The 138,494-nt window shown below is 50.5% G+C and overlaps 6 protein-coding genes and 1 pseudogene across 28 annotated transcripts; 4 read left to right on the top strand and 3 right to left on the bottom strand.

Moving 5' to 3' along the window:
- Nucleotides 1-8,276: 8,276 nt before the first annotated feature.
- ADAMTS10 (ADAM metallopeptidase with thrombospondin type 1 motif 10) lies at nt 8,277-27,524 on the top strand. Of its 2 annotated transcripts, XM_019711952.2 has the most exons (26): nt 8,277-8,520; nt 10,729-10,808; nt 12,082-12,268; nt 12,514-12,860; nt 13,214-13,370; nt 14,351-14,568; nt 16,225-16,308; nt 16,402-16,547; nt 16,968-17,011; nt 17,160-17,265; nt 17,353-17,499; nt 17,687-17,828; nt 20,656-20,763; nt 21,126-21,271; nt 21,363-21,426; nt 22,474-22,576; nt 22,819-22,952; nt 23,041-23,164; nt 23,931-24,011; nt 24,084-24,247; nt 24,335-24,461; nt 24,552-24,681; nt 25,069-25,273; nt 25,526-25,702; nt 25,806-25,965; nt 26,760-27,524. In XM_019711952.2, the coding sequence occupies exons 3-26, from the start codon at nt 12,181-12,183 to the stop codon at nt 26,867-26,869; spliced, it is 3,312 nt and encodes a 1,103-aa protein (XP_019567511.1). In that variant the 5' UTR covers nt 8,277-8,520; nt 10,729-10,808; nt 12,082-12,180; the 3' UTR covers nt 26,870-27,524. The 2 variants fall into 2 exon arrangements, 1 of the variants encoding a protein (XP_019567511.1); XR_002135858.2 differs by lacking the exons at nt 8,277-8,520; nt 25,806-25,965; nt 26,760-27,524 and having other exon boundaries at nt 10,735-10,808; nt 24,556-24,681; nt 25,526-25,663.
- Nucleotides 27,525-28,741: 1,217 nt separating this feature from the next.
- On the top strand, nt 28,742-58,751 carry MYO1F (myosin IF). Of its 2 annotated transcripts, XM_019711932.2 has the most exons (28): nt 28,754-28,919; nt 37,257-37,394; nt 37,871-37,960; nt 38,053-38,147; nt 38,529-38,616; nt 38,727-38,816; nt 40,620-40,751; nt 40,896-41,030; nt 41,228-41,360; nt 41,554-41,750; nt 42,463-42,543; nt 42,666-42,752; nt 43,485-43,571; nt 43,968-44,135; nt 45,289-45,374; nt 47,528-47,609; nt 48,811-48,917; nt 49,360-49,458; nt 49,545-49,689; nt 53,904-54,018; nt 54,116-54,285; nt 54,985-55,130; nt 55,522-55,668; nt 55,875-56,023; nt 56,498-56,581; nt 57,150-57,345; nt 57,441-57,610; nt 58,301-58,751. In XM_019711932.2, exons 1-28 carry the CDS (start codon nt 28,917-28,919, stop codon nt 58,375-58,377), a joined length of 3,297 nt encoding a protein of 1,098 aa, XP_019567491.1. In that variant the 5' UTR covers nt 28,754-28,916; the 3' UTR covers nt 58,378-58,751. The 2 variants fall into 2 exon arrangements, with proteins under 2 accessions (XP_074193795.1, XP_019567491.1); XM_074337694.1 differs by lacking the exon at nt 57,150-57,345 and having other exon boundaries at nt 28,742-28,919.
- A 2,526-nt stretch (nt 58,752-61,277) lies between these two features.
- Nucleotides 61,278-68,498, top strand: ZNF414 (zinc finger protein 414). 4 transcript variants are annotated; one of them, XM_074337697.1, is made up of 8 exons: nt 61,280-61,522; nt 62,220-62,529; nt 62,840-62,947; nt 63,061-63,166; nt 63,651-63,994; nt 64,075-64,125; nt 64,539-64,718; nt 68,366-68,498. In XM_074337697.1, exons 1-8 carry the CDS (start codon nt 61,520-61,522, stop codon nt 68,452-68,454), a joined length of 1,191 nt encoding a protein of 396 aa, XP_074193798.1. In that variant the 5' UTR covers nt 61,280-61,519; the 3' UTR covers nt 68,455-68,498. The 4 variants fall into 4 exon arrangements, with proteins under 4 accessions (XP_019567493.2, XP_074193798.1, XP_019567494.2 ...); XM_019711935.2 differs by lacking the exon at nt 68,366-68,498 and adding an exon at nt 64,812-64,991 and having other exon boundaries at nt 61,282-61,522; XM_019711936.2 differs by lacking the exon at nt 68,366-68,498 and adding an exon at nt 65,929-65,954 and having other exon boundaries at nt 61,285-61,522.
- Nucleotides 68,499-69,079: 581 nt separating this feature from the next.
- PRAM1 (PML-RARA regulated adaptor molecule 1) lies at nt 69,080-75,915 on the top strand. 2 transcript variants are annotated; one of them, XM_074337696.1, is made up of 11 exons: nt 69,080-69,183; nt 69,390-69,487; nt 71,136-72,555; nt 72,640-72,706; nt 72,773-72,861; nt 74,775-74,829; nt 74,947-75,052; nt 75,202-75,364; nt 75,440-75,473; nt 75,559-75,593; nt 75,730-75,915. In XM_074337696.1, the coding sequence occupies exons 1-11, from the start codon at nt 69,081-69,083 to the stop codon at nt 75,765-75,767; spliced, it is 2,208 nt and encodes a 735-aa protein (XP_074193797.1). In that variant the 5' UTR covers nt 69,080; the 3' UTR covers nt 75,768-75,915. The 2 variants fall into 2 exon arrangements, with proteins under 2 accessions (XP_074193797.1, XP_019567492.2); XM_019711933.2 differs by having other exon boundaries at nt 72,785-72,861.
- A 1,113-nt stretch (nt 75,916-77,028) lies between these two features.
- Nucleotides 77,029-114,228, bottom strand: HNRNPM (heterogeneous nuclear ribonucleoprotein M). Of its 16 annotated transcripts, XM_019711922.2 has the most exons (17): nt 114,071-114,228; nt 106,699-106,868; nt 99,028-99,080; nt 98,100-98,107; nt 97,921-98,014; nt 96,810-96,848; nt 96,657-96,692; nt 95,795-95,948; nt 94,586-94,635; nt 93,694-93,754; nt 91,309-91,410; nt 89,962-90,006; nt 89,401-89,478; nt 82,565-82,618; nt 79,899-80,698; nt 79,161-79,212; nt 77,182-77,451 (listed from the first exon to the last, which is right to left on the bottom strand). In XM_019711922.2, the coding sequence occupies exons 1-17, from the start codon at nt 114,181-114,183 to the stop codon at nt 77,288-77,290; spliced, it is 2,073 nt and encodes a 690-aa protein (XP_019567481.1). In that variant the 5' UTR covers nt 114,184-114,228; the 3' UTR covers nt 77,182-77,287. The 16 variants fall into 16 exon arrangements, with proteins under 16 accessions (XP_074193802.1, XP_074193805.1, XP_019567482.1 ...); XM_019711917.2 differs by having other exon boundaries at nt 96,657-96,848; XM_074337701.1 differs by lacking the exons at nt 98,100-98,107; nt 99,028-99,080; nt 106,699-106,868; nt 114,071-114,228 and adding an exon at nt 86,230-86,328 and having other exon boundaries at nt 77,029-77,451; nt 97,921-98,057.
- A 3,506-nt stretch (nt 114,229-117,734) lies between these two features.
- On the bottom strand, nt 117,735-130,491 carry MARCHF2 (membrane associated ring-CH-type finger 2). Of its 2 annotated transcripts, XM_019711957.2 has the most exons (6): nt 130,339-130,484; nt 127,955-128,046; nt 126,624-126,851; nt 121,574-121,769; nt 120,045-120,254; nt 117,735-118,311 (listed from the first exon to the last, which is right to left on the bottom strand). In XM_019711957.2, exons 3-6 carry the CDS (start codon nt 126,797-126,799, stop codon nt 118,153-118,155), a joined length of 741 nt encoding a protein of 246 aa, XP_019567516.1. In that variant the 5' UTR covers nt 126,800-126,851; nt 127,955-128,046; nt 130,339-130,484; the 3' UTR covers nt 117,735-118,152. The 2 variants fall into 2 exon arrangements, with proteins under 2 accessions (XP_019567516.1, XP_019567515.1); XM_019711956.2 differs by lacking the exon at nt 127,955-128,046 and having other exon boundaries at nt 130,339-130,491.
- Nucleotides 130,492-132,767: 2,276 nt separating this feature from the next.
- Nucleotides 132,768-133,266, bottom strand: LOC109434706 (thioredoxin; annotated as a pseudogene).
- Nucleotides 133,267-138,494: the final 5,228 nt, after the last annotated feature.

Raw genomic sequence — 138,494 nt, forward strand, 5'->3', positions numbered from 1 at the left:
TGCAATTGTTAGGCGTGTTGCAGGTTCTGTTGCACACTCGTGCCTCCATTGTTGTTGTACTTCCACAGTGTTCTCAAATTTCAAATATCACTTCCAAATTGTCTTGCACTCCTGGAACGGCACCCTTGCTTCTGCCATTTTCTTTGTCCTGCCTGTCGCATGGTGACACTAGCATTCATTTGATTAACTGCCATCTTTTGAGTGAACGTCATACTACACATTGCTACCATGATTCAATTCAACTTTGAAAACTAATACATAGATAACGTCTCCTAAAATGTGTATACATTTTTTTGGCACCCCCGGTGTATACCGTTGATGCTCATTATTTGTGGATTCCGTAACTGCCAATTCACCTACTCACTAAAATGTATCTGTAATCCCAAAATCAATAGTGGTGGGACTTTCACGGTCACTCATGGCCGTGCACAGAGTGCCCCAGGCCACAGTCCCAGCTGAGGTCACCAAGGCACTGCTCTGCCTTCTGGCTTCAGCTCATGTACTGTAAGCCTCTGTCTCATTGGTTCAGTCTACAGTGCCACGCTTTTCACCTTTTTGTCCTTTTTGTTGGTGACTTGGCTGTTTAAAATGTCCCCCCCACCCCACCCCGCGTCCAGGGTGCCCAAGCACAAGAAGGCTGGGATGCACCTTACAGAGAAAATACATGTGACAGATGAGCTTTGCTCAGGCCTCAGGTATCATGATGTTGGCCATGAGTTCAGTGCTAATGAATCGACAATGTATATGAAAAAAGGCGTCTTTCAACAGAAACACTCGTAACCCAAGGTTGTGTATCGATCAGTTGATAAAACTGTTGTGACCAGAGGCTGCCAGGAACCTAACCCTGGATCTCTTCTGGGAGGAGCGATTCACTAATTCAGTGTCCCAGCGACTTTATAGAACATAAGGACCTCGAATAACAAGCAGCAATGGTGTGTGTATTAAAAACAAATAGGGGGACATTTCTAGCCCGGAAGTCAAAGGAACCAGAGGGTCCACCCGGCTCAGGGAGGAGGCCAGACCACAAGGAGGTGGCAGGCTGGCCAGGCTGGGGGACTTCAGGCCGAGGGCTGGTTAAACACATGGTTCTGGGGGTCTGTCCAGCTAGGCTGCTCAGACACTTACAGTGTCACAGGCTACGTGTGATAGGACAGCGCACTAGCCTACATGAGCCTCTGAGTCCCCATCTGATAACGACTGTCAGTGGGGTGGGATTTAAAATATTCGCTCATGCTTGTCTTACCTGGGGGTTATCCAGTTATCAAGCCCCTTCTTTCATTAAAGCAAGAGCCGGTGCATGAGCTTCCACTGTCTTAGAGAGAAGCTGGACTGGCGTAAAGAAAAAAAAAAAGTCAGGATGATGACAGATTAACACTGTGGGCTGGGAGGGACGCAGCTCATCCAATGAACATGCCAGCACAGACAGAAGGTAACCTGGGATAAACCAGTGGTTCTCATCCAGCCGGTTCTGCCTTCATCCCAGGGGACACTGGACAGTGTCTGGAGATGTTTTTGGCTGTCAGGATTGGGGGGTGCTACTGGCATCTGGTGGGTAAAGGAGAGGGATTCTGCTCAAAACCCCGTAATGCACAGGACAGCCCCTCACAACCAAGGATTATCTGGCCCAAAATGTCAGTAGCACTAAGGTCAGAAGCCCTGAACCAGTCACCCACCACGCTGGAAATCCTGTCGACCATGGGCAGCACCATCACCACCATCACCATCATCATTTATTGTGCGCTTACTGTGCACCGGGTCCTAAATGCTTGATACACATTGGCCATTTTATCCTCGTAATGACCCCTTTGTAAGGAGGTTGCAATTATTGTCCCCATTTTCAGAGAGTTTAAGTAACTGGCCCAAGGTCACACCTGGTAGATGGCAAAGCCAGATTCCAACCCAAGCTGTCTGGCTTTTGATCCTTCTCTCTTCTCTTAACTCACCTCCTCAGGGAGTTAGGGAGGCATCCTGAATCCATTGCAATTTTGGTTTTTCCCTCCACCACTGAATGAGAGCTCAGAATAGAGGGTAAAATGGATTATAAACTACCAAATTCTGTTTCTCCCATGATCTATGGACCTCCCTGAGGGAGCATCGAGCCCCAGCATAGTGCTTACGGGACATTCTCCAGCTGTGGGTAAGCTGAGTGCTGCCATTCTGGTGTCAGAAGTGATCCTGTTTGGGTGTGGGGCGGCTGTGGTCTGGGTGGAGGTCAAACATGGGCTGGTTATTCCAAGGGAGAGTTCTGAAATCAGGGGACAAGGCAGCAGGAGACACATACTACCACCATCATCACTGTCACTGATAACAATGACAACAGTTCACACTAATTGAGCACTCACTCCCAAGAGCCTTGTGTCATCAATACTACCTGACATTCCCATTTTGCAGATGAGGAAACCGAGGCTCAGTGAGGCCAACTTATCTTCCTGGGCTGGGGCATTGTAACAACCAAAGATGTCTCCAGACATTGCCTAAGGTCCCATGGGGACCCTTAACCCGACAATTTGGGATGGAACAAGAAGTGATCAGGATGGAGAGGTCTGGCTGCTGCAGCCCCCAGAAGAGTCTGGAGCCTGAAACATGAGCCAGTAATAATAATCAGTGGTATGCAGTATGACTATGCACCAGGCACCCTAAGTCTATTCCTTCATTTCATCCTCACAAGGAACCTGTCACGAGCAGAACTGGAAGCACAGAGAAGTGGAGTGACTTGCCCAAGGTCACGCAGCTGGTAAGTGGCAGAGTCAGGATTTGAATCCAGGCTGCTACACACCAGAGTCTACACTTAAGGAACCATGTGTGCCCTCTCTGCCCAGTGGCCCTGCCAGGGCTGCATGAGTGAGGCTGTCAGTCAGGTGCAAAGTGGAGAAAGAAGCTCGAGATTGGTCACCAAAGAGCCTCCATGGATGGCACCTAAGGACCTTCCATCCCAGGAGTCTTGGATCCTAATGTCTTGGCCAGATTTTATTAGGCACCTGTTGTGTGCTTGATGTCCTGGCTGAGAAGAGAGTAACGAAGCTGGTGTGGCACTGTCTGCCTTCCTGCCGAGACTCTCTATGCCTGAGACACCATTGCAAGCCTCTCATCCAACAGCCAGGAGCTGAACACCTTATAAATGCCAATACTGGCATTTGCATTTCACACCTGCACAAAATGAGGCTCAGAGAGGCCAAACAACTTGCCAGGGACACACAGCTGTTAAGCAGGAATCAGGAGGTTCCCCCTCCACCTCTCTCCAGGTGCCCCCCATCCTGGCCTCTCCTGGAGATCACCAGTATTTTGTTTCCAGATTCACAGCCCCGTTAAACCATCTCTATATGCAGGGTCTAGGACTAGAGTATGCATTGGCTTTCTCTAGAAGCTTCTCTGCTCCTTGGGGTCCAGGATACAGTCCAGATGGAGCCCAGCAGAAGACCAGGGACTGGGTGCCCATTGGGGTGTTGGTGTCCCCTAGACGGTGCCCCTCAGCTGATCCTCTGGAGCGGAAGCTGCACCTCTGAGGGTGTCCATCACATCTGCTTCCTTCTCTAGCTGTACCCCCCATCCCAGGCCCTTCGTGCCTCCTGGTCCTCTCCAAAAGCTCCCTGGCTCCCAGTTACCACTCTGGCCCCCTTGGCGGGACCCGGGCCACCCTGGAGAAGGCATCCAGATGGGTGCTCTCTCCAGGCATGACTTCCTGGGGAGTGGGGAGATGGCTGTTCAAGAAAACAAGCCACCTGGGGGTCTCTGGTTAAGGATGAAGAATCAGAACCCAAGAAGCCAACTTGGTCTCGCTGAAGTCAGACCCAGCCTCAGAGACCCTGCTCGCTCATTCCGACACACACACAGGCAAGATGTAAGGAGGTCACACTACACTAGGGTCTCTCATTCAGGGGTGAGGGGTATTTTATTCACTCTGCCAAATGCCTGGACACCTCTGGGGTGGCCATGGGATGGGATAAGAGCAGAAGGCCAGAGAGCAGCAGCCACTTACCTGGACGTGCTGGGAGCAGTGTGGAGGTCCAGGCAGAGAGGACAAGAAAGGCAGCCATGTTTGAAGTTTGTTTGTTTGTTTGTTTGTTTGTTTTGAAGTTTATGTCAAGATCACAAAGTGCTGGGCTCCGGGGTAATCGCCAGCCATGTGTGCTGGGAGTGGCAGAGGGGGCCGGCTGAACCGTGTCTGCCCTAGCAGCAGAGGGGAAACTGAGGCCAGCCTCAGCTCATCACTCTGAGGTTGAGTGATGTTCCCAACAGCAGCCCCAAAGCTGAAAAGGGGAGGGGAGGCCTGTGGGAGCCAGAATTGGGGGTGGGGGTGGGAGAGGGAATACAGGGTTCATCGAAAACTGAGGGGGAAGGTGGGAGGGTTGTGTTGCATTTGCCAGGTGGTATTTGGGGGTGATGTTTTTTCCTTTTCCCCATCTTTATTGAGATATGATTGGTATTTAACATTGTGCATGTTTAAGGTGTAGAAAATAGTGATTTGATACATGTATATACCGGGGGTGCCAAAAAAGCGTATACAAATGGACCCTGGTCAACGTTGCTCAAGCAGTAGTTCACCATCATCAGAAGTGTCTGCACGCTGATGGTAACCACTTTGAGCACCTCTTGTCATTGCAGAAGTCACATGTGACTTGTATTCATCTTTGGTATCAGTATATATTGAGAATTACAATTTAATACAGTTTTCCTTTCTTAAAATATATATACATTTTTTGGCACCCTCTGTATTGAGAAATGATCACCACAGTAGAGTCAGCTAATACCTCCACACCTCCCATAATTACCATCTCTTTTTTTGTGGTGAGAACACTTAAGATCTACTCTCTTAGCAACTTTCAAGTACACAATACAGAATTATTAACTATAATCACCGTGCTGTCCATTAGATCCCCAGGACTTACTCATCTTCTAACTGGAAGCTCACTCCCTTTGACCAATGTCTCCCCATTTCCCCTGCCCCCAGCCCCTAATAAACACCATTCTACTTAGATTCCACATATAAGTAAGATCATACAGTATTTGTTTTTCTTTGTCTGACTTGCCAGGCAGAGTTGGAGTAAATATTCGCTCCAGACACAAGAGGAATCCCAGAGGAAACTGACCACATACCCTTCACTCTCTTGCCTCTGCCTCTGCTGTGTCCTCAGCCTGACACTCCCTCCCTCACCTCTTCAACTGCCCAACTCCTATGCATCCCTCAGATCCCGTTAAATGTGGCTTCCTCTGGGAAGCCTTCCAGGACCCCTAAATTGGGATAGCTGGGGCTTTTGTCAGTTTCACCTGACCTTGGGCAGGTGCAGTTTATCTCAACGTTTAAGAGGACACCAACCCCATGGCTGGGGAAAGTATCTGACAGGTGGGCTGGAGATGGGGTCTCCAGCTCCTGGGAAAGTCCCCCAGCGCAATGATCCCAGGGCCCCAAGAGGATTCCCTCCCACCCTGAGGGATCTTCAGCCTCCAAACTCACCTGCCTTCCCCCATGGGTGGTCAGATAACGTGACCTTTACCTTGGTCGTTCTTTTCTAATTCTGCACTCCTAGCTGAGAAACCTTCAGTAAGTGATTCAGCGTCCCGTGCCTCGGTTTTCTCATTTGGGAAATGGCTATGATAATAGTGCCTATTTCATAGAGCTGATATAAATTTAAAACAGGATTCTAAGGGCTCCATCGTCCTCGTGGTTGTTCTTTACCCCCACCCCTACAGTCCAAGGACAACATAGGATTGCAGTGCGCCCTCCTGTGGCAGCGCCTAGTACTGCATCCTTCCAGGTGCATTTATTAATCACATCACTCCGATCTAAAGGTTTCAAGTTATCCCCCCACCCCCGCCAATTTTTTTTTTAATTCAATCCAAGCTGGTTTAAGTCAAAAGAGAACGCATTGGCCATAGGAGACTTTGAACTTGCTGTGCCCTCCTCCTAGATGCCCTCACCCTCTCTGCCTCCTTCTTGACATTCAAATCGCAAAGTAAATGCCACCTCTACAGGGAGCCTTTCGCTGGCTCCCGATGTATTCAATACCCAGCACCAACTGTGCGCCAGACCCTGTCCTAGGCACTAGACATACTGCTGTGGACCACGCAGGTGAAGACCTCTTCTCTCAGAGCTGACATTCTGGTGAGGCAGAGAACCTACAAAAATAAGTATTCCACAGAGTATGTCAGGTGATGACTTGTGCTGAGTAAAATAAACCAGGGAATGGGAGAGAAGGTGTGTGGGGTGTAATCTTGAAGGGGGGTGATGTTTGTGCTGAGACTTGAAGAACAAGATGGAGCCAGCCGTGGGGATATCAGAGGGAAGAGCATTCCAGGCAGAGGGAACAGCAAGGGCAAAGGCCCTGAGGCAGGACAGTGACCTCCAGCAGGACAGTAACCTCCGGAAGTTGGAGAATGTTGCTCCTGGCTGTGTCCCCAGTACCTGGATCAACACCTAGCACAAAATAGTGTTTAATAAAGATCGAATGAATGGAAGCCCAGCTATGGGCTTCAGGAACAGCATGCTGAAATGAAGGCCCTGGAGCCATTACCCTCCTCCACCTGGTGGCTTCATTCTTACAGGAGGCCAGTCTCTGCTGGCTAAGATGGGGACTCAGATTCAAGTGCTACTCAAGATGAAAACATCCATTTCCCAGGATTCCATGCAAAAGCCCCAACATGCCCATCCCCCAATCAATGGTGAGACCAGGAGATGGAAGGTGGGAGTGGCTCAGGGCCAAGTCTCATTCCCCACCCAGACTACACCAAGAGGGAAGAGGAGAACCCCAAAGGATATAGGGGCTATGGTATGGCAAGGAAGGGAAATGGATGCAAAGGGCCAGTTTCACAGAATAATTATAAGAGGTTTACAGCTAGTAAGGGGCAGAGTCTGGTGGCCACCCACTCAGACTAAGGACTGGTGGCTAGACCAGCCACTGGGCTGAAAGGTAGGCACTTCTATCATTAGTGCAGACAAAGAATGGAAGGACAGCCAACTCTTGGATAGAGAAAGAGGTCAATGCAAGCAGGTCAGATCAGGCTCCTAGTAAACCATCCATAATGGAGGACTGACTTGCAAAGGCCATAGACAGCTTATTGAGCCTGTTCCTCTTGGGGGCTCAAGAGGCCCTGGGGGCGGTGGGTAAGGAACATCCTGCCCCTCTGATCTGGCCTGGGGTGAGGATGGGGTGAAGGTGGAACTGCAAGCATGGGGGCTCCGGGAGGAGGATGGTATTACATGGAGTACCTGCTGTATGCATGAGTTCTGACCAGTCATTCCAAGTTCAGAACAAAGCAAATTTTTGCTGTTGAATGAACCCCTCTTCCAGTGGCCCTGTAATGGCTGTTATTACCCCCTTCTCCCCTTCCTCTCCACCCGTAGGGATGAGGAATCCAAGACTCAGAGAAGGCCAAAGGTAAGGTCTGGCCACGCTCTGCCTAGCTCCCTAGGGACCAGGCCTGGCAAATGTCTGAAATTGTGAGGTCCCTCCTCCTGGAGACCCAGTCCCTTTCCAGGCACCAGGGGGCCTGTGCAGCAGCTGCCCATGGGGGTTCCAATCTCACCTCTACCCTGACTGTCCAGGTCACCCCCATTCATGCCTTAGCTCCACATCTTTTGAACACTGACCCAAGGGTTTCCGTTTCCCCCCCAAAGGCCACCACCACTCCCACCCTTCCTCCCTCCCTGGAGCTTTCACTCTCCCCCTCTGTCCTCAGTTTCCTCTTCATTGAAATGGGACCAGACAGGCCCAGGGCAGGTTGAACCCCCAGAGGGGAGATCTGGGAGGGCAGGGCCAGTAGAGATTGATTCAGACGGCAGGGGCACTGTGCCTGGCACACAGGAGGCGCCCAACAAACGCTTGTTTGAGGGAGGACTGGTTCTCAATAAATAACAGCTGTTGTCGAAGCTGTTGATGCTGGCGAGGGAGCAGGCTCTCCCCTCCCCCACCCCTTCACCCCTCCTCCGATTTCCCTGGAGCCCCATTCCTTCCCCTGACCCCCCCACCCAATTTGCCTCTTCCTCCAAAACCCCCTCCCCACCTTCTCCCCACTTTCCATTCGATCTTCTCCCTTCCCCAACCACCCGGTTCACCTCTTCCTCCAGGTCCCCTTACCCCCACCCAATTCTTCCTCCCTCCCATCCCCCATCTAGTCTTTCTCCCCTTCCCCACCCTCCCACCTTCTCCTCCCCCCAACCCCCGCCCATCATCCCCGCCCATTTCACTCCTCCTGTGCTATTCTCTCCCTCCCCCATCCTCACCCCCATTCTCCCCACCCCCACGGCGGGGCGCCAGGCCAGGCGGGGCGCCGGAGCTCCCGGGTCCCTGGCTCGGGTCCAGCCCGCGGCCCAGGCCGGGCGGCGGCAGCGGCGGGCGGGGTTCTGGCGGCGCGCGGTTTGGGGGTTTTTTTATAACCCTGGCCGGCGGCTCAGGAAGTGCCGTCCCCGCGCCCCCTCCCCCGGCCACGCCGCCGCGCTAGCTCCCTCCCTCCCTTCCTGCGCTGGCCGGCGAGACGGCGGCAGAGACGGGACTGAGGCCCGGGCGGGCTGGCGGCCGGCCGCGGGTAAAGGCGCCGGGGCTCGCGGGCCGGGCGGGGATGCGTGACTTCGGGGGATTTTGTGTGTCTGTTTTGGACGGGACGGCCGTGGCCATCGGATGTTGGACTGTCCCCCTGTGGGTGTTGTGTTGGTGTCCGATGTCCCAAAGCGTGTGCGACACTGAGTTCAAGTGAGTGCCTGGTGTGTGTGTGATGTGTGTGTGTGTGTGTGTGTGTGTGTGTGATGTGTGAGAGTGGACATCCACGTATGTGTAAATGCGTGTGCGTCTGCTTGTGTGAGTACGCATGAAAATGCCTATGAGTGTCTGGGTGTGTTTGAATGTGTGTGTGATTATGTGGGGGTGCTGTGTGCCTGCTTAAGTGTGAGTGTAAACCAGCATGTGTGCATAAAGTGTCTGCTGTGTGTGTCAATGTCTAGATGAGTGTGTGTCTCCAAACATCTGTGTGTTTGTCTTCGGGTGTGTCTGAGTGTAAAAAGTGTGTAAATGCCTGTGTGTCTGCGGTGTGTGTCAGGTTTGTGGGACTGAGTGACTGTCCCAGGTCTGGTGTGAGTGTGTGAATGAGTCTGTGTGTGTAGGCCTGGGTGTGTTTGTGTGTCTGTCTCTGGGTTGTCTGTGTATGTGTGTGAGTATGTGTGCACACAGGTCTGTATGGTGTGTAGTTGTGTGTCTCTGGGTACTGAGGGTAGGGGGGTCCTTTGTGGGTCTGCGTATCCAACTGTTGGTCCCCAGCTGCGCAGGTGTGGTCGCCCTGTTGCCAGTGTGTGTTTGTGTGTCTGGGTGTAGAAGTGGCACCGCCCACTTCCCCGGAGCTGGTCACAGAGGCCACAGCCCTCTTTCTCAGGGTGTCTCCAGCCCTGCTCAGCTCCCAGCCTTTAATTAGTGGCTGGTAGGGGGAGACCAGCAGGGCGGTAGGCCTGGCCTTTGTCTGCTGGCCAGGCAGGGTCTGCCTCCCGCCTGCCCGGCCAGATGTGCAGCGCCCGGAGCCGGTTGGCGGCCTGGGCTGGCGGGGCCTCTGCCTGGGCAGCCGCCGTCTTGGCCTCCACAGGGAGGCCCAGAGGCCCTGTCCCCCCAGCAGGCCCGGGAGGTCTGGGTGTGGAGCCACGGGTCCCTCCAGGATCCCTGGGAGGGGATGGAGCCTCTGTTTCCGGGCCTTTTCCTCTTGCATTTCCTCCTCCAGCTGCTGGCACCCTCCCCCAGGCTGGCCACCACCCTCGTGCCTTCTGGAAGGAGGGGCTGGGGGATTGGCCAGGCCTGGGTACACATACACAGCCACACAGGCACACACAGAGCCTCACGCAGGGTCACATGGACACACACATCACACACAGTCACATATACAGTTACACCCGTACACAGTCACATGCAGTCACACACATCACACACAGTAGATCCCCTGCTGACATCTGTTGCCCTGAGCCCGGCTCAGGCCCTGGAATCCGCTATCTCCCTCCAGCCTTATCTTTCCAGCCCCATGCCTACTGACCCTTTAGTGTCCCCCCAGGGCCCTGGGCATGTCACACCTCCCAGCTACCCCCACGGGCTGGGCCGCTGCCCCAGAATCTTTCCCTTGCCTTGCCCCAGCAGACACTTGTGTGTCCTCAGCCTCCAGACTGCCTCCTCCCATCCACATTCCCCTGCCCCCATCCACCTATGCTTGCTCCTTCAACACTGTCCCCCACACCCCACCAGATCTAGAAGCACAAGAGGGTTGCTGGGAGGAAGGGCCCAGCCTCAGAGGAAAGTGGTGAGGTTTGGAGGGGAGCAGGAGGAGAGACCCAAAGACGACATCCAGGACAAGAGCCACAGAGATACTTAGAGTGGAAGATTCTGCTCCAATGGGGAAAGGACAAGAGGGACAGGAGTGGGGGAGGGGACTTGCAGCCTGACTTGCAGTGAGAATGCTGCCACCTTGGCATGGGGGAGGGTGCACTGAGGCAGAAGGGGGGCCCAGGGGAGCCCACCCAGGAAGGACTTTGATCCCAGAGCTGGTCAAGTCCTCTGAGGATGGAATAGGGGAGAGGAGACAATAGGAGATGGGGGGGAAGCAGAAGAGGGCAGGGGGAGCTTCTGTTTTAGAGGGCGATCCTGGGAACAGAGAAAGGATGAAATCCAAGAGGAGGTTCACCAGGGCCAGAGAGAAGGGCAGTTTTCTCAGTGACCCCTGAACCCCAGATACAGCCCAGCTCCTCCTCACTGCCCTCTCCCTGTCCAGGCTCTGAAGAAGAGGCAGAGACCCAGAGAGGCTCACACACAGGGGTCCAACACTGCTCCACTAACGGAAGATCCCAAAAGGTAAAACAAAAAGTCCCAAGGGGTAAACATCAGCCCAGCTGAAGGGAGCAGTGGGGTCACAGACTGCCAGAAAGTGAGCTCCCCATCACTGGAGGGGTCCAAGCAGAAGCGGGAAACGTTGGCTTCTAAGTCAGTATCTTAGAGAAAACCTGGCTCCATCCCTCTGGAGCTGAACTGCCCTGTTTGGGGATCAACTCTCAGACTTGGCCAGGCTGCAAAGAAAACAAGACAGTGTGTGATTAAGGGGGAAATTGCACAGAGAAGGAGGGTGGAGACGGGAGGGGGGAGGAGGGTTTGGCACAGGGTGGTGGCCCAAAGTGGTGTCTCTGGCGGGCTGGCCTGGGGCAGATGCCTGAGGAAGCCTGAGGGAGAAGAAACAGGACTAAGGGCTGAGCTGGAAATGCAGGGTGAAGGAGATGTCCCGGGGACAGAGACCACCATGTAGGGATTTCCAGCTCCCCTGCAGGATGAATAGTATTACCCATGGCAGAGCATCCAAAGGCATGGCCCACCGGGATGGTGGGGGTGAGGTGGGAGGAACCCAACACTCGCCTCGGGTTTAATCTGGGTTGAAAATCCACACTGACCAGCCTTCAAGTGTGTCCCATGCTAGCTTCCCCTTGCTGGCCTCCTGCCCCCTCCACACAGGTCTTTGTGGTCCTGGGTCCCCACCAAGCTCCTCCCTACCCCCGGGCCTTTGATCATGCTATTCCACTGCCTGGTGCACCATCTCCTGTGTCTTCACATGATTGGTTTCTTGTCGTCCTTCACACCTCTACTTCAAAGCCTCCACATTATTTCTTTTAGAGAATGTGTCAGTCTGAACTACTCTCATTTATTCATCTCTTTACTTCTCTGTCCTCTGTCACTCCCAGGAGACTGAGCTCAAAGGGGTGGAGAGAGGACTATGTCCATATCATGCATATCATTACCCAATGAATGGATCCTTTCAGGGTTATTGGGAAATGAAATGAAATGAAATGAAATGAAATGAAATGAAATAAAATGGTGTGAAATTGTCAGGCTAGTAGTAGGTGCTCATGAAGCCAAGGTCCGTAAGTGTCCTACTAGTATAAGGAGGGTGGGCGGTGGGGACAGGGCTACTGGGTAAGGAAATGTATTCAGAATCTTCAAACCAGGGGAAGTGACTTGGGCATCCTTGAGGCTAGGAGTGAGGGACCACAGGTCCCCCTGTCAGCCTAGCAAGGGACCTTGGCAGTGATTGTGCAGGGTGGCAGGACCAGGCACCCCCGACCTAGTTCCTCCCTCCCAGGAGCCCAGTGATGCTGCTCAGGCTGTGAACAGGGAAGGCGGTGCTGTGGGGGCTGCCGGCAGCCAGGGCTGGGGAGAGACATGTGGACACGTGGCCTCTATGGCTCCCGCCTGCCAGATCCTCCGCTGGGCCCTCGCCCTGGGGCTGGGCCTTACGTTCGAGGTCACGCACGCCTTCCGGTCTCAAGGTAGGGGTTATCCAAGGGCGCTGGTGGGGAGGGAGCAAGGAAACAAGGAAGAGTCAGTGGGACTGGGATAGCAATCGTGGGGGTGGGGGCAGGGAAGGCCCTGGGATCAGTGAGTCCAGAGTCTTGTAGCCTGTGACCTGGATTCAGGGGCCAATGAGGCCAGCATCACCTGCCCTGCTGCCAAGCTGCCAGGACACAGGCGTCCTTCCCAGGGCCCACCCCAGGCCTCTGACCCTCACCCACAGATGAATTCCTGTCCAGTCTGGAGAGCTATGAGATCACCTACCCCACCCGAGTGGACGACAATGGGGCACTACTGGCCTTCTCACCCCCTGTCCCCCGGAGGCAGCGTCGGGGCACAGGGCCTGCAGCAGAGTCCCGCCTCTTCTACAAGGTGGCCGCACCCAGCACCCACTTCCTGCTGAACCTGACCCGCAGCCCCCGCCTTCTGGCAGGGCACGTCTCCGTGGAGTACTGGACACGGGAGGGCCTGGCCTGGCAGAGGGCCGCTAGGCCTCACTGCCTCTACGCTGGCCACCTGCAGGGCCAGGCTGGCAGCTCTCACGTGGCCATCAGCACCTGTGGGGGCCTGGTGAGCAGAAAGTTCTGGGAAGCAAGGGGAAACTACCTGTGAGTTTGGGAGTTAAGGAAAACACTTCTAAATATAAGTCAGAGAGGGATTCATAGGGGAAAATTTTAAAGCATTTCAAGCAAATCAAAAGGATTAGCTAATTTAGGGTGCAGCTAAAGCAGTACTTAGAGGAAAATGTATAGCCTTGGGTCAGCCTGAAAATTAACAAGATTAGAAATCTTAAGATATTAGAAAAGGAATAACAATCTAAACCCAGTAAGGTAGAAGGAATGAAATCATAAAGAGTTAGGGTCCTAAGGGTCCTGGGCACCAGGACCTGATCCAAGTTCTCTGTCCAACTCCCTACTCCCCAGCATGGCCTCATTGTGGCAGATGAGGAAGAATACTTGATTGAGCCCCTGCAAGGTGGGCCCAAGGGGGACCGGGGCCCAGAGGAAAGTGGCCCCCATGTGGTGTACAAGCGCTCCTCCCTGCGTCACCCCCACCTGGACACAGCCTGTGGAGTGAGAGGTACATCTGTCTCTGGGGATGGGCAATGGGGCTGCACAACATCTTTACCATGAGGTAGATAGAGGTAGGTAGCAGTGTCTCTCCATCCAGAAAGTCAGCAGGCAGCTACTTGAGGGGAGGAATGACATCAGTCAGACAGCAGGGTAGTGGGGCAAGGGTGTTCCATCCATCACTGCCATTGTCCAATGACCCAGTGGTAAGATAGGCAGCTGGACAGCCAGGCACATGCTCAGGTGTAAAAGTGTTCATCTCTAGGATTACAGTCTGACCAGTTAAACAGCAGGCAGGTTGTATAATGAGATACCAAGGGGTTGCACAATGAGGACAGGCAAAAGAAGGGCTCAGCCACTATTCAGAAGGTAAGATTCACAACCAGACTTACAGGAGGACAATCAGACATTTAGGGAATGAGAAAGAAAGAAAGCTAAACAACAACAAAATATTTACCAGAACAATCATACAGCTAGAAAACTAAAGCCTGTCCGGTAGAAATGCAGAGCACTGGGACATTCAGTGAGTTGTGTAACAAGAGTCTGGGTGTGGGACACTGGCAGACACACAACCACAATCGGTTGTACAAATAGAAAAGTAGATGGTATCGCTGTCGGGTGAGCAGTCAGACCATCAAAAGCAGTTAGTTCTATAGCCACACAGTTGTGCAGTACATTGACTAGAAAGTTCCATAGTTAGAAAGCCAAGAAGTAATACAAGCACACTGTTCTGGCAGTGAGTCAGGCTGCTACACACATGCATTCGGGTAATGGGATTCTCATGCTGTCGTGGGGTGCTGGGAGGCTGTTCAACCAATCTGTTTGGCTGTGGAGCAACCAGACACCTGAGTAATGGAGCATTTCTAGAACTAAACATCCTACAACCATAATACCCAAAGCAAAAGAACAAGGTGTTGGGCAGCTGGACCAGCAGACAGGGAGTTAAACCATAGCAGCAAGAAGCTGAATGACCAGAAATTCTCCATCCAGATGAGAAACCGTGGAAGGGGCGGCCTTGGTGGCTGCGCACCCTGAAGCCACCACCTGCCAGGCCCTTGGGCAATGAAACAGAGAGAGTCCAGCCGGGTCTGAAGCGCTCAGTCAGCCGAGAACGCTACGTGGAGACCCTGGTGGTGGCTGACAAGATGATGGTGGCCTACCATGGGCGCCGAGATGTGGAACAGTACGTGCTGGCCATCATGAACATTGTAAGTGCCTCCCCCTCCCTGGGCATAGAGCCCTGAGAACCTGGAGCCAGCCTCCAGAGGTCAAGAAAAGGGGTGTCACCGTCACACCTCCAATTCCTGTCTTGAGGCCAGAGAAACAGAACGGAGGGGGGACAGGGTGAGAAAAGACTGAGAAGAGGTAGCATGGCCCAGCGCTTAGGAGCATGGGTTCTGGAGCCAGATGGCCTTGGCTGAAAGCTCTGCCACTTTTCAGTTGTGTGCCCATGGACAAGTGACTTCACTTCTGTCTTGGTTTACTCATATGTAAAATGAGGATAATAATAGTACCCACTTCATAAGACTAAGGTGGATGCAGTGAATTTATAAAGCCTTAGAACAGCACTTGGTACACAGTAGGTGTTGTATAATTGTTTGCTATATAAACATAAGCATGCTGGGGCAGCCGGTTAGCTCAGTTGGTTAGAGTGTGGTGCTGTTAACAAGGCTGCTGGTATGATCCCCACATGGGCCACTGTGAGCTGCGCCCTCCACAACTAGATTGAAACAACTACTTGACTTGGAGCTGATGGGTCCCGGAAAAACACTTAAATTAATAAAAGTTAAAAAAAAAAAAAAAAAAACTTTAAAAAAAAAAAGCATTTCAGTTTGCAGGTACTTGTTGAGGTTTTCAGTACACACATGGGCACACATCTGTATGCATGCAGAGTTCTCGTTCAAGCACCTACCTGTAATTCGTACAGTTCACCTCATTGACCCACACTCGGATATACTCAGTGCTGATGCAACATCTCTATTAAGACTCTGGACCTCTCTGAGTGTCAGTACCCCCTCTGTAAAATGGGGTTATAATAGTACCTATAGCAGAGGGTGAGTTGGTGGCAGGCCAGATAGAGCACTAGGCACATGGTATGGGCTTGATGAGTCGTGCTCTTGTTTCAGTGAAGCAAAAAGGGAAAAGAAAAAGGTTAGCAGACAGACAGATGGCCCAGTATGTTGACATGACATCTAATTTGATTCCACTACTTTCTGCCCCAGCCCTGCATCCTTCCCTTAGGCTTTCGAAGTCCTAAAACCTGCCAGGGTTTCTGCGGGTTTCCACATGGGACAGTGATGTTCCAGGGCTCCAAGACCACTGCACTGTGTGGCCTCCATCATTTGTGCCCACTCACCCCTGGGCCACTTCCTCCTTCCCTCTGACCACTGTCTCCAGAGTTTCCTGCCCTCACACTTCTACCTTCCTGTGGCGATGCTCAAATTGGTACCTTCAGATAGCCACAGTATGAGACGCATCCCTCAGGCCACCTCTGGGCAGAGACACAAGGCAGCCAGGGAGTGGGCAGGAGAGGAATGGAGGATAAGACAGGCTAGCTGAGCAAGGGTGAGTCAGAAAGAAATATACGGTAAGCAACCAGTGCTTTGCAGGCAGGCTTACCTGGACTTGAATCCCACTTATGACACCTACCATCTGTGTTTACAACCTCTATGCAGCAGTTTGCTCATCTGTAAAATGGGAATGATAATAGTACCTACTCATGCAAAGATGTATGCAGCAGGCTTAGCCTGAGGCTGGGCATACAGTAGATACTTGATTAAAGTGAGCTATTGTCATTGTTCTCTTTCTGTTTTCTACTCTGGGCCCCTCTTAAGACTCCGTTTCTCTTGTTTCTTGGAGGTCAGGTTGCCAAACTTTTCCAGGACTCAAGTCTGGGAAACATCGTTAATATCCTGGTAACACGGCTCATCCTGCTCACGGAGGACCAGGTGTGGGGACCTCACCCCTTCCCCTGCACACCAACGCTGCCTGCCCTCCCCAGGGTGGCTGGCGCCCATGCACCTCACTCTGTCTGTTCTCAGCCCACTCTGGAGATCACCCACCATGCTGGGAAGTCCCTGGACAGCTTCTGTAAGTGGCAGAAATCCATCGTGAACCACAGTGGCCATGGCAATGCCATTCCAGAGAACGGTGTGGCCAACCATGACACAGCAGTGCTCATCACGCGGTGAGGGGTGGGGAGGGCTCCTGGATTTGGGCTGGGGGAACAAGTGGCCCAGGAGACCATCCAGATCCAAGCAGGGGATCGCCTGCTGGGAGATGAAGAGTCTGGGACTATTAAGCTGCCCCCTCAGGAGCCAGGGATGGGAGGGGCAGCTGGGAGCCTGAGAATGTGGGGAGGCGGGTATTGGGCCATTTGGGCGTTGATACACTCCTTCACTCATACTTTCCTTCATTCATTCAGTCAGCCAGTTTCACTCATGCACCCCAGCATCCCCAAGGCCATCTGGGGACAGAGCATGAGGCTTTGGGTGAGAGGCAGGTAGTGCCTCCCAAGCAGAACTTAATCCCAAGAAACAGGCATGGTGGCATCATCAGGGCTTAGGGAGGCAGCCCAGCCTCCTCATTGCCCCCTCTCCTCCCACAGCTATGACATCTGCATCTACAAGAATAAACCCTGCGGCACACTAGGTACCCACATCCCCTGGGTTTCAGGCACCTATGAAGGCAGTGGGCTGGGTGGCCCTGGCCCTCACAGGGGTGGGCACCTGGCAGGGTGGACAGGGCTGGCCAACACAGCCCTGAGCCCCCAGCCCCACCCCACGTGCCCGTTTCCCAGGTTTGGCCCCAGTGGGAGGGATGTGCGAGCGAGAGAGAAGCTGCAGCATCAATGAGGACATTGGCCTGGCCACGGCATTCACCATCGCCCATGAGATCGGACACACGTGAGGCCAGGGGACACAGGAAGTCAAGGCTGGGAGGGTCCGGGCAAGTTTCTTGGCACCCCACAGAGCCGACACTCCTCTCCTCAGGTTTGGCATGAACCACGATGGCGTGGGGAATAGCTGCGGGGCCCGGGGCCAGGACCCAGCAAAGCTCATGGCAGCCCACATTACCATGAAGACCAACCCATTTGTGTGGTCATCCTGCAGCCGCGACTACATCACCAGCTTTCTGGAGTGAGGACAGTCCCGCCTGTCCTTCCCAGAGGCTCACACTCATGTTGGTGGTGGGGTTGGGGGAGTCCTCTGGAAATCAGGGTTGTGTCTCCAGCAGGGCTGTTCCCTGGGACCTCTACCCATCCAGAGCCCCCGAGCTCTTGGCCTGAAGCCTCCCAGCATGACAGCTGCTTTTCTCCCACCATAGCTCAGGCCTGGGGCTCTGCCTGAACAACCGGCCCCCCAGACAGGACTTCGTGTACCCAACAGTGGCACCCGGCCAGGCCTACGACGCAGATGAGCAGTGCCGCTTCCAGCATGGAGTCAAATCGCGTCAGTGTAAATACGGGGTAGAGAGAGCCTTCCTGCTTTCCTTCCTGGGAGGGGAGGGGGCTGCAGGGACTGAGTGACTCCACATGGGCACCCCCACCCTGGGCAGTGGGGGTGGGAGAGCTGGGAAGGGGAATGAGCCCCATAGGTCCTGGAGGCACAGCGGGGCATGGGGTTATACAAATGTCACAAGCAATCAGATCGGGGACAAGAATGGTATCTCCTGGTTCTCCAGACCCGATTTGAAGCCTGGGCTGGGGAGAACCTGGAAGGCCACCTTCTGTCCAGCATATCAGGCCACCTGTTAGCTGTGGCAGGACTAAAGTCCCAACACCCCTAACTGAGCCATTTTTAACCAAACATCCAGACTTGGTGGAAATAATTCCCCTGGAAGAGAACCATCTTCCCCACTTGGCAAAGGACTGGACAGAGCCTTTCAGGGACGCCCTGTCTTCACTCCCCACATCCTCTACTGACTGGTTCACAAGATCTCTTGGCCCCAGTTCTTGGCTGGATGAACTCTCAGCCTCTTGATCACTCCCCAGGTTTTCCTGAGATTTAGACTCAGCTCCCAAAGCCCTATTTGTACATAGAGAAGCGAGTTGGGGGTCCCACTCTCAGCTTCCCCCAAGAAGCTGGAGGCCTGCTGGCTAAGCTGGGTCTGCCCCTCCCCTGCCCACCTCCCCCAATTCCCAAAACACGCTTCCCACCTCCTCACAGCTTCAGCCCTAGTAGCTGGACCCATTCCCAATCCTTCACACTTAAGACTCGGAAGTTTAGAATTTGCAAGGCCGTGTCCAAGATAAGGCTGCATTAACTCAAAACGGGGAGTAGGCAGCTGATAAAATGCCCTCAGTTCATTCCAGTGCAAGACAAGGGGACAAACCTTGGATCAATTGATATTTAATTGACATTCGTGTCTCCCCCACACCCTAACTTGACTGGTAACTACAGCACCCTCTAAATGAATTCCAAAAGAATCTGAAACGACCCTTGAGCCTCTGCTGTGTCCCAGGTATCTTAACAATGACGACTATGGCTGACATTTACTGAGCACTCACTATATGCTAAGTATATGATACATATTATCTCACTTAAGCGCTTGAGAATCCTATTATCCCCACATTACAGATGAAGAGACTGAGGCATAGGGAGGGAGCCTTGCCCAAAGTCACAATTCAAGAACATGGCAGAGCTGGGATTTTAAATCCAGGTCTTTCTATGACTCCAAATTTTATAAAGGGGTGTGGGAGGGGAGAAAGTGCCAGAATATCAAGCATGGACCAGTGCTAGCTGTTGTTGAATTGATTCTCCCTTTTATTTCCCCAAGGAACATGTTCCTGGCCCTCCTGGCAAAGGGGGGCATTGTTGACTACATGTAAATCGGTTAATATGTGTAAAGAGCTGGGCCTACCTAGTGCCTGGTCCAAAGATTGCTGTGGTCACTGTTACTCAATAATGGCATTTGTGCAAGCCCTTTTGTATCTACTCTGTCACATGCCTCTCAGCCTTTTATGTAGGCAAGGCCCATCTTGTAGATGAAGAAACTGAGACTCCGAGAGGGGAAATGTGTTGCAAGTGAGTGGTGGAGTTGAAACTCTAGTAGCCTAGACCCATCCATATATACCACAGTGCATCCTAGTGGAGAAAAGGAAAAGCAGGACAGGGGTTTGCAGTTCTCCTTACGAGGTGTCAGAAGTCGGGTTGGGGTGCATGATATTTATTTTTACAAATAGCCAGAACACAAGCTAAGTGAAGCCAGAAGACTAACCTAAGTTTTTAGAAGTATCCTCTGAAGGGGCAGAAGGCGGGAACTCTGGAGGATATTTGAGGAAGCGGGTCTGAGGACAACCCTCCAAACTTTTCATGTATGTGCACGTGTATCTCAGAGGTTGACCCAGAAAAGATCCCTTCCGACAGCCACTGAGTGGTCCAATCCCAAATATTCAAAGCTTGGAAGGATTAGGTTCAAAGAGATTACACATAATTATAAAAATGAGACAGAAGAATCCCCACTTCATAAGGAAAGACCCTGGGAGGTGGGGCAGGATGTAACTAGAGGGTCTAAGCTGAACCTGGTGCGCTCGACCACGGATATTAATCTGGACCTAAAGGGTCAGAGTGACATCCTGGGATTGGCATAAGACTTGCTGCCAGGTCTTGGCCCAGCCCAAGCAGGATTCAGACAGAAAGAAGGCAGGCTGATTTTTTCACTGAAGGAAGCCGAGGAATGTCCCACACAGATCCAGCCTGGCCTTGTCCTCTCCCAAACTCCCATTGATGAAAACTTTTGGGAATTTCCCCAGTTTGCATGAGGGGAACAAAGAGAACCATCTGCTGGGAAAAAAGTTAGAGACGGGGCCCTTGACCTGAGCCATCTTCCAAGCCTGATTTTTCAGAACAGCTCTTTCATGGACTGCTTTGCCCATCCCAAAAAATCCAGAATCCTTCCTCTGCATTCCTCAGCGTGTTCCACGTTTCCTTCTAGAAACTCAGGAGGTGCCCGGGACTGAACTGAAAAGGGGTTACATCATAGGATCTTCAGTCTAGGTTAGAATCCAGGCTGCCTTTTTGTAGCTGTGTGACTACTTGTCTGAGTCTTGGTTTTCTTGCAGTAAAATGGGGAATAGTGATGCCTAAGAGTTTTGGCACACGTTGGTGTTCAATAAATGCAGTGTACATATAGGCAGAGAGGAGGTCCCAGGCTATGCCCCTCTAGAGTATCGAAGAACATTCCTTGAGACTCAGGAAAGGAGCGTGGGGGCCCCGAGGGGGTAGTGAGCCAGCCGGTCGCCTGGGTCCTCCGGAGGGAGGAAGGCGAGCTTGAGCGGGCGCCTTGGCCCGCAGGAGGTCTGCAGCGAGCTGTGGTGTCTGAGCAAGAGCAACCGGTGCATCACCAACAGCATCCCGGCCGCCGAGGGCACGCTGTGCCAGACACACACCATCGACAAGGGGGTGAGCTCCAGCCAAGCCCTGGCCTTGGGCTACACCCACTTGTGCCGCGCCTCTAGTTCCAGGTCGGCTCTGGCCACGCCCCTGGCCGGAGGCCACACCTCCACCCCGTCTCTAGCCACGCCCACACGCTTGTCCTAGTACTAGCTTCACACCCTAGGTCGCAGCCAAGACCCTTCCTTGAAGAATGGCTCCCTTGTCACGCCCCCATATTACCTGACTGTATCCGGGTCCTCAAACCCGACCTCCGTCCTCCCACTTCCGCCCCATCCCGGGGGTGCCGAAATCTCCGGTGGGAGTGGAATGCAGAAATGAGCACCGAGGATCCGCCAAGCCGGGCTCACCCCTCCCCATCCTACCCTCAGTGGTGCTACAAGCGGGTGTGCGTCCCCTTCGGGTCACGACCGGAGGGAGTGGACGGGGCCTGGGGCCCGTGGACCCCGTGGGGCGACTGCAGCCGGACGTGTGGCGGCGGTGTGTCCTCCTCCAGCCGTCACTGCGACAGCCCCAGGTCAGTCTTCAGGACACCCTGCAAGGAGAGCTGGAGGGGCGCCCCCTACTCCCCCTGCCCGATCTCTCTCCTGTCCTCCCACTCTTTCCAGACCAACCATCGGGGGCAAGTACTGCCTAGGTGAGAGACGGCGGCATCGCTCTTGCAACACCGACGTGAGTTCCCACGGGACCCCAAGCCCGGTCCTTCGGAAAAAAGAGGCATAAATCAGCTTCCAAGGAGCCGGTGCCGGCTGCCTGCCTTCTCGGGAAGCTGCAACAGCCGCCCGCTCCCTTCCCTGCCCCGTTACACGTGCCCCACCCCCGCTTCCCCCTCGGCCGAGTTCCCACTCCCCGCACCTCCCCAGGGATCTGGCTCCTTACAACTCCTGCAGTGGAGGAGTCTCCCACCTGGAAATTGTTTCACACACACACACACACCCCGCTACAGCGCGCCCCTCCTCTTCCTTTCATAGCCCAATTTCTCCAAAGAGCTCCGCCCCTGCCCCAAACCTGTCACTGAGCTCCCAGTCACCAAACCCAGTAGCCACGTTTTCGGTCTCTGCTTGCGCCCTCTTCTGACCAGGGACCACGGCCTCCTGTCCAAAACTCCCGCCTGGCCTGCATCACCAACCTCCTGCACTCCCAGCCCCTCCTGGGCTGCACTTTCTCCTTTCCTCAGCTCTGCTGCTCTCTTTTTATATACTGGGCTTCCCTATGGCTGCGTCCTGTGTGTACACATCCAACAAGCATGAGGTTTACTGCAGTAGGGGGTGCTAAGAAGGGGGGTGAGTTTTTGAGTGAGGGGTGGGTTACCTAGCCCCCCATCTGGGAAAGGGAGCTCATGTGTGGGGAATCCACACGGCCCTCACACTCACAAAAGGGGCTGGGCACCTTCCCCAATTTGCCTTGCTCCTTTCTAGGCCTGCTCTCTCAAGAAAAGCCCCATGGTCTAAAACTAGAAACCCAAGTGTCATCCCCGGCTTGCACCCGACATCTAATGAGTCACCTAGTCCCATTTCTGATGCACCAGTCTCTCCAGCCCCACTGCGTGGACCTAACCCAGGCCACCATCCAATCCTTCGCAGCCTCCTCCCTGGTCTCCCAGCCTCCCTGCCTCCATCCTTATTCCTCCAACCCATCTCTGCTCTGAGCATTTGTTCTTTGCCCTAACTCCATCCCGGGACAGTTGGCCTCCCTCCCTTTCCCATCTCGTGCCCCCAGGACTGTCCCCCTGGCTCCCAGGACTTCAGGGAAATGCAGTGCTCCGAATTTGACAGTGTCCCCTTCCGTGGAAAATTCTACACATGGAAGACATACCGAGGAGGTGAGTAGGGGGCTCAAGAGGCCGTGGGAGTATCCAACAGAAGGTGGATATGGCATCACGGTCTGCCCTGAATCCTTCCCTCATCTGAGGAGCCAGCGTGCCAGACTGGATGCTGGGAACCCCCATTCCTTCGGCTCAGCCTGCCCATCCTTGGATCTGGGGTCTGTCCCTCTTCACCTCACCTCCCTCAGGGAGCAAGCAGGGAGCCCCAGAGCTAGGTCTGATGGGGCTGTGCCCCCCAGGGGGCGTGAAGGCCTGTTCGCTCACGTGCCTAGCAGAAGGTTTCAACTTCTACACGGAGAGGGCAGCGGCCGTGGTGGACGGGACACCCTGCCGCCCAGACACAGTGGACATTTGTGTCAGCGGAGAGTGCAAGGTGGAGGGGACTCCCAGAGAGAAGGGAGGGATGGGGAAGGTGGGGGATGGGCACCTCCCTGACACCCCACCACCTCTGCCCTCCCCAGCATGTGGGCTGCGACCGGGTCCTGGGCTCTGACCTGCGGGAGGACAAGTGCCGAGTCTGCGGGGGTGATGGCAGTGCCTGCGAAACCATCGAGGGGGTCTTCAACCCAGCCTTGCCTGGAACTGGTGAGCGGCCCTCACTTCCCTGTCACACTCAAGCTCAGCAAATCCTCAGACCCAGGGACCCACTCGTGTGTCGGGACCCCAAAAAGTTCTGGGGATCCAGCAGTGCCCCAGATCAGGGTCAGGAAATGGCTTTGGATAAATGTCAGTCTAAATGCCTAAACCTTGGCAATTAAGATGTCCAAGGGGGTGTGGACCCAAATCTCCCCTCCTCCATCCAGGGGGCCTCTTGCCCAAGTGTGGTTCAGGGGACAGTGTAGGAGTCCAGGGAGATAAACCAGGACTCACGGGGGGCACAAGTGGGCAGGGATGGAGTGTTCCCAGGGGCCTAGGTCATAAGTGGTGAAGCCCACTGCAAACCCAACTCTTGATTGCTAAAAGTACGATGTCACCCTGCGTGAATCAGAGCCTCCATGGTACCGTCTCCTCTCTGCCCAGGACCAGCCCTGCTGCTTGTTAGGGGGTTAGGGGGTGGATCAGGCCACTTTGGTAGTGAGAGAGGCAGGAAAGTTAGGTTCAAATTCCAGCCCAGCTACTTTCTAGCTGTCAAACCTAGGTGAATAGCTTTGCTTCTCTGAGCCCCAGTTTTGTCATCTGTAAAATAGATGTGATAACACAACTACTTCCCTGGGCCGGAGCTGGGGGCACAGTGTGATGTCCCTGTAAGCTCTTGGTAGTGGTGAGCTGCTATCAGCCAGGAACAGGGATGAAGGAGGTAGGCAGGTGTGGGGGATGGGCTGAGTGGGTGACACCTAGCTCCCCTGTCCAGGGTACGAGGAAGTCATCTGGATCCCCAAAGGCTCTGTCCACATATTCATCCAGGACCTGAACCTCTCCCTCAGCCATCTGGGTGAGCTGGAAGTGGGGGATAAGGATTGGGCGTCAGCTTGGCTGGGATTCTGATCCGTGTGCTGTCCCCCAGGCCTGAAGGGGGACCAGGAGTCCCTGCTGCTGGAGGGACTTCCTGGGACCCCCCAGCCCCACCGCCTGCCCCTGGCTGGGACCACCTTTCAGCTTCGACCAGGGCCAAATCAGACACAGAGCCTAGAAGCACTGGGACCCATTAACACATCTCTCATCGTCATGGTAATGATGGGAGGAAGCTACAAGAGGACATTAGCATCCTTGTGGGGACTCTGAGCTTGACTTCCCTTTGATGCCCCCCCACCCCAGGTGCTGGCCCGGACAGAGCTGCCTGCCCTCCGCTACCGCTTCAACTCCCCCATTGCCCGCGATGCACTGCCCCCCTACTCCTGGCACTACGCACCCTGGACCAAGTGTTCGGCCCAGTGTGCGGGTGGTGAGGCCGGGGTGGGGCCAGGGGGTGGGCACTGGTCACCTGGGCTGGCCTGGGCTGGGCAGGGCTGAGCTGGCTCTCGACCGCCCCCAGGCAGCCAGGTACAGGCCGTGGAGTGTCGCAATCAGCTGGACAGCTCAACCGTGGCCCCCCACCACTGCAGTGCCCACAGCAAGCTCCCCAAGAGGCAGCGGGCCTGCAACACAGAGCCCTGTGCACCAGAGTGAGTGTCCACCAGGGTGCAGGGTCAGGGTGACAATTGCTACAATGACAGTACTGCTGAGATCAGAGGAGCAGGTTCTCCCAGGATTGGGGTGGTGGTGTTCGCCAAGGTGGGGTCAGGGCTGTCCTGGAATCTGAGTCAGGAGGATGGTGCTCCCTAGTCCAGTCCCGGTAGTCATCATTCCTTGGGGTGATGTACCTCCCTACCCCCAGTGTGGGTACAGGGAGATGATGTTCCAAGTGTGGGTTCAGGATGCCTCCTGCAGGAGGAACAGCCATCTCCTTGTCAGTTTCCAAGATGCTGGTTGCTGGGGAGGAGGAGGGTATGCTAGTGCCCCAGGGTCAAGATGCCCTGCCTGCATATGCTCAGTCCCCGCACCCCCCACAGCTGGGTTGTTGGGAACTGGTCACGCTGCAGCCGCAGCTGTGACGCAGGCGTGCGCAGCCGCTCCGTGGTGTGTCTGCGCCGCATGTCAGCCACCGAGGAGAAGACACTGGATGACAGCGCGTGCCCACAGCCACGCCCACCGGTCCTAGAGGCCTGCCAGGGCCCCGCCTGCCCGCCTGAGTGGGCCGCTCTTGACTGGTCCGAGGTCAGCCGCCCCTTCCCGCCTGTGCCCAACCCACTCCCTGTGCAGCGCCGGGCAAGGCCTGGGTGCTGGTTGCCCACTGAGTTACCCCTCCCCAGTCACAAGCCCCTCCCGGTAGCCCTAGTGGGCTACCCTGGACTGGTCCGAGGTTAGCTGGCCCTTCCTCTCCTCCCATTGGACCAGCATCCTCCCCATTCCCTGTGCACGCAGGGGTGGGGGTGCCCACTAAGCATAAAACGCCCCCTCCAACTGCAGTGCACCCCCAGCTGCGGGCCAGGCCTCCGCCACCGCGTAGTCCTTTGTAAGAGCGCCGACCACCGCGCCACACTGCCTCCCACGCACTGCCCACCCTCTGCCAAGCCGCCAGCTACCATGCGCTGCAACTTGCGCCGCTGTCCCCCTGCCCGCTGGGTGGCGGGTGAGTGGGGCGAGGTAGGTGGGCGCGCCCTGGGGGTGGGGCGGAGGCGGGGGTGGGGTGGGGGGGGACAGAGGCAGTTGGGTGGTGGCTTTGCTGTGATACCTCGATACCTCACAGTGCTCTGCGCAGTGCGGCCTCGGGCAGCAACAGCGTGCGGTGCGCTGCTCCAGCCACACCGGCCAGCCATCCCGCGAGTGCGCTGAGGCGCTGCGGCCACCCACCATGCAGCAGTGCGAGGCCAAGTGCAACAGCACGCCACCTGGGGATGGCCCCGAAGGTATGTGGGGCGGAAGGCTAAGGGACATCAGGAAGGCCCTGTCCAGAGGAAGCCACAGGAGAGCATGGGGGTCCTGCCCATTGGTAGACCTCCCAACTACTGAAATGCCTTTCCGTCTTCTCCAGGCCAGCCCCAATTTATTAAGTGCTACTGTGTGCCAAGCGTTTTAGGCACCTGATCCTTTTGGGGGCCCAAACTCGGGTCATTCCCCCAGCCGCTTCCATGACCTTTGATTTATTCATCTTCACCAGTATCATTACTTGCCTAATATTCGTTCTTCAAATCAGAATTTCTTAACCTCAGGCACTATTGACATTTTGTGCCACATGATTCTTTGTCGTGGGGCTGCCCTGGGCACAGTAAGATGTTTAGCAGCATCCCTGACCTCTACCCACCTGATGCCAATAGCACCTCTCCCAGTGGTGACAACCAAAAATGTCTCCAGACATTCGTCAAATCCCCCCCAAACATCGCAAGATGTCCCCTAGGGGGACAAAAATCACATCCCCTTGAGAACCACTGCCTTAAATAGAAAAAGTTTTCTACCTAAGTAAATTTATTTTCCATAGCAATAGAAAAATATTTCATAGCAATAGATTTACTTACTCCAGGCACAGGAACCAAACTGCCTGGGCTTACCTTCCACCTCTGTACCTTCGTTTTCTCATCTGTCAGGGTAAAAAATATATTAACTTGAGAGACTTCCCGCATTAGAGGGGTGAAATGAAATAATCCACGTGAAGCTCAAGGGAACTGAGACCTGATTCCCACCCCCCTTCTCCCGCCCTCTGCAGAGTGCAAGGATGTGAACAAGGTCGCCTACTGCCCCCTAGTGCTTAAATTTCAGTTCTGCAGCCGAGCCTATTTCCGCCAGATGTGCTGCAAAACCTGCCATGGCCGCTAGGGGGCTGCGGGCCCCCTGAGCCACAACTGGGCGCCGGCTTGTGGGGGACCCGGCCTGCAGCTGGCCAGCCTGAAGGAGCCTGCGAGGGCGGGAGCTGGGAGTGAAGGGTGAGATGGAGCCAAAAGTTATTTATTGGAAACCCCTGCAGGGCCCCTGGCTGGGAGATGGAGAGGAGCTGGCCACCCCAGGGCCCCTCCCCAGCCCCTCTCCTAATTCACAGAGTCCCTCCAGGATGGGTTGGAGGAGGGAACAACTGTTCGCCCTAGCGCCCTTTTCACCCACCCCTACGGAGTCCCCCCAACTCCCTCCACCTTTGATCGGAATATGTACTGTGAAGAGTGGGGGTGGGGAGGGTGTCAGTCAGCGCCCTGACCCCCAGCACTGCCCTAGCCCTCCACTCTGAGCTGGAGGGGGTCTATGTCCGCCATAGGGGAGGGGGATTAGCACCACCTCCCTGACACCCTCCCCCTGACCAGACCAGCTACCGGGGTGGGGCAGAGCTGGGAATATCCACCCCAACCTCTGCCCGGCCTGCCCCAGGGGGACCCGGATATCCAGGCCGCCCCCATCATGGTGCTACAGGCCCTGCCCTGGGGCCCACACACTCTTCGCCAGGAAGCCCTACATCAATAAAGTTCTATCTTGTGTAGATTTCCACACGCGTTGTGTGTTTCCCCACCCCAACAGCCCAGAAGGGGGCTTTTACCAATACAGATTAGAGTCCAGTGATTTTAGGACAAAAATACACTCCCGGAATTTCCTCAGTCTTCCCGCCATCCTCCTCCCATCTTGGGGCCTTCGCTTAAACTGTTCCCTTGGCCAGTTGTACCCTCCCCTTCCCTCTTCACCTGGTTAATTCCTACTCACCCCGCAGTCTCAGCACAAGGTCGCCTCCTCCAAGAACCCTCCCCTGATGTCCCCAACAAGTTGGGGGATCTCCTGCCTGCATATTCACTTTTAGTGCCGGGAGGCATTTGCTGAGGTTTGTAGGCACCAAGACAATTTGTTGAGTAAACTTGTACAAAAGACAGGGAGAAAGGGGGTTCTCTCCATATGTGGCCACAAGGGGGCAGGGTGTCCTGGCAACCCCTAGGCAGGATGCAGTGCAACAAGAATGTCCCCGTCCTCCAGCCTCCCTGCCAGGCTCTCCCAGCGTCTAGGTTTCTGCCTTGGCCACCTCCTCGCTGTGTGGCATGGGGAGGTGACAACCTTTCAAAACTGCCATTTACTCAGAAGACCAGTACGTGGCCTGCTGATCTCCCAAAGATCAGACTGTGGGCCCACACTTGATAGATCCTGTATGTGCTAGATGCTGCTGGGAGGGGCCACATCCCCGTTTTATGAGAAAAATGGGCGGACCCTGGAAGGAACAGAGCTGGGGGTCGTTCAATCCAGGTCTGACCTCCAAAGTCTGGGACCTTCCAGGTGTATCCAGCCCCTGGAACTGTTCACTTCTGCTGCCCTTTCTCTCTCTCTCTCTCTCTCTCTCTCTCTCTCTCTCTCTCTCTCACACACACACACAGGACATTCTGAAGGAAGGACCGGCAGAGGCCGCTCCGGAAGCAGGTGTTTATTCAGGGATGCCCAGAGCAGATACATGTCTGAAGTGGTTTTGATGAGACCTGAGCAGCCCAAATGCTTCCTGGGGTCACGCTGAAGAGTGGTCAGTCCTACAGCCAGCTGACCTGTGTGCTCCTTGTGGCAGCCTCTGTCCCCAAGGAACTGGAGAAGGGGCTTTCTGGGATCTGACAGCAGCTGCCGTCAATCCTTGACCTCTCTCTTCAGGCTCAGAGCCCCAAACAGCTCCCTCAGCCCTGCCAGCTGCTGGAGCTCTCTCCCCGCCCTCTGGGCCCAGCTTCCCTCCCCGGTAGCCGCGGGCCCCTCCCGCCAAAGGAAGTAAGAGGGGGGCTGTTGTAAGAGGAACTAGGGCTGGGAGTCTGGTGAAGGAGAAGGAGCAGGGCCATGCCCGAACCACCCCCCGGAGCTCCCTGAGCCTACACCCCTGCCACAACCCATTTGGGCAGGAACCCAGACGCCAACCCCCACCATGGTAAGTCCTTCCAGAGTGGGCCCTGAAGTGCAGGGGTGGGAAAACCAGCCGTGTAGAGGTGCCCTGGAGGCATCAGAAAGTGGTGTGATGGGAGAGGGGCACGGCACACCCTTTGGGGGTCCCTCAGCACAGCTCGGGTGCCCCCCAGCATCCATCACCAGGGACCAAGCTCCCCTATGATGGTGGACAGGATGCTAGAATGGTGATGGGGGTAGGGGGTTAAGGGTGGAACAGTAACTGGAAAACAGAAAGTGGCTCAGGGATCACACAGTGTCTGCAGGGACAGGGACACCCCTTTCTTGGGGCTTAAGAAATCCAATTTCTAGCCCAGCTTGGTCCCTCATCTCCCCTTGTGGCCTTGGGCAAGTCACCTCCCCTCTCTAGGGCTCAGTTCCCACATACGTCATATTTGAAAATCAGTCGAGATGTGCAAGGTGTTTTGGGGACCTCTCAGTTGGAACTTCAGAGGGTCTGTGGGTTCAGCCCTGCTGAGTCCACAGCTGGGAGGGGAAGCTGTGTCAAATGGGTGTTGGGGTACAGTGATGGTGTAGAGACAGCGTGCCTGTGCAGGTGGTGGGTGGTCTAGCTGTAGCAATCACATAAGTGCACAGTGAGACACAGCATGTCCACACTACCACTGGTACCCCTCCATGTGGGGACAGCAGGGGAGACACTGCAGTCAAAGGCGTCACCGCCTGGTAAGGTTGAGTTCTAATGATGTCTGTGGTGACAGGGCAGGGAGACTCATGGTCATAGATTTAGACCCAGCAGCATCATGACACATTAAGAGAGCTTGGGCCAGCATAAAAGTCACTCCCACAGTTCATGCATCTGCAAGCCACTTCAGCTTTCATTTTTTGTCATTCTGTCAATGAAGGCATGTGGCTGGGACAGTCACAGAGCCAGTGGTGACAACTGCAGGGCTTCTGGCAGTCGCCGCAGGTGGCTGACCAGGGTGGAGACCGGGAGGCAGGGATTGTATTAGTCCAAGAGGGAACATCTTACTTCAGAAAGCTGATGATAAATTGGGCATCACTGACCCAAGGACCCACACCCGTCACTCACAGCCAAGCGACCAGCTAGAGCTCTGGGTTTGGGACAGGAACGCATCCACGAAGGAGCCACACCAGGAATACTCAGGAGCTCCACTGGGCAGACTTTGATCAAAAGAACAGGAAATGATTTGCTACCTCAGAGAAAAGCAACCCCTCCCAAGGAAGCTGTGCGAAAAATGCTTAGTCAACGGTTTGCTTGACGCACGGGGTCTGGGAAGGGAGAAACTCAGCCCAGAGGACCACAGCAGAGTAAAAGAGTGGGACCCATTCAGGAGGCCCGTACCTCCGACGTCTTCCTGGAGGGTGACAGGTGCCAGGGCGAGTGTTGAAAGACTCAGCGAGACAATGTAAAGTGCTTCACAGAGCACGTATCGTGCACTCGGTACACAGTAGCTGCCATTGTTTGTGATGCTCATTCATGGCTGGAATTAGTGGTGGCAGCCTGTGAAAGTGACTCATTCTTGGTTGTTGAAGATGAGTTGCTGTTGAAAATTGGCTGTTGGGTCACTATTACCATTGGCGGCGATGATGTTGCTTTTGGTGGTTGCAAGTTGGTGGTAACTGGTTCTTGTGGGTGGACTGGCGGTAGTGATGGTTGCCACTGGTGCCAGCTAGTGATGAATATCAGTGCCTGGTGGCTGGTTGTTTTCAGCTGGAGCGTAGATCCATGGAATGATAGCAATTGGTGGTCACTGTTACTCAGAGTTGTGTGGCACTGGTAGTGTTTGCTGTTGGTTGTTCACTCTATTTTTGGTAACAATCTCTGGAGTAGTGGTGGCTGTTGGTTTTTTAAAGGGGTACTGTTGACCGCTGCTTCAGTGGTACTTGGTTATGAGTGCTTGTTGGTGGCGATATTGTTATGTAGTGGTTGTTGATGGCGGTTGGTTATTATGGGTTGCTGGTGCTCGTGATGATGGGTGGTGACGGTAGTGGGTGATGGGTAAGGACATTGCTGGTGGAATCGGTTGTTGTTTCTGTCTGATATTGGCTGAGGTGTTGCCACTGGGGTTATCAGCAGTTTCTGTTTGACTTTGGTGGCAGGGTGGGTGAAGGATGCAATTGGCTGTCTTCGGGTGGTGATGGTGGTGACATGAGGGTAATGGTGGTTGTTTTTAAAGCGCAGACATGAAATAGAGAGAACAGCAATGTAGCTGCTTGATCCAGGGGCAGTGGCCATGGGAAGGCTGGGGTCCAAGAGAGAATTAGGAGGAAGGGCTCTGGGAGGACAAGGGCCCCCACAGGTTGGAGAATGACCTCTGGCTAAGCTAAAAGAAAACTGAGGTCTTCCCCCAAAGGAGGGGGAGACCCTGGGAGCCTTTGGAGGTAAGAATGTTGTTTGCAAGGCCTAGGGCTGCGGGGTGTGGCACCAGGGGCACAACAGGGGGCCAAGGCAGGGCCAAGGGTGGGGGGCTGGCTCCAGCAGTCACAGCCGTCTTCACATCTCCTCCTGGCTGGCAACCACAGCTCACAGGACCCCAGCGAGGAAGGAAGTGGCTGTTTTGTTGCTCTCTCCAGCATGGGGCTGCTCATCACCACTCAGGGGCAGGGCGGCCAGAACAGTTGGGGCAAATTGCAAAAGCTCCCTGATCCAGCCCTTCCTCCTGGCCGGGTACCTGTGCCTGTGGGACTTGCCAACTTAAGGCAGCTACTGCTGCTGCTGGAGCAGCTGAGGAGAGCTAGCATGTCTGCTTCACATGCTTTGCCTCGTTGAATCTGCACAGCTGCCCTGGGAGGTCTGTGGCCCTCCATACTCTCATTTTCCAGATGAGAAAACTGAGACAGGAAGGTTAGGCAAGCCGCGATACAACCCAAAAGTGGCAGAGGATTTCAACTCAATGACTCCCAAGGTCACACTTTTAACAGCCACCTTGACCTACAACCTCCTCCTCCTCCTACAAGATGAGAGGCCACCCGGGGAGGGGGTGGTGTCCCCCACACCCCCACACACCCAAGACCTTCCTGACTCATGCCTCTTGCTGCCACCCCCGACTGCCTGGGATGTTCATGTTGCAAGGCCTGCCTCCTACAGGAAGTCCATACTGATCACCCCACCTCTCCTTAGCACTGTCTGATGTGGACCCACAGCCTCCCATGGGCAATTCACTTCACCCCCTTGGGGTACACTGAATTCCCCTAGGCCTGGATCCACCTACATCCATGCAGAGTAGAGGCTCAGAAAGTATGTTCACTACAGGGCTCCAAATGCCCCTACAGGAGCCATCACTTTGGTCACAAACAGCCCTTCCCTCCTCTGACACCAGGGAAGCCCCGCCTTCCATGCCCTCCACGTCTCTGAAGAGCTGAAGTTAGAAGCTACCTTCCCCGTCCCACCTCAGCCCTCTCCAGCCCCTGACTGTCTTTCACAAGAGCCTAGCAGGTTGAGTCATACTTGGCTTGTGGTCAACTCTGACCACAACCTCTTCATTGAATCCCCACCCCCAAGTAAGGGACTTAGGAGCAAACAGTTTTCAGCTTGACCGATGGAGACTTGGGAGTCACAGAGAGAGGGATACCCATGACACAGGGCAGGAGGCAGTTCCATCCCAATGGTACTTCATTCATTTATTCATTCATTCATTCAACAAGCAAACGTATGTTGACCAGCTCCTATATCTGCTGTCATAGACTGATCATTTCCACTAAATGCTCTTGGGGGCCACCAGCTGCCATTTCCTGAAGCACCCCAGTGCATCTTTTCTCTATGCTAGGTCATTTACTTTTCTCAGCAAATCCATGAAGTTTATTATGGAATCCATTTTACAGATGGGGAAACTGAGGCTTGGAGAATTAAAGTGGCCTCCCAGGGTCACGTGGTCAGTCAGCTGTCAAGCCAGGCCTCACACCCAATTGGTCCCATGCCGAAATTCTTGAGTGTCCTCCCACACACTGTACCCACTTGAGCAAAGCCCTCTCTCTCACTACCACTAACTACCCGTGGATTTTAGGATGACGTGGAGCTGGGAGTGAATCTGGGGTCCCGGGTGCCTGGGGCAGAACACAGAGGGAGAGATGGCAAGGACTGCAAGAGGCAGAGGACCACTCAGCCGGGTGGGGGAAGTGGGGAGGGACAGGAAGAGGAACCAAGTCCTCGGGGCCAGGAGAGGCAGACACAGCCAGCCTGGAGGCCTCTGACCTCAGAGAAAGGAAGTGGCCTTGAGTGTCAGCTCTGCCTGAGGGGCCCAGGAACATGGAGACTGGCTGACCCCAAAGGGGAAACCCTGGACAGGACCCATCACGTCTCTGCCCCATGCTCATCTGACCCAAAGTACCAACCCCAACCACTTCTGACCAAGACTGGGCTGGGAGACAGATAGCCTCATGAGTCCTCCCCCAGGTCCTCCCTCCTGCTGTGTGACCTTGGGAAGGACCCCTAACCTCTCTCTGCCATAGTTTTCTCTTCCACAGAGTGAACCTCATCATAGTACTGACCTCAGTATGTACTGAGCGGATTAAATGAGGTGAATCACAGAAAAAGCTTAGACCAGAATCTGGCAGAGAATAAGTGCCCATGGGCTGTTAACTACTGGTGCTATTGTTGTAGTCAGTTACCATAGTTACTACCCACGGCCCTGCCCAGTGAGGTCTTCAGAGAGAGAATCCACTTCCTGTCCCTCCCAATAGCCCCCACCCTGACCATGAATGATGCCACTTTGCTCCTGAATTTCATGTCTTTTCTCACCAACACACTCAGGTCTCCCCATCTTGCAAACAGGAACCATGTTCCCCTGACCCTCCCCCCGCCCCCACAGCTTCTTTCTCTCTTCCCCTTCTCAGCCAGACTGTCCCAAAACATCCTCCATTTGTCTACATCCCCTGACCTCCCAATCTGACTTCTGGTCCTGAGGTCACCCCCACTCTCCGTAGGGGCCCTCTTTGTCTCCCATGAGCACAGATGATCTCCAGTAGCTTGGGGTGCAATAAATGGCTCCCTGCTTCTCCCAACGGACCCTTATTACCTGCAGGCCATCTCCCGTCCTGGCTGCCTCTGACCTCACAGCTGGCCCCCTGCTCAGCCTCTGTCATGGCACCCTCTCCAACCCTCCACAATACTGCTCCCACAACTTTGTCCTTCCCCCACCCTTCCCAGTGCATCCCAGGGTTCTTAGCACATCACACCCAGCACCCCATTCTTATCACAAACATTTTGATGGACCCCCTTAAAGCTCTGAAATGCAATTCACAGATATTGAAAAACACCGACTCCTACTGTTTCAAAAATAATTAATGGATCCCCTGCAATGCGGAGGAGAAAGTCATTTATAATGAAATGTGTACATAAATATGAAAGTGCTCATGCCAGTGGCCCAAGAATGGCCCCTGGAGCCACCAGCTGCTCACACCTAGACACAGGTGTGTCTCAGCAAGCTGACAGCCCCACGCACGAGTGGGGTGTTAGCCACGTGACCACCACAAGCAGCATGAACTTCCAAATGCTGAACAATTCTTAGCAAAATCTGAACAAAACTAAAATCTCCCTTGATACAAGATAGTCACATCCCTGAAAAACGCAATGGGTATCAACCGGGCAAAAAATACATAGATTTTCTGTTTATACACAAAATTGAATTTAGTTCTCAGTTCCAATTATTGATTATAAGCAGGTTTGTCACCTACAAGAATATCTGCTGGGCGGGATGGGGAGCTGCAAGCAGGATGATTACTTGAGTGAAAATTTGGCACCTGTGGCCCCCTTAAAATGCCAGGCATGTCCCCATCCCTGTGACAACCAAAAGTGCTCCCACAATTCCTAAATTGCACCCAAGGGCAGTACGGCCCTGCGGAGCACTCTCGAAGCTTCAGACAATCAAGTCCAAATTCCTCTGTTTGGCATTCGAGGCCCTTCAGGACCTGAGCCTGGTTGACTCCCTGCGCTCCATTCATTCATACACTACCTGGTTCCTCACTCCTTCATTCACGTGAGACTTGATGCCTTGTTGAGCCAGCCATGGCCTGGCCCCTGCCCTGGGGAGCTCACACACCAGATGTGTAGGATGTCCAAAACATGGATGGGGTTATGGTGGGGGACGCCCAGGGGATTGTGGGAGTCCAGAGGCAGCACCTGACCTGTCCTGGGGTCAGGGAGGTCTTCTCGAAGGACGCATCCCCTGAGTCAGGTCTTAAAGGATGGATTGGCGTTCACCAGGCAGGAAGGGTGTTCTGAGCAGAGGGCTCAGTGTCTGCAAAGGCTTAGCGGCACCTCAGGAAAATACTGACAGAGTTCTTCCCCAAGGCCTTAATTACCAGCACACAGTAGGTGCTCATGAATGTTTTGTGGAATGGATGGGTGGGAGGGCAATGGGAAGCCACATACAGGAGAAAAGCCACAGGGAGATCGGATGGGCCATATGAGAAACCCACTCTGACTACTCAGGCTGGAAGCAGTTGGAGGGGTTCCAGCCCTGACTCCCCCACACTCCCTCCTCTGTGTTCTGCCCTGCCTCAGTCACACCTCCACTCCTCTGTGGGTGGTTCGCTCTGCCTGGTGCACCCTCTCTCCCTGCACTTTCTCAAAACCCTCTCAACTTTCAAGTCCTCTGGGTCATAGCCACTTGGGGGTATAGACACCAGAGCCTGACCTATGCTGCCAGATGGACCCAGACTCGAATCTCACTCACTCGAAAACAATATAGTTGTGTCCTTAGTCAAGTGTCAAGCCACTGCGCTTCCTGAGCCTCAGTTTCCCTCCCAGCTTACTCCCCACTGAGTTGCTATGCAGATTGCAGGTAACACGGGGCACTCCCTGCCCAGTGTCAGGAGTTTAGTGACTATTAGTTCTGTCACATGCCCCTCTGCCCAGGCCTGTTGTCACACAACAGCTGAGGTCGGGAAGGAGCCTCAGCCGCACACCCCATTTTGCTCCCCAGAGCGGCTCATCTTCACATCAGCCCTGGCAAGTGAGCCTTCCTCTCGTTTTATAGATGAGGCCGCGGCGGCCCATGGCGGTGTCAGGTCACCCAGCCAGGATGACAACACAGACCCGCCCCACCTCAGTGGGGCATGTGTAATGTCTGGGGGCATTTCTTGACAAAACCCCCCTCTGGTTGGCAGCATGTCCAGATTCTGAGCATGTACCTCCCCTTCTCAAGAACTTTCCATGGATCCCCAGTGCCCCCAGGAAAAGCTGTCTTCTCATTCATCTCTGTCCTCCAGTTGCCCACACTGACCCTCCTGTTTGACCCCTGCCAGAGTGCCTGCCCTCTGTCCAGCCTGCTTGTCTCCATTCCCTGGAATCTGCCTGGCAAACGCTGGTCGTCTTTGAAGATTTGACTGATTCCCAGCATCCTTTGCCCTTGGGGTCTTTCCTCTGAAGTTGTGTTTCTTTCTTCACCCTTCTCCCTTGTTCATTTGATTGGTCCTCCCTGCTAGGGCTGAGAAAGGACTCCATCCCAGCCCCAGCCCTCTAGGAGCTCCTGGTCTGGGGGTAAGAGGCTTCCTGGAGGAGGGACATGTCATGTGAGCATGAGTGCACCAGGCAGTGGAGCTCCAACCACCATCACTCTTCTGTTTGCTAGACTTTTCCACAGCAGGGGTGTACTGAACAGAGGCAGAGTGAGCCTGAGAGAGATAGTGTGCTTATATGTTTAAGGCACTAGATGAATTCAGTTGGGCTGAAAGGAGAAAACATTCTAGGAAGGCTTCCTGGAGGAGGAGTTTTTGTGGGGAGCCTGTTTCTGAGTCTCCTCCTTGGGGCCCTAAGGAAGGTGTCAACTGATGGAAAACAAGGAGGAAATAAGGGAAAGTGCTGGAGCTGGCACTGGGAAGAGCGAAGGCTCTGAGGATGGAGAAGATGGTGGCAGGGACAGCAGAAGGCTGTGGGAACTAAGGAGCAGCGTCACAGCTGGGCACAGCAGGTGGAGGTTACAGAAGGGCTCTGGGGATCTCAGAGGTCTGGGCTGGGAGGCATGACCAGGAGAGAGGAGGAGGGGAGGAGGAGGAAAGAGACCATCTTGAGGTGGAAGGGGTAGGCGTTGGGTCAAATGCCACTGAGAAGTCAAGGACTTGGCGTGGGCTTCAGTAGGGGGAAGGGAGTAGGGGAAGTGAGGAGCACAGAGGCTGAAACGGAAGTGGGAAGGAGGAGCTGTCATTCTATCTGGCCTCTTCCTGGGGGGCAGGGAGCCCAGACTGGACCTCACCCACCTCCCCTGGTGTCTCCGAGGTGGGGAAGGAGGTGAGACACAATCAGAAGCTGGAGATGGAAGTGAGCTGGGGTGGGGGAGGGGCACGCTGAGGCACCCCACCCCGTCCCCTGTCAGGGCTCACCACCCCCCACCCCCACCCCCAGGGCAGCAAGGAGCGCTTCCACTGGCAGAGCCACAATGTGAAACAGAGCGGTGTGGACGACATGGTGTTGCTGCCCCAGATCACTGAGGATGCCATCGTGAGCAACCTCCGCAAGCGCTTCATGGACGACTACATCTTTGTACCCTGGGCTGCGGGCGGGGCCGGCACATGAAGGAGGACAGAGGGATAGGAGGATGGCTGACCCAGGGAGGGAAGGATGGCGGGTGGATGAACACAGGAAAGGATGCCACAGGGACCTCAGCACAGAAGGGACATGCAGAGGCCTGAGCCAAACAATGGCGGATGGGATGGGCAGTGAGAGCACTGGGTAGTAGGACAGGGGACAGATAGAGTGACAGCAGGGCTCTCCTTTGGGGTGGCTGTGGGCCCTACTGCTCCCTCTTCCCCGGGGGTAGCTCAGCCATAACTCTCCCATTCCCCCCATTCCGGACCCAGTCCTGATTTTTCTGAAGATTCCCAGAACACATCTGAGTAGCTCCATCCCTTGCTCTGAACAGTGGGGCTCTAGGAGGCCCTGGGGGAGCAGGATGAGGGGACGGGCCTGTGAGGGACAGAGTATGCTAGGACACTGCATGGCCCTTAACCACCCGCCAGACCTACATCGGCTCCGTGCTCATCTCCATAAATCCCTTCAAGCAGATGCCCTACTTCACTGACCGTGAGGTCGACCTGTACCAGGGCGCGGTGAGGCCAGGGCCCATGGGGGGTGGGGGGGCGGCACTGTCCCCAGGACCCCAGCCTCTAGCCCTAGTCTGACACGTGCCTTCCCCCACCAGGCCCAGTACGAGAATCCCCCACACATCTATGCCCTCACGGACAATATGTATCGGAACATGCTCATCGACTGTGAGAACCAATGTGTCATTATCAGGTACGACAGCGGCCCCAGACCATCATGCCCAGGCCCTGATCAAACAGCATCACCGCCCCAAGGAGACTGATGTGGAACAGCTTCCTGACCTTAACAGAGCCTGGCTGTCCCTCTCTGCCCCCAGCCTGGCTTTACTCCCCTTGTCACCATCTGACCCATAATCGATTTTATTTAGTCATTCTGTTACTGTCCATCTGTTCTCTAAATGTCAGTTCCAGGAGGGCAGGGATTTGTATGTCTTGTTCACTATTGTATCTCCAGTGCCTAGAATAGTGCCTGGCACCCAGTAGGGAATGAATGAATGAATGAACAATCAGGAACTAAAAAGGGCACTTCCCCTACCCCTGGCCATTGATCATTCCTTCTCTCACGCATTCTCAGTGGAGAGAGTGGAGCTGGGAAGACGGTGGCAGCCAAATACATCATGGGTTACATCTCCAAAGTGTCTGGAGGGGGCGAGAAGGTCCAGGTGAGGCAAAAACAGAAAGAAGGCCTGGTTTTCCTCCCACGCCATGGGGTTTCATCCCCCCACACATGCCCAACCTGACCTCTTCCCACCCCACCTGCTTCTGCCCCCAGCATGTGAAGGATATCATCCTGCAATCAAACCCACTGCTCGAGGCCTTCGGCAACGCCAAGACCGTGCGCAACAACAATTCCAGTCGCTTTGTGAGTCAATAGCCCTGCTTTGGAGCAACCTCTCCCTCCGCATTGACTTTCACACACACACACACACACACACACACACACACACACATTTCCCAAGAACACAGGAAATACCTGCTCCTGAATGGGAGACTCATTTCCTGCTTATGGTCCATCTGAAAAAGAGCCCCCCACTGGCTGAATTGTGGAGGCTATGGCATGTTTGTGTCACATTCTTAAATACTCCCCTAGCTGCCATCATGTCACATCTGTTCCTAATCACATTTCAGGTCCAATTTATTCCTTCTTTCTTTCAAAAAATAGTTCTTAGGCTACTCTTTGTGTCAGGTGCCATGCTGGGCCTAATGGAAGACAAAAGAGGTAGACAGATCTGGGTTTATGGTCTGGTTCTGTCACTAGATATGTAGCTTGGACAGAAAAACAATTAACTTGAGGCTCCTGTTTTCTCATCCATAAAATGGGGATGATATTAAAATCCATCTCATAGACCTCCACAATTTCAGAACAATGCCTGTGTGTGGAAATGACTTAAATCCCAAGTACTAATAAGATTTTTTAATTTCCCAACATATTATTATATTTTTACTTTCTAATATATTTTATCACATAATTATACTTTAAGTGTTTTACTCACTATTTTATTACAAATTTCAAATACACAGAAAAATTGGGAAATAGTACAATAAACTCCTGTGTGCCCGTCTCCTAGATTCTGTCATTACCGTTTCACTACACTTGCTTTATTGTATCTCTATCCATTTTTTGGATGCACAACAAAGCAAGCTGCAGACACCATCCCCATCCTCCCAAACACTTCAACATGCAAATCATTATAGTCCATCATCATACATTTACAGTTCTTTTCTTTCTTTTAAAGTTTGCATACAGAAAAATACATAAATCTAAAGTGGACCATTCACTGAGTTTGGAAAAATGCATACGCTGTGCAACCCAAACCCCAATCTATATACAGAACATCACCATCTCTCCAGAAAGTTCCCTTCTGTTCCTTTCTATTCAATTTCTACTCCCACCCTACCCTAGAAGCAACCATTCCTCTGGGTTTTTTCACCTAGATTCGTTTCAGCTGTTCTAGAACTTCATAGAAAAATGGAATCACACAGTATGTTTTCAAACTACTGATACACACAAAAACATGGATGAACCTCAAAAACGTATAATTACATTTTATCTTATACAGTTTATTGTACAATAGAATAAGTATATGTCATATATTACAGGTGTCTGTGTAATATGATGATATAACTTGTATTGCTATTAGATGGAAGTAGCAGAAAGGAGAAGTAAAGAGGTCTGTCTGCCGTCTAACCTCCAGGCAGAGCAGAACCCAGATGGTGTCAGACACCAAAGAAGGGGCTTGTGGGACCCTTGCTCTGGGCTCAGGGACAACATGTGGGAGACACTCAGGATCAGTGGAACCAGTAATATCCCATAAATACGTGGAAGCATCTATGTTGTGGTGGAGAGACTGGGAAACTGGTCAATAAACGGTGAAACTTCTGTGTGCCAGGCACAGGACTGGATGCCCCAAGTGAGGGCTTGAAGCATCAGAGAGGAAGAAAAGGGCATTCTTGGCCCAGGACAGAGCTTAGGGAAAAATGGAGAGGAGAAAAGGAGCTGCTGAAAAGAACAAGCAGCCCATAAGTGGGAAGTGGGGAGAGGAAAGCAAGTTGAAGTCCATGGGTAAGAAGGCGAAAGAGACCAGGCTCATCAGACCCAGCCCCGACGCTTCCCCCACCTGCACCGCTGGAGTCCTGGGCGCTGACATGGTTCTGTCGGGTTCAGGGCAAGTACTTTGAGATTCAGTTCAGCCGCGGCGGGGAGCCAGATGGGGGTAAGATCTCTAACTTCCTGCTGGAGAAATCCCGCGTGGTCATGCAGAATGAAAACGAGAGGAACTTCCACATCTACTACCAGGTGCGTGGACGGGGGAGCCCCTCCTGCAGTCCGGGGTAGACAGTGGGAGGGTCCATGTCCGGGAACCCACGACAGTGAGGACTGGGGCACCACAGGGCCTGTGCCAGTCCAGTGCCAGATCCATGAGCGTCACTCACCCTCCAGCTGCTGGAAGGGGCCTCCCAGGAGCAGCGACAGAACCTGGGACTCATGACCCCCGACTACTATTACTACCTCAACCAATCGGATACCTACAAGGTGGATGGCACTGATGACAGGAGTGAGTTCAGCGAGACCCTGGTGAGCACCCCCTGCCACTCCAGCCCTGCCAACCTCATTACAAATCAGGAAACGGAGACCTGGAGAGGGGCAGGGACATGGCCACGGTCACACAGCCAGCGGTGTCCTGACTCTCTGCGTCCCCAGAAGCCGGATCCCAGGGGCCAGGGTGGAGGTCGGGATCAGTGGCACAGGCTCTGTCCCCACTGTGCCCACAGAGCGCCATGCAGGTCATTGGGATCCCGCCTAACGTCCAGCAGCTGGTCCTGCAGCTTGTGGCGGGGATCCTACACTTGGGAAACATCAGCTTCTGCGAAGACGGGAACTACGCCCGGGTGGAGAGTGTGGACCGTGAGTGTGGGTGCTGGGGAGGGCAGGGTGCAGGCGTGTGCATGTGTGAACTGTTTCCTCCTAGTTCAGCCCCCGGAGGATGAGAACCCACGAGGGCTATTTTGGTGTCACTGGGCAAAATAGGAAGAGACAGCAGCACTGAAAGAGGCTTAAGAGCCTGGCCTGACTGGCTGCCCCTTTCCCTGCCCGGCAGTCCTGGCCTTTCCTGCCTACCTGCTGGGCATCGACAGTGGGCGGCTGCAGGAGAAGCTGACCAGCCGAAAGATGGACAGCCGCTGGGGTGGGCGCAGCGAGTCCATCGACGTGACCCTCAATGTGGAGCAGGCGACCTACACCCGCGATGCCCTAGCCAAGGGGCTCTACTCCCGTCTCTTCGACTTCCTCGTGGAGGCAAGTGGGGCAGGACCAGGGGTGGGACAGGCCATCTGGGACCAGCCAAGTAGGGGAGGCAGGCGTGACTGTCACAAGCTCACCGATTCCTGGCTGTGGGAGGCATCAGGCAGGGGCAGGAGTGATCACATGGAAAGCTGAGGGGCTCCCTTTGGCTGTGGCTTAGAGCCCAGGAAGGAGGCGGCTGGGGCTGTTGGAGCCGTCAAGCCTGGACTGGGACGGCACTGTGGCGATGGAGAGGGGTGGGTGCACTTGAGAGCCAAGAAGAGGACTTTCAGGAGGACAAAGTGACGGACTGGATGGGGGCAGATGGCAATGGCATAATGGCATGTGTCAAGGTCAAGAATGATGACAACAGTCGCTAATATTACGTAACACCTAGTGTGTGCCTGTTACTGTTGTAACTGTTTTACATGTGTCGATTTATGCAACTTTTCGGAAAAGCCCTACAAGACAGTTGCTATTATTAACCCATTTTAAAGATGAGAAAATAGAGAGGCAGAGTGGTTAAGGGGCAGAGCTGGCTCCCCGGGCAGGGACCCGGATGCTCTAAGACCTGGGGTCCTCATGTGGGTGCCTGAAGGTGGTATGCACAGAGCTGCAGAAGGCAGGAGACAAACTGGTGTGAGGGGACATAGCCTGGCAACGTGGCTAAGCGCATATCAAGGAATGGCAGGCTGGCACTCACCTCCTGGCTCCATGCACATCACAGGCCATCAACCGAGCTATGCAGAAGCCCCAGGAAGAGTACAGTATTGGCGTGCTTGACATCTACGGCTTCGAGATATTCCAGGTACGGTCTCTGCTCCCCAGCTCACATGCTGTCCCTCCCTATGCCCCCTGGGGTGTCCCAGTGGCCCCAGCAGCCCCCAGCATCAGCCCACTGAAGGAAGCACCCTTTTCCTCCCTCGGCAGAAAAACGGCTTTGAGCAGTTCTGCATCAACTTTGTCAATGAGAAGCTACAGCAGATCTTCATCGAACTCACCCTGAAGGCGGAGCAGGTGTGCAGGGCAGCCAAGTGGCCAGGGACATGGGACATGAAGGTCACTGAGCAACCAGGGGACAACCAGCCCCCCATTCCCAACTCTCTCTGCTGACCCATCCAGGTCCACCATGAGATTTCCTTCGGAAGAGGTTTTCTACCTGTAAAACTTTGACAAGCTCTGGGGAATAAGCTCTTTGTTCATTCCTTCACAATTACTTACCGAATCCCTGCTGTGTGCCAGGCCTTGTCTGCGGTGCTGGGAGACCGCCATGAACAGCCCAGACAGAAATCCCCAACGCTTTCATTCTACCCGTCCTGCAGAAGCAGAGCCTCAGCCAAGGATTCAGGGCAAAGACCAGGAGGGGAGGGAGGGAGTGAGGGAGGGACTTGTGAAAAGAGCTTCAATAGGGTGTGTGAACGAGCCAGTGGGGCTCAGTTCTGCTGGGCCTCAGGGAAACTGCAGAGCAGCCCTTGGGGTTGGCCCACTGAGGAGCCCAGGTATTTATCCGCCAGTTTCTGTCTGTCTGTGCTCAAGGGCTGCTGGGGTTGGCATTCCAGCCTTCCCCACACAGGGCAATGGGCTTTGTCACTGGAGACAGTCCTAATGATGAGATTGTGGGAGAAATATGGAAGGGGGTGAACACCTGCCCCACTTCCTTCACCCATGCTTGTGGAGCACACATTCTAGAAATGCGCACACCTTTGCCCAGATACCCACCCCCATTTCTGCCCCCTTTGCCTCCCCTAGGAGGAGTATGTACAGGAGGGCATCCGCTGGACCCCCATCGAGTACTTCAACAACAAAATCGTCTGTGACCTCATCGAAAACAAGCTGGTGAGGGCCGGGCCAGCATTGAGGGAGGGTCTCGCTAGGCCCCAGAGCTGAGCCTGGGAGACCTGGGAGGTGCTACTGGCCCCTATGGGCCCTTCTCAACCCAGGAGCACTGACGTATCTCTTCAGCCATCTCACCCACTCACTCTGTCCACCTGCTCACCTTTCACTTATTCACTCAACAAACATTCCCCGGCCAGCCTGCTCAGGGCCAGAGGGGTCAATGCTAACAGATCCCCCACCAAGCCTGCCAGTCTGGGGCAGGGCAAGAGGCGTGGATCCCTTATGGGACACAGGGAGATTCCACAGCAGCCCCCCCACACACACCTGGACCCCCACCCCCTCCACTCCCACCCTGATGAAGCTCTTTGTGCTGCTGCCACCTCCCCGTGCTCGCAGAGCCCCCCAGGCATCATGAGCGTCCTGGACGACGTGTGCGCCACCATGCACGCCACGGGCGGTGGCGCCGACCAGACGCTGCTGCAGAAGCTGCAGGGGGCCGTGGGCACCCACGAGCACTTCAACAGCTGGAGCGCTGGCTTTGTCATCCACCACTATGCTGGCAAGGTGCGCTGCGCCCCTCGCCCTGCCGCCGGGTGGCACCCAGGGGCACCCCCTCACAGACCCTGGGTGCTCCAGGCTGCAGCTTCCCAACTTCCTAATGGAAGGAGCCCTTGGGTATCCCCAGCCAGGGCTGCAGAATTTCACCCATCCCCTTCTCCAGCCCTATCCCAACTGACCAGAAACAGACCCCACCCACTGACCCCATAAACTGGCCTGGGCCCCCCACCGTGCCTTCAGCCAGAGCTGCAGAAACCCACTGGTCCCTAATCAAGGCCACAGCTCCTCCTACTAACAGGACAGCTCCCACTTACAGGACAGAAACTCCCTCCAATTGACCCCAAATTGGGCAGCAGACTCCCAAACCCCAATCAGAACTGTAAGCCCCACTAACCCCCAGACCCAGGACACAGCCCACCACTTTCTGACCCCAACTTGGAGGCCCCAGGCCCCTGCTGTAAGCTACCACCCTCCATAACAGGCTAGAGCCCCTATAGACCCCTCCCCAAGGCTACAGAAATCCACTGGCTTCCGACCCTGGCCACAGTCTGCCTCCCCAATTGTCAGGACTGCAGCATCTGCCACTGACCTTCACATGGGTGGCAGAGGTGAGGGCTTCCTATAGCCCACCAGTCCCTAAAATGGGCTGAAGCCCCTGTGTTCCCTGAGCCAGGGAATACCCACAGCCAAGACGATGGAGAGCCCCCATGGGGTAGCAGACCCAGCCCAGAGGCCTGGCTCAAGTCCCCCAGGGTCTCCAGCCACTGCTGTAACCCTCCCCCGACACAGCCCCCCATACCCCCAATTGGCCAGAACACACATGCTCAATCTGACCTTTTGATGCCTAAGCAAGTAGCAGAAACCCCACCCCAGGGAACCCTGCCCTGGCTCCAGCCCACCCCCTAATCTGGACTGTAATCCCCACCTCCCTTCACCTCTGACTCAGACTGTAGCCCCCACTTTCGAATTTCAATTTGAGCATCAGACTTCCAGGGTCCCCAGAACAAAGATGCTGCTGTCCCTTGCCCCCTATTCTGAACCATAGATACTGTCCCCCATCCTCTCACCCCAGAGCAGGACCCCTGACCACCTGGGTTGTAAGCCTCCCTACCTACCCAAGCCTCAGCCCCACACACCCCCTAATGTCACCTTCCTCCAGGTCTCCTATGACGTCAGTGGCTTCTGTGAGAGGAACCGGGATGTTCTCTTTTCCGACCTCATAGAGATGATGCAGACCAGTGAGCAGTGAGTGGTCCCAGATGTGGGGACATCTGGGTAGAACCACCCCATGGGAATGGGGGAGGCCCAGGGACCACCCTATCTTCCCCAGAGCTCCCATCACACCACAGACTTTGTGGGGTGGCTGTGTGACCAGGACAGTATTTCCAGTGACTGGTTCTGATTAAACAGTAACCCTTTGGTCTTTATGGCCCTTCCAGCGGCCCGGCTAGAAACCCATGCAGGGTATGGACAGTTTCCCTTTTTACGCAGTGAAAACATCACGCTCTACACTTTTCTGTATGAACACATATGGATCCATCTCCCTGATCACAGCTGCATACCAGGTCCTGTCCATCTTTTTGGCTTTACACCTCAAAATTTTATTCCAGCTCTGCTGTGGACCAGGCACCATTTGAACTTGTGGGGGTGGGCGGCTAAACAAGTCAGAGATCACAGGTGCTCTCATTGAGTTGAAAGCCCAGTGGGGAGACAGACACTGAACTAGAAAAAAGGCAAATAGAAGCGAGCATCAGGTGAATAGTCATAAGACGGTGGTTCTGAAAGGGCTGCAAGTGTGGTTCCTGGACCACCCATTTGGGCATCCTCTGAGCTGGTTACAAATGCAGAGTCTCATGCTCCACCCCAGACAGACAGAATCAAAATCTACATTCTAACAAGATCCCCGCCCCCACCTCCCAGGGTCCCCGGTGCACATTAAAGTTTGAGACTCACTGATCTAGAGCAGCGCTGTCCAATATATTCCACATCCAACAGATTCAAGCTACACATGTAATTTTTAAAAAACAGCCTTATTCAGGTACCATTGATATATCAGTAAATGCACCCCATGTAAGAAGTGATTTTTAGTACAGAGACCACAATCCAGAACATTCTCATCACCCCAAAAAGATCCCTCATGCCAAATTGCAGTTAATCCCCATGCCCGTCACCTGTATGATTTTGAATTTTCTAGTAAGCATGCTTAAAAAGTAAAAAGGTGAACAGGTGAAACAGGTGACATTTTAAAATGTCTTCTTTAACTCACTATACCCAAAATATCATCATCTCAACATGCAATCAATATTTAAAAATTACTAATGAAATATTTTTCATTTGCTTTTTCCGTACTGCATATTCTTTGAAATCCAGTATATATTTTAACACTTACAGTACATCTCAGCTTGGACAGGCCGAGTTTCAAGGGCCTCAATAACCACGTGTGACCACTGGCCACCATGTTGGAAAGCACAGAGCTGTGGTTCTCAGAGTGGGGTCCCTGGACCAGCAGCATCAACATCCCCTGGGAACTTGTCAGAATTTATGGGGAGCCAACCCAAATAGGGCAAGGCCATCTGTGTTCGACAAACTCTCCTGGTGATTCTGGGGCCCTCTGAAGTCTGAGAACCACTGGGACTCATGTTGTGAAGAAAAACTAAATTGATAAAGGGATAGAGAGTAGGGAGGGCACCATTCTTTTTTTTTTTTTTTTTACTTTAATCTTTTAATTATGATAAAATACACATAATATAACATTTACCTTTTCACTTTAAGTTGTACAATTCAGTGGCATTAAGTACATCCACAGTGTTGCACCACCATCACCACCATCTAGTTCCAGAACTTTTCATTCCCCCAAATGGATACTCTGTATCTATTAAATAGTGCACTCATTCTGTGTTGCAGTGAACAGGGAAGATCTCATTGAGGAGATGAGGAAGGGAGCCATGATATACCAAAGTGGATTTAATGGATTCCCTGTTGCTGGACACTTAGGTTATGCCCATATTTGACTATCACAAACAAGGCTTCAGCAGCAAGCATCCTTCTCCATATTTCTTTGCATATTCATGTCAGCCTGTGCATGTAAGATGGTTCCCACAAGGGGACCTGCCCCTTTTGCCCAAGATACTGCATCACTGGATATATTTTCCTACTTAATTTAACTTTTTGCTATTTTACTTGCTACCCAAGCCATGTGTGGTCATGGAAGAAGAAGTAACAGGGCAAATAATCAAGGAACTAAAAAGGATGAAATCAACCCTCTCCAGTTCTCACCATCTCACCCTCCACACTCAAGAACTATAACTGTGCAGTCAGGCACCTAGGCAGCCCCACCTCTGGGAGAGGGCACCCCAAGGTCCAGCTGCACCTCCAACCCCTTTTCTCCCCTTGCCTAGAGCCTTCTTCCGGATGCTGTTCCCCGAGAAGCTGGATGTAGACAAGAAGGGCCGCCCCAGCACCGCCGGCTCTAAGATCAAGGTAGACCGGGGGCAGGGAAGGAGGAGCTGGGCACAGGGAGGGCTGGCTCTGTTTCTCTCTTCATTCCAGTGTCTATCACTCCCCCATCCCAGGCCCTCTGCCCCTGTCTCTGGCACCCTCTGTCCAGCAGGGTCTTCTACCAGCTCTGGGGTTAGGGAGCTTGGACCAGCTTCCTCAATGGCCCCCTAACTCCCTAAATCCAGAAGTGAATCATCATCCTAATAATGTTTTTGGTCTTTTGGTCACTGTTTTAATTGTGGTAAACTATACATAAAATTTACCGTCTTAACCATTTGTAAGTGCACATTCAGTGTGGCATTAAGTCCACTCACAATGTTGTGCAACCATCCATCTCTAGAGCTTCCTCATCTTCCCAAACTGACACTCTGTCCCCATTAAACACTCACTCCCCTCCCCCATCCCCTGGCACCACCATCTACTTCCTGTCTCTATGAATCTGACTCCTCTAGGGACCTCCTGTGAGTGGAATCACACAGTATTTGTCCTTCTGTGTCTGGCTTATTTCACTGAGCATCATGTCCTCTGGGTTCATTCATGGTGCAGCGTGTGTCAGAATGTCCTTCCTTTTTAAGGCTGAGTAATATTCCATTATGTGGATGGACCACTTCTTATTTATCCATTCATCTGTCAATGAACACTTTGGTTGTTTCCACTTTTTAGTTATTGTGAAAAGTGTTGCTATGAAAATGAATGCCCCATCCTTGCAATATTTTAATAACCATGTATTGAGCACTTGTCAGTGCTGGCAGCAAACACAGGGCAGTTTACACATGTGGGACGAGTTCCACCTGGCAGGGGGAGAGACCGAGGCTCAGAGAGGTGTAGTCACTGGCCCAGAACACACAGCAGAGCCACGATCAACACTGGAGTCTCTCCTGGCCCTCCTCCCAATCCCCCCCACCTGGAATGATTTCCTGTCTCATCTCCCCTGAGGGACTAAGACAGATAGCTCAGGGCTGGCCAGCCTCAGGCACACACCCGAGATTCCCTACTTCCAAAGTACTGGTCCCTGAAGGACAGGTAGGAGTGTTCTGAGGCCTGTGTTCTCCCAAGAGCTCAGTTACTCCATCAACAAACATTTGCCAGCCCCACCCCACCTCCTGGCAGATCCAGGGTGGGAGGAGAGAGGGGCCAGAGATCTGATCTGTGCACCCCCACCCCACCTTCTCCTCCACCTCAGAAACAAGCCAACGACCTGGTGGCCACGCTGAAGAAGTGCACGCCCCACTACATCCGCTGCATCAAACCCAACGAGACCAAGAGGCCCCGCGACTGGGAAGAGAGCAGGTGACCCCCCAGCCCGCTCTGGCAACTGGCTGGGCCAGTCTACACTGCTTGTCCCCAGACTGACCCTCCTTTGGAACCCTGCTGGGGGTGCACGACCCATCATAGGACTAACCCAGGCTGACCCCTAGGACCAGAACAAAGCCCCTCAGGGCCTCAGGGTTATACCCAGAACTGATCAAGCCAACTCCAGGGCCCAGGGATGACCCCCGACTGACTGGAGGATGACCCCCGGGACTAGCACAGTCTCCCTCACAATCCCCAGACCCCAGGACCCACCCTACATGTGACCCTGACCACAGAACAAACAGACTCCTTCCCCAGAACCCAGGCCCACACCCCACAGAGCTGACACCCTGGGAACAGCGCTGCACCCCCGCCCCAGACTGCAGCCAGCAGAGCCCCTCCCACTCCTGGGCCGGTGCTCAGGCTGCCTTCCCCACAGGGTCAAGCATCAGGTGGAGTACCTGGGCCTGAAGGAGAACATCAGGGTGCGCAGGGCGGGCTTCGCCTACCGCCGCCAGTTCAGCAAGTTCCTGCAGAGGTGAGGCACCCTGCCACCCCGGGCCCTGACCGCCCCTGCAGAACAACCGCCAGCTGCTCAAACCCTCCCAAACCCTCTCTCTCCAGGTACGCCATTCTGACCCCCCAGACGTGGCCGCAGTGGCACGGGGACGAGCGTCAGGGGGTCCAGCACCTGCTGCGGGCAGTCAACATGGAGCCAGACCAGTACCAGATGGGGAGCACCAAGGTCTTCGTCAAGAACCCCGAGTCGGTAAGCGTGTGTGAGAGCCCGGCAGACAGGCACGGGTTCAGGTCCTGCTCTCAGGCCACGGTGTGACATGGGGCACATGTCCTCACCCCTGCAAGCCTGTGTCTCCCTTTGGAGAGGAGAGTAATAATAGCCGCCCTGCAGGACTGGAGTGCGGATTAGACAAAACAGGAAGTCCACTGTGTAGTGCCTGGTACATAGTAGGTGATCAGAAAAACCTAAAATAGTTGGACAGTCCTTGGTGGCCAGGAAGCAGTTGGAGGAACACATGGCCACCTATGGTGACAAGCCCCTTGGAAGGAATAAGGACTCACGGCTTATCTAGAATGTGTTTTCGTCCCTTGTTTCCTTTCTTCCTTTTCCTTCCTTCATGTCCTTCTTCCTTTCCTTTCTCCCATCCTGTTTTCTCTTTCCTTTTCTTCCTTCATTCCTTCAGTCACGGACACATTCAGTCCCTGAGCCTAAGACTCGTATCAAAGTGGCAGTTTTCTTATTCCGAGCCCAGCCCGAGCCCTGACATATCCAAGACAAACCTCATTCCACATTCTCCGACCTAGAACAATCCCTCCAGCGCTACCATCAGCGCTGAGCCTTTTAGCAAAAGGCTGGAAGCACCAGCGATGTCATGCTGCCTCTGCTTTCAGGGACAAAACAAAGCCACAAGGTCAATGTCGACCATGCCCCAGGATGTCAGATACAGAATGGTGACTGTAGTTAGCAATGCTGGATTGTATACTTGAAAGGTGCCAAGAGATCGTCCACGTCCTCACCACACAAAAGAAACGGGAACTGTGTGAGGTGACGGAGGTAGTGGTGATCATTTTGCACTATATATGTGTCAAATCAACTCTTGTACACTTGAAACTTACGTACTGTTATACGTCAATTATCTCTCAATAAAGCAGTGGGGGGGGATCTTTTAAAAAGCAACAATGATAAAAAGAACAACAAAAAAAAACAGGGCAAGGAACCCCCTAAGGGCCTGCCTGTCCACCTGCTTCTACCATGTTTCCCCAAAAATAAGACCTAACCGGAAAATAAGCCCTAGCATGATTTTTAACATAAGCCCTGATGCGTGGAGCAAAAATGAATATAAGATCCGGTCTTATTTTCGGGGAAACACGTATGTGAGGTTGGAAAGTAAAGAGGGAGGTGATAGTCTCAATGAGCTGCCCTAGTTCACCAGACTCCCAGGTGAATCCTAGGTTCCCCAGCCCAGGATAAGCTGGAGCCGTGGGGAAAGGTGTGCTGGGGATGGGGCCGGGGCCAGCTGGATGCCACCTCACTGGCATAATCATGGTGCCCTCTTTTGGCACCTCAGGGACTTCATGAAGACAACAAGGAGACTGTTGAGATGATTCTCGACATCACTGTAACTTACAGGTAGCTGTTCTCTCACCGAACCAAAAACATAACACAGAGGCATGGAGACTAGAGATTTCACAGCTACAAAAACAGTCTGTCTTGGGAGGTTGGGAATCCTTGTCCCCAAAATTTGTCTGCATCTATCTCCTAGATCTTTTCCCTGTGCATGCATTTTGCTCGAGAAATTAAAACAGTCTGGAATCGCATTCAAAGTAGATATCGTTACTGATAGAAACTTATCATGAACCAAAATTGTCCATGGCTATGACTACACCTGAAACAATTCAATTTGTAACAGATAAGGAAAAACGGAAAGAGGGATGGGAAGAAAAACAGGAGGATGGGCAGGAGAGAGAAAGAGAATCAATCCATCTTGCCAATTACTGGCAGACTGTAAAATCTGATTCTGAAAGAAACAGATAATAATTGACACTGGAAAAAAAAACAGAGAAAATAAAGTTAGCTTTGGCTAAGACTATAGAAGGTAAAATCAAATTTTGACCAAAATTGCAGTCTGCACATTTGGAGGTGGGGAAGATGAACTGGCTGAAAATAATGAAAGTCACAAAACTAAAAGTTTGGTGGGAAATTTTTATAAGGAAAAAACCTGAAAATTTGCACAGGAAAAAAGGTGATTCTGATGAGAATAATATTAGTAAAATGAAAACAGTTTAACTGTGCTATATGAAAACTTGATCCAGGAATTAAATAAACCTAATGGGGTCGCAGCCTTTCTCAATCATAAATGCACTTATGGTGAGATGATTGTCAGTTGGATTTTGTTTCTTGTAAATATGGACATAAATATCCTTGAATGTGTTATATACCTGCTGGTCTTCACTGCCCATCACCCCAGGTGTGTTAGTTTCCTATGGCTGCTGTAACAAAGTGCCACAAACTGGATGGCTTAACCCAACAGAAATTTATTTTCTCACGTTTCTGGAGGGTAGAAATCCTAAATCAGGGTGTCATGAGGCCACACTCCCTCTGAGGGCTCCAGGAAAGAATCCTTCCCTGCCTCTCCCTAACTTCTGGTGGTAGCCGACAATCCTTGGCACTCCTTGGTTTGTAGACGCATCTCTGCCTCTGTCATCACGTGGACTTCTCTGCTGTGTGTCTGGGTCCAAATTCCCCTCTTCTTAAAGGACACCAGTCATATTGGATTTAGAGCCACCCTATTCCAGTATAATCTCATTTTAACATGATTATATCTGAAAAGACCCTATTTCCAGATGAGGTCACATTCACAGGTTCCAGGTGGACATGAATTGACATGGGGGGGTGCTATTGAAGCCAGTCCACCAGGATAAACACAGATTTGGGTCTTATCTCACTCACCTCCCACCCCGTACTTAGCACACCTACCTTTGCCTTCCATAGCATGAAGGAGATGCATTTTGAACTCTGCAGACAGGAAGGCCCATTTCTGAAACTGAAAAGGAATCCTCTTCACTGGGCAGAAATTACAAGGTTGGGGACACTTGTCCCATCTGCCCTGAACAGCTAAGGGGGAAGAGGGTTCCTGATTGACTGGCCCATTCCCAGTTCTGCAGGCTGGTCTCCCTTTATTCATACCTGTCCCCCTCAGCAAACCACAGAACGCACTCACATGCCCTCTAGACACCCTATAGGAGGCATTACTCAGACACACTTTGCACACAGACCCACCAACCATAGACTATCAGAGAAACAAAAGAATACATACGTAAATCACTGTATTCCCTGCAACCTATGAAACTGCAATGTTGGTTTTTTTCTTCCTGGTGAGAAGACTCCCCACCTTTTGTGAACAATTATAAACACCCACAGCTTTAAAAATCCTCCAAGCTATATTTCTAAAACTGCATCCGAACCCAGTATCTGCAGAATCCTTCTAGTCCTTGCAGGAGACCCTGGGTTTCTGGGAGACGTCAACCACGTCAACAAAGAGGGCGCCCAGGCTTTGGGCAGTGATGTGAGATTTGAGTATTTGAGAAATCCCTCTGTGTAAAGGGTTCATTTTCTAAATAAAGCCCAATTTTATTTTCAATAATATTTCCCATCTTCACTGATTGAAAATTGTGTCCCTTTTATTACTGCATTTCGGTTTGAATTAGGATGTTTCCCAGCCATTTGTCCTATTCCAATAGATTGTTCTAGTCTTTGACCACCACCACATTGGTTTTTTGCTGTAGGTTTATAACTTTTCATATCCAATGGGTTCTTCTCCTTAATATGTTCACCTGCTATTATTCCAAATAAACAGACATCTTTCACAGCATTTCCACTATGACTTGGTCTGATATAGTTTATTTCCTAAGACCCCTCTGGGCCAAGACTCTTAAAACTCAAAAATATGCTTTCTGCAAAAACCTCCTTTTCAGGAATGCCAGGTACGGCTGTGCAGGTTGTACACTGAACAACCACATGGTCACCAGTCACATCACAGTCCTATACATCAGATGTTCATATTTACAGTATCTTGTTGGTTTTCTAAAATGCACATTGATTCACATTTCTAACATCTCTGAAATCAGGGTGCACCTCATGTGAAAGGCATGAATTTAATTAGCAGTGTGAGAAACCATGATGTTATATTGTTTCTGGCAAGACCACACAGCTGGTAACAGGCAGAGCTGGGATTTGAACCCAGCAAGACCCACAGTTATAATTTAATGCGGGGCTTGTGCTACATATTAGGAGAAAACCCTGCATCCAGTCACTTGGAGGAAGAAGAAATTTTTGCGAACTACAGTGTGATAGCATGTGTGCAGGCGCCCGTGAGCATGAGCATGTGGACGGGGTGGGCTCAGGGGAAACGAGACTGTGGCCCTGGGAGATGCCAGGACCCACCGCCCCTCCCTCTCGCCCAGCTCTTCCTTCTGGAGGAGATGCGAGAGCGCAAGTTCGATGGCTTTGCCCGCACCATCCAGAAGGCCTGGCGGCGCCATGTAGCAGTCCGGAAGTATGAGGAGATGCGGGAGGAAGGTGAGAGGCTACAGATGGGAGGCTCAGGGTGGAGGGAAATGGACCTGGAAGAGCCACACCACAACCTCTGCCTCCAACCAACCCTGTGTCCCCACAGCTTCCAATATCCTGCTGAATAAGAAGGAGCGGAGACGGAATAGCATCAATCGGAACTTTGTCGGAGACTACCTGGGGCTGGAGGAGCGGCCGGAGCTGCGTCAGTTCCTGGCCAAGAGGGAGCGTGTGGACTTCGCTGACTCAGTCACCAAGTACGACCGCCGCTTCAAGGTGAGGCACTAGCAAGTGGGTACATCCGGGACCCTGGCACCCCCATCACAGGTATATTCTCACCTGGCCTGGACACAACTGCCCACAGGTATATATTCACCTAGCCTAGATACACCTGTTCCATCACAGGTACACCCTCACCTGGACGGGGCACACCTGCCCACAGGTATATGTTCAATTAATGCAAATACATCTGCCCATCAAATATGCGCTTACATAGCCCGGACACACCTGTCCATCATGTATCGTCACCTGGCCAGACACCTCTGTCCACAATTACACACTCACCTCACCCAGAACACCTGACTACAGGGCCACCCTAACTTATCCTGGACACACCTATCCATTAGGTACACCCTCACCAAGTCTGTATAGACCTGTCAATTAAACATACCATCACCTGGCCCAGATACACAAGTGCACAGGTACTGTCTTCTGGCCTGGGCACCCATGTCTAGCAGGTATACCTTCACCTATCCTGTACCCATTCACTGCCCCAGACACCCCTTTCTAGCTAATATGCTCTTACTTAACCTGTTATTTTTTATATATCATAACCACTTGTCTACCTTCCCATGGAGGGACACCTTCACCTGACCTCCCAGCACCACCCCTATGCCTAGGGTTGGTCCCTCGGGACCAGGCTGCCCATGCCCAGGGCTCCTGACATCAGCCTCTCTGGTACTGCATCCTTCACAGCCCATCAAGAGGGACTTGATCCTGACACCCAGGTGTGTGTATGTGATCGGGCGAGAGAAGGTGAAGAAGGGACCTGAGAAGGGCCAGGTGCATGAAGTCCTGAAGAAGAAGCTGGAGATCCAGGCCCTGCGAGGAGTTTCCCTCAGGTGAGGCCAGGCACCAACCTGCTCCACAGTCACCTTTGCCTGCCCCCTTGTCATCCTCAGCTGTCCTCATACTTGTTACACCATCTGTAACCCCGACCATCTTACCTGCTGCTATACCTATACTTCTCTTTGCCCTACCTGTCACCTTCACCTGCCCCCCACACTCATGATCCTTACTTGCCAACAGCACCTATCTCCTCACCTGACTTCTCACCTGACCCTTCTCTATTACCGCCTTCCCCAGCTCCTTGCCACTTTTTCCGCTTGCCCCCACCTGTGTAACTCCTTACTTGCCCCTTACCTGACCTTCCCTGGTTGCATCTCACATGTCAATCCTTCTACCACCCTCACCTGTCAACTCTCACCTGCCTTTCCTCCGCCCTGCCCCCAGCACGCGGCAGGACGACTTCTTCATCCTCCAAGAAGACGCGACCGACAGCTTCCTGGAAAGCATCTTCAAGACCGAGTTCGTCAGCCTCCTGTGCAAGCGCTTCGAGGAGGCAGCGCGGAGGCCCCTGCCACTCACCTTCAGTGACACGTACGCCCCCCACCACCACCACCATCCTCGAGCTGGTCTAGGCACAGCAGTCCCTCTCCCACCCCACGGACCGGTTGAACTCCCCCACTGCCCCGTCACCCACCAGTGCCAAGCCGGGAAAGGATGGAATGGGGAAGTAACACCCCGCCCCCCACCCCCGCCGTTTGGGAAGCAGGTGCCCTTACAGCTTCCCGCTCTCCCCACAGACTACAGTTCCGGGTGAAAAAGGAGGGCTGGGGCGGAGGTGGCACCCGCACCGTCACCTTCTCCCGTGGCTCCGGCGACGTGGCGGTGCTCAAGGCTAGCGGCCGGACACTCACCGTTAGCATGGGTGACGGTCTGCCGAAAAGCTCCAGTAAGTCTGTGCAGAACCCGGGGCGGAGCCAAAGAGGCGGGGCCAGCGAGGGGATCAATCAATGCTGAGGGGCGGAGCCAGTGAGGTTGGCCAAGAGAGGGTGAGGGCCCTGAAGGGGTACGTCTAGAGAGACTTAGAGGAGGTATCCATGGAGAGGGCCGGGCCTGCGAGCTGACCAATGACTGGGCGAGAAATGCGGAGGGGGCGTAGCCAAAGTCTGCCTGTGAGTTAATGAATGGGGGCAAGCCTTGCAGTGGGCGGGCCCAGAAAATGAGAGGTGGGTCCTGGGGGGCGGGACCAATCACTGGGCGGAGCCAGTGTTCTAGTAACTAAGGGGCGGTACTGATGGGAGAGCCAGTGAGCCTAAGACGACCGGATCTGGGGCGGAGCCAGAGTGGACTGGACTTGAGGGCGGGGCCTGGTCCGGTCTGGCCACCACTCAAATCTCTGTATCCTTTCCGCTTTCCTTTTCAGAGCCTACACGGAAAGGATTGGCCCAGGGAAAACCTCGAAGGTCGCCCTATGCCCCTTCCCGGGCAGCTCCAGGGCCCCCCAGAGGTGAGGAGACGCCCCCCACTAAGTGTCTTCCCTTGCCTCTTGTGGGCTCCATAACCTAAGCCAGACCTCTTGTCAAAAGGATTTAACAAGCAGAGTTGACCACTCTCTTCTCTGTCCCTTTCCATACCTCCCTGTCTCCCACAGAATAAAGGCTAAGCTTAGTTTGGTATTCAAAGCCCTTCAGAATTCAACCCTAGCTAACCACTGACCTCTTCTCTCCTCCCATCTTACACTCCTGTCAGGCAAGCTACATCATATTTACCAAACTTACCAAATTTGTTCTTACCCCCAGGCCTTTGCTAGGGCTGTTTGCTCTGCCTATCTCCCAAATTTCTACTTCACTTGAGCTCCTATTTATCCTCCAAGACCTATCCATAAAAGCCCTCCTACAGAAGGAGATGGGGGAAAATCTTACTGCTGTAGAACCTCTCTCTTGTCCGTTTTGGCCCATGGGTCCCTTCCTCTGGCCCAGTCATTATATTGGATTGAGAGTGTGGCTGCCTCCTCCCTCAGACTGGAAACTTGGGCATCACCCTGATAAATGCCCGTATCCTTGCTCCAACCACAGGTCTAGACCGTAATGGGGTGCCCCCCTCTGCCAGAGGGGGCCCCCTGCCCCTGGAGATCACATCTGGAGGGGGCTCCCAGCGGCCTCCCCGAGGCCCTCCGTCCTCAGCCTTGAGGGCCAGCAGACGCCCCCGGGCACAGCACCCCTCGGAGCACAACACAGAATTCCTCAACGTGCCAGATCAGGGCGTGGCTGGGTAGGTGGGGTGGCAGGGCAGCCCCAGGAGGTGGGCAGGTAATTGGAGGAGTATCTTGGGCTCTGACAAGCGCACCCCCCCCCCCGTGCCCACAGCATGCAGAGGAAGCGCAGCGTGGGGCAGCGGCCTGTGCCAGGTGTGGGCCGACCCAAGCCCCAGCCACGGACGCATGGCCCGCGGTGCCGGGCACTGTACCAGTACGTGGGCCAAGACGTGGATGAGCTGAGCTTCAATGTGAATGAAGTCATCGAAATCCTCATGGAAGGTATGTGTGCCAGGACAGAGGTAGGAGGTGTCAGAACCCTGACATAGCCAGGCAGCCCCCACCCACCGCATACTCCTCCCACTGGAGAACAGAGGTGGCCAGCTAGCTCCCAGTCCCCGACAGAGATACCCTTTTCTGAGCCAGTGGCTGCATAGGCTAGAGGCCTTTGTCTGGAGGTCACCTAAGCCACATGAGAGCCTGACCTCACTGCATCACATCCAGTACCCCAGCCTCATTTTTGTCACCTGTCAAACACAGGGCTAAAAGCAGAACCTCAGAGACCCCTTGTGAGTAGGAAATGGGCCATGTATGGATGGCCCAGACCATCTCCTATCTTAGTCCCCTGGGCTGCTCCAGAGGGGCCTTGGACTCAACAGCACCCTCTGCAGGTGGGTTGGGGAACCCCATGAGGTCATTCCTGGGTGCACTATGGGGATTGCAGGGAAGGGGCCTGTAGGAGATGATGAAGAAAGAGTGCAAGTGAATGGTCTAGAAAATGACAGAGTGTGAGCCAGTGACAAGAAAAAACCATGTGTGTGTCCCTCCCTCCCTTCCTTCCATCTGTCACTCTCTTTTCAATCTCTGCCTTACGCCAGGCCAGTGGAAGTACGTAAGACTGACACTGAGCCAGCGTGAAGGTTTTCTCCCAGGTGGACTGGGTACTGCCTCACACTCTCTTCTCTCCGACAGATGCCTCGGGCTGGTGGAAAGGCCGGTTGCATGGCCAGGAGGGCCTCTTCCCAGGAAACTATGTGGAGAAGATATGAGTGGGGGTACCCACAACTCTGTCCTCGCACCTGCCAGGGAGCCAGGCCTTGCTAGAGGGGGTCTCGTTTCCCTTGCCTGCATTGGCCAGAAGGTCCAGTCCTGTGGCCTCCAGCCCAGCCCAACCCTGGCCCTGGGTGGGTCTGGTAGTCACCACTGTAGCCACCCTGGACCCTGGCTTCCCCCTTGTCACACCAGTTTTCCCCTGCGTCACACAGGGCTAACAGCATAGCCTACCTCCCAGCTGCCTTGTGAGTATAAAATGAGTTGTGTCCTGTCAGCAAAGTGCGGGGCACAGTCCGGGGGGCCTTGACAAGCATGATCTCTCTCCTTCTCTCTTCACTGAGAATAAACGTTTGCTGGGTGGAAGTGTGAACTAACTGAGTGCCAACCTTCTCAGAACCTTGTGACGTAGGAGCAGCAAATGCCCCATTTTACAAGTGGAAAAATTAAGGCTCAGGGGTTGAGTCACTTGCCTAAGATTCTACAGAGCCAAGTCTTGAAAAGCTTGAGTTGGTCTCACATGCCATCTTCTAGAAGCTGCATCCCAGCTTTTTTGCAGAAAATGGTCCAGTGGGTCCTGATAGATCTGAATCTGCAGCCCCCACACCCATCCAGTACCCAAATGGACCCTGAGGAATGAGGCAGTTCCCACACGCCCCCCTACCCCCCACCCCATGTCCGTGCCTTCTTAGCCCTCATTCGTCTAGAATCAGGACAGGGCCCTGGATTTCTGCACTTATAATCATGAGTGAAGGGGTCAGCCTGGCTACTGGTCTCCCCAGCTGTCAGACCCCATGCAGGAGTCTGAGCCTTCTGAGTACTCCATGCAGGGGCAGCTGGAACCGGCTGGGAGTCCTGCCATGGTCTGGTTCTAAGGATCCTGGCTTACCAGACGGACACCACCTCTGTGCTCAGCCCCTCAGAGAGCAGCCAGTCTGGGAAAGTGGTAGGGTCAGAACTGAGCCAGAGAAGGGACAGGGGCTGACTGGCCAGCTGAGCCTCCTGCAGGGAAGCTGATCTAGGGAAGCTGAGTGTGGCTGGAAAAATATCCCAAGGTTGCAACTGGGTTTCAACAGCCCTTTTGTTAGTGAATTGTTATACAAAAGCATTTAGCCAGTCCCTTGAATGTCCCTGGTTCTCTCCATGTCTGACTTTCTAACTCTACTACCCAACCACCATTGTGTGCATCCCTCACTGCAAGACTTAAATGTAAGGACAGATGGCAGGGAGGACAACTGACATGAGCCACTGACCTCATCAGCTGGGCATTTCCTGGTGCTGAAGAGGAAATCAGGGCTTCCTTCTCCCTTCTCTGCCCTCGAACTCACTGCCCCTCCTCCTGGCACTTTGAGGTACAGCGCCATGACCCCACTACTGTGGCAGGCACAAGATATGTAGGAGGTAGGGCCTTCTAGATAGGATGGATAGATGAGGTTTGGGTGGGGTGCTGGGTATGGAGAATGGAGTGGGCTTGACATTCTAACAGATAGCTTCTCACATCTAGGTTACAGCATCTGCGAACCTCAGTCAGCTTAGCCCCACCCACTCAGCCCCACATCCTGTTGACTCAAAAAATTTCTTAAGTCAGGCCCTTCCTCGGATCCCTGTCCCGTCTGAAAATGGGCCAGATTGCACCAACCTCCCCTGCATACACACACACACACACACACACACACACACACACACCTCCATCCTGCATCAAAATGATGTTTTTAAGAGTTTTTAACTGTATTAAAGATAAAAAAAGATTTTGTAATTAAAACTGCAGAAAAATGTGAAAAATCTGTCTCTCCCTCACTTGAAAATCCCTGTTCCTCTCCCCAATTTGTAATGGTATTAAAAATGCCATTTCTCCTTCTAATGGTATTCTCTGCACAGAAAAGCACATAGATACCAAAAAAAAAAAAAAAAGCACATACGTACATCTTATGTACTCAGATGGGAAAAATACATTGCACATAAAGTCTACAATTGCCTAGAACTCAACATATACCTTTTGGATGGTTAAATAATGTATTATAGAGATCTGAGATCAAAGATCCACTTCACAGTCCTTCAATAGCCCATCTTCCAAACGACAGCCGGGGATCAGATGGTGTACCATCCTCCAGCTGAAAATGCATTAGTGTCTAGAATAGAAACCACACTCCTCTCCAGTTCACAAGGCTCTGCACGACCTTCCCTGCACCATATTCACTTTCTGATCTCCACACCCTGCCTCCGCTCTGCTCCAGCAGCTCCTGCCAGCTCTCCTCACTGTTCCTTGAAAGAGACAAGCTTGTCCCCACCTCAGGGCATTTGCACCTGCTATCCACTTTCCAGAGTGCTCTGGCCCCATGACCTTCCACTGACTCACTTCTACCAGCTCAGAAGTCACCTCACTGAGAGGCTTCCTTGACCATCACTATCTTTTTTTTTCTTTGTAGCACTTAACCTCAGACCGTTTTCTGCATTTGTTGTCTGTTCATCCATTTTAAAATGGGAGCAGCCTCTGAGGGCAGGGACGTTTGTCTGTACTGTTTATCTCTGGGTCCCCAGAAACTAACACAGTAGGCTGGACAGGTGACTCATTCCATGCCAGTACACCCAATGCCATCCTCCTGGAAACACACTTTTCCTGACTGACAGTTTACCTTGCTTTCTGCCCCTGGCTATAACAACAGACCCACTCCAACTTCAGAACTAAGTGCACTGAAAAGTTTGACGACCATTGCCAATTTCTTTCCAAAAAGGCTGCCCACTCAACACCTCTTCAAAAAGTAGAACCGCTGTTTATCGCTTTTGGAGTCTGGTGACAGGACAGGAGGCAATGAAAATACCCATTTTGCAGACGAAAACACAGGCCAGGAAAGATTTTAATCCCGGATCTCAGCGTACAGACTCTGTTAAAGGTGCACCCTAGGATTGCCCTCGGCTCGCAACTCTGCCCCCAGGGTCTGCTTTGGGGTCCAGGGGGACTCCAGTTCTCAGACCCCGCCCCTCGCGGAGCGCATTGCGCAGGTCCCGCCCCCACTCTCGCGAGAGCGGAAAGGCGGAAAATGGCGCCGGCGTGATCGCGAGTCCGCGGCCGTCCAGGGAGTCGTCGCAGCTTCAGCGAGAGCCGTCGGAGCCGCGGGAACAAGAGGCTGAACCGGGCCGAGGATGGTGAGCGCGGTGCCACGGGGACTGGCGGGGAGCAACCCGGTCTCACACACACACACACACACACACACACCCTCCAGTCGACCCCGCCCCCACATCCGGGCACTCGTCCACCGCTAGCTGTCACTCGGCGAGCGCCCTACCCCCTACTTCCGGGCCCGGCTTCGACTGGGCCACGCCCACAGGGCCCGGGCTCCGCCCCTGATTCTTGTACAACCAGGCCCCCAGCACCTCCAAGTTCTGCACGGCTCGCGCCCGGCGGGTATATGTATCTCCGCCCTCAAACAATCCGCATGGCCACTTCTGGCCCCTCCAATATCTTCCCAGCCGCGACTTGTTCAGAGCCCCGCCTTCATAGTCTTTGTCCTGTCCACTCTAGGCCACGCCCTTTCCGCGTAGAGGGCCTCCCACCTTCCCAAGTTGGGTAGGAGGGGATGCTGCTTTCTTAAGAGCCTTCCTGACAGATGCCACCTTCTACATTTGGGACACCGCCCAACTCCCTGCCTGGGGATGGAGACAGGAGTCAGGAGCCCAATCCACATTCACCCCCTGACCTCTCTTAATGGTGCCTCCTTGGGGTGGGGGCTGACTGGATGATGTCTCGACCCAATGGTCTTGCGGGGGTGGGAGGGGTCCTCTGGCTGGCCCCAGCAGACACTGGGCCCAGAGGGGTTGGTTCTCCTCACCTTTCTTCCACCAGGAGGAGGAACCCTCGGGACCCGGCCCGGACATGCCGGCCACTGCAGAGCCCAGCTCCAGTGAGACTGACAAAGAAGTATTGTCCCCGGTTGTGGCTGCTACAGCCACCTCCGCCATGGCGGAGGAGCCAGGTCCTGACCGGGCAATCACACCCCCAGTGTGGGAACGTGGAGGGCCTAGCGGGGCCCAGCAGGGTGCCTCCCCAGTCCCAGACAGTGACCAGCCTGGCCCTGGACCCAGTCTTGGCCTGACAAGCACAGTCTCCGGGACCAGTGAGGACCTGCGGCCTCCTAGACGACGCCCACTACCAGGTGACCTGTGATGGAGCCTTGGGTGGAGTCACAGGCCCTGGAACAATAGGAGTGAGAAGTGCAGAGTATCTCCAAACTTGGGCCTTATCTAGAGGGAATCACCAAGTGTGTGCCAGGCTGTGGCTACAGTGATGAGCCAGGCCAGCTCAGCCCCTGCCCTCTGGCAGCTCAGTCTGGTGGAGGAGACAGAGTAAAGGCCCCAATAGGAAATCATAGGGTAATTCCAGCCTCGTATATACCTTTCTGGGGCAGAGCCCTGGACAGCGTGGGTGGGGAAGGGGCAGGTGACCTGGCTGTGTGCATCCTACAGGAAAGCAGATACCCTGCTCCAGCCCTGGCTGCTGCCTCAGTTTCCCCAGCATTCGCGACCTGGCACAGCATCTGCGTACCCACTGCCCACCCACACAGTCCCTGGAAGGTAGGGCCAGGGTAGGTGGTGGGAGGCAGGTTAGGGTGGGAGGCAGGCAGAGCCCCCAGGCTGACCTTGGCCACCCCACTCCACTCCTCTGTCCTCCAACCCTGCCTTGCCAGGCAAACTCTTCCGCTGTTCCGCCATGAGCTGCACGGAGACCTTCCCCAGCATGCAGGAATTGGTGACACACGGCAAGCTTCACTACAAACCCAATCGCTACTTCAAGTGAGACCCTGACCACCCCAACTTCCTATGGTGCTTAGTGACCAGGAAGCTCCGCCCACCTCTGGTGTGATAGGCAGTATTTGGGTACCAGGCCTTTCCCCATCCTAGTCAGGGGTTGGGTCTGGATGTGGGTGTGGCCTCGGGCAAGCCCTGCCCTTACCTGCCCAGGAAGAGAGACTAGTACCAGGAGTATGTCCCAGGGACACGGAAGGGGTGGGGCTTACGTGGGTGTGGCTCCGCTCAATCTCTTTACCTCCCACGAGGAAAACACCACCTCAGTCAAAATTGAGACTTCTTCCTCGTTTTCCCAGGGCTCCGACCCGGAGGGGTTCGGAAGGGTCGTGGCCACAGTAGGGGGATGCTTAGGGCAAGCTCCTCCCCGGGCTCCGTTATCACGCTCGCGGGGCGGGTCCCCAGGCGGCATCGGATAGGCCCCTCCATCGTCCCCCAGAAGACCCAGCCCAGCCCTGTGCCTGCCCCCCAGGTGTGAAAACTGCCTACTGCGCTTCCGCACGCACCGCTCGCTCTTCAAGCATCTGCATGTTTGCGCCGAGCATGCGCAGAGCCCAGCCCCGCCGCCACCCCCCGCCCTCGACAAGGAACCACTCGCGCTCGAGCGCCCCCCGGAGTCCGACTCCACGTCGGCACCGGGCCTGCAGTTCCCGCTGCTCGAGCCTTTCACGACCCCCACCCCTGCCCCCACCGGGCCCTTCCTGCCCTACTTGAACCCCGCGCCCTTTGGCCTAAGCCCCCCACGCCTGCGCCCCTTCCTGGCCACCGCTCCCGGGCCGCCTGCCTCCAGCGCCGCCGTGTGGAAAAAGAGCCAAGGTGAGTGTGATGGCTGGAGCGCCAGAAGGGTGGACTGGGCTCGTTCCGATTTCTGACCTTGACCCGCCCATATACCGCAGGTGCAGGCGGCAGCCCGCGAAGACCCCAGGGCGGCTCCGACGCGCCCTCAGGTGCGTGCAGGTGATCACCAGGGCGGGATGGAGGGGTTTCTGTCCTTCGCCCTGCCGGGCCCAGGAAATACTGGGAGGCAGCAGTGCCAGCCCCGAAATACAGGATTTTGCCTTAAAAACTACCGGCCCTCGTGCCTTCATCTGCGCCGGCGTTTCCGTGTAAAGCTCGCGCCGGGTTCACGAGTCCCTCCCCCTGCGGTGGTTCCGGGGACGGGATGCGGAGAAGTCAAGTTCAATGCCCCCAGTTCTGGGGGCGTGGGGGACGGATTAGCCAGACCAGATCCTCGGCGCCCGGGAACTGATGGGGAGGTGGGGAACGGTCCGAGCCGCCCTCGCCCATGTCCACCGTCCTCACGAGTGGACGGGTCCTTCGGGCAGGGGCCGGGGACTGATGGGATCCCGCCTGCTCGCAGGGCACGCGGCCCCGAGCCGCATCGTGTGGGAGCATACGCGGGGCCGCTACTCATGCATGCAGTGCGCCTTCTCCACGGCCTCGCGGCCCGCCATGACCCTGCACCTGGAGGACCACCGCCCCGGCGCCCCCGCGGCCCCGGCGTCCGGGCAGCCGCGCCCCGACCCCGACGCGCGGGCGGGTAAGGCCAGGGAGCTCGCGGGTGGGGAGGGCGGGGTCCACGAGGTGAGGGGCGGGGCCGAGGCTCAGGTGCCCCCTCCTCTGCCCCACCCAGACCCGGCCCCACTTGCACCCAAGGTGTCGCCGCTGCTGTCAAAGGGGGAGTGCCCAGGTTTCTCGCCGCTCTGAACCCCGCCGCTTAGGGGGTGGGCCGTGAAATGTGGGTAGTTTTGTAATTTAGGGATGCCTGAGATGGATGGGGTGGGAGACAATAAAAAGAGGCGCGCTGATCTGACCTGTGCTGTGTGGGTCCCTTGCCCTCTGATGTGCAGCAGGGCTCCTCTAGCAGTCCTGGACGCTGCCCCCTTGGGAGGGGGCAGGCCTCCCCTCACTGCCCACCTGTGTCCCCCTCCCCTGTCACCTCGACACTGGGACCCAGGTCTCCAGCTCAGTACACCAGTGCCCACTGTCCTGTGCCACCACTTCCAGAAGCCAGATGGGATGGAGGTTTCCAGTTTTATTTTAAGTCCTAGAAACATGGAAGATCAGGCTGGGAGGCTGGTCCTGAGAAAGTTCTGGGACTGGCCCAGTTGGAGCCCCCCAGGTCCTGAGGCCAATGCTGCTTCGTAGAGAGGTGAGGGGTGGTGGGGCAGCCCCACCAAAAGGCAGTGCCAGGGTCCCCAGGGCTGGAACTCAGCCTTCGTCCATGTCCTCCCTCACTTCTCCTCCTGCCCTGGCTCTGACAAGAAGGGTGGGTCAAGGTCAAGCCTGGACATCTTCCCTCCTTTGTACTCCTCCATCTTGGTCCTCCTCTTCCCTTCCTTCATGGGAAGTCAGACCTGGGCCAGGATTCAAACTCAGGTGCCACACTGCTGTGTCAGCCCTGCTGTCACCAGAATCTGGCAGGCGAAGCCTCCTAGATATGGAAGTCCCATGTGTTGGCAGCCACCCCTCAGACTGGTCTTACCTCCGGCATCTTGCTCCCTTCCAGCCCCGTGGTCCTCTAACCCAGGCCTCAGCCCTCTCCCCTTCCTTAGGCACTCAGAGCAATCCCTCCTGCCCTTCCTGCAAGTGTGAACACGCCTAGAAATGGGTCTCTTCTGATGGTGCCCCTCCCCTGCCTAGTACCCTTCAATGGCTTCCCACAGCTATATGGATGAAGATCCTGTTCTCCTAGTAGCCCACAAGGCCCCATTTGAACCTCCCTTTCCCCTCCCCTTCCTCCAACACAGACATCCTATGAGCAAGCACCTGAGCAGGAGCACTTCAGGAGCACCTCCAGCCCCTTGCTGAGGTGGTTGTCACTCAGTACCAGCTGTGGGGCCACATGGGCCATCAGGGGGTGGGGTTCCAGGGCCTCCTGAGCTCCCCCTCTCTCAGCCAGAAGCCTTGGAACCATGACTATGATGCTGGGGACGACTCGGCCTTCCTGCATCTCACTTTCCTAGTCCTTAAAGTGGGTGTCATGATGCTCACCCCTGGAGTCCTTGTGAGGATTCAAGGGGGACTGGGCCGGGCTTGGGAAATGTTGCAAATGATTCACATCCCTCTGGTCACCAAGCCCGTGGCTTCCTGGGCCTTCTCAAGAACATGGGGAGAAGGTGGGGCAGGGTCAAGGGGCTTATTTTAGACAGAGAAGATGAGGCTATGAGGGTAAGTGACAGCCCTGACTAGCCAGGCCCAGTTCCAAGTCACCAGCTCGTTGCACACCACCCAGGAGAAAACCCAGGCAGCTGGGCCCCAAGGGCACCTTTCCCTTTTCCCACACTCCCAAGGCCACTAGCTGTCCCTGGGGAATCCAGCCCTAGTCCCAGGCTTTCCTGGATCTCCAGGGACAAGCCTTAGTGGGACCCTTCCCCCAGGTCCCCAACCCATCTCCAGGATACCAGGTTCCCCCAACCCCTAAGTCCCTCATTCCTTCCCCATTAAGTCCCTCATTCAGCCACCCGCAAATCCAGGCAGTGCCACTTCCCAGTCTATCAGGACCTTTCCAGAGAGACCCAGAGTCAACATCTTGGTCCAGGTACACCCCTACCTCATCACTCATGTAGATGCAACCACCCCTCCCATGAGTATAAAGGGTCCAAAGCCCCCACTGCCCTCTGGAGCCACCTGAAACTCTGCCCTGAGGCCTAGGGAGCGAGATCACTACCTGTCCTGGGCACCCTGTTCACTCCAGAAACACCTCCCTCATCCCCTCCCAACTCACATCCAGCCTTGTCTGCTCGCTTGGGAAGTATTACTGCTCCCAGTGTCCCTTCTAGGCTCCCGCAGCTCCTGCCCTCCCTCTAACCAAGCTATAACCCCACAGAGGTTCTCCCCCCACCCCCCAACTTGAGGATGCCGGCAAGCGAGTCCTCGGAGGGCCCCGGCTTGCCCAGCAGAGGGCGCCCAGGAGTGTCTGAGGGAGAATGAGGGGCCGCGCACAGCTGCCCCAACCCGGGCAGGTGGTCCAGAGACTGCAGGTTCCTGTTGAACGGGTTGAGCGTCTCCAGGCGGCTTAAATCCACGTGAGACCGGCCAGGTGGTCGTCCACCTGGCATCGTCCGGCACCAGCTCCGTCACTGGCGAGTGCCGGCTGGGTTACCCTCACCCAGGACTGGGAGAGGGGAAGTGAAAGCTCCTGACACGGGTCCGAGCACCCCATCCCTGGCTCCCGACTTCACGCGCGGGCGGTGGCCCTGGGATCAGCCGCCCACGTGCTTAGTCCTCCGAGCGCTCAGAACACACGTGGCTGCCCCGGCCGCTGACACTCCGCCCCAGCCCTACCCCCAGGATTAGGGCAATCGAGTGCACTGCCCCCGGCTCTTGAGCTGGGATCCCGCGCGCCAGCTTCGGCTTCGCACATGCGATGGAAATCCCGGCGGGCCCCCTCCCTGACCCACACAGTTCTACACACTCGCCCCAACGCACCTCCCCCCCCCCCACACACACACACATACACAGACACCCTCAAGTCACCAAGGCAGACCCTCGCCGGCTGTCACTTCTCATGGTTTCTGGTACTGCAGCTTCTAGTATAGCGCTCTGTCGGTGTTCACGGCCTGTGTCTGGGAAGGTGCCAAACACAAACGGGAGTGGAGGGGCACACGCGCCCCTGGGGGCCTTGCTGGCAGGCTCTCCACCAGGGAGGGACCCTCCAAACTCCGAGTTCCGGGCTGTGGGTTTCCACCAGGAGTGGCTTGCCTGGAGCCTGCCTGGAGAGTCACTCATTCAGTCCTTCAGCTTCCCTTAACTGAGCAAAGACTGTATGCTCTGGGCAATCAGTCATCCCTCGTTCTTTCATTCTGTGTTCCCCTCACTCACCAAACACTGGGACGGTCAGTCAGCCCGTCACCAGCCTGAGGTGGCTGCTCTCGGAGACCCCGAGAGGACCCAGACATCATGCCTGGCTTCCTGGGGCCCTTGCTTGGAAGGGGACCCACATCTGGAAATGTGACTCAGGATGCACGTCTGTCTGTGCAGGGCTGGATGTACAGAAGCTCCAGAATTCTCAGGCTGTGCTCTTAAAGCAGATACACAAACAAGCACTCGTTTCCGACTGTGCTGCCTGAGGCCTTCATGGCAGGGCAGGCAAAAAGAAGGGCTCCTGCTGGGAATTTAAGTCCTCAAAACAAAAGAGCCTTCTTCTGGATCTTTCTGAAAACTTCTATGTCCTTGCAACTCCAGGTGTGATCCTCAGATCAACATCGGCAGCACCTGGGACGTGGCAGCCTAAGCGGTCTCACCACGGACCAAAGGCAGAGTCTCCACTTTAACAACGGGGAATGAGGGTGACCGATGGGCACCAGTGCTTCTCAGCCTAGCTGCATATTAGAATCACCCCACAAGTGTCTAAGAAACCCTCTGGCTCAGGACACACCCCAGACCAACTAAGAATCTCCGGAGCTTGTCTCTGTAAACTCTTCAAGCAGTCCCAATGAGTGGCTAAACTAAAGATCGGGACTCTGTACTCTCCCATCTATGCACCGAGGTCACTGACCTGTGGAACCTTATCTGGCTGGGCCTCATCCTAATGGTGCTAGTCTTACCCACTACCTTCACCCCCTTTTCTCTGGTCTCTCACCTATCTCGATTTTCCTCCCATCCTCTGTCCACTGGGAACCTGGAGTGTCCACGGACCCCGTCCCTCCTCAGGGACCAAGGCCTTGGATACTACCCACCCACCCAACCTCAAATCTGCCATCCCAGTGGGCCATCTGCTCAGCCGCAGCCATCCATGGTGCCATGTGACATCTGCCCCTGCAACAGGGAAGTCCTGCTCAGAGCTGGCAATCAGACCGCAGAGAAGTGTTGAAATGAGGAAGGCAGATGAAGTAAGTCACAGAAGGGCCTCACCCATCACTCAGCAGACTCCTGGGTCTCCCGCCAAGAGAAACAGACCATGCCCTTCCACCCCATGGAGACCCCGGCTGGAGCTGGCCTTGGCCTGCATCTAGTGGCAGGAGGTCCTCGGCCTGGCACAAGGTCCTCCCTGGAGCCCCGAGGTTAGCAGGGCATATGGTGGGAGTGAGGGGGACAGCAGAGAGCCAAGAAACCAGTGACAGTGTTGTGACTGTGCTGCCCTCCGATGCCCAGAGCAGGGAGACAGCAGCAGGCAGGTGAGGAACTCTAGAAGTGCCCAACAGGATCTGGGGACAGGCCGGTGACTGTCCCCGCCTCCTTTCCTTCCTCCTCTGCCCTGCCCACCCAGTGGGGCCTGTGGAGCAGAAGCCACTGTCACTTCCTGAAGGCAGCAGCCTCAGCTCAGGTCCCACTCGCCCTGTGGCCCATCATCTGCCTGCAGCCATGGTGAGTGAGTCCCCAAGCCCTGGGAGAGCCCCCACTGGCTAGAGAAAATTGGGGGGCACATTCCAAGAATAGAGCAGAGAAGGGGCTAGGAAAGGCATCTGGGGAATGGGAAAGACACACACAAAGGTCCAGGGGTGGGAAGCAGCCAGGACACACCTCCGGGACAGTCAGGGCTCCAAGGGGCCTGTGGCCCGGGCTGAGATTGCAACTATAAAAGGGGACAGGTGGCACTGCTCAGACAACTCCCTTCCCCCCAGGTCAGCATGAACAGAAACCTGGTAACAGACGACCAGGGTGAGTGAGCGCATGGGCTTCCTGTGGGTGACAAAGTGGGTCAGGCACCTCACCCAGCCAGTCACCCCGGTGTGACCTTCTGGCCCTGCGGGCCATCTGGGAGCCCTTGCCCTGACTCACCGGGTAGGGAGGCTTTTTCACAGACACATTTCAGACCCCAGGCAGGAATCGCAGTCTTTTCTCACATTCTCTGGATGGGAGAGTGAGGCAGAGGCAGGGAAAGAGGACGTGGTCCTGCCCTTCCCCTCCCTCCCCATCTCCTTGATCCCGGGTAAAACCAGGCTTAGGGGCCTGCAGCAGGGCCACCTCTGGGGAATTTGTCATCAGAGCAGGCCTGTCCTACTTTGTGCATCTGCTTGTGTCTGACTGGTGGTGCAGGTTGGTGGCCACAGTACATAGGACAGACTGTGTGTGCCACAGATGGCGCGTGGTACGTGTGCCTAACCGTGCCCAAGCTTGGGGGCATGCCTGCCAGTCCTCGTGGCCATTGTCAACTGAGCATCCCTGACTATCAGCCTGTCTGTGACTGAGAGAGACTGTGCCCACATCTGCCCCAGGCCCCCGAGTATCTCTGCATCTACCTCTGAGAGTCTGTGACAGTCAGACTGGATGTGGCTGAGTATACACTTCACTGTGCCTTCTACCGTTTCCCTGAAAATAAGACCGGGTCTTATATTAATTTTTGCTCCAAAAGACGCATTAGGGCTTATTTTCAGAGGCTGTCATATTTTTTCATGTACAACAATCTACATGTATTCAAATAATCATGTCGTCTTCTTCTGTAACATCGGCATAACGTACTAAATGCGTCCATCTGGCTGATGATCTTAACTGGGGCTTATTTTCGGGGTAGGTCTTATTTTCGGGGAAACACGGTATGTTATGTATTTCAACAAATATTTACTGAGCACCTACTGTATGCCAGGCACTGGGAGAATAGCAATGAATGAGCAAAGTCACTGCCCACATATTTAAAAAACAATGTAAGTGAAATAAATATGACACATGGTGCCAGGTACTAAGAGAAAAATGTAGGCTGGGGAATCGGGGTTAACAGGCTTCCTCTGGCTGCTGTGGGGGGACTGACCAGAGATGGAGGGTGGACAGGAGTCCAGGGAGGGAGCAAATGGATGGTGCCTCCGGAGGGTGAGTGCTGCAGTCAGAAGTGGTTGAATTCCGGATGTATTAGAACAGAAGGGACTGGGGACATGGGGGATGGGGTGGGGGGGATGAGCGGGAGAAAGAATAAGAGGGAAGGAGCGGTGTGTCTGTGACCATGTCCTTGTGTCCCCATGTCCATCTCTCCACCACCTGTGTGTACCAGTCCCTGCCTGACTAGTTCTGTGTCTCCTAGGGAAGCCATCAGGACTTCCGGAGCCTTCAAGCAAAGTTCCAGGCCTCTCAGCCAGAGACCAGCGAACTCCCTCTAAAATCCCCTAAGCCCGAGTTCAAGAAACTCCTCAAGAAGTTTCCGCAGCCTGAGCTAAGCGAGCACTCCAAGAAGCCCCCGCAGCCCGAGTTCAGTGTCATGCCCAGGAAGCCCCCGCAGTCTGAGTTCAGTGATCTCCATAAGAAGCCCCCGCAGCCCGAGTTCAGTGCAGTGCCCAAGAAGCCCCTGCAGCGTGAGTTCACTGACCTGCTCAAGAAACCCCCGCAGCCTGATTTCATTGACCTCCACAAGAAACCCCCACAGCCCGAGTTCACTGACCTGCCCAAGAAGCCCTCCAAACCTGAGTTCAGTGAACGCTTCAAGAAGCCCCCACAGCTCGAGGCCACTCCGTTCCCCAGAAAGCCCCCACAGCCTGAGGTGGGTGAGGCCCCTCAGAAGGCTTCACAGCCCGAGCCAAGTGCACTTGCACAGAAGTCCCCGCAGCCTGAGCTCAGCAACCCTACCAGCTCCCCCACAGAACCCAAATTCAGTACATTCCCTAGGAAATCCTGGCAGCCTGAGCCCAACGAGGCCACCCCGAAGCCTGAGTTCAGTACCTTCCCAAGGAAGCCCCCACAGCCTGAGTTCAGTGTGCTCCCCAGAAAGCCCCAGCAGCTTCAGGTCGGTAGCCTCCCTAAGAAGTCCCTGCCACAGCCCGAGTTCAGCGAGGTCCCTCAGATGTCCCCCCAGAAGCCTGAGCCCAGTGAGCCCCACCCCCACTCCTCACAGCCCAACTTCAGTGCCTTTCCTAAAAAGACCCCACCACCTCAGCTGAGTGACCTCCTGAAGAAGCCCCTGCAGCCTGAGTCTGCTGACCTCCCCAGGACATCCTCGGAGCCTGAAGTCCATGTGTTTCCCAAGAGGCCCTGGCAATCTGAATTCAAAGCGCTCTCTAAGAAGCCCCCGAAGCCTGAGCTGGGTGGCCTCCCCCGGACCACCTCAGAGCCTGAGGTCAGCCTGCTCCCCAGGAAGTTTCTGCAGCCAGAAGGCCAGGGGCCCTTCCGCAAGTTCTCACAGCCCGAGCCCAACGCTCTGCCCAAAAAGCCCCTGCAGGCGGAGTTCCTTGGGGACCGCTCTAGAAAGCCTCCACTGCCTGGCTCGGTTTCGGAGAGCTCACTGCCCACCGCCATTGAGGGCTCCAGCCCCAGGTTCAGAACCAGGCAGCAGAGGTCAGGAGCGCTCACTCACAGTGGAGGGTCAAGACTGGGCCTCAAACCCAGACACCCACCCCAGCGGAGGCCTCTACCCCCAGCCAGCAGCCTGGGCCCCCCTCCAGCCAAGCCCCCGCTGCCCCCGGGCCTCAGGGATGTCGAGAGCTTTCAGAGAGACTCAGCAGGAGCCACAGGTGGGTCAGGGCAGCCAAGGCTGGAAGGAGGGGCAGAGGCTCCCCGGCCACGCGTGCCTCCCTCCCACCCTCATCTCTCCACAGCTCTGCGGAGGACCCACTCTGCTGCTGGAATCCACTTCCAGGCCCCACAGCCTAAGGACATGGCGCAGTGAGTGTGGGGAGTGAGGGGACACAGGCACACACAGGTCATGGGGCTGAAAGGCCCTCATCTCAGGTATCCTTGCAGGGACCCGGACGAGATCTATGAGATGTACGATGACGTGGCACCCTCAGACGATTCCAGATCCAGCCTCAAGGGCAGAGGTTTGTTGGCGGTGGGGCTGGACCTAGCCAGACCAGGCACCTGGGACACATGTGTTGCAAGGGCATTTTCTGCCATGCTGCTGGTGTGAGGCCCAGCAGCGCCTGGGAGAGAGCAGAGGGGAGGAGGGGCTTTTCAGAAAGGTCACACCAGCTCCTCGTGGGCAGGACAGTGTAAGGAAGGGCAGTATGGGGGCCAACAGCCAGTGGGCATGATGTGGCCGGGGCAGTGGAAGAATCAGGTAAAAAGCGGCAAGAGGACTTAGCGGTGTATTACGCAGGGGTAAGGGAGTGAGAGCTTGATACTGATGAAGCCTGTTTGGAGGCTTGAGCCTGGATGCAGAGTGGAGCCATCCCTGAGTTGGGGACAGTGACAGGTTGTGTTGGAGGTGCCTGGAACTTGGAAAGGCATGGGCTGGACACAGAGTGCGGCCCTGGCACCTCTCTGTGTGTCCTGGGGTTCCAAAGGACCCTTCTCTCCCTTCTTCCAAGTCTCTGCTCCTGGAGAGCAGGATGCTGGCCTAACAGGCTAGTGCCTCCAGCCCAGCTCCAGGGTTAATGCCTTCACCAACCTCGTGAAAAACGAAGATGGGTTCCACGCAAGCACTTTACTGAATCTACCCAGCCCCTTCGCCCCCCCAAGGCAACGTCATGCCCCCTTTACAGATGTGCAAGCGTGAGGACCCGAGAAGTGCCCTCCCCCAGCTTACACAGCCAGTACAGGGGAGCCCAGGACCTCTGCCCCCAGACTGCTTCCCCGCCCTGGCTTTGAAGGGCCTCCTGCAGGGGAACTCTCAGGGGTGTCTTTAGGATGCTACCTCTCCCTCCCCATTAACACCCCCCCACCCAGGTCTGCTGCCTCTGTGGCTGCTTCTCCTGAGCTTTCCCCAGGGGCTGCTTGCAACAGCCCTCTGTTAGCACAGAACTTCCTGACAGGGCCCCTCCTGCTTCCGCTCCAGTGAGGCTGTGTGGCTCAGCTCTGGGGGGCCACTGTTGGGGACGTGGACCCTGGAAGGGAATGCCCGGGGCATGCTGTGCTGCGGTGGCTTGTAGGGGTCCTGGGGTGCCCATGTCAAGGCTGCTTCCAGCTGGGTGACCATCTGCCCTGGGTGGCCTCTGGGAGAGGTGGGAGCAGCCGGGGGAGTATGCTGGGTGGGACCCTGGATGGCACTACTGTCTGAGCACCAGACCGAGAAGGCTAGAGGCAAGCTCAGCATCTGAAGGGTGAGAGCACCACACAAATACCCCTCAGTGGGCTGTCAGACGCTTGGAGTCATTCATAGGACAGCAAAACCTGGGGGGGCCTGGGGTTCTAGCACCTTCACTCACCTGTTCATAAGACGCTCACTGTAAGCCATCCCCATAGTTGGTCACTTGCCAGGAAGCCAGCCTCACCCTGGGAGACCCCTCCCAGTCCAGTCTCATCATCAGCCTGTCAAAGAACCTGCCCCATGAGCCCCTTCTCAGAGGCTGACTTGGTTTGCCTCCAGGAAATGCTTTTGCCTTACTTTTGATCCAAATTTTATTAGTTCCCAGAACCCAACCTGCTCTAGGTGCCAGCCGTAAAATAGTGTCAAAAGCATGCAAATAAATCCTGCCTCTCTACCACTTACCAGCTGGGTGACCTTGGGCAGGTTACTTTACCTCTCAGAGCCTTATTTCCTCATCAGCAAGCTGGGAATAACAATCTTGTCATGAAGAAGGCTGTTGTGAGGGTTGAATTAACGTGAAGTTTCTGCCATGCCTAGCGTGGGGAGAGGATGGAGAGGTGGGCCGGGCAGGGGTTAGGAGGGTGCCTGGCCAGAATGGGGGGATCCTGAGAACTGACAGAGAAGGTCCACTCAAGACCAAGCCACCAGGGTTGACAGGCCGAGCCCACGGACCCTGCCCTAACTCGGTGTTCTGACTGCCCCCAGATCAAGTGCCACCCACCCAGCAACCCCCCAGGAAGTCACAAGAGCTTGAACTCAGGTACCGCAGGGCAAAGGGGGGTGGAACAAGGAGGAGCTGAGCTCTGGGAGGGCGGTGGAAGGGGACCCCTGAGGAGTACATCTTGCTCATGACCAACCAATTCCTTGGGGAGCTCAGGAAGGAGAAGGCCCCCCAGCCACAGTTGCTGCCCACGGACCCGAAGGTCCTGAAGCAGATCCGGAAGGCAGAGAAAGCCGAGAGGGAGTTCCGGAAGAAGTTCAAGGTGCGGACACCAAGCTAAGCAAGAGCCTTGGGAGGGCTGGGCTCAACCCAGCTGACCAAGGCCCCACCAATTCCATCCTCAGAAGCGGGGGCTTGTGGGGGGGTGGGCTCAGCACCAGCCAAAGGTCTAACATGTCCCTCCCTCCCCAGTTTGAGGGGGAGATTGTGATTCACACCAGGATGATGATCGACCCCAATGCCAAGACGCGTCGGGGGGGCGGCAAGCACCTGGGAATCCGGCGCGGGGAGATCCTGGAGGTGATCGAGTTCACCAACCAGGAGGAGATGCTGTGCAGGAACACCAAGGGCAAGTGTGAGTAAGCCGGCCGGGGGCCTGGGGAGACGGGCCCCCACAGCAGGCTGACCACCAGTCCCTCTCTCTTTGCAGATGGCTACGTGCCTAGGATAGCGCTGCTACCCCTGTGAGTGCTGCCCTGCTGCAGGGGGGTGGGGGATGGTCAGTGGGCCTGGGTACTCCTTTGCTGACACAAATGTGCTCCCCACCAGGGAAACGGAGGTGTACGACGACGTTGGCTTCTGGGGTATGTAGACACTCTGGGCAGGTTGGAAGGGATCACAGTGCCTTGGGAGGGAGTAAGCCCCCACCCCACTCCCCTGGGGGCTGCTTGGTATCTGCTTCTGGGGAGAGCATCACTGGAAGTCACCCTTCCTCTGCAGACCCTCTGGAGAGCCAACCATTCCCCAGAGGACGATAAGGCCCGAGGGTGTGGGGACCCGGGAGAATACGCCAGCCTAGCCACCTACTAATCCAGGAGTCCTGGACCCCAGCTTGGAGGTCACAGAATTGCCAAGGCTCATGCCTGACCACGAACATGGACCACATAAAGTCCCTCTTTAAAGTGATCCCCGCTTCTTGTCTGTTCTTTCCCTCCTCATCAGCGCACACAGTGGAGCCATGATCAAACACTCAGGGTTCTGTGGGGTCAACCCCCTCCTTCGTGGTCCCATCCCTCAGGATAAAGGCCAGGAAGTGTGGCAGGGAGAAGATGGCAGGGAACTGGTACCTTGCTAGACTTCAAGGTGGGAGTCCCTGTGATTGAACCTGTCAGCTGCCAGCCACGAGGGAGGGAGGACGGGCAGGGGATGTCCCACAATCGGCAGCCCTCCACATGCAGACAGGACAAAGCAGCAGCTGCTGCTCCGTACAGGCTGCAAACAGCAGTCCAGCCCAAGTGGACCTATGTATGTCACATCTTGGTAGTGATGGTGGTGGGGTGACCCAGTTCTGACAGTGCCCAGGTATCAAGTTCAGCCTGAAACTCTACAGGACTAAATATGCTCAGAAACCTGCACTCTTCTGGGTCTCTTTTAGCAAAGAAAAGCTGCTATGGACTGAACATTTGTGTCACCCTCTGCCACAATTCCTATATTGGAAACCTAAGGCCCAATTTGAGATTAGCTCATGAGGGCAGAGCCCTTGTGAATGGAATTAGGGCCCCTGTAGCCCCCAGAGAACTCCCTCCTCACCTCCCACCAAGTGAGGTTACTGCTAAAAGGTGCTCTCTACAGGCCAGCAGGCTCTCACCAGACATCTGCCAGCACCTTGAGCTTGGACTTGCCAGCCTCCAGGCCGAGAAATCTGTGTTGTTTATAACCCACTCCGCTTCTGGTACTTTTGCTACAGCTGCCAGAGCAGACTAAGACAAAAGCGGAACTGGAAATGGACCTGATGCATGATGCAGTGCCTGCGCCACTCATCAATGGCACAGGAGGGACACAGGACAGCTTTCCTGACTGCTAACAGCCAAGGGCTTCATTACAGCACAAGGGCATTAAAACCCACTCCGGGCTCGGTTTCCATAAACAATTTTCCTTAAGTGGCGGGGCTGACAGACAAGCAAGAATGGAGATGAGACCCCTAGTGGTCACAGCTCCTCAGGTACAAAGACCGAGTGACTACAGCTCCCCAAATCTGGGGTGTTGGACCCACAACACACACACACAAAAGCAAGCAGCTTTCAGGAACTGGTATTTATTATCAAAGTCATATTCGATGTCAACAAGATGCCACAACTACAAAAAAAATTGCGCACATTGCAATCTCAATGCAAACAGTCAAATGGAACCCCAGTCATTAAAAAAGTAATTCAAATTACCCCAAAAAGCAACTGAATTTTTTAAACATCTTTATACATCCAGCCAACAAATTAAAATGGTTAACAAGAAAAAATACAAATTCAGAGATCTGGTATCGATGTTTAAAAAAGGCAACTGCTTAAGCATTTCTATCGATTCGAACATCAATCTCTCGGCCACTCAGCTTCATCCCATTCATCATCCGGCAGGCCCTCTCAGCCACCTCTGGCGACTCAAACTTAACCACACCGCACCCCTTGGACTTCCCATTCTCCATCTTGATGTCGGCATACAGCACGTGGCCTGGGCACAGGGAGGGAAGAAGAGACCATAATTCATCAGGCAAACCAGAGCGCAGCCTCAGGCTGGGCTCCACTCGGCCCAAATCACCTGTTGAATTTCAGATGAAGAGTCAAAAGGGAGCGTGGCCCCTGGGCCTGGCGCATGAGCACAGTGACCAGGACTCACCTACTACAGCCCTCGACCCCACTGCCATTCTTTAGCCAACAGGACAACAATCTGACTGGTCCCGTGATAAGTCTTCCTGGCAGTTTCAAATGCACGCCTTTGTACTCAGGAGAGTTGGGGGGTGGCGCGCGAGAGGCTGACTTTACAGGCCAATTTTAGAGGCTCTGTTTCCAATACAGCACACCGCCACCACTTATACAAGGCCGTCACAATACGACGGACACTTCTGCACTGTCCAATATAAGCTGCGTTAATAATGAACAAGCAGGTTTCTTCCCAGGTTCATTCAAGCTCCGATTAAGCATCCAGCTATGTGTCACACACCATGGAAGCAAGTGCACAGGATAAGAGACCCAGCAACACAGGGCTCCACTTCCGTGACTGCCACGAACAGGACAATGCAGCCGGGGTGAGGGGCCCACAATTCTACAGCCATTAACTCTGAGGGAGGGTCAACGTCCTGGAGGGCTTCTCACGGGGAAGTCCTGAAACAGCTTAAGTTCACCAGGGCAAGACTTGCTGGTAACAGCTCTCAACAGAGCCAGCCCTTCTGGAGAGCAGCACGTCCAACTCAGGGTGCAGAGAAAGGAGGGAGATGAAACAGAAAGGGACCAAGTAGTACAGGGGCTTCTGAGCTTGGACTTTCTCTTGTCGGCTGAGGGCCACCTCCAGGCACCTGGGGCAGGGGGAGTTGCATGCTCCAAACCTGACGTTTAGGAATATAGACTACAATGTGGAAACTTAGGAGTGGGGACAGAGGGCAAGAAGGCAGGCTATGGCTCAACATCAGACCCAAGAGAAGGACCAGGAGAAGCAGCCATCATGGTGAAATCTGAGCCATTACTGAAACAGGAAATGAGAACACGAGGAAGCCTTGACCCAGCAAGCCTCCCACCTGACACAGTGAAATGAACAGAAGTGGTGCGGGTGAGGGGGGCGGGGTTCACCTGGAGACAACTTCACTTCCTTTTGGCCACAAAGTGAGCCTTTCAGAATGGTTGCCTGGTGTGCCAGGAAACCACAATCAGAGACCCTCAGCCTCATCCACACACAAGCTACGGCAAGCCCAGAGCCTGCAAAGCCTCTCCCATGGGATCTTGCTGGGTGAATGCACTTTGAGGCACAACCCAAGGGTGCTATGGTGGAAAGCAACCTTGTCTCGGTGGTATTCATTTTATTTTGCTTTGTCACTTAGAAGCCATGTGACCTTTGGAATGTGACTTGGCCTGACTCATCTATAAAATGGGGACAACGCTACCTCCTTTCAAAAACTGTAAAAGGAGAAAACCAGATACAGATGAAATGAGAACACAGATAATAAGTGCCTGACACATAACAGGAAACTCAACCACCTGCTTAAATATATGAATAGGCAGGAAAATGGCGAGTCCCACCCCACCCGTCTTCCAGAGTCCTGGAAAACTGCAGTGAAGACTAGGATGGAAGCCTCACTGTGCGACTCCAATGCATCACCAGTGGGCTAAGACTGCTGAAGCCACAGCATATGGAAGGAAGCACCTAGACAGCCTTTCTCGAACACTTACCACATTCGTTGAATTTGTCCTTTAGCATCTTCCATGTAAAATCAAATGGGAGCTAAGGGGTAAAAAAGAACAGACTGATGAGTGATTCAACAAAATCCTAATGCATACACATCACCACTGTCTGAGGGCGACTTAAAGGGTTCCTTACTGCAGAGAAAGTGGCTGACCTTCAAACTAAGACTGCAACAAAACAAGTCCATCTGGAATGAGGTTCTAAACTAGCACACCAAGTTCACTCCCTTGTGGCTTTATCTGTCCGTGGGAGGATCATACAGAGAGCAGAATGCACAGCGGCCTGTGGTTCAGCCCTCGGAACCACTGAATAGCAGCTAAAGGCAGTCATTTTGGTAGTTAATTCAGACACAGCCATTTTTTCCTCTGAATCGTCATGCCAAGGTTCAGCGGCTCTTCCAGCCGAGAGATCAGGAAATGAGTTCCTCAGCTCACTCACGGTCTGTCCCATCTAGTAGTCAGGGCAGCCCAGGGGGTTCCCAGCCCACTATTCTTTCTATATGGAGTGTCGTAAGCACTCACATTCCCTCCTCATCCTCCCAGCACCAAACTTTGGGGGCAGCAGCAAGGTGGTCTTGCATGCTGCTCAGCTCCCCTTCTGAGGGCACCGTCTCTGACTCTGACCTGCCACCATTCTGTCCTGCTGACTTCCTGACCCGCAAACCACCCCCCCACCCACCCCCCCGCCTCACACCACCACTGAGGCGTTCCCGAAAAGCCACTTACGTTTCTCACAAATATCTGGCAGGCCTTCCTGGCCACCCCGGGAGCATGGCCTCCGGCTCCACCAAAGGAACCTGCGAAGCTTCCTCCGAAGTTGCCACGCTCCATCTCGATGGCGCGGTCAAAGCTGGCACCGCCACCACCACCCATAGCCAGGCCCATGCGCTCAATGCCAACGCCCAGGGCCGGGCCCATGGCAGGACCCATGCGCTCCAGACTGTTGGCGCCCATGCGCTCCAGGCCCATACGCTCCAGGCTGTTGGCGCCCATGCGCTCCAGGCCCATTCGCTCCAGGTTGTTGGCGCCCATGCGCTCCAGGCCGGTGGCCATGCGATCCATCACAGGGCCCATGCGCTCTAGGCCAGCCCCCATGCCTGCGGGCACCATGCGCTCCATGCCCAGGCCCATACGCTCGATGGCAGGGCCCATGCGCTCCACACCAGAGCCCATGCGCTCAATGGTCTGGCCTACACGGTCGATGGGCGCGGCCATGCGCTCCAGGCCAAAGCCCATGCCGGCACCCATGCGATCCACGCCAGACCCGATGCGCTCCATGGTCTGGCCCATGCGCTCGATGCTGGAGGCCATGTGGTCGAGGCCCAGCGGGCCCATGCGCTCGATGCCGGAGCCCATGCGCTCGGAGCCCATGCGGTCCATGACCAGGCCCATGCGCTCGATCTCAGAGCCCACGCGCTCCATGCCGTGGCCCAGGCCTGCGCCCATGCGCTCCATGCCAGCACCCCCAATGCGGTCAATGCCAGGGCCCATCCTCTCGATCCCGGGGACACTGCCTCCACCTCCACCTGAAACAGGGACATAAGACACAGGCAGATGTCAGGGGCTGTGCAAAGAGAGTGACCTGAGTACTTCACAAGCTCAACCACAGTTCTGAAACTAAGAACCACGATAATTTACCATCAGAACCACGCCCCCCACCCCAAATGTTGACAGCTGTTAAAACTGGGTAGTGAGTACATCATTCTTCCTACTTCTGTACCATGATTGAAATTTCCATAATAAAAATTTAAAAGGGAAAACCCAATCCTGGAGGGCTTGTGTCAACAATGTTCTCTGTGTCACTAGTGCTAGTATTTGTGACAACTTTTATGAGCCATGGCTGTCAATTCCTGAGAACTCTGCAGTTTCCCCACCACCGGACACTGAGAAATGCTCTTAAGGGGGAGGCTCGGAAATCCCACCCTCAGATCACCCGGTATAATGGATTACATGGTGACAATACAAAATCACTCACCACTTTATCCTCTCCCAACTTGTCCCTTTAAGATGCCCTGCTGGTGGCTAGGCTGACTGCCATTTCATTAGCATCTCCAGGGTATAGAGAAACTATTATATAGCTACGTAATCAGTAAGTGATACAGAAAAGCAACACCAGCACCAACATAGATCCTGCGTATAAAGGAACAGGCGGCCCCTTCCAGGGGAACTGCCAACTGACTTGTATGTTAACTTTGCTGGCATTGGAGGAAAAGGAGTCGACGGCACCCGAGTGGACTCTGGAAGAGGCCGAGGACACCCGTCCCTCACTGCCACAGTTCAGCGGGACATATGCTGGCAGGTCAGCAGTGCAGTGACCCCATGAGGCCACCGTCCACTCCTTTTCCACATGCTGAGCAGGAGGGGCCCTCACTCCAGCTTCACCACACCACCACCATCTGCCTCTGGAAATGGGAGTTGAAGCTGCAGCCCAGTCCAAGATGCAAATTTAAGAGGAAACTCAGCAGTTTCTATAACTGATTCTATAACTGACCAACATTGTGACCTGGCATGAGTCACTGCCCTTCTCTGTGCCTATTTCCTTAGGTGAATTAACAGCATACCAAGTGGCAAAATACAGGCACCATTTTAAGACTATTAGACTTTCAGATCAGAAATTTCTCAGAAACTGTAAAAAAGGTAAGAAACTCTGAGAGGGGAGGTTGCATGCCCCAGAGCATCCAAAATGAGGCTGACCACCCGTTTCAGACATCAACAGCAGCAGAGAACTAGGAAGAAACGGTGCCCACAAGGATTTCTAGAATCAGCCCACCACAGAAAGAGTCAGCAAGGGAGTCACCAAGGAAATGCTAAAATGCTCAGAGCCATGAGGACAAACTGGGCTGAAAAAAGTACATTTACTTTTAAGCACCCATTTTAAAGTCTATTAATGAAAGGATATATTCCGAAATCCTTATAGCATTCAACACTGGGCAGATATTTACTTTCCTCATAATTTTCTGAGTTTTTATGAGTACATGTATATATTTTAGTAAGCATTTATTACATGTTAGGTGGCATATTTTTATAATCGAGTAAAATATTTACCTTTAGGAATTTACAATTTTATAGTATTGAAAACAAGAAAGCCCCCAAATTATGTGGACACATTACATTAATGACAATGGCTAACAGCTTACATAGTAGCACTTATATGCAGTAACTCATTTACTCTTCACAAAGGCCCTATGAGGTAGGTACTATTATATCCCCATTTTACAGTATAAAAAACAGGTTCAGTAACTTGCCAAAACGTCACACAGCTACAGGCAGAAGCTGGTTCCCACCCCAGGCAGTCTATTTTAGAGCCCATGCTTTTCACCACTACACTCTACTATCCCCGGTAATAACAGCCTATTCTAAAAATCAAAACAGCAAAACTAAGCGTTTCCTACCTCCTCCCTGCTTTGCAATGATCTCTCCTCTCTTCAGTGCATTACTTAGGATTTCTAAGGAAATCAGGAAGAAAAAAAAATTAGCCAAATTTCTCTATGGTAATAGAAATGTGTTTATTACAGCTTCCAGAGTAGGAATATTACTAATTAAAAATCTTAAAAGAAAAGGGAGGGGGTGAGAAATACACACACAGACAAGATCATGTTCCGGGAAAACCGTAACCGTAGCAGAGCCCTTGATGATGAGTCACGACGCAAGGAGCCCACGTCGCTCCGCAGTCTGAGGCCCAGTTGGTAGGGCCACCTGGGAATGCGCCCAGCAGAGCTGGGAGCCACTGTGCATCCATGAACTGAATTTGGAAAGTCAGACAAGAACGGGGCCAGTGGCAGTTTTTCTAAAGCTGCTCCAGAGCCTCAGTACTCACAGACTAAAGCCTGCACTCACCCTCCCAGATCCAATCAACACCTCGCCGTTATCCCTCAGCCAACTGAAGGTGTAGCTACACTTCAGCCCAAACCGTGCAAACAGCAGCAACAGCCTGCAGTGCTGGGAATACGACCCAGTTCCCAAGCCGTGCACAGAAGGCCTTCAGCAAGCTTCGCTGACCAGCCCCGCCTGCAAGGAGCTGGGGGTGACAGTGACTAAGTGACACATGAAGCCTCAGGAAAATAAATACCCAATGCACTCAGCTGTCCAAAACGGAAAACACTGCTGCTTGCTTGCCAATGGTTCACCCAACCTCTTCAGAGCTTGTCTAATACTAACATTAGTGATAGCTTTTCAAAGTTTCTCCTCAGTCTCTCATTACGTAGAAGAACGTTGTACCCACTCCCATGTATCTGGTCCTGAGGTGGACTCAGCAACATGAACATTCACAGGGCACAGCTTGTATTACGACCATGACCGCAAAGAGCTTAAACCCCACCCCACAGCTGATTCTAGTACTGCAACTGCCTGCAAAAGGAAGGAGGTAAGAAAGTAGACCAAGAAGCAATAGACCTTCAGCCCGCAAGCCAGTGCAGGGCTTATTCTTCCATGACACCTATAATCCTGACCACCAGGCCAAGGCTCGTTTTCCTAAAACAGTGCTTAGGACAAACCATTCCCGCCAAAGCCTTGATAAGTATTTGCAGGCCTCCCTGTTGACTCCTAACTTGAATTTGCTCTTCCCACCCTGGCAGCCCCTCACCTCCAAGCCGCTGCACCTGACGCTGAGAGCTCTGCCAGCACACCCGCTAGGTACCTATGCTGAACCATCTCGGCACTAACCTGTCCAGCTTAAGCCTCTCCTGCTCTCCGAGCACCACGCTTCTATTAGCCAGCTAGGTAGGGCAGTGTTCTTTCAAATCTGAACACAGAGAAAACCCTCTCCTTTGTGTGGTGCTCACAGAGCTGCCAAGGGCCTGGGACCCAACACCTCTACTGGCTCCCTTCCTAGGCCCCTGTGATGTGCTCACTTGAGCCACTCGCAGCTGCACCATGTCCTTCAACGTCAAGGACCACATATTTATCTATGTCCCTGCAGCAAGTAGTTGTTTGCCCAAAGTGCAAAGATCCATTGCCTTGACAGGAGAGAGGGGGCACTGAGTAAGGAAGCACTACAAAAAAGTAGGATCTAACTCAACTGTCAAGTAAACAACACAGAAAATAAGATGAAGACAGAATCTGGAAAACCAATCCAGGTAACTACTCTAAAAACCTGACACACATTTCATTTGGTACAAAGACCTCTATACCAACTTGGGTCTGATGACAAATAGCAGCAGGGAAATCCAGAAATCCTTTGCTCTTGCCCATGGTCACTTTGGGACTTTAGGACAGACAGACAAGTCTCAATCAGACAGAAGGTGCCAAAGTAGCAAGAGAAAGCAAGGGCGGCAGATGATGTTTTCCTCCAGGCCAGGACAGGATGAGTTTCCTGTTGCCACATGAAGTAACCTCACTAGATCCTGTGCCACTGCAGGACCTGGGACAAGGCCAGCAGCCTCATCACAGAGGTGAGAGGTTCCAGAGTGGCAAAGGATTGAGGGCTCAGAGCAGGAAAAAGTGCCCGTGGGAGCAGTCACGTGCCACATTTTTCTTCTCACTATAGATATCCATAAATTGGTATTTGCAGCCAAATGACAATATTTTAAAATAATTTCTTAAATGTTCTACCATTTTAAGACAAAAACAATGCCAATCATGGCAATGAGGAACTTTTAACTGACCCAGTCACAGACAGATTATCAACTCACCCCCAAATTCTAAAGCTTTGGAACAATCTAGAATAAAGCTAAAGTCATATCAAGTAGATACAGAAAAAAAAAAGATGCAAGGAAGTCATTCAAGTTCTCTAACCACAGTCAGAGAAAAAGCGAAACAAAAAAAGTGTCTCCACCAACAGTGACTACTCTGAGGGCAACAATTCCTAATAGTTCTGGATCTTCAGGAAGAACACAAAGTACATGGGGTCCTGGAGACAATGTGCAGAACTAAGAATTCCATTTCACTGATGAGCTGAATGACAACTCTTTCTAGGGCTTTCATAAATTCTAAGCATGCAGCTTAACTCATACAAACTAAACACAAAAAGCTTCAAGTCGTCACACCAGGCGCAAGGTGTCCTATGAAGACAGAAGCTGAGGGCCAGCCCGGTGGCTCAGGTGGTTGGTTGGAGCTCCGTGCTCCTAACGCCAAAGGCTGCCAGTTCGATTCCCACATGGACCAGTGCCAGATGGCTCAGTTGGTTGGAGAATGGGCTCTCAACCACAAGGTTGCCGGTTCGACTCCTACCCACAAGGGATAGTGGGCTGCGCCCCCTGCAACTAACAATGGCGACTGGACCTGGAGCTGAGCTGCGCCCTCCACAACTAAGATTGAAAGGACAACAACTTGACTTGGAAAAAAGGCCTGGAAGTACACACTATTCCCCAATAAAGTCCTGTTTCCCTTCCCCAGTAGGAAAAAAAAAAAAAAGACAGAAGCTTAGCACTCTTGAGGCTGTAACCTAGCAGTCTCTTATCTGCACAGGATGAGAAGCAGGTGGAGATTGGGGGGCGGAATCCAAGCTCTGAATCGCCTTTGAAAGAAACAAACTTCTTATAGCCCAGAAATGGACTCTCTCCTTGCAACACACTAATGAAGGAGAATTAAGCTAAAAGTCTCAGAAAAACCTAAACTCAAAGCGGGAAACATGCCCATGTAAAAGTAAAGAAGAAACTGCTCTGCAATCACCTAAAACTGAAAAAATGTTTCTCTGCATTTCAAACAGGCCCCATACTCATCCTCTAGCTCTCCTTCAAAGGCATCAACCAGCAAGCACACGACACCCTCTTGCTGACAGAACAGCACCCTGGACTTAGAAGACTCAAACCCTCACCGGGCAGGGCCCTGACACTCTCTACCAGGACCAGAAAGCCAGTACCATTAATGCAGCAGCTTCTACTCCCACAGCCAGCAAACACCTATATGAGAAAAGAAGCCATCTGAAAAGACTTGAAAAGTGGCGCTATGGAGATCAATAAAAAAATTCAAGGACCAGAAGTTTTTATCTAGCTCCAGAGAAAACACAATTTTTAAAAAGCCTAAGACAAACCACCAGACTTGCCTAAGAAAGAACCCTGACATCAGGGTGAGCCTGCACCCCCGGGGGGCGGACCCCGCCCGCAAGGGGCCTTCTTACCCATTCCTCTGCCAAGGGGCTCTCCAAAGCTTCGAGACATTCCCATCTCGTTTCTGGCAAAGTCTCTCTCAAATCCTCCACCCATGCCACGCTCCATCTCTGTGGAAAAAAACATTACCCTAGGCCTTTCCAGGAACACCAATGTATTTTAGACATAAAACACTATACACACAACAACCGCCACCAAGTCCACGTTTAGTTTTTCTATAGGAAACCAACATCCATCCTTTATGCCTTAAAAAGAAGTCACCTCAAGTGAATCCCTGAAAACAACCTACCTTTAGCCCATTAAGGACTCACAACTTCCATTACAGCCACACCATCGCACACCAAGCAGTAACTGGGGGGGCTGCAGTGCACACTGAGTCAAAGGCAGGCTGCCCGAGAACCTGCTTAGGTACCAACAACAGCAGGCACCATTTCTGGGGCACCCCACGAACCCTGCTCTGCCAAGGGCTTTCCCTGCTCTGTTGTCATGGACTCCTACAACCAGCCTGCACACCTCTATTACCCTTCACCACCACAGCCCCCTTACAAAGACACTGAGGCTCAAATGACTTAACTTGACCAAGGTGACATGCCTGGTCAGGGGCAAGGCAAAGGTCGGAACCTAAATCCAATGCAAAAGCCTATGTTCTAATACACAAGCACAGCCATCTGAGTACAGAAATAAGCCGCGGGTAACACTTCTCTACGGACACCTGGAGTGCTTTTGTCTCCATACTGCAGTTTGGGTAACATTTTTTTCTATGCTGACAGGAGTATTTATTTTTTACAGTGTCTTTTAAAAACAAAGTTCCTAGCTTCAGTGGGGAAAAGCCCTGTCACAGATGTTGCTTGCTTGAGAAAGCCTTTCATGACTCATTACTACCTCTCTCCTTATACATTCAGCTAAAGCAAGACTTAAAATGCGTTATCACACTTTGTCTCCTTCCTATATTGAGAGGTCCTTGAAAATACCTAGTTTATTAACCTTGCTCCTAAGAAATGCCAGGTGAACAGGTGCTATATAATGAACACCTTTTATTGCACAACTACAAAAAACTGGTTCTAGCCCTACACCTTCAATGAAGTAAAAAGTCTATCAGACACACGGAAGCAGGCTAGCATTATGAATTAATAAGGAAATGCAGCAGATGTTGGCATATTCATAGTTTCAATCAACCCAACCAAATCCCCTAGGTTGGTGACGTGCTATCTGCTGGGAATATAGGTAACTGTGTGAGCCTGTGTCTGGTGGACAGAACAGAAATCCCAGAGCAGCACCCACCCCTCTTCAAATAGGAAAGTCATATGCAGGCATTGGCAAGGCATCAGAACTCATCTCTGAGTTCAGGGAACCCTGCGTGTACTCCAATGTACTACCCACAAGAGAGTATTTTCACTGTTAAGTATTGCACCAAATCAGTCATTATTTAGTATGTGACGGTGTTTTAATTACAAAATATTTTACATCCATTCTGTCAAGATTTGACCTCTACTGGTTGACTGGTCCTGAGAACCTGATTAATTTCTATCAGTCTAATGTTGTCAGCGCCTGTCACCATGATATATGCACTACAGTCATCAACTAAACATTAAATTAAACCTGAATCACCTTTATCAATTGTTTTCCAATGATTAAAACTTTCCTCAGACCAGCACTGAAGGGCTCTTAAGCTGATTCCACCCAAATCTCAGAACGCAGCTCAAGTGTGAAGTCTCTGTTCTCTATTGTTGAGAATGGAGAAGGACTCTGAGTATCTGTATCTCAGGACATCTCAGAACTAACATTTTTACTGTGACTCTTCATGAGAATAAGCACTTTGAACCTTTCACCACCAGACTCAGAACAGTACCTACTGCGTTCCAGCGGCCAGGTCACCAAGGACTTGGTCCACGTTGCCCGGCACAGCCCCCACCCAGTTCTCACCTGCTTCCAAATCACATCAGTGCACTTGGGCAACAGTCCAAATCTTTCTAATGACTCACCTGCTCTGAGTAAACACTCTTTCAAGCCAGATTTCCCCCAACTCTCATTTTTTATTATAAATCCCACTCACAGGCAAGCCTCAGAGTACACTGGCCACACAGACCTTTGTCCCTTCATTCCTAACTCACGGGAGGACCTTCCTACATCTTTTTCCATCATCTAGAACAAGGCACCCCGTGAAGAAGAGCACTTTATTCCGCAGAGTATCTCCTTCCAGTTGACAGTTGATGTCTATCTTGCTAAGGTTCTTGCTTGCTCTATACGCTCTTCCCATCAAAGAAAGGTTTAAACCCAAATCCTTAATGACTTCCCATTCCAGGGAAGTTTCTACAGCCGTATTCCCAAAGGTGGGGTCAAAGACTCCACCAACATCCAGAGGATTTCAGAAAGACAGACTCAGGGCACACTCAATAGCCCTGCTGGGGAGGGGGTGCTGACGCCAGTGCTAGAGTCAATCCTACAAGGCAGGATCACAGCACAGTAAGAGCCAGGCCCATATCCCACCATTACTAGCTATGTGCCCTGAGGCAAGTCACTCTCTGGGCCTCAGTTTCTAATGAAATGGGGATAACAGTACCTACACATCATGTGCTATCTTGCAAGGACTAAATGAAATAATACATTGTTATCATTATAATATTACTATTCTTCTGTTAAGAGGTTGGAGGAGTTGTAAGAGTTGAACAACAGTACACGAAAATTTCCATTATGTAAATGCTAAATGAATGCCTCTGCTTACAATTCCAGAGTCATCAAAGCAGATGATCAGAACTCAACAGTCCAGCACTCCAGGGAAAACATGAACTTCATCAAAAATTCCAAGGAAACTAATCCCTTACACTTGGAGACCTTTTTAAAGTGTGCAAAGCATAACCACAGACATCTACATGATACTTGCTCGTGCTAGAGGACGTAAGAAAGCTTTAAAATTTTACTGGACAATTACTGAGGAAGATTCAGAACACAGGACATTTCAAGAGTTTAGTGACTAAGAGAATGAACTTGTCTAGCTTATAAAATACAGACTTAGGCTTTTACCATGTAACACTTAAGGCAATTCGAAGCCATCTGATTCAATAGAAAAGTGAAAGGGGAGAAATGTTTATTAAAAATGGGTCTGCTGCCTAAAGGTCACCCGAGAGTGAAGAGAGAGCAAAGGGTAAGTTTAAGTGCAAGCAGGAAGGCAACACTAGTCTTACCGTTTATTCTGCCCATGTTCATCCCAGATCCAAACCGACCCATGTTTTCCATACCGCCACCAAAGGGTCCCTCCATGCCTGAAAGAGAAGTCGGATTTCAGCACCATTCCAACGAGACTGCTTAGACTGATCAGGAAAAGAACAGTTTTCACAAGTTTCACCTTGGGCATCTTCTATTTTCTGCCAGGAACTTACCAAGTTTAAGGATTTGGGGGGTCGGCAGGGAGAATGCTAGTGCCCTTGTTTAAAAATCAGCATCCTCAAAAAGGTGCTCTGATCCAACCCCCTCTATGACTAGACAAGCAAAGAGGCCCAGAGAGATGGAATGATTTGCCCAAGGTCACAGAGCTAGTTAGTGAGAAAGCCAGAGCCGAAAGCCAGAGCCAAAAGCCAAGACACCCACTGGAAGGACTGACAGGTAAAGGTAATTTCGAGACTCAAACTTTTTGGAAACAAAAGTGAGAATTTCATGCAGGGTTTAAGAGGAGAAAAAGGGTTGAAAAAAAGAGAGAAGCCATACCTAAAAGTGATTACATTTGTACTTCATTTTAAATTTCTTACCTCCCATTTTATTTATTCCAAATCCTATGCCTTCCATTCCCATTCCTTAAAAAGAAAAAGTCAATGCAAACTAAATTATGTCAAAGCAGTAATGTTTGAACTTAAAAAAACACAAGAAATTCCAAACCAGCAAATGAACAAAAAATATACATTTATGAATATATTTTAATTGGCAAGAAAAAGTGGGGGAGGAGGGGAGACCCTCTACCATTTCAACTGTCAAACTATCAATTCCAAGAAAACCATTTAAGCCTTTAATAATCACCATGGGACTCAAAATTCTGTAGGGTCCACACAGTTTTACTAAATGACCAAGGCGGACAGTTTTAAACATGAAATATAATTACAAGGTACAGAGTAGAGAACATTCACTTTTTAGAAGCTTACTCTTAGGGAACAGAAATGGATTTTAAAATCCCACTGAAAGGTAAAATTCTAAGTAAAAAGCAATTCCTAAAAACAGTGAGGTTTCCCTCCCTGCCACACCAGCCTGTCCTCTTTAAGTGTCAGGTGAGGGGGTGAGGGCGGGTCAGACTGGCAGAGCCATTCGAGGCCCAGGACGCTGAGGTCAGCCCCAGTTTACACTGGGAAGAGACAAGACACATACAGAACTGACAGTAGGAGGGCTAAGGGGCACTCTTCTTGGAATTCAAAGGATTTCAAGAAAGGCCTTAAATCGGAAGTCATAAAAATGAATTATTTAATAGTATAGAAATGCCTCACTGCACAGAAATAAAAATGCTAAACAGCAAAGTTTAAAGTTTATTCTACATGTCAAAGCTTTCATTCATTAGCTGTTTCTTGTCTTCTTGAACAAAAACAACACTGTGCATCATTTGCCCTGTGGCCTACAGCAGCTATGCAGTCATGCAATGAGGCGCACCGTGTCGTTTTGCATCCATCAATGCCCCTACCGCTGAAGCTATGTCAACACCAGCCCTGAGCCCAAGGGGGTCTGAGTAATAGACTGTGGCAGTGCTGTGGTCCCATGGTCAGGAGACTTACAGTCTCTGTCACTAACTGATAGTGTGACCTTGAGCAAGACCAACTCTCTGGCTTGCCTCCTTTTTTTGGATGGCTCAACTATCTCAGCTCAGGATGATAAAATGCAAAGGTATAATGGCTTTAGAAAAAAAGATTCAAGTCGGGAAATACGTATACAAAATACTGCCTTTATCAAAATGAACCAAAGATTAATAAAGAGCGACTTTTGTCCCAATTACATCTTTATTCCACTTGAACTACTCAATGTCCAATTAGCCCAGCTAATAATTTTCATTACTATAGAACTGTAGTAACTTTTAACTTCCCCAGAAATGCCCAATCGAGGCACACTGTAATTCTCACCTGCGGGCCCTATGTTTCCCATGCCAATGCCTTTATTCAGGTGATTGGCATCAATAGGCTGCCCTCCTGGTCCTAACCCCATGCCAATACCACCAAGTCCATCTGAAAGGAAAAGAGAAAGTCAGAAGTGCAGATTCCACTTACTTACAATAGACCTGACCCTCAAAAGCGAAAGAGTCTGTGTTTACTGTGCCACAGCTGTCTCAGTCATTCCCATCTACCCACCTCCACCAACAAAACAGAGGCTACTCCTAACACTGGTACATTTGGGAGCTCTCCCGTTTAAGGCACAACTTTTTATATGCAATTACAGACTGAAGTTTGTAACACGTATAAAGCACGGGCAACTAAAAATCAGTTCACTTGAAAGTTACAGAGAACAACTATGGACAACTCACACAATAAAAGTCATGAGCGTCTAGCTATTTCCCTAAATCGTAACTGAGAAATTTTTTATCTAAAAAAGCAAGTCAAGACATCAAGTGGTAAGCAGCACAAATATGCCCACCCACCCCTTAACATGGTAGCCCAAAAGACTTTTCTTATGAAAAAACAATGTTATAAGCCAGCCAATATACTGAGCATACACTACTCTCTCTGTTGCAAGCGGTTTTAATAACAATGAAGCTAGTGGATTCACAGAACCTATCTTCTACCCAGAAAGCTTCCTAAATCTCAATGGATACCCCAGCCCACCCCCAACTCCATGTTCCACAAACAAACAGGGACGCCAGAATAGAATGGTATCAAATTGCCAAGGCCTGAGACAGTGTTAACATACTTGTAACGCTCTGGGTGACCATGGTCTGAGGCTTCAAGCAAGACCAGGCGAGACTTTTTAAAATGGGAGAAAAGTTCATTAAAAAAAACCTGAGAGCTGTTCCCAGGTATTTAGTCTGATTAACAACCCTGCTTATAAATTGCACAGAAACAGCAGCAAGAGATCACCAACGTTACTGCTCCCCAAAGCACTGAAGACTTTCAAGTCAACCCTCTGAAATGTGCTCTGCGACCAAAAGCTATGGATAATGGGCTCCCTGGGGCCCAGTGTGTGCCTGCCAAGGTTACCAAGCAGCCCGCACCCTGGCTCCTCTAGGCAAGAAAGTCAACAAGAGCCATCACCGTGAACTTGAGTGGTCACTGCTAACTGATCATACCAATTATAAGGAAATGTAGTCCTTCGCTAAATCATGTTAACTCTCAACTGGCAAGCCATCTCCTGTTCTTGTAACCATCAACTTCCCTTCAAAATTTGTCTCTATTATGCTTCTAGAACTCTAAATTGCAAAGGCACTCAAGAAATAGTTTTCTACTCTTTGAGGGCTTGGCCACAGGCTTAATTCACTGCTCCAGACCAGAGGCACTGGCTGGCCCTCCAAACAGCCCTGCCCCAACGGCCTCACGTGATGACAAATCCTCCCCACCAGAGCACAAGCAGGTCCCAGCCCCTGTGGGCTTTTCAGGTGGAGTGCCTGGGACGTCACTAATATGCCCCCTTTCCATCTACGAGGTGACCTATCAACTAGCCTTCCCTGTCTCAGGGCAGATTTTCACCTGGATGTTGCAAATAACCCTATATAAAATTTGTGATGGCTGTATTTCACATACCGTAAGCTTCACCCATTTAAAGTGTACAGCTCAGTGATTTTTAGTATATTCAGTTATGCAACCATCACCACCATCTAATTCCAGAACATTTTCATCACCCCAAAATGAAACTCCCTCCCCATTAGCAGTCACTCTCCACTTACCCCTCTCCCCAGCTCCTGGCAACCACTAATCTATCTACGGATTCTCCTGTTCTGGACATTTCCTATAGATGGAATCAAAGCTCATCCATGCTGTAACATGTATTGGTACTTCATTCTTTCTATGGCTAAGTTCCACTGTATGGCTTTACCACATTGTATTTATCCACTCATTGGCTGAAATCATGCTATGAACATCCGGGTATGAGTTTCTGTGAGGTTGTAAGCTATTAGTTCTCTCGGAGTATACCTAGGAGTGGAAGTGCTGGGCCATCTGGTGATACCCAATCTCTTCTGGACCCAAGTGCAGCCTGGCTTTAATTCCCTTTGCAGTTTTGAGTTCTTCCTTCCCCAGGAGGACACCCTCAAAATGCAATTACATCCTGAGCAGCCTGCCTCACTGCAAAGTAGTCCTAACAATCCTTAAGAAGTTGTGAATCTCTCTGTTCTTCTTCCACGCTGGAAAAATCCATAGGGGATTAAAAAACAAAAAACAAAACATCACCCTTTGAACCTTTCCCTCAAGAATGGTCAAGAGAATTACAGAATAACATGGCCCGGAGTTCAGGGGTAATTATAGTTTTCTGGTTAGTATAAACAAATTCTAAATCTCAGCCATAATAATTGAAATACTCACGGGGAAGCTGTTGAGGACGTTCAGGAGGGAAAAAATCTCCCTTTGGTAAGGCCCTCTCATCCTGAAAGAGAAAGTGAACAAACCTCAGTGTTCATAGCAACACTGTTTGCAACAGAAAAGATGGAAACAATCCCCAACAAAGGACTGTTGGATATATTATGCTACATCCTTGCCACAGAACACCAAGCAAGTATCAAAAGGAATATGGGAAGAGTTCTTGCCACCTTTTGTGTAAAGGGGGAAGGATTAAATATACTCATGTATGTACTGTGGGCGGTGGGCAGGACCTGGGCATGAAGCAAGAGCAAGACTCTCACACTATCTTGTTCATGCTTTTGAGTCATGTGAAGCAATTATCTATTATAAAAACAAAAACAAAAGAACAAATGTTTCAAGTAACTAAAAATCCTTTTACAGTCCTTTTCTTCCAGAATGTGCTAACTCGATTGCCCTCAGCACATTCCAGTCATGCTTGTATTAACCATTATCCTTGGCAGAGCCTACAGCAGGGCTGATGTTCACACTGAAGGGCTTCAACAGAACTTTAAAGGCTGTGTGAACCAGACTTAATTAGGTTCACAACAGATATGATGCTAACTAAATATGCTGACAATTGGAAACCCATATATATAACCAGTCTTTGAAATAGATCGCTTGCTCAAGCAGGATACTCAACTGACCTCCTGACCATGCCAATCAGTCAACTGTGCAAAGAAAAATATACCTGAAGCAAGAGCTGCATGAGCACAAAGTTCTTTCTGTCATAAATTTGCTCAATGTACGGCACCCTATTTAACTTAGACTGATCCATAAACAATGGCTATGTGTACACTCTTAACAACCCCATGTATTTGAGTATGTTATGGAGAAAGAGATCCTCCTACTAACTTACCATTTTCACGTGCATGGGTCTATCAAATAGCAGTTGGCCATTAAACATAGCTGATATTACAATTAAGGCTATTTCTTACAATTCTAAAAATATGCACAGCAGAAGAGAATCACGTAAGAGAAAAATAACCCAACTGCTACCAGTCCCTGCGTGGTGAATTTATGAGCAATTCTGATTCCTCATGACACTTTCAAGTATGTGTTTCTACTCAGCAGAAAAGGAACAATAAATAAAGCTCAAGGGGGGGAGAGGTAAACCTCAGCGTATTCCTTAAGCGTGGCGCTTCATTCACACCACCTTACACTTCTCGCCAAACCATCCTCTTGAGCACTGGCATCAGTTTTCTGTACGTGTCCAATGGGCCAGGTATCCTACACTTTTTTTTTTCACTTTTACTTTAAGTGTGTTTTTCCAGGACCCATCCACTCCAAGTCAAGTAGTTGTTTCAAGCTAGTTGTGGAGGGCGCAGCTCACAGTGGCCCATGCGGGGATCGGACAGGCAACCCTGGTGTTACGAGCATCACGCTCTAACCAACTGAGCTAACCGGCTGTCCTGTCCTACCATTTTTGTAGTAGTACAATGTTTTCTGGGTAAGATACTTGGTGACAGTACTGCTGGAGTTTAGTGACTGTGTTCCTGGGTGGTATTCTCCACTATGACTACAAAGATGTCACTACACGGTAAGCAGCCTAAGGGTCAGAGAGAAGTGCTTCTTCCAGAATGATCCACTGGAGAGAGGGGGCCCTGAAAAGACTTATATACGAAATAAGCGAATTTCTCTCCAGTGGCACATTCTTTGGATTACCCCTTCAAACCAGACTCCTCTAAAAAGAAAAAACACTGGGAAAGATCACGCGTGGGAATGTGGCTTTTTGCTAATCAGCCCTTCCACCGTGTTTCCCCAAAAATAAGACCTATCCGGAAAATAAGCCCTAGCATGATTTTTCCCCTGAACATAAGCCCTAATGCGTCTTTTGGAGCAAATCTTAATATAAGACCTGGTCTTATTTTCAGGGAAACACGGTATCTACACAAGACTGAATTAATTCCATCCTAGAGAACTTTCAAATTCCACAGTAATGCTTTCCCTCTAGTCACTCAGGAAATAGTAATACACAAGGAAACCACTTCCCCACACATACTTATATTAATAATACAACATTTAGGCCAAACCGTTCACCAAGAGTGGAATTCCAATAAAAGGATACATATAGCTTGCACAGCTTCAATGGACTGTTCAAAAGTAACAGTGCCTATTCCACGACTTTTCCCATCTTTATCTTCTAGAATGTCTGCTCGGACCACCACACCAGCCATACTAAAAACTTCCTTCAGTTTCTTCCAGCCAACTTTATAATCCAGCTAATCAAGAGACAGGGAAGAAAAATCTCAATGCAGACATCTTAAGAAAAACAGTATTTTTATTACATGAACACAACATGCCTTGGTTGGAAATTGGCATTAGAAGATAATATGTCACAAAAACTTATCGACTACAGTGGAATTTTTCAAATAGGATGAAATCTGGCCTTAACTGCTATTTACTGCCTCTTTCCTCTGGAAGAACAGCTTAAGTCACCTCATGCATGTCAAATTAATGCTTCTTTTTTAACACTAAAAAAAAAATTGTTCCCCAGCTAAGGTTTATTATCATCCTCCCCAACCAACTCACTTTCTTTTAAAAATATTTCCCTTTACAAATGACAAAGGCATTGTCATTCATCCCAGACACAAAAGGGAAGTGTCAGTACACAATCTCTGCTAACTTTTTTACCCTGCACCTAAATAAACCTACCCAAGAATGCAGCTGCCACTTTTGTAAACAGCAGCAAAACGCAGTAAACAGGGTCCCAATGGGACCACAGTCAAGCCTGTGATTTATGACTGCGTGGTCATCAGGGAACAAAGCCCAACCAACCCCAAGGCTGATTTTTAAAAATAGATCAAAAAGATAACATAACCCTCTCTAAAGCTTTTCTTCTCAAACAGAAGAACTACTTTTATAACACGCTGACAAGGAGGTTTCATCAAGTTGATTTTCTACTTACGACACTGTTTCATTTTACTTACATTTGCTACAAAGACTGTGCTTCCAAGTCTTCCAGCCTGTAATGCATGGATAATCTCATTTGGGATGTTAGGGTTATTTAGGATACTGGGTGGGATAGTAATCATTCCTGGGCCACCTGGTCCCATACCCATCCCACCAGTCGTAGCCATCACCTTTTGCATTGCTCTCCTGGCATGTTCACCATCAGGATCCTAAAACAAGCACAAAAGCGTTACATCTAACTGACCCAGAGACAACTAAAACCATGCTCGGAGTGATAGTCCCAAAACTTCAGAAATTGAAAGGTTGTTTGGAAAGCATTTTTCAAAATCTGTAATAAGAAATTCAAATGAACTCAACCACTAGGCCAGGAAGAATCCCAGCCAAAGGAATGAAGAAGAAAGAAAAGGGTGTAAAATTTAGCTCTCAATTGAACTAAGTAAAAAAAGGGAGGAGGATGGAGGACATTAGTTGACATAATATAGAGCTTCTAGATTGAAATAAGATCTACACGTGCTTGGCATGGCTGGATCTTATTAATTCAATGGAGGTTCTGTAATTCCTGCAAACCCCATCAGTGATTTTTCAGTTTGAAAACACAGTTCTAGATCACCAAGGTACTCTCCATCCTTCATGTTATTCAGGCATCTGACTCGTGTGTAAAGTCTGGACAGGTTTGTGAAGCTCTGGTATTGACACTATGCCTAAACTCTATGCCCTTTCGTGTATCATCTTCAACACACAAGAGACCTTAAACTCTACCATACTTTCTACTCTGAGCTCTGAATATACTGATTTTCCTCCAAGAAGTAAAAATAAGTCAAGGAGGGAGTGAATCGTCAAAACAACCTCCCCCTTCCTGGAAAAAGAGAAGGTATTTGAGATTTGAATTAGATATAAAAAGAGGATTTGAGTAATGACAAACTCAAACAAACAAACAAAAAAAAGGCAGGGCAAGAAAAGGGGTCAAACTGGGTAAAACTGTACGTATAGAACCCACTAAAAAAACCAACAGAAAACCACAGGCTCAGTATGAATGCCTCTGAGAAAATCGAGGCAGGGTGGTCACAGACCAATCACAGACATTAGGAAGGCAGGCGGCAGTGGCTCAGGGAGTGCTCATTCTTACAGGATGACTACTGAAGCCTGTGATGACCCTCTTCATCAAAAAACAGGTTAGTCTGCACTGTAAAACGTAGTCCAGGACTATTTTTGTCTTTTCCTAACTCCGAATAGGACAACTCAACAATTACAAACGATATCCACAGGGTTTCAAGAGCTTACTTCTTTGACTTTCAGTGGTCTTCCACTCAGACTATGCTTGTTTAGAACTTCAGCAGCTTTTTTCATGCTCTCTTCCATCTTGAATTCAACAACGCTATGAAGAGTCAAAAGGAAATGAGTGAAACCAGTCCTACAACTTAGAAGGCTCAAATGCCAATAAGTAACTAGACAATACTTACGCACATCCCTTTGGAAGAAGCCACAGACCAATCAGAAGAGCAAGGAAAGGGGGGAAAAAAAGACAAGAAAAAAATAGTAAATATCAATGACAGTTATAAAATAAAAATGATGTATGTAATAAAAGTTGTAGTTTTTTTTTAAATCAACCCTTCTAAGGGGAAACTGGCAGAAGTAAGCGTCTCGCCTAGCCGTCCTTGTTAAAAGCTGGGCTCCTTATCTCCTGTTCCCGCACATTACCAGCATTGCACTATAGCTGCTGAAGTTATAATAAGCAGACCTAAATTCAGATTCTCCGAGAAATCACACAAACTTTAGATCTGCTTCCTTCTGTACTCAATCAATTCCTTATCATACTCCTCCTAAATCCATCCCTTCCATAAATTAAGCTCATCCTTTTGATTATTCTAAGCCATTCTATTGCACGACAGAAAATAGTTTATTGTCTCTTTAAGCTAGGCCAATTTTAAACGTTCAGGTTTTAAATATTTGTTTTACAATTTACTGGCACAAAGGCAACTTTTCGGAATCTTTGGTTCACACCACTTTCAAATTCAGCAAACAACCAAGAGTAACATTTTCTAGACAAGAACACACGTTTTACATTAATATACCACCGCTAAAATTCCATGCATAATTCACACACAGCCAATTCCTCTGTTAACAAAGAGACAATGCTGCTATTGGTCCCCCGTTATCCAAATTGGGCATCCAAACAGAATACCAAAAAGCTCTTTGGCCAGCCATTTGGAAAAGCGGGACTCCCGTTTGCAAATCCCCTCCCACCCCACTCGAATGTTTGGCAAAATCAAACATGGCTACTATAACATGAGCACTCACTGCCTTCCTGATTTCATTCGATTCCACGCCACCATACAGTTACATTTTTCATGTAGTAAATCCACAGAAGAAATTCTCTCAGACACTTACCCTTGACTTTCCTTCAGCGTCCATTAAGAGCTCCACGTATGTTACCTCACCAACTACAAATCAGTTTCCAGACGACACATAAACCAAGGGAGAAAAGCCAAGAAAACAATGGGAATTTAGAACAATCATCAGCAACCTTGTATGGAGCCTCTGCCTTATAAGAAAGCCCAGAAACACTCCATATACTCTAAAACCACCGAACTAGGCATTACAGGTGTGCAGTAAAAGTAGGTGAAACTTGTTAACAATATGTCCTTGATTTTCCTCCCACCACAAACAAGCTATTTCCACAGATTTCCATATCAATTTCTCTGTCTGGACTCTCCTTCGTAACTAGAGGCAATCCAAATCTATAGGAAAGAGGTCTGCGTGATTCACTTTTGGGGGGAAGAAAACAGTTTTATAACACACTTATTGGTGAAAGCAGGTAAACAGCACACCAATTGCAATGCCACTGAGCTGAGCTCAAACGCTAAATCAAGGATATGTATTAGTTCAAAGACGCTCACACTGGCGAGCTCCATGGTGTGCAACCTGCGTCACAACACTGGGCTTGCACTAAGGAGGGTCACAGGCTTGGTTTAATGCTCCGTTGCATCTTAAAATTCCGAACCATTTTTTAACAATGGGACCCCACGTTTTCATTCTGCACTGGGCCCCCAAATTCTGTACACACAGCACTAGGCCCCACAACTGTCAGAAGCAGACTGTTTGAACATCCTATCAGAAAACCAGAGCAGCATCTGGATTCTGACTAACCCAGGCTTTATTCTTGAGGCTTTCTCAACCTCCCCATTAAAGGACACAGATAAATGCAAATTTAGAGTTCAATTTGCATCTGAACAGCTAAACAGACTCATGTAATCCTGATTACACAAAGGGGGGGAAAAGCAAAGCACTTCAAAAGATTCCACAGATTTTCCTCAAGGTTTGGATTGCCAATTCATGACCACCATGATCAGATGTTAGAACCCATCAAGACAACCACCAAAATAGCTGCTGAACTTGAAGATGGCACACAGAAAACTAAGCAGTTTCTCCAAAGTCAAGAAAAGGGCTTTTGTTCTCAGAAATATCCTTTTTTTTAAGGATTATTTTGATGATGATAAAGCCTTCTCCGATTCAGTTTTCAAGTTTTTGTTTAGCAATACAAGGGTTAAAATAACCCTTTTAATGACCTAACAAGCCATGCCTATTTTAACTCTTTTGTTCAAAGGATATTAACATTACTGAGGATTTTTAATTATAAGGAAAGATTTAAATGTAAGATAAAATTATTTTTAAGCAAAATTAATAATTTGAAAGGCATATTCATTAGTAACGGACTTTGCATGGCAGTTGAAAACAAGAAGGCCAAGTGTTCAAAGTGTAGGCTACAGCTTCGCCTCCCTTGCCCTTTCCTGAAATGTTAACCAAACCGGCCCTCTGCACAAAACAGGAAGGACACACAATCAGTGCAGAGATGAAGAAAGGAAATAGGAGGGACTGGTACAGTTTAACTTGTGCAGTAGGTACTTCTGTGGGGCAAACTGAAAAATGATCACAAAGGATAGTCACACAGATTGGCTTTATTTTACCTGTACAAAAGTAAAGCAATTCCAAAAAAGTTGTGGCCATTCCTGAAGCCATGTTAAGAGCCATTTATTTCAAAAACAGCAGCCATTTGAGGACCAACAGTCCTTGTTTCCATTTTGATGGAAGTAGTGTCAAGACAGTGAAGAGAAACCCCAAGTTTATTTGCTACGAGCCTGTGACTGTGACCACTGCCTTGAAAATAAAAGAATCACAATATCTACCTCAAGGACAGCTGTAACAATGTTGTTAAAATTCAAATACTGTTGGACAAATACATATGGACAGTTTCTAGTCTGTGCCCACAAAGACACTTCATCAAAAAACTGTCATTGTAACCTAGAAACCAAGCAAGTCCCAACCAAACTTTTCTCCATGGTCATAACCATTTTAACAAAAAGCCAGTTTTAGAAATTAGGACTTTTCACACTTAACATTCTAGTGATGGCACACACCCGACTTCAGTTCTCTGCACTAAAAATTTGCTTTAAATATTCCCTCTTTTTTTTCCCCAAACGGTACAGTTTAGTAAAAACAAAAAACTACATTAAAGTAACCCTCCAGCCTTAGTTTAGCCACAGGTGAAGGTGATCGCTGGGCTCTAGCATGAGCAATGCTGTTCCCAGGGTCATCAATAATAGCCATGGTCTTTATAAATTCACAACATTCCCCTCTGGACCCTGAGACCACAGCAGTCCGGTACTAAGCAAATCAGCGTCACAGATCTGCAACAGTAGCTAATTCATACTTCCCTACAGGAAGCTAATGATAAAGCCTTCAAAAGACCACTTCTCTTTTAGATCTACATATTAAATTAAGCAAGATCTGCTTAGTAGTCAGTACAACTACCAACAAAAACTCTGAAGGCAAAATTTGCCATAGAACTATGCAGACTCTGGTCACATTCAATGAAATGAAGTTTAAAAGAGCCAATCAACCAGAGCAGATCACAGTTAGGACTGAGAGGCTGAATTCACAAATTGGCAGCAGCCAACAATGTCACAGAAATGAATTCTCAGGTGTTAATGAAAATTACTGCTGCTCCTCTTCCCTTTGGAATATGGATGGACTCCCAAGATGAGGCTATTGAGAAAAATTCTATTCCAGCTAAACATCAAAATATCAACATAATAAAACTGAAAAATCTAATGCCAAATGTTATCACCTACCTTTTAAAAAAATGCTACAACTCATTTTTAAGCAACATTCAGGTGATTAAAAATATTGCCTGAAGAATAAAACACATCATGAGGATAAGTAGATGAGCAACCCAAGAATAATTTAGGTAGTCATTGGAGCTACTCTGATTTAACACTTCTGCACCTATTTTTTCCCACAAAGCGTATTTGTTTGTGTTGTCATTTACTGTTCGAGTCGGAATGGACCAAAAAATGGAGTACAGAAGCCAAAGCTTCACTGAAAAGAATTCATATGTGAAAAGGCCTCTAATTTTAAACATTGGGACTCGTAAGTAGGACACGCTAGCAAACATTTTCACTTTAATGGAGGGGTGCATAGAATACATGCATACTTGAATTTAGAAAGGCTTGTTTCTTTAATATGTAGGAAACTTGAAATCTGGCAAAATAATTACCGTATTTTGCCGTGTATAATACACCCTTTTTGCCCAAATTCGTGAGGGAAAAATAAGGCAAGTGTGCGCTTTACATATGGGTACTAATTCCGTATCTACATAAATGTTTTTAATTCTTATGAATTAATGCTTATGAATTAAAAGTGTAACTCTAGAAATCAATAATAATATCCATATGCAAAATAACACCCAGGAATGGGATCCTCGGTTTTGTTGAACTTCCCACGAACTTGCAAATTTACCAGTATGTAGCCTTCTAGGATGCGTAAATGTAAATGTCGTAAATTCGTTACCCGTAGGTAAAATTTCTTGTACCTTGTATCTGTTCTTGCGTTTTTTAATTATTTGTTACCTAAAATTTAAAATTTAAAAATTAAACGCTAAAATTCCTTTGTAATACAAAAAACAAGTACTTAAATGTAAACAGATAAAAATTTGAATTAAAAAATTAAAACAAAAGATTTTTTCCCCTGAAAGTTTGGGCCAAAAACATGGGTGTGCATTATACACAGCACTATACAATAATCTACACAGTGACTTCATTTATGGACAAGTTAGAAAACGACTGAGCCCATTCTTGCTCCTGACTGTAGCAACAGCAGAAGCGCACCACCAACTAACTAGACCAAAGACCACCAAGTAAACCAGGCAGGCTGCGCTGTTGGGGTTCAACCCAAGTACCCACAGATATGAATGCTTTAGTGTAACAGGACTTTCCAAAATGCAGGCTGAATTTCCAACAGAGGCAAACCTGAAGGAGCCAGATAAGACTGCGTGGGGTTTTTCTGAAATTAAAAATAAAGTTCTGGTCCACAGACACACAGTGAACATTATCCCCCAGAGCCACCAGGAACTTCCTGTGACTCCACGTGCCCTCCGGGCCTTGGATTTTTGTCAGCTGAAATTTGAAATTTACTTAAAGTGATGCATTAAGTTAAAACAGAAGGATTAAGTGCTTAAAGAAATCTTTGCTTACACAAGTTAAACTGACTACTGCTAAACTTGGCATTGAAGAGGACACTCCAGCACTGACCTTCCTTTCTTCCTCCAACTGTGCTGTTTCCCCACTGTAGCTCGCTGCTGCCTGGGGTACAGCTGCCCCACCGGTTCCCTGGCTCCCCAGTGAGGCCAGAATCAACAGCCTGGCGCAGCTTTCCGCACCCACACAGGACCTCCCAGTACTGCAGCACAACACTGAGTGCAAAATGCTCCAAATCACCCTTTGCTCACAGAAATCTTACTTTTTAGCCCAGTCCTTACGGAGAAAGTCTTTAAGATGTTCAGTGATAAAAATTAGGTGGCTGTTAGACGGTTAAGTCACTTTCAAACCTGGTTTGGCAATCGCCCAATTTCATATTACACTGGCTCTCAATTTTTTTTTCAATCCAGCAACAACTGGGTGTTCAGAGCAGCTATTTGTTCCATGTAATACCGCCATTAAAAAATAAGCACAGTCAAAAGGAAGGACAACAGAAACCTTTCCCTTGTCCCAGCAGAACACTTAGAGCAGGAAGGGGAAAGTTCAGGGAAAGAGAGCATTCAATTCTAAGAGCTGTGAAAACTGTTTAATCCATGTCCCTGACAGATATGATAGGGGTGGACGGGTGAGCAAAAAAGCAGCCCGCCTCAGAACACAACAAAGGTCTCAATACATTGTTTCTCTTTAAAATCAGCAATGCTGATTTCGTGAAAATGCCACCAAAAAGCTGGGCACCAAACAAGCTTTGTGATCCCATCTACAGGAAAAGGCCAGGTTTGGAAAAATGACCAGTTCACATAATATATAAATTATTACTAGGATCTCCCAGAATGCTGTTAAACACTAAAATTAAAGACAAAGACTATATATAAATACACACTTGATGTCCAAGGAGGGGGTAAAAGATTGGGAATTAGGGAGTGGTACGTAAGGAAATCTCAGGCAAGATTAATCAGCCTTAGAAAAGCTCCTGTCATGCCATCTCAAAGCTACTACTTTAATTCTGAGAGGTGACAGTGCTGCAATGACGTAACATTTTCAGATCTTTAAGCTGAGGACAACTAATTCTAGCTCCACTAGTTTTCTGAAACAGGATGATCTCATCAGGGATCGACTCTTAAGATACAGAGAGATAAAGAGGTTGGATCATGACAGCCCAAATCTTTGCTTTGTCCACTCCAGAGATTATCTTGAGACTCATGCTTTTAGGGTGGCCTCTATCTGCAATTTTTTTCCTGCACAATAACAAGTCTTCAAAAACCTAAAACTTATTTGCAACAGGTTTCAAGTAACTGTTTCAATTTCAATCAGATTTCAAATAACCATTTAAAACCTATTCTTGGTATACCAGGATATGAATAAAAATATATTCTGAAAACCTAAAGAATAAGAACATTTCTTAAGGAGTCATAGGTATATAAACAGTAATTTTCTTTAGACTTTACATACTAAATACAAACATTACCATAAATAAAGACTACCTTTCTCATAAATCCCTTTACCCACAATCCAATATGGCTAATAATTTAATTAAACAGAAAATAGTTAATTTAACCTGTACAGGGGAGCTCTAAACAAGAACATTTTAAGATTTGTTAAAAATAACTGATTTACTGCACACCTGTAATTCTAAATTACACCACCAAAAATACACTGAAAGGGCTGAGCCAGGGCATTCATAGCAGTATGCCAGGGGAATATGAGAACCAGTTTGGAAGTATCCGAATAAACCACCAGGCTGGCTCCACGATTAATACAGTGCAAAATAGGAAATTGAGGTGAACTGCTTCTACATCCAGAAACGTCATGGCTGCGGCTGCTACCAGCTTTAAGGCTTCCAAAACTGAAATTACTGAATGGTTAAGCAGTGAAAATGTCACCTACTTTATCCATCATGTCCCAAAACTGGTTCACACACTCCTAAAAATGAAAAAATAATTTGGCCTACAATCTCTTACAAAATTCTAACATTGCATTTTCAAAGCCACATTCCTGGTTCTTGGAACTACTATACCTTATTATCAATGGAAGTATCCATTCAGTGGTTCAACCAAATCACAAGAACACAAATTTGGGGATTATTCCAAAAACTAATTCAAATGAGACCCAACTGTGCTGTACAGAAATTCTAAGCTTGTATTGAAGCAGCAGTCCCAAAAACCAAGAACACTGCATCTGGGATGCCACATGACACGCCCTTCAGACAAAAAGAAGAAACTTCACTCTTGCCCTAAGAGCATTGGCAGGAATGATTTGGCTGATCAAGGCAAGAAAACAAATCTCACACCAAAACGTTTTTCCATCCGTGTTATCTGGAGAAATACTACATGGGAGCAGCATACATGACTGTACAGAGCGGTTCACGGTGCCTAGTGCTTCTGGAATGTCATGGTTGAATCAAGTGATGGGACAATGATGGCAGCGGGCCATTCATATTTTCAAAACCCAATGCTGGGAGCACCAGTACACATACCAAAATGGCCTATATCCAAGTGGCACCTCTGTCCGTCACTGAAATGTTAATCATTTGACAAATCAAGCTCAAATCTCTTTTCATTATGAATGCTCCAGAAAACCAATACCTTTCAGTCCTTCAAAAAAGACTCCATTTAAGGGTAATTTGAGTCTAGGTTTCCCTTGGGGGTGGGGGTGAAGGGAGACCTCGAGGCATTAGACAAATTGTTCTCTATCAAGTTTTGTCTAAACCAGGGCTGAGCAATCTCTTTAGCCCTGAGTGCCACCAGCAGGGCCAAGAATCAGGAAAGAAAGGAAGACAGAAGAAGCAGAACAAGAGTGTGGAAAGAGAAGACACACCGGGTGTGCACAGGAGTGTGAGGCAGAGACCATGGGGGCAACCAACCTCCTCGGACCTCCTGGTGGCAGCAGAGCTTCAGCTGTTTTCCCTGCCCTAGGCCAGAATTTGGACACCTGGGCTGTGACTACTGTGCGCCTGAAGGCACCGCAGTGCACAGCAGATGCCTTATTTTGAGCTCTGCACTTGCCAATCTAAGTGTTTTTACCCAGGGGAGAAAAAGCCTAACAGTTTAAACACAAGCTAATGTTTTATAATTTAGAATCTGAGTAGCACAAGTACCAGATACCAAATTTTAACCCCAGGAAGACATCCACAAAATTTAAACAAACTACCTTGCCACCAGCATTAAAAAGCTTTAAAAAATAATTTTAAAAAAGCGAGAAAAGGAAAAACCTCTCCCACCTAATATGAAAAATTCCGAAAATTTCCTGAACACAAAGGCTCCCCTCAAGCTGAAGTGAAGTCCTATTAGCCATATAAAGCCAGTAAAATCATTTGTAGGCCAAAGGACCACACAAACCACCCTGTTTGACACACAGGTGCATGACCACAAAAAAAATGGGGAGGGAGGAACTTAACTCTCAAGCCGGGACAGAACACATGCTCTACCCAGAAAAGCTTCCAATGACAAAAAATAACCAAGGAATTAGCCACAGAAAAGATGACACACCAACCTTCTTACCCTAATCAACCACCAGTACCATTCATTACCTTTTTCTTTAACCAGGTCTTTAAGTGACTGCCATTTCACATCAAAAGGTATGTTTGTAATGAAGGCTCTGTATCTTTTGGTTGGATTGGCATATGGCTCAAAGCGATTGCCTCCTCTTTTTATGTTTTTCTCCTTCCTCTTCTCATTCTGAGTAGGTCGTTCTCCTTCACTGAATTCAAAAGAGGTAAAAAAAAAAAAAGGGGGGGGGGCGGTCCATATATTAGTACAGTATTTGATCTGCCAGGTTTACAATTCCACACAAAGTTACACATAACACAAGCCTAACATTGATTTTGATGAGACATTCAAAGTAAAGTGTTCCATACAGCAGCAAGTTGCAGTAGTGCACTCCTTAGACCCACCTATCAAGAAACCACTCCCAAGAAGAGGGTGCTCTCCTAGGCCTTCACACACTTCTATGGGGCTGTAACAAGAGCTGGGACTCAGGGCCAATTCCCTACCTGAGGTGCTTTAATTCCAAAATAGAAACAGTAAAAGATTTACAAGATTTCATGGAACAGAAATGAGGTGGTGCACATAGGCCCAACCAATTTAGCGCCACAAATAAAAGTGCCTTTTGTTGTGTAAAAAAAAATTTGTTTTAAGTGGGAATGTAAAATGCAACTGTTACAAAAAAATGTGGCAGTTACTCAAAAAGTTAAAACATAATTACCATGTGACCCAGCAATTACACTCTTAGGTATATACCCCAAAGAACTGAAAGCAAGGACTCAGGTACTTGTACAACAGAGCTTTATTTGTAGTAGCCAAAAGGCAGAAACAACCCAAGTGTCCACCAAGAGATGAATGGATTAAACAAAATGTGGTATACACAAGAATATTATTCAATCATAAAAAGAAATGAAGTGCTCATACATGCACAACACAGATGAGCTTTGAAAACATTATGCTATGGTTAAGTGAAATAAGCCAGCCAGAGAGAAAGAATTGAGGTTACTTACCAGGAACTGGGGGGAGAGGGAAATAGGGAGCTATTGTTTAGTGTGTACAGTTTCTGTTTGGAATGATTTAAAAATCTCTGAAAATGGAGAGTGGAAGTGGTATAATGTACAACATTGTACTTAATGCACTGAATTATACACTTAAAATGGTTAAAATGATAACTTACATATATTTTACAATTAAAAAAAAATTTAAGGGAAAGAAATCATTCTCAATACATCCCTACTACGTTAAACTAAGAAAACACCAAGTCTGAGCAACCCTGGAAGGTAAAAGACAGCTTGCAAACAATCCCACCTTCGGCAAAGAAGGGTGGTACTTTTTTGGCATGGCCTTTCTTGTAATACTTTCTACCTTGGTGTGTTAGATGTCTCCATACAATAACACTTCATTTCTAAGCTCTATACATACAAATTTGGCTTTGAGTGGAACACGAAAAAAGCTTCGTAAGAAATGCAGACTTCCAAAGCACAGAACCAGACATCAGGCTGGAAGCCCAGGCAGTAGCCCAGGGACAACAAGGCCGTACACCCATGCGGTGCCCAAATGAGGCTGTTCCTCGTCGAGTTCAGTCCCTTTTGACTACAGGCAGACACGTGTAAGTGCCAACCAGGAACAACCAGGGAGCCACAGGAAGTTCCTCTTAGGGCATCGAGTCCTGCACCTTCTGCTTCGTGAGCCCTGTTCTTTCCACCAGTGAGAATCCTGAGACTCCCAAACGCAGAGGCTTTGTGATCCATAATGCAAACCAGGCTGGGGGGTGGGGGGCGGGGAGTCAAGACTATATGAAGTATTGATGATTTACAAAACTACTTATTTAATTAAAGGGCTGATCTTTATTCTAGGAGAGTCTTCCTTGTATGGGGGGGTAGTGTTCAAACATTGGATGGTAGCTAGAGGACCTTCTCTTAACATACTTACTTGGAAAAATTGTAAAGTTAGCAACTTTTTGTAGTCCCCTAAATTTTTTTTTTACTACTCCCTCATATCCCAGTACAAAGGTGCCAAGTGGTAACCCATCCTAGGCAAAACTAAGGAAAGCAGCTTCCTCCATGATCTGAATTATACCGACATGCAATAGACTTCCTTCACGTAAGGTGACAGATGTGGGAGGTATGGCCACTTGAGTCCTCAGATTCCTAGAACTCTTTACCATCTACCCAGGTTCACAACAGAACCTCCTCAGGCTGGCTGCACACCACAAACAGATCTGTCACACAGGCCAAGTGTCTACTCCACATGAAAGTCCTGCACCCAAATCTCCAGACAGACTATTGACCAAATGCTTACTCTTGGCATGTGAGGAGGCAAGTGTTAGTAAAAATTCCTGAACTGTAGATATAATCTACATTTCACGGACCTACACAGGGTCTGTGGATAGAAATGAATTTTAATATAACTGGTTTCTTTTGAAACTCAAATATTCTAAGATTAACATTTAAAAAACATCGTGACACAGGGTCCACGACACAGTAATAGTTCTAGTCTGTGTTTTCAGACGGCTGTCAGCTCACCTATTAGTTACAAAATGTATAAATCACTACAGTTAAAGCAGGTAACAAAGCACCTAGATTCTTCAGTATTCTCATGGCTAAGAATAAACTACCCAATTTAACCACAGAAGCTGGTATTTGGTTTGGAGTTAATCCACATCACAGGGCTTGCCACTGAGAAAGCAGCTCATATGGATTATTCCCAAGGTGTGAACACAGCACAAAATCCTCACTCTGAGGAGTTTCCTCATAAGTAAAAGGTGTTAGAACGATCTTTTTGTCACTTCCAGCTTCTTAATAAACTGACCTCTTCTTATTTCTAACAACCACCATAAACTCTATTCTTGACAGAATTGGGGAGAACCACTCCTAAAGATATCTCACTCAAGAAAGATATTCAAGTATAGATGATGTGACAGTTTAAGAATGGTATCCTGAAAAGTCCATTTTTAAATGTCCAACCCAATTTTCTCCCCATCTTCAGGATAAAATTAGTTAAGTAGTCTTCTGTAGCCCTAAAATGTATGTTAGCACTTAACTCTAAAAGCCTTTCAGAAGTATATTTTTTATAGGCAGATTATAATTTGGCAACATTGATAAATACCCCAAATTTAGATTATAGACATTAAAACATGGTAAAGACACTTACCATGACCCAGTCACCCACAGCTACCTACCCAAGAGAAAATAAAGCATATATCCACACAAAAACTTATACTTAAACATTCATAGCAACATTATTTGTAATATCTCAAAACAGGAAATCTAAACGTCCACTAACAGATAAATGAATAAACGAATTGTAGTATATCCATACACTGAAATACTACTCAACAAAAAGTGATAAACTACCACAGATAAATCTCAAATTATACTCAAAGAAACCAGACAAATAAAGGCATATATATGGTATGATTCCATCCTATAAAACGTATTTGAAAAAAATCTAATCTAACAAATTAATCTGTAGCAGAGTTTCTCCACCTCAGCACCGACGCCTTGGGCCAGATAATCCTGTTATGGGGCTGCCCTGTGCACTGCAGGCTGTTTAGCAGCATCTCTGATCGCTATCCAAGAGATGCCAGCAGCAACCTCATCCCTCAGTCTTGAAGGCGAAGATCAAAAATGTCTCCAAGACACCCTGATGCATACTGATAGAAAGCAGACCCTAGGTTCCCAGGCGTGGGGGAAAGGAGGACTCAGAGGATCACAAAGTGGTGCAACAAAGTTTCCAGGGGTTATGGATATATATTTATTATCTTGATTCAGTGAGGACTTCATATACTGATACTTACCAAATTCTAAATTTGCCAGCAGTTTATTGTGCCAGTTCTACAACATTGTTTTTTAAAGTTTCTTCTCATGTTTGTTCATTCCAAACCCAGTAACTTGACTTTTAACCATAAAGTAACAAATGTGTAATCTTTCAAAGAAACATACTGGGAAGCCACAGCAAGTGACCTACCTAGGCCAGCTTAATTCGCCTTGCTAACCGGCTCTCAATTCCCAACTGCCAATGATTCTGATTCCATATGATCTGGCACCCAATCATCCACGTTAAGGTCTAAATAGAACCCATATAACCAAATGTTTTTCTGACATTCTATCAACCTATTTCATAATACATCAATAAAGAAAAGCCTAAAATATCTGAAAGTACCTTCCAAGTCATTAAAATAAGATTAATTATATTTAATATGGTTTGGAATCGTTTCACTGACTTTGTTCTTTGAAAATTGATAATTTGTCACATCACTGTTCTTTCACACTAGAATTATACTGTACATAAAGATCACAACTTTAAAAAAAAAAGAAAAAGAGTGCCTACTCCACAATGTAGAGTGCCACCTCTACATTCACTGTGTAAAACTGAATCCCTACCCTCTTAGGCCTCCATGGCATTCCCATATATAATAATCTCATTACTTTCAGAGATTTTCAATCAAGAGTGCACTCTGAAATGGCAACCCCAATCCCCTAAAATCTTGAACACATTTCCTGAGGGTAAAGATTCTCCAACCCTGCCCCCAATCCCCTTGAGAACCATCCCTTACATAAAATGATTCTTCACAGAAATCCTTTCAATCCTGAGCTCCTCTAATGCATTTAAGATGTGGGGAGCACTATTCATAGCACTATTCCAGCTCCAGGTCCACCACTTAATTAGCCACGTGACTCAAGCTCTTCCTCTCTGGTTCTCTACCAGCAAAACCAGCAAAACCTGTGTCCATGGTAGCTCACAAGGCTGATCAACAAACAGCCTAACAAAACAGTAGCTTGGTAAATGTTAAGTGCAATGTTTAAGGTGACTAAGGTAGTAGGGTCCCATATCAAGCCTAAACCCCAAGCACCATCTCTTTGCTAGGCCCCAGTTCCTTCACCTGTAAAAGGTTACTATCCACACTTACAGGTTTAAAGCAGAGACTCAGCACACTGACTGGCGGTGATATAGTTTCCTACCAATAATTTTTTTGAGGGAAGCAGGGAGGTGGCCTGATTCACTCCTAGCCTTCTACCATTGCATATACTGATTAGGCTTTAAAACACCCTCAACTAGAGCAGTGGCTGAGGAAACCTAGGCATTATACTCATTACAGACTATGGAAGGAGCAATTCAGCTTTCAACTAACTGTAAGACTGCAAAATGGTAACGGAAGAACCCACCTGAGGACCCTGAAAAGAAAACAAACAACCTAATCTTTGCGGACTCTATCTCTTTGCTTAACTACCATGAATAAAATCAAAGAGCAAAGTGAAAGCAAAGAGCTGACAGCATGCATTTGAACAACCCAGAGCCCGCTATTCTAATCCTGAGCTCACAATCTAATGTGCCTCAAAAATTCTTTTTATCAAATATACAATCCCTTTTTAAATTATGGGGCGTGCGCGCACACACACACACACACACACACAGTAGCTCTCAAATCACTGCGAAGCACAGAGAACCTGGTTTAAATAATACATTTCAAATGACTGTTTAGTAAGAGGTTACCAGGGTGGTGTTGTGGAAGCAGCAAAGGCCTTGGAGTCAAGATGGCCTTCCCTAGACTCTTTGGGTCAATTACCTTAACTGGAGTTTTCTCAACTGTTAAAAAAATTTTTTTTTCTCCGTTGCAAAACAGTTAACACTAACATTACCATCCTGGTAATCTACAGTAAATATAAATTTTTATTTTTAATAGTCCACATGCTATGTTTGTCAAATAAATCAGTCATAAAATGATTTAAGAAACTAAACAGTGGAAAATGGGAAATTTGCTAAAGTACCCCAAATGCTACATAATCCATAACTAATTCAACTTCTCACCTACCACAGTTCTAGCAGCTCCAACCTGTGAATAACTACTTTGAAATAAAAAATACAGGAAATAAATGTATTGTAAAGGCCTCCAAATATGGCCCTCAGAAGTCCAGCTAGGCTCCCCCCTAAACAGATGATGTAAAAAGTCTAAAATGAACACATCCCTCCAGAGTTTTCAATAGTAAAGTGTTGGGAACATTTCCAGAATGCCTTTCTCTTGATTCCTGAGGATGAGGAACCATGGTATTTTGTTCCTCCCCACCCAAGGAAAAGTTTAACAGCACAGTAGCTAGTAATTAGTGAGTGCTCATTAACATTGCTTTAACTACATTCACTTTTAATCTCCACAAACTATAGTTAAGCACATTAAAAATTTGTTGGAAGGCAAATTCGTAAGAGACAATGTATAACTAAGGTAACAAGGACCCGGAAAGGGGGGAAAATGGGAAGTTATTGGTTAATGGCTACAATTTATTTGGGGTGTGAAAAAGTTCTGGACATGGACAGTGGTGATGTTTGCACAACACTGTGAATGCACTTAATGACACTTAATCATACATTAAAAATGGTTAAAAGTGTAAATTTTATGTTACCGCAATTTTTAAAAACTTTTAGGAAATCAAATGTGTGCCCAGCCTTCCCCTCTCCTCCCCCACAGCTGCTGGTCAGAGCCAAAACGTTTCTTTCAGGTGACTGTAATCAAAATGGGGTTTCACAGGGACACAAGATGATGCTTTAAGGAAATTTTTAAAATGAAGGATCCGAGACAGAGCCTCAAGCAGGCCTCGAAAAGTGACGGAATTTGGAAGTGGGTGGCCAGCTGAAGGATGGAAAATCTTCCCCTAGAACACGGAAGAGAATGTTTTCTTTTTTCCCCCCCCTACTGTTTCTAAGGGTGCACACAGAGCAGCAGGCCCGATCTCTCCATAAATAACTACTGCGCACCTGGGGAGGAAGTGAGGGACGCAGCGAGGGACTTGAGCCAGGGCCAGAGCGTGGGGCGAGGGGCGGTCCCGACCGAGGCACTTCTCGCGGGGCGGGAGAGGGGAGCGGCGCGCGCCGGAGGGGGAGGGGAAGAGAAGGCCCCCGGAGCCGGCCTCCCGGTCCCTACCTATATCTCCGCCACCCGCCTCCGCTACCGTTTACCATGGTCGACCACGAGCCAAGCTCTGCGCGCGCACTCTCCTCCCCCCACTTTAGGGATCGGGAAACTGAGACGCCGAGCACTGGAGGGATTGGAGGGAGATATGAAACCACGCGCCCAAGGTCACCCGACAAGCGAGCGGGCCGCAGACTCTGGGACTCGCCCGCTCCCGGCCGGGTCCGCGCCATCATCCCCGCGCGCAAAGACTAGACCCGAGACCGCGGACCCGGCCTTCAGGGGCCGGAAGAATAGACGCCCGAGGCCTAGGAGAAAGGAGTAATCCTTGAGGCGCTCCCGAGACTGCCAGGCTTCATTCCTCACGCCTTGTCCGCCCCCACCCGCGGCAGGCCCCGCGGGGAAGGCCTGGGCCCAGGCTCGGCTCAGGGGAGGCAGCCAACAGACTTAACGGAGCCACCGCCAACTGCCGTGTAAAGTGCCCGACCCGAAACAAGGAGCCATGGAATACTCACCCTTTCGGGCCCGGAGCCCCGTTGCCGCTCGGCGCGCCCGGCGCGCCGCTCTCCCCCTCCATTTTGGGCTCCGTCGCCGCCACCTCGGCCGCCGCTTCGACCCCTGCCGCCATTTTCTCCGCGTCTGGCTTTGTGTGAGGGAGCGGGCTGCACGGCGCTGCGCCTGCGCGCTCACGTGATCCAGAGCGACCAGTAACGCCTGCGCGCGCCGCGGCTGGCTCCCGCCTAGTCCCCTCCCGCCCCGGGCCACGCCCCTGCTCCGGGCCATGCCCCCGCCGCGCGCATGCGCGGACCCTCAGCTGTTATTCATTCATTCCCGCGACAAACTCGTTAGACGTCTACTGGATACTCCACCCGCTCTCGAGGTCTGGGAGCAGGCGTCATCTCCCCACCCCCCACCTGGACCTAGTCACTTCCTTCTTTTCGTAATCAGCTGGAGCAGAGGGGCAGCGAAATTTGTGTTTACTAGAATATAAAGGAATTAGCCAGGCAAGGGCAGAATACCGATGGGCCAGACTAAGACTGGTGTGCAAAATGCTGTCTCTAAGCAAGTATCATCCTGCACCACGAATATCTGGGCACTGTCCAGCCTTTCCACCACGCTGGGAGCTCCTGGGTGTAGAGCCCATGGCCTAAGCCTTTCTCACGAAACCCATCAACCAACCGCCAAACAGCATAGCTGAGGACTTAGTATGTATTCATACTCATCGTTTATCCAGGGAATGAACAAGCCAGAAGCCAAATGTGATGGGAAAAATGAACTACAGGCCAGCAGATCCCATTAGCCACAACTGGAGCTTCCTTCTGCCTGACCCTGGGTCCCTCTGCCCTGAGGGCTTGTCCCTGCCCCCAAACTGGTTTTCAGGGCTGTTACAGGCAGAGCCCAGAGAAAAGGCCAGAGCCTAGGGGTAGGGGTGCTTTCAGAGGCTTCAGGCTTCCTTCCCCAGCAGCCCATCTCTCTGGTGTCTCTGGAACTTTGAAATGCTTCACTGAATCTTATAGAAGTTGCCACCAACCTCTCCCAAGGCTAACAAAGGGAAATGCTTTTGTTTTGTTTTTTCCACCTCTCTCACAGAATGACTACATTCCACCAGTCTCTGGAGAACTACCTCACCTGCCACACTCCCAGCTGCTTAATTCTGCCTGGTGATTCTGACTTACAGAATAAATTCATCAGGTAGCCCAACATGACAGGAGGCTATACCCCACCCTCTCTTTCCATTTCCATTCCCATATACGTCCCAAACTACCTGTCTCACAGAATTCCCTTCTCTGGCCCATCTTCAAGTCCCTCCTCCTCCCATACCTCTTCCTGAAATCTCTACTCAAATCCATTGTGCACAGCAACTCTTCTGCCATGGCCACGCTGGGATCTGTTTACCTCCACCTCACTCCCCCTTAGATTTCTACACTGGAGGGGCCCCTGGGGCAGAAGAAGCCTCATAAACCTCTGAATTTCCTTGCCCAGCAGTGTTCAGAGATGGTGGAAGAGACTACAGCAGTCTGTCAGAATCAGGGAGAAGAGTCCCATTGCAAAGCATCAGGGACAAGAAGCCACCTCTCTGATCCTTTCTCCCACAATGGGTGTGACTGGAGATTTCAAACAAGCCAGGCCCTGGCTGAGGAGACAAACTCTCCCAGGCTGAGCTCCTGCAAGCTGGAGACTTGACCCAATACTGCCCAGATTCCTGGGTTTTACCATCTTCAGAACTATTACTTACTTTATACTTTCCTTTGACACACCTTGTTTTTCCTTTTAAAAGTACGTTTTAAAATTGTGCTTTACATCACAGCCCATGTTGAAAACTTGCTATAAATAGCTTATTGTAAAAACTAAATAGAGGGCCAGCCTGGTGGCTCAGGCGGTTAGAGCTCCATGCTCCTAACTCCAAAGGATGCTGGTTCGATTCCCACATGGGCCAGTGGACTCTCAACCACAAGGTTGCCAGCTCAATTCCTCGAGTCCTGCAAGGGATGGTGGGCAGCGCCCCCTGCAACTAAGATTGAACACGGCACCTTGAGCTGAGCTGCCGCTGAGCTCCTGGATGGCTCAGTTGGTTGAAGCTCGTCCTCTCAACCCACAAGGTTGCCAGTTCGACTCCCGCAAGGGATGGCGGGCTGTGCCCCCTACAACTAGAAACGGCAACTGGACCTGGAGCTGAGCTGCGCCCTCCACAACTAAGACTGAAAGGACAACAACTTAACTTGGAAAAAAGGCCTGGAAGTACACACTGTTCCCCAATAAAGTCCTGTTCCCCTTCCCCAACAACAAACTAAGTAAGAGGATGATGCTATTAAAGTATAAATTCAGTCGTGCATGCTGCCGAAGTCTCTGAGCCTAAGACTTGCTCTCCTTGCTAAGGTTAGGGGTCATTAAAGACAGCCTTAGCACCAAGCTACAACTTTCTCCTCTGGACATAATTGAAAATATTAGAAGAGACCTGAAAAGGAAACAGCTTTTTCGTTTCATTTTCTCGTTTCATGATGGCTTATCCTGGGGCCTCTCTGCCTCATCTCCAGGGGCACCACACTCCAAAGATGGCCTGAGAGAGGTAGGTGCTAGGCCTGGGGTAAAGTGAGCAGCTACAGAGGTGAGAAGGGTGTAACCCCGTGTTTCTGCAGACCACCAGATGCCTAAAAGCCCTGCTTGTCTCACTGCCTCTCTCCTACCCCTCTGCCTCTCAATCACACTGCTACAGCACCGACGTCTGTCATGCTGCTCCCTCTATGGGCCGTGCAGGTTCCAACCCCTAGGTCTTTCTCTTTGCTGTTCCTTCCACTCCGCAGCCAAGCTGGCCGGCCTCTCCTTGCCCTTCTAGTCTGGTGTAAAAAGGGTTTTTCTTCCTCTGTGGGTGAGCCACAGACCACACCGGGATTCATGTAGAAAACAATAGAGCGTGCCAGACACTGCTAGGCCCATCGGGGATGTGTGACCTTGGGTGAGCGACCCCACTGCTCTGAGCCTCATTTGCTCATCTGCTAAAGGGATTAATAAGGGAACCCCAGAACCCAGTTGTCAGAGCTGCTCTGAGTATTAAATGTGGCCCGATGCAGAGAGCTCCCAAACGTCAAAGACTCAGAAAATGCTCAAAAAGTGGCTGCTGTTATTAGCATGACCATTCACCTTCTTTCCTGAGTCCTCCTAGAAGGGGAAGCACAAAGCTCAGCACTAGGGCCACGCAGACCTGTGATCTGTCCCAACTCCACTTCTTAGAGCTGTGGGACCTTAGACAGAGGCTTCCCAACTCTGGGCCTCAGTCTTCTCATCTGCAAAGTGGAGGTCACAGCCATTCCTCCCACCAAGGATGGTGGTGAGAGTCGGACGAAGCCTGTGAAGGCTCCAAGCTGAGCCCCATCCCGGGAGACCCTTAGTAAGTGTGGACATCAGTTATTAATAAGTGTCAAGGGCCCAGCACGGCATCTGACCCATAGTAGATGCAAAGTAAATGGCAACTGTTCTTCCTATGTATATTTGAAATCATTTATTAGATAACTTTGCTACCTGCTCTTCACTTGAAAACTCAGGCTTGGCTTCTCTGCTGTTTCACGATAGATCCCTCAAACCAGCCTACTGCATTTTTTAAACCTGTGTGGTCCCTGACTCCCCTTGGTCCCAGGTCCCTCACTTTGAGGCCTCGGTTCCAAAATGTAATTGACAAGTCCATTTTATCCAGCAAGAGCTCCTTTTATTCATTCAGGGTGGGTTTGTGAAACGCGGTGCAACTTTATAAAGTCGAGGGTGCCAGGAATGCGAGCCTGCCAGGTGCAGAGAAGCGCAAGAAGCTTGCGGGACCCCCGCCCCATGGGCGCCCTCGACTAGCCTATGGCTACGGTTGCGGGCCCGCAAGGGGCCGAGTGGACCTCAGATGAGATCAGAGTGCCTGCTCCGTCTGAAGCTCAGGACCACATCCATCTGTCCTCCTCCTGTACAATAGTGTGCAAAACAATCTGAAAACACCTTCACACAGCATCACAGAATCAGCTCCACTTGGCATCTCTTGGCCTAAGAAGCGTTCTGGCCGTGCAGGAAGGGTCGGGCAGTTCCCGTCCTTCTGAACACCAGGGCATCGCCAGCCGGGTCTTCACACAGGTGTCTCCTCTGCCACCTTCTTCAGGAGTCCGGCAGCCAGTGGGGAGTGCTGGGTAGCCTCAGTGCCATCCGCGTCCCGGATCTTCAGGCGCACTTTCTGGTTGGTCCTCCTCCACTCAGTGTACAGCTGGCAATGGTAGCGGAAGGAGACCTGCGGGCAGTGCAGGGATGGGTGGAAGGCCAGCCGGCAGGCCTCAACCCCCAAGGGAAGAGAACTGGGCCCCTGAGCCTCTGGACTTGGGCCACACCAGGGCCGGGGCTCTTGCTTCCAGAAGCAGAGTCAGCCGCCAGGCATTTTTCATATAGACTGTGCACACACACACCCATTCACTCTCCTGGGAATATTCCCACCAGTGTTCACAGCCCTGCAAAGGTGAGGGGATCTCTCAGAGGGTGAGAGTGAAATAGTATAGTCTCCTGGAAGGGATTAAATGTCAATAGATCATATAATCACCAAAACTCAGAAGTCACCAAGATGTCCTTTAGTAGGTGAATAAATAAACTTAGGACATACAGACAATGGAATATTATTCAGTGCTAAAAAGAAATGAGCTACCACTCCATAAAAAGATATGGAAGAACCTTAAATGCATGTTACTAAGTAAAACAAGTCAATCTGAAAAGACTACAAACTGTGTGATTCCAACTCTATGACATTCTGGAAAAGGCAAAACTGTGGAGACAGTAGAAGCATCAGTGGCTGCCAGGGGCTGGGGGAGAGACGGATGAATAGGTGGGGCACAGGGGCTTTTTAGGCCAGTGAAATTATTCTGTGTGCTACTTTAATGGTAGGTACATGTCATGATACATTTGTCTGAACCCATAGCACGTCCAACATCAAGAGTGACCCCTAATATAATCTACGGACTTTGGGTGATGATGACATATGTGTCAATGGAGGTTCATTGACTGTAAGAAATGTATCACTCTGGTGCCATGTTGACCGCGGGGGAGGCTGTGCCTGGGTGTGGGGAGAATATGCTGTGAACCTTACACTGTTCTAACAAAGTTTATCAAAATTATTTTTAAATAAATGTCAATGGTTCATACTCTTTTACCAAGCAAATTCCAAGAAACAGTTGAACATGGGTGGTGCACAAGCACTGTTCATAACGGCAAAAAAAAAAAAAAGGAAAGGAAAGAAAGAAAGGAAAACCAATATTGGAAAGCATCCTGGAGCCTATCAAAAGGGATTAGTTAAATCAATATGGTACACCCAAACGACGAATGACTGCTGGGTGACTGCCTTTTTTTAAAAAGGACATTAACAAAGTGAAAACAAGCAGATTGCAAAGCAGTACCTCTGGTTTCATCCTATTCAGATTTTAAAAAAATATGCTGGTGGATGCAATGAAAAATAATTTTTGAGGAGGGAATGCCCCCACAGGTGGACAGTAGTGGTTACATCTGAGGGGTGAGACTTTGGGGGAGCCTTTGCTCTCTGAGCAAGGGTTCTGCTGCCTGCCAGAGGCCCAGGACAACTCCCCCCAGCCCCGTCCCACTCTCTCTGTCCCAGTCACTTTTTCTCTCAGTCTCTTGATCTTCCTCTCTCCAGGTCTCTCTCATTCTCCTATTCCTCCTCTCTGCATTTTGCTCTCAGTCTCTCTCTTGCCCGTTCTGTCCCCAGCCCAGTCCTGTCTTGGGAAGCTCATGGATGCTGGGCCTGCACCCAGCACTGGTGATCAGGTGCCCTGGTCTTCTTGAAGCGGAAGGCTCACACCTGGCTCAGGCTCGGAATCTGGAGTTCCATGAGACTCTGGGGATTGCTTCCACCCAGGGCCACAAGCACAGGGAGCCCCCCCAAAGTCACTAACCAAACCCCTGGCCTGGCTGCTCCAAGCCGGAGACTCCTAGACACCTGTTCTCCAGCTGACAGCCACTCACCAGTGTCCAAAGGACGTAGATGGTGAAGAGGGCAATAGTGAGAGCGATGAGGCCCACAGCCTCCAGCCGGCTGTGGAGCCGCAGGTGGTCCTGGGCCCCACGCAGGCACAGCCAGCCTGAGATGGCAGCCAACGGCGTGATGAACAGGAAACACACCATGTCACAGCATAGCGTCCGCTTCTCTGTCCTGGGCCCCGGGTCCTTCAGCCACTGCGGGGTGGGGGGAAGGGCGGAGCTGCTGAGAGGGGCTACAAGCCCCCCTCACCGCTAGCCCCCACCTAGGGATGGGATATGGGACCTCCAGAGCCTGCGCCTCCCTCTCTCCTTTCCTTCCTTCAAATACTTCTTGTGCCTACGATGAGCCAGGCCCTGCTGGGCATTTTTACCCCATTTCACAAATGGGGAAGCTGAGAGGCACAGAGGGGCTGACTCATTTGTGCAAACTCGCACAGCTAGTTGCCCACAAAGCCAGGACTGGAAGCCAGGAAGTCTTGCCCCAGGGGTTATGTGTCCTTGACCGCTGGTACTACACTGCCTGCCACAGATGACGGGCAAGAGAAATGGGTTTCCCTCACGAAATTCTGATGAACGGGACAGAGGGTCCCCGCCCTCCAGGAGCTCCCATGCTAGTGGGATGAGGTATGAACTGGGGCAGGTGGTCAGGGAGGGGAAGGCCTTGCCGAGGAGGTGACATTGAGGAGAACTGGATGAGCAGAAGGAGCCACATGAAGAATGGGGAAGATGGTATTCCAGGCAGCAAGAACCAGCAGGTGCAAAGGCCATGAGTAGGGAATATGTGAACTGGACAGAGTGCAGTGGGGAGGAAGCCCATGTGCTGAGCATGAGGGAGAAGCGGGATGACGGCAGGGGTCAGCTCTCCCTCCTGCTGTTCTCTAAGAGCCCACACCTCAGCTCAGTGACATCAGCCTGCAGCTCTCAGGCTACCCCTGCCAAGCTGGGCAGGGAGGAGCCTAGCGGGCATCCAAGCTGCCAGCAGGGCTCTGGGGAGCAGGGAGGCAACTGCCAGGCCTGGGAATGCTCTGTCTCAACTCTGGCCCATTGCACTCCTGGGCATGGCCCACAAAGCCCAGTGTGGCTGCTACCGCCTCCTTCCAGGCCACTTTCCTCCTGCTTTAACTTGCTCCACTCCAGCCACTTGGGCTTTGTCAAGAACACCTAGCTCTTTGTGGCCTCAGGGCCTTTGCACTTGCTATGTCCGCTGCCAGGACTGCCCTTCCCTGGGTCCTTGGCATTGCTGGCTCCTTTTCATTCTTCAAGTCTCAGCTTCAGGGGTCACCTAAAGTGACCAAATCAGGGAGGGGCACAGGGTCTGTCAGGTCTGGAACTCAGGCCTGGTTCCCCAACCCCATCAGCGGAATCTACCCAGGGTGGGGGTGGGGGTGGAGAGAGGTCCACCCTATATTGAAGCTGTTTCCCCAGTCAACAGATCCTCTAGGGGAGTTCCCTCCTCCGGGCCCATGCCTGCCTTTCTCCCCTCTGCCCACTCTAATCTCCGGCTCCAAGCGTACCTCTGTGAGGGGCCGGGGCCGCTTCTCCACTGCAAACTCCGTGTGGCACAGCTCGCAGTAGCTGGTGTTGGACGAGGAAAGCCACCTCTCCAGACAGCTCTTGTGCACGGCACCCAGTGTGCCGGTGCAGCCACATGGAGACAACAAGCTCTCCCCATTCGCTCCCTCATGGCAGATCCGGCAGAAGGGACCATCACTAGACACAGAGATGAGACATGTGAGCAACGATCAGGCTTCCTGCCTACTACGCCTGCTTCATTACCCACGGGATTGCAAGCTCAGCGTTGCCCCTGTGCTGCCACTTGGCAAACTCCTAGTCATCCTTCCACACCCAGTTCCAAATGTCCTTTCCTTTGGGAAGCCTAGACTCCCACAGGTGAAGTGATATGCTCTCTTCCCAGGGTTCCTACAGCACCTTTTTAGGCCCAGGGTGAGCATCTTTTGTACCTATCTGCCCAGGGCCCACTCCTATTTTTCCTACCACCCTGAATGTCCTGGGCAAACACCCCACTCTTAACTCTTCGTCTTCAAGGACTAGGGAAGAACTGACGATACCCCTCATGACCTCAGGCCTGACCAACAGGAAGACCACATGCCGCTGAGCACAGGGACCAACTCAGATCATCTGTGAGGCAATCAGAGCCACAGGGAGTTAATTCCTGAAATTGATTTTTTTTGTTTGTTTTTTGTAAACTCTAGAACCACAGGCAGCAGGGCTGATGTAAGTCTGGAGCTGGTGGCAGCAGCCTGGTCTCCACATGGAGTCTGTGAATGATGCCAAAAACAGAGGAAAGCAGGGCCAAGAGACAGTGAAAGGCAGATTCTTAAGGATATCAATCAGAGACACTGGATCTAGCCACACCTGAAGGCCATGCTACCTGAGAAACCTGTGTCCAGGGAAAAGAGCTCCCCTGCTCCTCTGCCCTGTGAGGCTCAGAAAACACATGTAACAAGCATCGCAGAGAGCCCCTTCGGGAAGTCTCATCCCCAGTACGATCTCTGGGGTTGCTGGTCCTTCCTGGGGCAGCTCAGAAGGCCAGGGGCGTGGCCTTGGTGGGCCCAGGGGCTGTCTAGTCCATGAGTCATTGTTTTCCAGACATTTCTGCCCAGAGAGCAGGACTGCAAGAACACACGGAGGCGGAACAGGAGAGCAGTTTTCCAGAAAACACCAGTTTCCCCTTGGAAACTGTTTTCCATTCTTTTCTCAGCAGCTCCTGTTGGGGGGCAGGGCCTGGCTGCTTTGAAACCAAAGAGCTGAGCTGACCCCTTGTGTCTGCTTTGTGTTGCCAGTCCTGCACAGGCTGCTGCTTTCTCCCACAAGATCAAAGGGCATGTGCAGCTGCACTCTCAACCCCATACCCTGATCGCACCCACCACACACACACACACACACACACACACACACACATGACGTTCACAGGAAAGGAACCCCAGCTCCGGAACCTAAGTTCGGGAAGTGGAAGTGACGAGAACATTGAGGAAGACCCACGTCAGTTCGGGGTTTTTCCTGGGGAGCCCTACTTTGAAGGAGTAAGTTCATAGAGAAGGCAAACCAAAAACAGACCTATGATTGAGCACTTATTATATACTGAGCGCTGTTTGAAGTGTATCACCTTGGATTAGTTTGTCTTGTTCTCACAGGGAGCCTAGGAGGAAGATGCCCCCATTGTAGAGATGGGGAAACTGAGCTGTAGAGGGGTTAACTCAGTTATGTAATCTCTCACAGCTAATCATTGGCAAAGCTGGGATTTGAACCCAGGAAATCTCGCTCCAGGGCCTATGTACCCTTGGCCACCATGCTACGTATGCTGCATGCCACAGATGGTGGGGTTTCACTCAGGAAATTCTGGCAGGAAAATAATGTATGTAAGACAGATGGGAAGGAAATGGGGTAGGGATGGGGGAGACATCCACAGACTCCAGGGGGGTGCCCAAAGAATGCTCCAAGAGTAAGAGGAGAAGGGAGAGTGTGAGTAAAGAAGGAAACAGAAGCCGTGAACAGTGTAGGGAAGGCTACGCAGAGGGGCTGGGGATGCAGAACTGCTCTAGGAAGCTTCCAGAAGGGCTTGGGCCCACTCACAGCCTGGTGGGCAGAGTGCCAAAGGCTCGGGGCCCAGAGGGGTCCCAGATGCTGACCACAGTCCTGAGCTTGTGTGGATTGTCCTGGGCCCTGAAGATGCCTCCTGGGCCTTCCTCTTTGGACTCTGCAGGTTTTGGCCCCACCTAATCTCTGCCATGGGACCCCAGGAGTCAGGGTCTCCTTTAAAGCAAAATGGAAGGTTGGATTATTATGAAAGCACTGGGCATTTTATCTTGGAGCCCCACCCCCGCTGCTCTCAGAGGGCACAGGCTGGCTAGGAGTTGTTACAGGGGGTGGTGACCTGCTTTCTTGGCCTCTGCATCTGCGGGAAGTGGTGGGAAGATCCTCCTTTACTTCTGGGGAGACTGACCAGGAGGCTGCAGTGAAGGCCACATCCCTGGATGATAACAGCTCTTTGGAAAAACAGCGGCTTTCTCGCTGGGAAGGGCTGATCTGCCCTGCCTTCAGCCTGGGTAGGTTGAGATTGAGTTGCATGAAAAAGCCGAGGGGAGAAGCCACTGGCAAAGAGGCCATGAGGCAGATCAGGAGGGCCCAGTGGTCTCCAAAGGTGTGGCTGTCCTGGCCACCAGCCTGAATGCAGAGGGGCTGCTCTGTTCCCCGCCACTTGCCTGGGTCACTGAGGGCTACAGGAGAGGCTAGTGGGACCCATGAGCTTCTCCCCTTTCCCCTCCCCCACCCTTGCAGGATCCCTGGATTTAAGACTCAATTCTGCTCAATGATCTTGGCAGGTGTCTGCCTCTCTCTGGGCCTCAGTTTCCTCATGTGTCAAGAGGGAGGGTGGGGCAAGGTGGGGCCAACTCACTCAGTGCCCCTCAGGAATCCCATGTAGGGAGACCTCAGCTCTGGTCAGCCTCTTCCCCCTCCTCTTGCCCAGGCAGCTCTAGCTAGGAGGCCCCTGGGTCTACCAATGGTCCCTGGGCTTGACCAGCACAGACCTGCTCCTGCCTTCAAGGGATCTGATGGCGATGCAGACATAAAAACCAATCCCCTGAATGGAAAAGGGGAAGGGGATTAAGAAGCCCAAACTTCCAGTTATAAAATAAATCATGGGGGTGTAGTGTACAGCATAGAGAATACAGTCAATAATAACGTAGTAACTATGTTACTAGGCTTATCGTGGTGATCTGGTGATCGCTGGTAAGGTTTATAAATGTCAAATCATTATGTTGTACACTTGAAACTAATATAATACTGTTGTCAACTACAATTAAAAATAAATTTTTTGAAAAAAAGACAATATAAAAACGTACAATAAAAAAATAAATAAAAGCATGGAAAAACAACAACAGAAACCGCCCTGGAGGAAGCCCAGCAGGGAAACTCGCCATCTCATGTGGCCTCAGGCAAGGGTTCCTGCAGGAAGTGATGCCAGGCAAAGGCAGAGGGGGAGCGCAGTGAGTCCCTCCAAAGCCCTGCAAAGCTTCCATTTGCTACTTTTTGTGTTTGAATGAAAAACTTATGAATTAATTCTGACACCTGCTACTTCATGGATGAACCCTGAGGGCATGATGCTCAGTGAAATGAGCCAGACACAGGAGGATAAATACTGTGTGATTCCCTTATACGAGGTCCCCACAGGAGTCAGATTCATAGAGACAGGAAGTAGGTGGTGGTGCCGGGAGCTCGGGCGGGGGAGGGGAAAGAGTGCTTAATGGGGACACAGTGTTGGTTTGAGAAGAGTTCCAAAGATGGACGGTGGGGATGGCTGCTCAATAATGTGAGTGCACTTAATGCCACTGAGCTGCACTTAAAAGTGATTAAGATGGTACATTTTATGTTATGTATATTTTACCACAGTACAAAAAAATTAGAAAGAGCTAAAACATGGAAACAACACAGGCATCTGGATAGACAAATGAATAAACAAATTGTGGTCCATCCGCACAATGGAATTGCATTCAGCCTTGGAAAAAAGGGAGGACATTCTGACACCTGCTACAACGTGGATGAACCTGAAGGCATGATGCTCAGTGAAATAAGCCAGACACAGAAGGACAAATACTGTGTGATTCCACTCATAGGAGGTCCCCAGAGGAGTCAGATTCATAGAGACAGGAAGTAAATGGTGGTGCCAGGGACTGGAGGGAGGGAAGAATAGGGAGTTATTGTTTAGTGGGGACAGAGTTCCAGTTTTACCAAATGAAAAGAGTTATGGGGATAGATAATCGTGATGGCTGCACAACACTGTGAATGTATTTAATACCACCGAACTGTACACTTAAAGTGGTTATGATAGTAAATGTTATGTTATGTGTATTTTAACACAATAAAAAATTGGGAGGAAAAGCTTGTGAATTAAATAATATAAAATAAACATAATGACAATACATTAAACTTGAAAAACTGGTGGCTATTTTAAATTTTAATGAGTTAAGATTTAAATTTGTGTGGGGTTTCCTGAAAAATATTTTCCTTGGAACTGATGACAAATTGGCGAACCAGGCAGATCCAGCTCACAGATGGGTCTGGAAAGCCAGCACCAAAGTTTAAACACATTTATCAAACGCAGACGAGGTGGCAAACCCCCTTACGAGCCCTCTTGTGGACCCCGGCAATGTGCTCTCAGAACAACCCCTGAGGAAGGTGTCTCCAATTTAGAGATATGGGGATGAAGCAGGGTGTCCCAGGTCACACAGGGAGAGAGGCTTCCCCTCAGGATTTGAGTCCAGGCGCTGTGAGTCACACTGCACTCCTAACTACTTCTTTATACTACCTCCCCAAAATATGAGCTATTTGCCAACACTTCATCTTCAGATTTCACATAATAATCTGGAATTTCTGGCTTTTCCTAAAGAATCAGACCTGCCCACCCTGAGCCTGTTTTCACACAAATATTACTGATTAGGCCCGTCCAGGTGGTTGGATTTCTGACCCCAGACTGAGAGGAAATCACTGGGCCCAGAGAGTGAAGTGAGTGAAAGTAAAGACACCTACTGGGCCACCACTCACCTTGGCGTGTCCAAGGCCCGGATGACGGTTGAGAGAAGCCGGCCGTCCCTTGAAGTCACCTGTGCCACATATTGGGGTGGCCTGAGGCCTGTGGCCTCCACAACCTTGGAGAAGGCAGGGCTGCCAGAGCAGTCGCACAGGGAGCCAGGGAGGTGGCAGCAGTCACCCGTCGTCATGGCCACAGGGAGCACCTGGTCTTCAGGGCCCGAGGCCCATGGTCCCAGGAGCCTGGGGAGAGGCCAGCAGGAAGATGAAGGTCAAGGTTAGTGAGCTGGGCACAGACCAGGGTTTGAATCCAGCTTTTGCAGCCTTGGTTGCCCAATCTGTAGGTTGGGGCCTTGTAGGGGACGTGAAGAGTCAACAAGACCACATGCGCTACTCAGCCCAGGCCTGGTACACAGCAAGGACTTCGTTATATTCTCTCTAACTCTCCAAAGAAAAGCAGCCTGGTCCAGCCCTAAAGCTTGCAGGCCACCCTGAAATCACCTTTCCAGACATGGTAACAGCACCTAACAGTTACTGAGCACCTGCTGTGGCAGCCTCTGTGCTTGGCGCTCCAAGCCCACGAAGCATATAGGGACTGGTTCTCCGCGGACTAGACTCCCAGGGCCAGGCTCAGAGCAGATGAGCCTGCTTCTGAGCCGGGGAGAACTGAGCTGGCAACTTGGCCCCACAGAGGAGGATGGTGAGTCACCTTCACCCATCTGGTTCACAGCCTCTTGTACAGCTCTGAACTCCTTGACACCTCAGGCCATCAAGGAAGCAGCCCCAGCTAGGGGGGACCTTGGTGACCTCTGTCCCCACCAGGGCAGATGTCCTAAGTCATGCCTCTGTCTCAGAGGAGAGGCCATGGGTGACAGCCGGAGCCCCAGGCAGCAATCTGAAGTCAGCTTTCGTGGGTGACTTGAGCAGGATTTGGCACCTCCACCTCAGGGTCTGACCTCCCAGAAGGAACCCTGGGCAACCTCCTTGGCCACCCCAGAACCAACCAGCAAGACGTGCGTGTTTCCCTCTGAGAATTTCATGAAAGTAACATATACCCCTCTAGATGCCCCTAGAAGCCAACACAGCAAAGGAGCTAAGTATCTCTGTCCCGAACTTGTTTCATCCTTTCTCTGCGGGAGCTATGATCCAGAGACCCCAGAAATACTCACTGAGGTACCATCCCAGTCAGCTTTAACCAACCCCTGCCAGTCAAAATATGAGACCCAGAGAAAGAGGGTGAGGAACATAAATGATACATGTCTAACTATTACATAGTTTTATACACCTGGAACTAATAAAAAAAAAGAAAAAAGGTGGGGGGAAAGCAGTATAAGTTATTGACTAACCTTTTACACCAGGACAGTCTGCCAATGGATCAATGCCCTCTGAACAGCTCGGCCAGAAGCGTTCCTAGCCCAACATGCCCTTCTGAGCCTCCCTGGCAAGGCCATATAAGCACGTATCAGCAGGAGGCCCAGGAGGAAGAATGGCTGACCAAGATAACGTCCGCAGGGCAGCAGCCAGCCTGCATGTTGTGCATGCTGCTGTCCCTCCCAAGTGCCTATAACCAGAACTTCTGGCCCAGGTCAGCAGGGAAGCCACTGGCCTATCCAAGGGAACGCCCCTCCAAGGATCAGCCTTAATTTTCCTGCAAGTAATTGAGCTTTAAGAATCATCACAGCTCCCATATATTAAGTTCCGCCATTTCTTTTACTATCATGGGGGGGGGGGGGGGAACCCACTGGTAGATCTGCTAATGCAAGGCCTGAAAATGGCCAAAATAATAATAGCAGTTACTCTGTCTTAAGGACCTAATGCGTACTGGACACCGTGCTAAGCTCACTGAGCTCTAAACAGTTGTTTCAAGTGTCCCCTTCAAAGGTCCCCTCCCCAAAGAGGCCTTCCCTGACCACCCAAGCTAAAGTGCTATTGGTGTCCACATTATTGCCCTCACAGAATGTGCCCCGCTCCGAAATGCTCTTATTTCTTCATCTACTTGTGTATCCACGTCAGTCTTCCATGCTTCAGGGAGCTCTGTGAAGAAGGAACTGAGTTGGACTTGCTCTCCGCTGTCCCCAGCACCTGGCCTTGTGTCTGACACAGAGTGGCTGCATTAATATCTCAGTCCCTACTCTGTGTAAGAATTATGTTAAGAATTGTGTAAAGAACAAGGTCCCTTAGTCTGCCAGTGCCCATGGTGGGAATCAAAGATATTTAGAGGCTAGAGGTCCATGCAAACCAGAGACCTGGGCTCAGCAGAGGTGAAGAGGTCAAATTTGAGGCTGGACACAAGGACAGGATGCCTGTAGGTTGGACTCAGCTCTGAGGCTGCTGGTATGGGAGAGGGAGCCAATGCCTAGGGCAAATTTGGCCCAGTGCGCAGGAGATGGATTTCACTGAGTCTTCACAACATATCTATGAAGCCCCATTTGAGACTGAGGATCAGAGGGGACAGCTACTTGCCCAAGGTCACACAGCTAAGAAGGGACAGTGCTAGGATTTCAACTTAGTGCAGTGAGTGGGTCTGGGACCCAAAAGACCTGGGTTCTTTTAAGTCCTTACTCTATCACTGATGCTGTGTGTCCTGGGATGAGTCACTTTACTTCTCTGGGCCTCATCCTCCTCCTCTGTCAAATAAGTTGACTGTGTCTGCTGAGGGGCTTCCTGAGAAGGAGCTCCCAGGCTCAATTCCTCCAGTGAAGCTCATCCTTGTCTAGGCCTGTTGGGGGGCACTGGGGCACCACAACTTTTCCACACCTGCTCAGCCTTCTTTTTCTGAAGGCAGGAAACGGAAGAGAAGTCTGAGGGCCCTAATTCCCCATAATGTGATATTGGGCCAGTTGCTTCATTCTCTGGCCTAGGTTTCCGCATCTGTAAAATGGGAGTCATAATGATACTCAGCTCAAAATTCCATAAATATTAAGAAGTCAATAAATATTACCTTTTATTAAATATAATTGCTGTCATCCACTTTCAGAGCTGTTGGGAGGATTTGATGACACAAGGCAGTCAGTGCCTGGCACACAGTTAGTGCCCAATAAATGCTCACTGTTATTTTTTTAAGGATAAATGTGGAGCCTGTGAAATGCATTCATTCCTCTTCACTCACCAAAGGGGCTCCTGTGTGCCCTTCAGTACTTCCATGGCTTTGCATTGGAAGCCAGGTTTTAATCCCAGCTCTGCTCTTATTTGCTGTGTGGCCCTGGGCCTAAACTCGACCTCTCTGAGCCTCGGTTTCTAGTACTTGCAACTATTATGGTCCCTAGAGAACTAAATGAGCTAATGACATAAATTCTGACTAACCTGTTTTGAGCACCCACCAACAGCCAGGCACTCTGTTAAGCAAGTCCTTTCTACACGGTGCCTGGCTCACTGCAATATTTACTATTTTCCAGGCAGAGTCCCTTTAAGAAGGAGGTTGGGAAAGGACACTGACCACTTATTGACCGCCTACTGTGTGTCTGACACTCTTCTCACCCGCCACCTCCAGAATCCTTCCAACAGCCCCATTAGGTTGGCGCTGGGATGACCCGGTTTCACAGATGCGGAAACCGTGACTCGTATACCTCCAGCCGCCCTCGAGACTGGAACTACGATCCCCTCGTCCCAGGGAAGGTTGAAACCAAGGGTCCGAGCCCAGCCGTCCCGCCCGGGGGCCAAGCTCGGGCCTCGAACCAGGGACCGGCCGGCGGACCAGCGTACCCGGCACCACCCTACCGCGCGTGCCTACCTGATCCGCGGCCGGGCCGGGAGGCCGCTCTGGCCCCTCCGTTCGCCCCGGCCCCGGTCCCGGCCCGGCCGGCCCAGTCAGCGCCCCTAGCTCCGCTCCTGCCGGCACCTGCGTCCGGACACCGCCCGCCGAGCAGACGGAGTCGAGGGCCAATGGCGACCGCCTCTCGCCCACACTGGCCAATAGCCGTGCACGTCCCGCCCTGGGAGGCGGGGCCGGAGGCGACGGGGACGTCCTGGGCGGCACAGGCCCTGCGGCGCCGCAGCTGCTGACTCCGCCCCTGCCCCCGCCCCCAGTCCTGGCTCCGCCCCATCCTGCACTGGGCACTAAGCTACTGGCGCCATCTGCCGACGACCAGTGCTTGTTAATAAAACCGTTACAGAATTTGACACCCGTCAGAGAGATTTGAGTGTTCATACCTCCTTTATTCTTCTCATCAATCTTGGGGGAGAGAGGCACCATATGGCCACATTTTACAGAGGGGAAACAGAAGCCTAGAGAGGTTAGGAGGCAGTGGAAGAGCTGAAAGCCAACCTCATTTATTTATCATTCATTCATGCAATAGATTCATTCACTAGATGTAATGTAAACATCAATAAGAAGGTCTTATGATCTAGGCGCTGTACTAGACTCTGGGGACCACAATGTTGAGTAAAAGAAATATTGCTACCTTCATGGACCTCAATCTAGGGAGTAAGACAGACATAAAACAACCAATTACGTTACTAATTATTAATTACAAAGGTGATAAATTGTAGCAAGTGAGGGGAGCATATCACGGAATAATTTAGAAAGTCCAAAAATATGTTCTTGAAGATGAATCAATTGAACTGACAAGATGTGAGACGAGGTTAACTAGAAGGAGGGCACGAAATCCTAGGCAAAGAGTTCAAGCACATGCAAAAAGCCTGAAGTAGGAGAATTGCCTTAATCCTCCTTTCCCCTCCTGCCTCTGCTTTTATTTAATATATAGATCAATTTATTTACCTCAGTTAAATTCTGTTGTGTTATATTGGCTTATATATTTTTTTAAATGTAAAGATAAATCATAACATTTTTAAAAAGGTTACTTATAGAGAAAAGGAGTAGGATGGAAGAGACAAAGGTAAAAGCTAGATTTTGAAAAATATACCTTGTTTTATATATTTGACTTTACAATCATGGAAATATTTTATATAATTATAAAACAAAATTTAAAGATGTCCCTAAAAACAAAAGTGAAATGAACCTGTATGTCCAGTTGGTGACAAAACAACGCAGAGATGAACTCCTAGTAACTTTAAAATGCAGCAATTTGTACACACCACTACTGTATTGTTACATATGCAGTATGGGATAAAGCAGAGGAGTAATTACACTGATGTCGAGAACTGGGATTTTCAGGAATGAAGGAGGTACAGATGTATGATTGATTACATTAAATAAAAACCCTGGGGGCTGCTGGATGGTTCGGTTGGTTAGAGTGTGAGCTCTTAACAAAGTTTAGGGTTCAATTCCCACATGGGATAGTGGACTGCGCCCCCTGCAGCTAAGATTGAAAATGGCGACAGTACTTGGGGCTGAGCTGTGCCCTCCACGACTAGATTGAAGGACGACTGATGGGTCCTGGAAAAACACACTGTTCCCCAAAATCCGCCCCCCCAAAAAAAAGATACTATAAAAAAAACCTGTAGTCTTGAATTTGAATTGGGAGTATCATGATACATTTTATCTTTCTAAAAAGAAAACATTTCCTAGTTCTGTTTATTGAAAATATCAGAAACAAAGACCAACCTTGCTGCAATGAGAGCTCCTTAAGCCTGTGATTTCTAAATACCATTTCCAGTCCAAAGAACTAGAGAGCCTTGAGGGAACGGCTGACTCTGGATCTGGTGCAGAAAATGTACAAGATGAACCTGGCACATCCTGATATACCAGAAAGCACGAGAGTTACCAAAGACATCACCTAGTAAGGTAGTGTCAGTGGGGGCCAAGTGAAAGAAGCTTCCACTGGTCACAAATTGGATAATTTGGCTTCCAATAAAGATAATGATTGCAGATCAAAACACATCAAATGCTTAACTTTGTGCACTTGGGTTTTTTATCTTAAAATAATGTCAAAGTTACATAAAAGTTGCAGAAATAATGCACAGAGCTCCCATAAACCTTTTGTCCAGATGCCCCAATTATTAAAATTTGTGAATCCTTTGAGTATCAGGTACACACGGTGTCTCATTAACTCTTAATATTTCAGGGTATATATATAGTTTTTAATGGCCACTTTTTATTTATTTGAAAAGCTATTCAAAGACACCAGTTTTAAAAACAGTAGAATTAATATTTTATTCTCATTTATAATTAGGTGGCAGTTGAATATAATCTTTCTACTTGATCTTTCCTTTTTGTAAAAAAAAAAACAAAACTACGAGTCTTAAAGAACTGATGGCTGGTTATGTTTTCAGAAAACATATTCATTGATGGTGGATTCAAGTTGTTCCTTATTAGCTCCAGAAAATTCACACACCTTTTGTCCATTTTCTACCAATGGGAAGGTTGGCATGCATTTGACTTCACACTCTGAAGCAACAGCTTGACAGTGACCTTCATCTACCTCAAGAAACACCACATTGGAATGCTTTTCAGACAGGAAATGAAAGAAAGGCTTGATCATTTTGCAAGGCCCACACCACGTGGCCGAGAAGTCAACTACTACGAGTTCATCTTCTGCACTGTTCAAGTCTTCCTCAAAAACATACTTGCTCTCGATCTGCTTCACCGTTTTGGAGGCTGAGGTCTGACGAGCGACCACAAGAATGGATGGAGGTGGATGCAGAGCACTGGACTAAGCTTCCAGGACATATTTCTTAAGGATAAACAGTCTTCCACATAATCGCAGTACAACGTTCAAAATCAGGAAATTAGTATTACCATGTAATTCCCAACTCCCATTCATGGTTTCAATAAAGTCTTTTAAAGCTCCAGAATCCATCTCAGTATCACATGTTATATTCTTTTTTTCCCCAGATTTTTTCTTTTATTGGGGAAGGGGAACAGGACTTTATTGGGGAACAGTGTGTACTTCCAGGATTTTTTCCAAGTCAAGTTGTTGTCCTTTCAATCATAGTTGTGGAGGGCGCAACTCAGCTCCAGGTCCAGTTGCCATTGTTAGTTGCAGGGGGCGGAGCCCACCATCCCTTGCAGGTGGGAGTCTAACCGGCAACCTTGTGATTGAGAGCCCACTGGCCCATGTGGGAATCGAACTGGAAGCCTTCAGCATTAGGAGCACGGAGCCCCAACCACCTGAGCCACCGGGCCAGCCCTCACATGTTATATTCTGCTGTCTAATTCAGTCTCCTCAGTCTAGGACAGGTCCTCAGTCTTTCCTTGTTGTTCATAACATTGATACTTTTGAAGATTATGGGCTAATCATTTTGTAGAAAGTCTCTCAACTGGTGTTCGTGTAATATTTCCTTGTGATTTCTACATTTGGGACAGGAATCACAGGAGTGATGGTGAACTCAGTGCATATATCAGGAGGTAGAAAATGTTGATTACTTCCGTCACCAATGATGCTAACCTAGTTAAAACTAAGCCTGCCAGGTTTCTCCAGAGTGATTGAGAATGTTGCACTTGTAATAAGTGCTTTTATGGGAAAATACTTTGAAACTAATTAAATATCCTGTTTCTCAACAAACCTTTACCCACCAGATTCAATATCCATTGACGACACTTGCCTGAATCCATTTTTGTTGTTGCTGTCATTAGCTTCAACGAAGAGGGTTTTATTTTACAAGAATTCTGGAGAAGGACGGCTGCTGGCATTGGCTTAGTCAAATGATGATATAGGGCCAACAACTCAGATTCTCTTGGCCTTTTTCTCCTGGTAGCAAGATAGCTGCTGTGCCTCCAGGCATCACATCCTCAATTGCAGCAGGAAGAAAGCAGTAGCCCGGAGGTGTTATCCATGCCTGTGTCTTTTATCATATAATGGTTTTTCTAATTCCAACTTTGAGCACTTGCTTACTTACTGGCTCAGCAAGACGTTCCAGGTGGTGTTTTCTTGAATTTTTCCCTGCCCCAGCTCTAGAATCAACCATTTCTCCAAGGAGCACTGGTTTCTTTTAGTGGGGAATGATATTTAGAAACTAAGATCTGAGTGCTAGGTGTGCTCATTGCTACCCTTGATGAGGTAAAAAAGGAGTTAATAAAAGTGAGCCCAAAGTGGGACTGCCCAGGCCTGCACCCCCTCCCCAGGAATCCCCCAGGCTCATCCCCTACCAATAACTCTAAGGCGTCCAAACACTTCTAAAAAGAGGAGATAAGACCTTAGTGGTTCTAACTGGTTCTTCACACAGGCACAAACTGCTAAAACCTGTCAGTACTTGAACTCTAGCCTCATTATAATACAATTAAAATGAAATGAACATTAAGGCTTGCCCCCCCCACCCACCCGTGGGCTTTTTTGTATGCATTATGGGTAAGAGCACCAGCAGAAAGAGACTAGTTATATAACAAACATATGCCAATCAAATGACCTCAGAGGGACATCACATCTCCTGCTGTAGGTACACTTACCTGCCCATTTCTATATAAGAAAAAGTTAGCCTAGAGTACAGGGCAGCCGCCTCCCTAAGACACTGCCATTAGTTTCCTACCACTTGACTTTAATACAAACTTCTCGTCTTTTCACTTTTCTGTGCCTCGTGAATTTCTTTACACTTTGCGAACCACTAGGAGTATCAAAAGACAATACAACCCTGATATCATTAATTCTTGGTTCTCTCATCGTAATACACATGTATGTATGTACCTATATACAGACATTTACTTATCTATCATTAAAACCATGAATACACACCAATACCTGTGTGTAACCAAGCTCTTAGATACACTGGCCAAGGCTCAGCCCCAAATGTGCTGCCTCTAACCCTATTCCACTCCCATTGGGCACACTGGTTGAAAGCTGGGCCCCAACAAAGGGGCTCAATCCACAAATTTAACTAAAAATAATAATCATTACTTTTGAAGGCTACTTGGGAACCAACTCAAAATCTTGAAAATTACGACCTTTGAAAATGGACGAAGGAAAGAATTCAGTATTTATGTTGACCTATACAATCTGTGCCTCAGGGTAAGCGCATATGAGGTCTGACAATTAAGTTCCCGAACTTTGTTGCACTGATGTTGCCAATCTTTTTTGGTATCAGAGGGATTATTCATTATGAATTTGTAGTAACTGGTCAAAGAGTTAACCAAGTTTACTATTGGGAAGTGCTGAAAACACTGTGTGAAAAAAGTTAGATGAAAACGACCTGAACTTTTCACCAGCAATTCGTGGCTCTTGCATCACGACAATGCACCAGCTCACAGGGCACAGTCTGTGAGGGAGTTTTTAGCCGGTAAAGAAATAACTGTATTGGAACACCCTCCCTACTATTTGGCCCCCAATGACTTCTTCCTTTACCCAACGATAAAGGAAATATTGAAAGGAAGACATTTTGATGACATTCAGGACATCAAGGGTAAAACAGCGACAGCTCTGATGGCCATTCCAGAAAGAGTCCCCAAATTGCTTTGAAGGGTGCACTATGCACTGGCATCGGTGCAGAGCTTCCCAAGGGGAGTACTTTGAAGGTGACCGTAGTGATATTCAGCAATGACATATGCAGCACTTTTTCTAGGATGAGTTCGTGAACTCAATTGTCCGATGAGGGGAAATTTCTCTTTATAGATGTGTTCCAGAAATAGAAGAAGGCGGGATAGAATTTGAGTATACCCACTTTGCAACCCCTAATGGGTTGCGAATCTAGGTGATGCTTTGTAGCAGCTCCTAAAACCAGGACTGAGAAACACACTGAAATCCACCTCGTAGTGTATATACACATCACCTATGAGGTTTTCAACTCTAAATCTGAGCAACCTCTAGACCTATTAATTTACAGGAAATCCTGGGGACCAAGAGATATGTGAAATGATGCCATAGGTCTATTAAGAGAAAAAGCAGATTAGTGGTTGCCAGAGGCTGGCAGGGGGAGGGAAAATAGGAGAGACTGTTAATGGGTACTGAGAATCTCTTTGGTGCAGAAGTTCTGGATTAGACAGTGAAGGTTGCACAACGTTGTGAATATACTAAATATCACCGAATGTACATTTTATGTACGTTTTTTAACTTTACATTCAAACTGTAAATTTTTGAATTTTACATTCAAAATGTACACTGAATGTACATTTTGAATTTTATGTTATGGGAATTTAATCTCAAATTTTTAAAAAGCAGAAAGACCCCCGAGGGAAGCCATCAGCAAAAGGAATTCAAATGACCCATTTCTTAAAAATAAAAATAAAAGGCAAGAAAAGAGATCAAAGGAGGGGGATCTACAGCTTAAAAGAAACTGAAGAGACACGTACAACCACTTGAACAAGTGTACTGTGTTTGGGTACCGATTCAAACAAATAAAAATAATTTAAAAAGAGAACTGACTCTGGGTGGTGAACACACAATTTGAGATATACATAATGTGTTACAGAATTGTACTCCTGAAATCTATGTAACTTTGCTAACAATTATCACCTCAACAAACTTTAGTTAAAAAAAAACAACTGAACAAAAGTAGTTTAAGACTTGTGCACTGAAAATCACAAAAAAACTGCTAAGAGAAATCAAATATCTAAATAAGTTGAGATACAATGTAAAAATAAATAAATTAAGACAACCAGGGAGATGTGAACACTGGCTAGACATGTGATGTTATTAAGGAATTACTGCCCATTTATTTAGGTGTGATAATAGCAGTGAAGTTATGTTACCAAAAAAAGTTTTCATATTTTACAGATACAGACTGAAATGTTTCTAGCTGGGATTTGCCGCCGGGAGGGAAATAAGGTGAAACCAAATTGGTTGAAGTTGGGTGGTGGCATATAGAGGTTCATTCGATGTAAGAAACTTCCAAACCTATAGAGAATTTTTCGAGTTTATTTGAGCCGGGGAGCAAGATCTCAAATGCTCGGGAGAATAAATTTTGCAGTTTCTTTTATGCATTTGAGATTAAGGAGGGAATGTAAGGAAGATTACATGGAGGTGGGAGAAAGCAAAGTGAGGGTTGGATTATAGGATAGTTATTTGCTCTCTTGAGGGTGGTAATGTCTTAGAACAGGGGTGTCCAAACTGTAGCCCGCGGGCCAACTGCGTCCCTCAATCCATTTTTAATTGGCCCGCAGCAAATTCCAAAAATATACTTAGTTTATTTAAATAAACCAGGTGACGCAATGTGCACTTCACCTCGAGAGAGTGGCCCGGCTGTTTGTGTATTTTACCGCATATCGCCCTTGGTGAAAAACGTTGAAAAAAGTTTGGACACACCTGTCTTAGAAGGAGTGGTCTGAAAGGGTGGTTCACACATTAGAAAGAGGGATCTAAAAAAAGGCATTTCAAAGGTGTGTTACCCAAGGTGCACAAGAACAACAGACAGGGCTTGCTTATGGCAAAACAAGATAACTTTTACTAAAAAAAGTTATATGCCTGGGGTGGGACCATCCACCATGGCCTGCCCAATTCAGAATTTATGATCAGATCACCCTTGAGGTTACATTCCATAGAACCCCTTTTCCATCTATAGGTTCATTAGACTATTCTCCCCACTTTAAAGTGTCTAACCTTTTCCATTAAAAAACATTTTAAAACATTTAAGTTTTGGTATACTTCTTAGCAGTCTTTTATCTGGGTATTTTCAACAATTGTTAGGACTTTCTGGCACATAGTAAGCCCTCAATAAACATTGGAAGAAGCACCACAGCTTAATGGTTACGAATACAGCTCTGGGGTGGAAACCTGCTTGCTTCTTACTAACTGTGGCATCCTGGGTGAGTCAATGAGTTCTGTTTCCCACCTATAAATTGGGCTGGTAAATTATGCCCACCTCCTAGGGTTGATGTAAATACTAGATAAATTATGATATGTAAAAGATTTATTTTTTTTCCTTTTTATTTTTATTGTTAGTTTCAGGTAAAATACTTATTTTTTGTGTGTAACCATGTTCTTTTATGTGTCATAATTTATTTAGGTTAACAGTTCCTCAAAAAATTAAACACACAATTACCATGTGATCCAGCAGTTCCACTTCTCAGTATCTACCCAAAAGAATTGAAAGCAGGGACTCCAACAGACATTGGCACACACA

This window comes from Rhinolophus sinicus, linkage group LG07 (assembly GCF_036562045.2).
Source record: "Rhinolophus sinicus isolate RSC01 linkage group LG07, ASM3656204v1, whole genome shotgun sequence".
Taxonomy (NCBI): domain Eukaryota; kingdom Metazoa; phylum Chordata; class Mammalia; order Chiroptera; family Rhinolophidae; genus Rhinolophus; species Rhinolophus sinicus.

What these genes read in the sequence shown, in the direction of transcription:
- ADAMTS10 (XM_019711952.2), top strand. Translation starts at nt 12,181, where the DNA reads ATGGCTCCCGCCTGCCAGATCCTCCGCTGGGCCCTCGCCCTGGGGCTG. An exon ending in TACATCACCAGCTTTCTGGA is followed by an intron (nt 17,500 to 17,686) that starts GTGAGGACAGTC and finishes CTCCCACCATAG; the next exon opens with CTCAGGCCTGGGGCTCTGCC. An exon ending in ATCGCTCTTGCAACACCGAC is followed by an intron (nt 21,427 to 22,473) that starts GTGAGTTCCCAC and finishes TCGTGCCCCCAG; the next exon opens with GACTGTCCCCCTGGCTCCCA.
- MYO1F (XM_019711932.2), top strand. An exon ending in ACTTCCACATCTACTACCAG is followed by an intron (nt 40,752 to 40,895) that starts GTGCGTGGACGG and finishes CTCACCCTCCAG; the next exon opens with CTGCTGGAAGGGGCCTCCCA. An exon ending in TCACCCTGAAGGCGGAGCAG is followed by an intron (nt 42,753 to 43,484) that starts GTGTGCAGGGCA and finishes TGCCTCCCCTAG; the next exon opens with GAGGAGTATGTACAGGAGGG.
- ZNF414 (XM_019711934.2), top strand. An exon ending in AAACCCAATCGCTACTTCAA is followed by an intron (nt 63,167 to 63,650) that starts GTGAGACCCTGA and finishes CCTGCCCCCCAG; the next exon opens with GTGTGAAAACTGCCTACTGC. An exon ending in CGGCTCCGACGCGCCCTCAG is followed by an intron (nt 64,126 to 64,538) that starts GTGCGTGCAGGT and finishes GCCTGCTCGCAG; the next exon opens with GGCACGCGGCCCCGAGCCGC.
- PRAM1 (XM_074337696.1), top strand. Translation starts at nt 69,081, where the DNA reads ATGCCCTTCCACCCCATGGAGACCCCGGCTGGAGCTGGCCTTGGCCTG. An exon ending in AGTTCCGGAAGAAGTTCAAG is followed by an intron (nt 75,053 to 75,201) that starts GTGCGGACACCA and finishes CTCCCTCCCCAG; the next exon opens with TTTGAGGGGGAGATTGTGAT. An exon ending in CAGGAACACCAAGGGCAAGT is followed by an intron (nt 75,365 to 75,439) that starts GTGAGTAAGCCG and finishes CTCTCTTTGCAG; the next exon opens with ATGGCTACGTGCCTAGGATA.
- HNRNPM (XM_019711917.2), bottom strand. Translation starts at nt 114,183, where the DNA reads ATGGCGGCAGGGGTCGAAGCGGCGGCCGAGGTGGCGGCGACGGAGCCC. An exon ending in GACCACTGAAAGTCAAAGAA is followed by an intron (nt 96,849 to 97,920) that starts GTAAGCTCTTGA and finishes TGCTTGTTTTAG; the next exon opens with GATCCTGATGGTGAACATGC. An exon ending in GACCCATGCACGTGAAAATG is followed by an intron (nt 93,755 to 94,585) that starts GTAAGTTAGTAG and finishes TTTCTCTTTCAG; the next exon opens with GATGAGAGGGCCTTACCAAA.
- MARCHF2 (XM_019711956.2), bottom strand. Translation starts at nt 126,799, where the DNA reads ATGACGACGGGTGACTGCTGCCACCTCCCTGGCTCCCTGTGCGACTGC. An exon ending in GGCCCCGGCCCCTCACAGAG is followed by an intron (nt 120,255 to 121,573) that starts GTACGCTTGGAG and finishes CCCACCCCGCAG; the next exon opens with TGGCTGAAGGACCCGGGGCC. An exon ending in TCTACGTCCTTTGGACACTG is followed by an intron (nt 118,312 to 120,044) that starts GTGAGTGGCTGT and finishes CACTGCCCGCAG; the next exon opens with GTCTCCTTCCGCTACCATTG.